The sequence below is a fragment of the Choloepus didactylus genome, chromosome 5, assembly GCF_015220235.1.
Source record: "Choloepus didactylus isolate mChoDid1 chromosome 5, mChoDid1.pri, whole genome shotgun sequence".
In the NCBI taxonomy this organism is placed as follows: Eukaryota; Metazoa; Chordata; class Mammalia; order Pilosa; family Megalonychidae; genus Choloepus; species Choloepus didactylus.
In genome coordinates, this window is record NC_051311.1 from 7055287 (window position 1) to 7199465 (window position 144179).

The window sequence follows — 144179 nt, forward strand, 5'->3', positions numbered from 1 at the left end:
TATCTCTAGAGTCTAGAATAGTGAAATATAAACTCTCAAGTACTGCTGTTGAATAATGCCAGCAAATCTGGCCTGCACAGTATGATGGGGGCAAACACTTGATTTATCATCCAAATCAGGTCACATTTGAGAAAGAAAGGGGATGCTATTACTCTTCATGCCAGACAACCAGCCTTCAGCAAACCAGGATGCTTGGCCATCACAACAGGACCCAACAGCCCGACTCCACATATAACCAAGGAGCGTCTGCCAGGCCCTCCAGGGTAGCAGGGAGTTGGAGGAAACTGTCCGTCCACCACTTCGAAGTCAATCAGTAACAGGGAAGATACACCCTTTGGAATATTTTGCAGCAGTCAGCAAAAATGCACTAACTGTACACACAGCAATAAAGACAGGAATAAAATAATTAGTGTGGAAGGATCTTCCATTTTACACAACTGTGAAAATGCCTTCCTAGTTCCCAATACAGAGGGAAGATGTTCAGGCTACCCTCTTGGTCGGAGATTCCACTAAGCTAAGGATTTCATAGCTGGCATCATTGTAATTAGTATTTTGTTGCACGTGTCTTCTCAAAGAGGACACTGGTTTTTTAAATTTATGCTCCCTTCCTAGATAAAGATGCTCATTTGAGAAAGAATCTATTTCTAAACAACTAGAAGCATATGTTTTGGGGAACAGGCTGGCTAAACTGGAGAAATGTACTTTTAGTTAACTTATTTGGGAATGGATTAATGTATACCAAGGAAATACAAGAATGAAGCTAGAAGTGTAAGGTCTGGGTTGGTTTCCTTTGGTGATCTTAAGAATCTTCTCCCCATGGACCTTTGGTGGAATCCTGCTGAGCCCTGCAGAGAGCCTGGCCTCTTGCACAAGCTCCCACATATCTCCTCACTAAACCATTTCTACTGAGTGCAGATCCTGCTCCTCGACAGAAATCTTCAGACTCCTCAGTTTGGTTGTGTGCTTGGCTTTGATTTCAATCTGCTCACCCCCACCCTGAAAACTGTCTCTTTGGTGGCCACCAGGGAACCACTTTGAAATTCATGGTCTGCCCCACATCCCCATCCCTGCCCTGTGATCCGGCAATCTGATCCCGAGCCAGGTGGGTCACCTGCAATGATGACATCGGCAGGTGGGATGAGACTGACCCTCCCTTGCCTCCTTGGTTAAGGAAGTTCAGTCTTCCTGGAAACAGAGCCAGAGAGGGAGCTTGGAGGCGAGGCTCTAACTTGAAGTGGGCTGAACGTAAGTCACAGATTGACTGAGAAATCAATTGCTTGGACTGTTACCTGGAATGGCTAAGGGAAAGCTTTTCCTCTACCAAACAAATATGAGGGCTCCAGGTCTCAGATCAGTTGCAGTAGAGTTGAGCCTGTGACCCCAAATTACGCCTATGATGCCATACCTCAGACACACACCCTCTATGTACTGTTGCATCTATCACACTGAATTCACATCTTATGACACAGTCAACCTAGAGGACATGTCCCAGCAGTATGTCTCAATTCATCAACCAAATGAGAAAACATGCAAGGGGTGTGCAGTATAAAATTCTGGCTGCCCAAAATCGTTAGATATCAACACGAAGTGTGCAGAGACCAAAAGGATGACGGTCAATGTCAACATCTTGGATAAGAGCAAAACAATTCAAAGTAGACCTGATACATTCATGTAAATGGTCACTGAGGAGAGAGAGAAATCCCAGAAGGACAGATGAAAGATAAATCTCAAGGATGAAAGATAGCTCCACAGAAATAAGTAAAGGAAACACATTCTATTTTAGAGATATCCAAAATCCAATCAGAGGGAAACAAAATGACCGTACAGGAAAATAAAGTTTCTGGTGTCACTTTAATCTGTGTTCCACCCATGTAACAACTCTGTGGGGGAGTCAGGGTAGGGGTTAACAGGCACGTTTTAACAGACCATGAAGTAGTTATCAGCACAGACGTGAAACACAAAGTGGAAGGGCCAAGCAGAAAATGTTACTACAAGAAAAGTATCTCTGACTCCCAGTCTGCCCTTGTTTCTGTTGTGTGGGTCCCGTGGAATGCATGCTGTCATGTGTGATATAATACAGAGACGCATGGTGGTGAAAGGAGTACCATAATGTATGGAGTAATATAGACACGTGGTGTGAATGGAGTACCGTAATGTATGGTGTAATATAGACACAAGGTGGTGAATGGAGAGCACTAGCATCCTAGGGTGTCACGGGCAAATGTCATTGGACAAACATTGAATCCACCATCCCCTGAATGACACTTGACTTTGAGAGAATCTTAAAAGGAATTTTCTGACTTCTAACATGTAATAGAGAATCAGGGGGGAAATTATGGCAGAAGACAAGTAAATAGAACACCAGTTTTTAAGGCTAATGTGTTAGGACAAGGAGAAAAATGAGCAGTTTCTCTCCTTAGCATCACTTTTCCTCTTTTAAGAATCTTACATTTTTACTCTCTCCTGTTTTAAAAAGACAAAGAGGATCCAGGGAAGAGAAATCAAAATGATTTATGTGCATGGAAAATAGATTGGAGAGATTCAAGATTTGGGATTGTTTGGACTGGAAAGGGTAGAGGATCTACTACATACAGCAATTTTATAAAGAAGATACTAACCAGTTACATATGATCATATGCAGATGGAGAGCAGGAAGTATTTATTAGCCCCATGGGGAAAGATGACTAGCAAGGTCTAATTAAACCAGATGTTAGGAACTCTGTCTGCCCTGTTGATCTTTTAAAGTTGAAACTTTGACGCAGGGAATAAAAGAGAACCTTAATAGTTAATTTTTAAAAAAGAATCATTGATTATTCTTCTATTTTGGGTCAATTATTTGCATTTCTTGTTAAAATTGTATGAGGCATTTTACATTAATTAGTACATAAAAAATTGCAAAGCTCCCAACTTCCTTAAAAGATAATTGTCACATTTTTATAAATAGAATTTGTATATACCACACTGTACCTATTCCTGAGAATAATGAATTTCCTTTCCCAGTTTTTGTTTATCTGGTCTGCATCCTTCTTAAACCTGTAATAAATTCACAGATGGTTAGATATTGCATGAGATACAAATGAACAATTATGACCCATTAGTACTCATACCTTTCTGCTTTCTTTTTCTCATTATGTAAGTTAATCCTTAATATTTCTACTTGCTCTTCCAAAAGCATTTTGTCATCAACCTTTCAAAAGAAAATACATCACAAAATTAATTACACAAACAAGATTCCCCATTTCTCCATAAATCTGAAAATCAGGCTGCTTCTATTAAATAGCATGAATATTCTAACTACTGTGAAAAACACTTTGAGGGAATGATGAGTTACGTCTACTTGCAAATTCCCCCAAATCCAAAGAGTTTAAAAATCTCATGCCTCTATTTCCTGGAAATGGTTCCAGTTAAAGGCCATCAGCTATAGATAATGTTACAAAGCAACCCAAATTTACCTTCATCCTCTTTCCCCACCAGGCTTCCCTTTCTCTAAAAATTGTTGCCCTCCCTTACTGAGGCCCCTCCCTCTCCAACTGCCCCTAGTCACTGTATCCCTCTTCCTATCAGAACTTCTCAAGAAAGGATCTGACCAACTCACTCACACTACAGCTTTATGCCATTTCTTGGTATTATTTATGTTACAAGTGGACAAAGTTTTTAGTCAAAGGAGTGAATTTCTACGATTATAGGCATGTCATGGATGACAGAAATCTCTTTGGGTGAAGCAGGGATGTACCACAGAAGGGGCAGTCAGGTTCTTGTAAAGCTGATTCTCAGTGTAACCGCCCAAGTCATTGCTACTTTCTGAGAAGAGCTAGCATCAATATAACCAATAACTAAGATGATAATAATGGCCATATTACTCATTGTTATACCTTAGATAGTGATTTTTTGAGCTTCTCATCTTCATACACCACATAAGGCAATGACTCTCTACACTGGCAAGAAAATAAACAGAGGTAAATATAATATTTCAAATCAATCACAAAGATGCAGGTTAGAGAAAGAAACTGGAGACCTGAAATTGTCAACCCTAGTCCCACAGGGGTTTTCACTGCCATATCTAATTATAATTACACAATCAGTGTTCATATACTGCCCATTAAAAACCATTACAGCCCATTAAAACCACTACAGCATTGTTAGTGCAGAATTCCATAGTTATTGTCAAATTTCACCATTATATGCATTTTTTAAGTAAGTAGGAAGGTGTTAACCAAGGAAGTTAGAAGCTTAAAAATACTTCAAGATGATAATTAAAATACATTTTCAATACTATACCTTGCTGGTGGCAGGGAGAGCAGATAATTTAGACATGAGAAGATACACTGAGTATAAAACTCTGCTTAGTTAGCCATCCCTATACAACAAACATACACATACACATATACATACATATACACATACATACACATATACATACATGTGCATATACACAACATATACATACACATACACGTATACATACATATACACATACATATTCATATATACATACACACATACATACATATACACATACATATTCTTATACATATACACAATATATACATACACATACACATACACATACAGGTATACAACACATACATATACATATACATACACATACACAACATGTACATACACATATACATACACAACACATACATATACATATAATACACATACATATACACATACACAACACATACATATACATACACATATACATGCATGTACACATACACATATACATACATATACACATACCTATTCATATACATATACACAATATATACATACACATACAGGCATACAACATATATACATACACACATACTCATATACATATACACAACATATACATATACATACATATACACATACACATATACATATACACATACACAACATGTACATATACATACTTATACACAGACACATACACAGCACATACATATACATATGCATACATATGGACAGATAGAGCTGCTAGTTATTACCACCGGCTCCATCGCCCAAAAGGCCCACCTCGGAGTATGGATTGGAGAGTGCCGGATTGCTCCCCAGAACAAAGTGAAAGGAACCCAGAGCTCCCGCAAGCACCCAGGAGGGAGGCTGGGATGAGCGAGAGAGAGAGCAGGCCAGAGTGACCACTGCAAAGCCTTGAGGTTGCAGCTCACGAGGCTCAGGGCTGCTGCCCAGTGCTCCCATCACTTAATCTTCTTCAAAACTCCTCAAACTTACACACATACAGATGGGGTGTTGGGGTGGTTTTAGTGGAAACCACAGCATTAAATGGAATCCAGTGTCTGATAAAATAAAATGCAAACTGGGGTAGCAGGTAGAGCCCTATGAGGCTCAGGTACGTGGCAGGGGAACATGCAGGAACCCTGGGACACACTTTGGGCTGCTGCAAAGCACAAAACGCAGGTTTAGCCAACTTTACTTATATCTTAAAGGGCACAGAAGACCTAGCTGACGTCAGCTGTCACTTACCAAACTAACAGAAATTTTAATAACAGCCATAAAAGCTAAATTTATTCCATGCCTCTTATGAGCCAGACACTTCACATGTATTATCATTTATCTCTACATATTGCCCCTTTCAATTCTTCATTCTTATTACATTAGAATTTTAATGATAGATAATGCAAGCACATATTTAAAAAAGAAACTTCAAATGCCATATGAGGACATTAAAGTCTCCTTAGAAGCTAAGAGTTTTGTTATCATTATTATCATTATTTAGTTTTTCTTATTTTCTTATAGTTATCATTATAACTGACAGCCCTTGTTGATTTGGCCTCCCACGAAGAAAGATTAAGAATTTAGAGTTTTCACGTTACCCCCTTCCACCTCTTCTCTCTCCTGCACAACCTCAAAGTCTTGGATATACGTTTAGGTCCTATTGTGTGGCCTTTATGAGCCGAATATATGTAAATGTTTGCATCTTGAGTTATTAACTCCTGAATGTGAAAGTTGGGACATTTAGTTCTTCTTTTTTTTTTTTTTTTTTCAACATTATTCACCTCCTCTACCTCCCAATTTTTGGAAAGAACATTATTCTTTTACATTGCCTATATTTGTAACATTGTTCTGTAATGATAAAGTCCTCCATGTATTATCTTTAGGTTAATTCTAAAAACTGAAATCCAAAAAAATAGTATTTATATTATGTTTATATAAATATTATTTACTATAAAAACAAGCACTGTCACTGGACTCACAGTGAAGGAAATGTAATCTTGCTGTTGAAACTTTGCTGCTAAAATGAAACTTTTCCTAGCATTAAAGTTCAATGTATCAACTTTCCACTTTTCTAGCTTTCATCACTCCTAAGCCATGCTTAGCCTCCTGTTTTAATTTCCTAGTTTGCTCAAAGCAGATACCATGAAATGGTTCAGCCTAAGGATGGAAATTTCTTAGCTCACAAGCTTACCGTTTGAGGCTGTGAAAATGTCCAAATCAAGGCATCATCAAGGTGATGCTTTCTTCCCAAAGACCGGCTGCCGGTGATCCTGGGCTCCTCTGCCACACAGTCAGGCACATGGTGGCACCTGCTGGTCTCCCCCTTCTCTTCCGGGTTTCATTGCTTTCAGCTTTTTGCTCCCATGGTATTCTCTCTGTATTCATTCTGTTTATAAAAGACTCCAGTAAAAGGATTAAGGCCCATCCTGAATGAGATCGGTCACACCTCAACTGAAGTAACCGTGTCAAAAGGTCCTGCTTACCAAGGGCTCACATGCCCAGGAATGGATTTACTCTAAGAATATGTTTTTCTGGGGTGCACAGAACTCCAAACTTCCACACTTCTTCTCTTGCTTGTGCCTACAGCATCCTTCATGTTAGATTCCTTTAATGTTTGTTAGAGTATTTCTTGCAAAATTTTTTATATAGGGTACATGAAAGTTAAAATTTTGAGATTTTACATGTTCAAAAATATCTTTATTTTTACTTACATACTCATCTGGTACTTTGGCTGAATATAGGACATGGAGTTTAAACTATTCTTTCTTCCTTTTGAAGACAACGCTTTATTTTCTAGCAGCAAACTGTGTTGCTGATGAGAAGGTTCATGCAAATCTTCCTTTTTGTTCCATAGTAGATGAGTTGTTTGTCTCTCTTTTTAATTCTTGGTGATCTGAAATTCCACCAGGATGTGCAATTTTACTCGTTAACTATTTACCAAATGCCTGTGGTGAGCCAGGAGTTGTTCTAAACACTGGAGACACCATAGAAGGAAACATTAAGGCAGAAGTGGAGGAGACAGGTGGGAGAGGAATTATGGAAGAGGTGGAGTCGAGGGTGCTTTATGAGTGAAAAGAGCGGTGCCTAGAGCTTCTCATTTCGTCAGCTAGAAGGAGAGTGCTACCGTGCACCAAGCCAGGAAGATAAATAGGAATAGGGCAATCTTGTATGTGGGCTCTTTTTTGTGAGGAAGTGTTTCATAAACTCAGGTTCAGAACTTTGGGTTTGAGGTTCCCAGGGGATGTCCGAATAGAGATGTGCGATCGGCAGCCGGGGCAAAGGGTCTGCGTCTCTGGAGGGCTCCATCCCAGACAGAACATCTGGGAGTCATCAGTATATTAGTTGAGACCAAAGACTTGAACAAGGATTATTAGGGGCTGAATTGCGTCTCTCAGCAAGATTTCTGCAAGTCCTAACTCCCAGTGTCTGAGAATGCAAACTTCTTTGGAAATGGGGCCTTTGCCGACGTAACCAAGCCAAGATGAGGCCAAACTCGAGTAGGGTGGGTCCTGCATCCCAACTGCTGTCCTAAAAGGAAAGGGCAGACAGAGAGGAGAGCGCCATGGGAAGACAGAGACACAGGACAAGACGCCATGTGGAGATGGCAGCAGACATTGAAGAGAGTCTGCCACAAGCCCAGGCACCCCCAGGCCACCGGGAGCTGCAAGGGGCAAGCAAGGGTTCTCCTCAGACCTTCCTGAGCGAGTGTGGCCCTGCTGATGTTTGAGTTCGATTTTGAGCCTCCAGAACGGAGAAGCAATAAATGCCTATTGTTTAAGCCTCCCGGTTTGTGGTGCTTTGTTACAGAAGGAAAGGGACGCTGTTCAAGGCCTCTCATGAAATACAGAGAAAGAGAAAAGCAAAGGTGAGGGACGGACCCTGCACCCAGGCGTGCCTGACCTGCCTTTCTGATGTATCCTGGGTGGGTGGCGAAATCCTGAGCCTGGCTCCCAGTCGCTGCTCTCTGAGCTCTAACCCCTACTCCAGCCCTTCAGGGGTTCTAGAACCATGCAAGTAACTGTTGGCTTAGTTGTCTACACAGGGTCTCAAACTTCCTAGAAGGAGCCATCGCCTAACACTACCAGTGCAGTGATTCGGTCTTCCCGAGGCCCATGAGGCAGGGAACGAGGCGAAGTGAAAGCCCAAGGCATACATCACCAACTTAACAAGACTTTGTTGTCATCAGCCTTCCTTGGCTTCAGAGAAGTGGGGGTAAGCAAAGTGACATAAGGCACGCACTTTTGGGGATCCTTCCACCCATCTGCTCTCTGTACCCATTTGTGTATATTACTTCCCCTAGAAAAAGCCATGTTCTTTGATGCAATCTTGTTGGGGCAGACGTATTAGTGGGGATTAGGTTGGAACATTTGGATTAGGTTGTTTCCATGGAAATGCGCCCCACCTAACTGGGGGTGATAACGCTGACTGGATGATTTCCATGGAGGTGTGGCCCCACCCATTCAGCATGGGCCTTGATTAGTTTACTAGAGCACTATGTAAGCTCAGACAGAAGGAGTAAACTTGCTACAGCCAAGAGGGACACTGCAAAGAATGCACAGGGGCTGAGAGAGTAGCTGCAGATGAGAGACAGTTTGAAGATGGCTATTGAAAGCAGACTCTTGCTCTGGAGAAGCTAAGAGAGGACAAATACCCCAAGAGCAACTAAGAGTGACATTTTTGAGGATGGGAGAAAGCCATTTTGAAACCAAAACTTTGGAGCAGACGCCAGCCACGTGCCTTCCCAGCTAATAGAGGTTTTGCAGACACCATTGACCATCCTCCAGTGAAGGTACCCTTTGTTGATGGACACTTTATGGCCTTAAGACTGTAACTTTTAACCAAATAAATCCCCTTTTATAAAAGCCAATCCATTTCTGGTGTTTTGCATTCTGGCAGCATTAGCAAACTAGAACAGGTACCTACCACTTGAGCCAACCTCCAGCACAATGAGGACAGAGGGGCTTCCCTTTCAGTTGGTTAATAAAGGACATAGGATGTCACTGGGAGAGACCCCCAAGGCTCAGAGGACACTTATTCAGAAAAATAGACTCGAAGTGTAAAAAGCAATCCATAGAAGGTTAGAAAAACAAATTGGTAAAAAAAAATGTTTCAACGTAGAATGGCATTTATATTTATTTCACTATATCTAAAGTCACACCATCACTTAAAATTTATTTTAAAAGAGTCTGTTTAAACTCACTTACAGTAAAAATTAGTTCCAATTGTCAAAGCTCTCTTTTCCTGAATATGTATAATGACCAAATATGTAATAATGAGAGATAATACTGTGCTAAAGCATATCTCCTGTAACGCAAATAATTATTCAATCTCTCCTAAAGACAATACTCTTACAAAGATGAAGATAACTTCTCTTTTCATTAAAAAAAAAAAAAAAGAAAAGAAAAGCATAACATGCAAACAAGAGTGTTTGCTCTCCGGTTTGAGTTGAACTTTCAACTTTGCTATAGCTCATTGTATTGGATCCTTTCTCTGCCCACGTTAAACTGTCATTTTGTTTTGTCAGCTGCTGACATTCACTTTCTCTGGACTACACATGCTGGTCTTTATGTGGTCAGTTCATTGACAGGTGCAAACAGAGGATCGCTAAATAACAGGCAGAGGTGATAATGAATGATAATTTTAGCATAAAAGTAGTTCACTTCCTAATAGGAAAATGTACATTAAATGATCATAATGATAACCAAGAACAGTGGTTATTAATCATTTCTTATAAACATTTGGCATTTTCCTTTTAATTTGTACACATATAACTAAAATTCATAAAGTTAAGACTGAAAGTTCATTTAAAACAGAAGTTATGATACTAAAATTTGTTTCCAATCTTAAAGTACTTAAGATATGTTAAAAACCAATATATAGTTAAAAATAATCTTCTACATTATCAACAAAGTTTATAATAACAGAAGGAGCACAATTATGTTATTAACTTATTAATCGTAAGTTTAGCCATGTTCTTTATCATATCCTCACATGCCCACTCTCTTTTTATTTTCAATGAAAGATTCACTACATTCTTCTATTTCTCTTATTTCCACAAACATTCTTCTGGTTCAAACTTTGGCCATTGTTTCTGGGCTTAATGAAAAGTATTTTGCCTCCTTACCTTTTCCTCCTATAAATCTGTAAATGTATGACAATCTTTCTAACTTATCACGAAGATGATCATTTTCTCTCTTTAAAACTCACTAATCTTGCTTTTCTGATCAACCAAGATGGCAGAGGTAAGACACCCCAGGGTGCCTTCCCTCCACAGAATCTGTGAACAATTAGCAAAACTGGCATCTTCCTCAGAACTCGAGAAACCAGTGAAAGGGTTGTGGTAACTGACCAAGTGCTGAATAAGGAAAACACAGCCTTAGAAACAGTAGAAGCTCGTGGTGACCTCGCTGGCCCTTCCCAAACCTCTCCCTGGCATGGTCTGGAGCCAGCCCGCACTCCCATGGTGGGCCCTGTTCTGGGGGGAGCAGAATAACTCCATGCACATACTAGGGTGCTTTGTATCTTTGTGCCAATCTATCGGGTTTCAGCCTCAAAGGCTGAACCAGGAAACTTATCTCTAGCTTGCGCCCCACCCTCAGAACTTTCTCTGCAGTCAGAAGCAGCCTGCACATAGCTAAGGCAGTATGAGGAGCAATTAAGTCAAAGCATCCTAAGGCAAAGGATTACCTGCTCTAGAGGACCCTGGAAGGGAGGGAATCTGTTTCATAGGGAGTAGAGGGGGCATTTGAATTCCTGTAAACTGAGGAATTCCAAAGGCCACAGACAAGCCCATGTTCAGGACAAAGATGCAGGCAGAGAAGAGATGGAAAGGACACTGCACTGCACTTTCTCCTTGAGCTGATCTCCTTGATCTTCAGAGGGCTCAGCTCTGAAAAAAGAAAAGCAGCCAATGTGCAAAGAACATGAAAGGTGTTTTTTTGTTTGTTTGTTTGTTAGCTTGTTTTTTTTTGTCTTAGTTTGTTTGTATTTGTTAGCTCCTGGCATTCAAGGAATATCAGTATCTGGATACAAACTTAAGGAACAGATAGCTCAGAGACTAAATCCCAGAGAAAACACCTTAAAGTATTAAAATGTACAGTGTGTGACAAAAGATTGCAAGACAAACAAGGAAATAGGAAATGATGGCCCATCCAAAGGAACAAGATAAAAACCCAGAAACCATCAATGGAGAAAACCAGACTTTGGAAATACTGGACAGAGACTTTTTACAAAGCAATCTTCAATATGCTCAAGGAGCAAAATATGTAAAGGATATCAGGAGAACAATGAATGAACAATAAGGGAATCTCAAAAAAGAGATGGAAATTTCTAAAAGGAACCAAACAAGAGAGGAGATTCTGAGGAGACAGCAAGGCAGAAAGCTCCAGGAATCAGTCTCTCCACCAAAACAACTATTGAACTGGCAAGAACTGTCTGAATCAACTATTTTGGAACGCTGGAGTCTAGTGGAACCCTGGGCAGCATCCAGGGAAGAGCTTAAAAATAAGCAGGTAAACTGTGCTGAATACTGGTGAATTTCACTCTCTGTGCTGCAGCTACCATGTCCCACCCCCGCCGGCATGGCAGGCAGCAATAGGGACTGCAGCCCAGGCTTCTGGTGCAGCTTGCTGGTTCCAGGGTAGGCTTTAAGGACATAGTGCTCCATAATCTGGGGAAGCATGGTCTGATCACTGATCAGTGCATTTGATTAGCTAGTTCAGATCACTGGGGGACTGGCTCTGAGGGCAGCCACTGTTATGACCACTCTCAGAAAAAAGTGGAAGAGGGTTCTCAAAGAGATACCCTTTTTTTTCTCTCTCAAAACTTTCCATTCCCCATTTGGGGGCAAAAATAATTTTGAAAAATCACAAATTGACAGCTCCAGCCCTCAAAAAAAAACACAATGACAACAAACCCTTGCAATCCCAGAGGAGTGGGATAACCGGATTTTCAGAGATACAACATAATACTCAAATGTCCAGTTCCCAATGAAAGACTACAAAACACACAAAGAAACAGGAAAGAATGGGTCATTCACAGGAAAAAAAAAAGCATTTGCCAGAAACATACATTGGAACTATTAGTCAAAGACCTTAAATAAACCATCTTAAATATATTGAATAAGCTAAAGGAATCTATATACAAAGAAATAAAGAAAAGTTGGAAAATGCTGTCCAAACAAAATAAAGGGATGGAAATTATTAAAAGGAGCCAAACAGAAATTTTAGAGCTTCCAAGTATAGTAATTGAAATGAAAACCCATTAGATGGATTCAATAGCAGATTTGAACAGGCAGAAGAAAGGATCCAGCATGAGGAGCAGAAAGAAAAAAAAAATAGTGAGGTAAAATAAACAGAATCTGAGGGAACTATAGGTCACCATCAAGCATACCAACATGTGTGTAATAAAGTCCCGGAAGGAAAAGAGGGAGAGAAAGGGGCAGAAAAAGTAGTTGAAGAAATAATGGCTGAAAATTTCCCAAATCTGATGAAAGACATGATTATACAATTCCAGGAAGCTCAATGGACTCCAAGCAGGATAGACTTTAAGAGATGCACATCAAGACACATTTCAGCAAAATTACCAAAGTCCAAAGACAAAAAAGATTTTGAAAGCAGCAAGAGAGAAGCGACTTGTCACATATAAGCAATGCCCAATAAAACTAATAGCAGATTTCTCATCAGAAGCCATGAAGGCTAGAAGACAGTGGGATGACATATTTAAAGTTATTAGAGACAAAAACTGTCAACCAAAAACTGTCAAAATTATCTTTCATAAATGAGGGAGAAATCACGACATTTATAGATGAAAGCTGAAAGAGCTCATTACCAGATCTGCCCTACAGGAAATGCTAAAGGGAGTACTTCAGCTGAAATAAAAGGACACTAGATAGTAACACAAAGCCATAAGAAGAAATAAAGAACATTGGTTGTCCCAGTTTGCTAATGCTGCCATTTTGCAAAACACCAGAAATGGATTGGCTTTTATAAAGGTGGTATATTTGGTTACAAAGTTGCAGTCTTAAGGCCATACAAGTGTCCAAACAAAGGCATAAACAATAGGGTATCTTTGCAGAAGAATGACCAATGGCATCTGGAATGCCTCTGTTGTCTGGGAAGGCACGTTGCTGGCATCTTCTTCCTTTGCTTCTAGATTGTGTTTCAAAACGGCTTTCTCCCAGGACATTTCTCTCTAGGCATCTGGGGGTGTTCGCTTAGTTTCTCCCAGGCAAACTCTGAAGTAGCAAAAGTCTACTTTCAATGACCATCTTCAAAATGTATTTCTTGGCTGCAGCAGTGAGCTCCTTCTGTCTGAGCTCTTAGATAGGTCTCCAGTTATTAAATCAAGACCCACACTGAATGGGTGGGGCCACTCCTCCATGGAAACAGTCCAATCAAAGGTATTACCCACAGTTGGGTGGGTCACATCTCCATGGAAACAACCCAATCCAAAGATTCCAAACTAATCAACACTAATACATCTGCCCCCACAAGATTGCATTAAAGAACATGACATTTTGGGGGCCATAATACATCCAAACCTGCACATTGGTAAAGATAACTGCATAGGTAAATATAGAATCCTGTATCATTGTACTTTTGATTCGTAACTGTGTTCCCCTCCATATGACTTAACAGGCAAATGTGTAAAATAACATTATAAATCTATGTTAATGGCCAGACAATGGATAAAGGCAATAACAATATAAAGCAGGAGGGATGGAGATACATAGGAGTAGAGAGTTTATATACTACTGAAACCAGGCTGGTACTATTAAAACTAGGTTGTTATCAGTTTAAGATGATGAATTACAAAGGTAGCCACTAAGGAAATAACTTTAAAAAACGGAGAAAAGAAAGAAGAGATTCAAAATGGTATAGTACAAAAAAGGAACTAAATACAAGAAAAGAGGCAGTAACAGAGTAATTGAGGAACAAAAACCACACAAGATATATACAAAAAAAAATAGCTAAATATCAGAAGTAAATTCTTTCTTCTCAGTTATTAGCTAAATGTCAATGGATTATACTCCCCTATTAAAAGACAGACATTGGTAGACAGGATGAAAAAGCATGATCCATCTATATACTGCCTGTAAGACACCTACTTTAGGTGCAAAGACACAAAGAAGTTGAAAGTTAAAGGGTGGAAAAAGATATTCAATGCAAACAATAACCAAAAGAGAGCCAGAGTGGCTATAAATACAGAATTGCCATATGACCCAGAAATTCCACTCCTATTTATATATCTAAAAGAATTGAAAGCAGGGACTCAGATATATTTGTACACCATGTTCATTGTACCCTTATTCACAATAACCAAAAGGTGTAAGTGCCCCAAGCATCCATCAACAGGTGAGTGAATAAACAGAAAATGGTACATCCATAAAATGGAACATTATTCAGCTGCGGAAAGAAGCAAACTGCTGGTACATGCTCCAATGTGGATGAAGGTCAAAGACTTCATCAAAGTCTTCAAAGTCAGCAAGCTTCAGATTACTATATAAATTTAGTTTAAAACTAGAATGAATTTAATGTTATGATGTCAGTATCTTTAAGTTCTTTGATACCCTACAGTCAGTCACTCAAAATTTATGAAATTGCCTTAAAGGGAAATGTTGACAAAAGTTCAAAAAAGGAAATGATTTTAGGCTGTAACTTCTGGAAGCAAGAGCCACATTTTCTATTTCTTGTACTCTTTCCCCATAATTCTGACTTGTCCCAAGGGCACTTAACATAACACAGATGTTCAACAGAGTTGTGGCATGTTGATTTACTTATTAATTGAAATTTACTGCATAAATTTCTACACTAAGCATCATTTAACTTAACAATTAGAATCTTCAAATGAAAACAATAAGCTAAACAGGTTAAAAATAGTTCCTCAAAAAGTTAAATATAGAACTATCATATAGCCTGGCAATCCCACTTCTAGATAAATATCCAGAAGAATTGAAAGCCAGAACTTGAACAAATATTTGCACACTGATATTCATAGTGGCATTATTCACAATTTCCAAAAGATGGAAGCAACCCAAGTGTCCAACAAAAAATGAATAGATAAACAAAATGAGATATATACAGACAATGGAATATTACTCAGCCATAAAAAGGAGTGAAATTTTGATACATGTGGCAACATGGATGCATCTTGAAGACATTATGTTGAGTGAAATAATCCAGACAAACGGACAAATATTGTATGATTTCCCTTATTTGAAATATTTATAATAAGCAAATTAATAGAAATAGAAAGCAGAATAGTGGCTACCAAGGTTGGTGGGAGGGGGAATGGGAGTTATTGCTAAATGAGAATGCACTTTTGTTTAGGATGATGAAAACAGTCTGGAAACAGATAGTGGTGACAGTTACACAGTATTGTCAATATACTTACTGTCAAAGAATTGTCCACTTAAATGGTTAAAATGAGTTTTATGTTATGTATATTTTATCACAATTAAAAATAAATACATTTTTCAAAAAAGAACCAAACAGAAATACTGGAGTTGATGACCACGATAACTGAAATGTTAAATTCTCTAGAGGGTTTCGACAGCAGATTGCAGCTGGCAGAAGAATCAGTGATCTCAAAGACAAGACAATTGAAATTATTCAGGCTGAAGAGCAAAATGAAAAGGAAAACAAAAGGGTGAACAGAGCCTAAGAGACCTGTGGACATCATCAAATGTACCAATATACGCATTATGGGGGTTCCAGGAGGAGAAGAAAGAGAGAAAGGGAAGAAGGAATATTCAAAGCAATGATGGCAGAAAACTCTCCAAATTTAACAAAAGACATGAATATACACACTCAAGAAGCCCCACAAACCACAAACAGGATAAACTTAAAGAGAACCATGCTGTTCCATTTTGCTAATGCTGCCATTATGCAAAATACCAGAAATAGATTGGCTTTTATAAAGGGGATTTAATCAGGTACAAATTTACAGTTCTGAGGCAACAGGTGTCCAAACTAAGGCATCAACAAGAGGATACCTCCACTGAAGAAAGGCCAATGGCATCCGGGACTCCTCTGTCAGCTGGGAAGGCATGTGGCTGGTGTCTACTGGACTCGTGTGTTTCAGCTCCTCTCTCAGCTCCTGTGCATCCTTAGCTTAGCATCTCCAAACGTACTTGTGTCTGCAACTCCAAGCATCTCTGAGCATCTCTGTCAGCTCTCAAGCCTCTCTCCAAAAGTCTCCCTTAGCTGCTCCAAGCTCCTTCTGTCTGTGAGCTCTCTTACAGGACTTCAGTGATCTAATTTAGATCCACCCTAAGTGGGTGGGGTAATACCTCCATGAAAACACTCAATCAAAATGTTCCACCCAACAAGACTGAATTAAAAGATCATGGCTTTGTGGGGGACATAGTATATCCAAATTGGCACACATGCCTAGACACAAAGTACTCAAATTGTCCAATACCAAGGACAAGGAGCTTGAACGCTGCAAGAGAAAAGCAATGAGTTATGTACAAGGGAATTCCAATAAGATTAAGTGCTATTTTCCCATCATAAACCATGGAGGGAAGAAGGCACGTGGATGAAATATTTAAAGTACTGAAAAAAAAATTACCAACCAAGTATATTCAGCTACACCATTTTTCAAAAATAAAGGAAAGATTAAAACATTCCCAGATAAACAAAAGCTGAGGGAGTTCATCACCACTAGACCTGCCCTACAAGCAATGCTAAAGAGAGTTCTCCAGACTGAAAGGAAAGGACACCAGGCAGTGGATCAAAGTGGAATTAAGAATAAAGGACCTGAGGAGCCTGTGGAGAATGCAGGGGTATTCGCCTACCCCACCTCCATGGTTGCTAACATGACCACAGACATAGGGGACTGGTGGTTTGATGGGTTGAGCCCTCTACCACAGGTTTTACCCTTGGGAAGACGGTTGCTGCAAAGGAGAGGCTAGGCCTCCCCATGGTTGTGACTAAGAGCCTCCTCCCGAATGCCTCTTTGTTGCTCAGATGTGGCCCTGTCTCTCTAGCTAAGCCAACTTGAAAGGTGAAATCACTGCCCTCCCCCCAACGTGGGATCAGACACCCAGGGGAGTGAATCTCCCTGGCAACGTGGAATATGACTCCCGGGGAGGAATGTAGACCTGGCATTGTGGGACGGAGAACATCTTCTTGACCAAAAGGGGGATGTGAAAGGAAATGAAATAAGCTTCAGTGGCAGAGAGATTTGAAAAGGAGCCGAGAGGTCACTCTGGTGGGCACTCTTATGCACACTTTAGACAACCCTTTTTAGGTTCTAAAGAATTGGGGTAGCTGGTGGTGGATACCTGAAACTATCAAACTACAACCCAGAACCCATAAATCTTGAAGACAGTTGTATAAAAATGTAGCTTATGAGGGGTGATGCTTGTTGGCTTTGAATTCATCCTCATGCATTGCTTAAGTGGAATTCACGCTAGCTTTGGAGCTTGTTTCTGTATCTATGCTTTCTAAATCAGGACCGCTGTGAGAAAGAAGAAAGAAGAAAGTTAGTAAACTTTTGATTCATGGGGGAAGGGAGGAGGGACCAAATAAAAAATCTACTGACAACAACAACAAAAAAAAAAAAAAAAAAAAAGAATAAAGGACCTTGAGTTAATGTAGCCATATGGGTAATTACAAATGTCAGTACTATCATATTGTATTTTTTGGTATGTAACTCCACTCTTTAATTTTTATAGGTTCTAAAACACAAATGCATAAAAATTTATGATAAATGTATGCTTTTAAAATATAACACATAAAGATATAATTTGTTACAAATACAACAAAAAGTTAAGTACGACAGAAAGGTGGGTGGTGGATGGTGGGTAGAGGGGTTTAGAAACAGTGTACGTGTATGATATTGAACTCAAGTTGTTATCAAATCAAACATGATTGTTACAGATTTGGGATGTTAAATTTAAGATCCATGGTAACCACAAAGAAAATATGTGAAAAACATATACAGAAGGATATGAGAAGGGATTCAAAACGGTACACTATGAAAAGTCAAATAAATATAAAAGTAGGAAAAATTGAGGGACAAAACTTGTAGAAGACAAATAGAAAAATGGCAGAAGAAAGTCCTGCAATATCAGTGGTTACTTTAAATATAAATGGATTAAACTGTCCCATCAAAAGGCCGAGACTGACATAATGGATAAAAAAGTGTGACCCAACTATATGTTGTTTATAAGAGACTCACCTTAAATTCAAAGACAAAAGTAGGTGAAAGTGAAAGGATGGAAAAACATATTTATATATATATACCATGTAAGTAGTAACTAGAGGAGAGCTGGGGTAACTATACTAATATCAGATAAAACAGACTTTAAGTTAAAAACTGTTTTAACTTAAGGTCATTACATACTAACAATTCAACAAGAGGACATAACATTATAAATATATGAGTATCTAACAGCTAAACCTCAAAATACATGAAGCAAATATTGACAGAGTTGAACAGAGTAATAAGGTTCTACCTTAAAATTAAGAGACTTAGATACACCACTTTCAATAATGGATAGAACATCTAATCAGACAACTAATAAGGAAGTACGGAACTTGAATGATACACTAAACCAGCTAGACCTAATAGACATATATAGAACACTGCACCCCACAGCAGCAGAATACACATTCTTCTCTAGTGCACATGGATCATTCTCCAATATAGACTATATATTAGGTCACAAAACAAGTCTCAATAAATTTTAACAATATTGAAATCATACAACGTATCTTCTCCAACCACAATGTAATGAAGATAGAAATCAATAATAGAAAGAGAACTGGAAAATTCGTAAGTATATGGAAATTAAACATCTCACTTTTTATTATAATTTTTTTATTAGAGAAATTGTAGATTTGAGAAAGTCATGCAAAAAATGCAGAGTTGCCATAAACCACTTCCATTATTAACCCCTTGCATTAAGGTGGTGACTTTGTTATAATTGGTGAAAGAATTTTATTTTTATTGTACAATTAACTATAGTCCATAGTTTACATTAGGGTTCACTGTGTTGTACAGTTATAAGGTTTTTTTTTTAAGTTTTTCTTCTGGTAATATATATACAATCTAACATTTCCCCTTTAAACCACATTCAAATATACACTTCAGTGGTGTCAGTCACATTCGCAAGGTTGTGCCACCATCACATCATCCATTACCAAAACATTTCCAACAGAAACTGTACCAATTAAGCATTAGCTCCCCATACCCTACCCCCACCACAACCCCATAACCTGTATTCCAGTTCCTGAGTCTATGAATTTGCTTGTTCTAATTACTTCATATCAGGGAGATCGTACAATATCTGTCCTTCGGTGTCTGGCTTATTTCACTCAATATGATGTCTTCAAGGTTCATCCATGTTGTAGCATTATCAGAACTTCATTCCTTTTTACGGCTGATTAATACTCTGTTGTATGTAATATACCACATTTTGCGTATCCGTTCATCGCTGGGTGGATTATTGGGTTGCTTCCATCTTTTGACTATTGTGAATAATGCTGCTATGGACACCAGTGTGCAAGTGTGAGTTCCAGTCCCTGCTTTCAAGTGAAGCCCTTCAAATGCTCACTCTGGGGTAAGACCCAAGTCCGGGCTTGGAGGGTAGTGTCCCATCTCCTGTGAGGACACCGGCCAAATGCCCTGGTCTTCAGGACTGGCCTCAGCTCCCAGTGGGAACTGAAGCCAGGGGGGTGCAGTGAGGGAGCCTGAGGGTCACTCTCTGGACTTCAGGGGGTCAAGGACAACAGCTCTGCTCTTCTCAAGGTGTTTCTAAACATGGATGGAAGTGGGCCCATCTGCAAAAAAAGCCCCTCAAATGATTTTTAACAAATAATTTTTCCACCTGTGCAGCAAATATTGAATATTATTTTCATTAAAATATTTTCAGTTCCAAATATACTGGAAAGTATTCATTTAGTTTACCATCAAATTATCCCAGAATTTTAAAACATAGAAGGTAAAAGCCACCTTTTGTTTGAATTTTAAATAAGATACTACTCAGATTTTTTATTCTGCTCTCTGAGAGCAGAATTTTAAGATCAATTTATTTAATGCTAAATGAAAACTTTGATTTTGAAATAATACAAGTAACTGTAGCATATGATTTCAATTATCTCTACATTTTAAGGCCATTCATTTTATGAAACAGATACATTATGATAGGGAAAATTATTTGGGGTCAACATAATCTATCAAAATAGAGTAAATATCCTTTTGAAAACTTCTGAAACCCAAGTGCATGTCCAGGAGTGACCTAGCTCTGTCCAAGTCCACCTCCCAGTGCCGCAAGATAAACAACGAACAAAATGCTGGCTCTTCCACATTCCCCTGCAGAGCTACTATCAGCGTCATCAAGCCAAACTAAGGGAACAAAGAATGGAAGAATGACCAAATTATGCCATTTTCTTCTCCGCAAGAGTTTATTTTAAACACCATGTGCAATTTAATGAAATAAAAGGGTTGTATAGGAAAGGAAGGATCAATTCTCATTTCTAAAACATTATTCCTTCACCTATCTACCTTATCATACAGTTTTTAAAAATCACAATTGCAAAACTATTACAAAAAGCGTTCCATCTAACAATTCTTGAAGGTTAGAAGAATAATTTTCTGGAGTTTGTGTTGAAGTCCTTCATGCTGGACAACTTGTTTTGTACTGAGCAAACCCTGCAAATGGGAACACGGTTGGCTTTGTACCCATGCCCCATTTCCCACACGGAAGGGCCCTATTTCCCCCTTGCAGATCTCAGCCTGAACCATATGTTCCCTCAGCATAGACGGGTCACTCAGTGGGAGCTCAGAAACCTTCCAGGGGAGAGTTTACTGGGTGCAACCTTAATTAACTAATTATTCTGAAAAAGGAGGAAAAAACCCAAACTGCAAGCCTGGGAACCCAACTTAACCTTGCTACGTGAAACCTTAGTATTTGAAATGCTTTACAGATATCAAAAAACAAACTTTACATGAAAAGCCCTGCCCAAATACAAACTGCATGTTGTGAAATTGTTCCTAAATAGAAATCAGACCGCGGTGTCGCTATCGTTTCTTTCAGACTGGCTAAACATTCGGTTTATCACTGTGAACATGTGTGCTGTTCCCACCGACTGACACAGATTTCAAAAAATAAGTATGATTAATTAGATAAGTTCAGTGACTGATGCAAAAAGTCCCTCTATCAAGTGCTCCATTTGGTCGTTTCCACTTGGTAAATATTACAAAATAATTTTTTACAAAGCCCAGCTTCCCCAACATAGTAAAATATTTTATGGCACGAAACAGGGGTATTCTAGCTATCAGGTGAGTATATCCAGAATTAATCTACAGTGAAGAATTTACCACTGGGAGATGAAAATGGAGAGCTTTTTATAATAGGATGTTATTCGCAACAAAATGCTAGATTACAGTAATAACAGTGTAATAACTAGAGAGATACATTTCACTTTGAAATGGAGTCTGTTAATATAGAGATGTACACACTAGCTCACTCCATCTGGTCTGATTTTTACTTATTGTTACACATTAACTTCTGAGTCTCTCTGGCTGACAAGAGTTACTGTTAAGCTTTGGAAACATTCAGATAACAATCATTGAAATCAGAAGGAAAGATGATGGCACCTGTACAACAGCTTGTTTGCACAATACCTTCTCAGGGACCTTAACCTGCCTCGGTCTCTCTTTTATCATGCATTTTTGATTGGATAGAAGAAGAGGCATCTCTGCCACTCGGGGCTGTGGCTGTGCAGGAGCGGATTCCACTGTGGTTACTGAGCTGGAGTTGTAGACGGGATTGGTCCCAGGTGGCTGCAGGGACTGGGAGCCACGCTCCTGCTACAGCTCTCCCCCAGCTCAGGTCTTGGGATGGGAGGCTCAGTGGCCCTGCAAGCTCCCTGGGCAGGGGCTCGGGGTGCAGACCACAGACCCCTCCCGCACAACTACTTCTCAAGGCCATGCTGGAACAGGACGGGCCTCGGGGGCTCAGCCCCGGACCTGGCCAGGAGCTCTTCCTGCCCCCTCCTCACACCAGGTGAGCAGAGAGCGCTGTACATTCACGTCAGTCACTGGAGGGCAAGAAAAGTACCACCCAAGATCTGGCTTATAAGTAGCCACTTCCAGAACCCAACCACTGGTCAGTCATTCACAAATTTCCCCCTTAATGTCACTCTCCTCCTTGGGAAATTACACTGGGGTCTGGCTGTCCATACGTCCAAATTTTCTGCAGCGTGGAAATGCCTTTAGAGGTGAGCATTTTCTCTTGCCAAGTGTGACAATCCTGGCTGCCCTCTACCTGCTCCCCCTCTCCTGGGCCACCGGCTTCCTGACATCTCCCTTCCCCACAGACGGGAGCCTGATCTGCTCTGCTCCTCCACGTCCTGAAGGCTAGAGGCAGACTCTGCCCCCTACATGGAGGGTGAAGGACACAGGACATGCAGAAATAAGACAAAAGAGTACAATTTGGGAATCAAAACATGCAAGTGGAGGGCCTCCTTCCATGAAGTGCTGCATTTTGGCTGTAAGTGCCACCAGTTGGGTTCTGAGCTCTCAAGGTCAACACAGAAAAGGAACCTTGCCTTGTTATGTGAGTCACCGTGCTCAGTGGCTCCACTCCTTAGAGAAAGACAACTATGTCCACAGCTCAGAGCAGAGGGAAGTTCTCCCGAGTGGGAGCCGGGTAATGTCGTGTGATGCAGCCTCAGCAGTGTCCACACCATAGGACAACGGGGGTGGGGTGGGGTGGGAGCTGAGCACCGCACATCTGCTTCATAACATGCCCTTCTTATAAATCTATGGTTCCACCCCAGGTCCAGGAAAGTAGTTCTGATTATTTGGGGGGAAGGTGGATGATGCAAGCGATAGCATGTAATTCATGCATGCTTGTCTCTGATAATGTGATTTGGTCCAGTTGCCAATTTGAGAATATCTGCATGAGTAAATGGACCATATATCTGCAGTCCTTCAGGGAATCTTCAGGAAGCTCTTGATGGATATTGGGCAGGAGGGAGTTAGAGGTTATACACCCTAGGAAGTGTTGGAAGGTGGCCTCTCTAGTTTGCTAATGAAATAGAGTTCCACAAGGGCTTAGAACAACTAAGCTAAAAACTCCACAAGTTGGGCCTCTTTTGGTATCCTCTTGGGAAAGCTAAGGCTAAAGAGGACACTTCAGGGCAGAGACGAGCAGCCAGAGCAGGAGCAGGTGTAGGAACAGCCTGAGGGTGCAGATGAGGGTGCACGAGGCGGAAGGAGGTGTAGGGTGATGGGGCGTGGCAGGGTAGCAAGTCTCCTTACCACAAGCCACTGCTCCTGGGGCTCCACCGCCTCTGTCCCCGTCACCTCCGTCCCTGCCACCTTCTTTAACTTTGCCTCCTTTGTCTCCTTTGTCTTCTTTGAACTCTTTGGTCTTTTGGTCCTGGCAGGAGACATGCTCCTGGAGGGTATATGTGGCTGCGAACTCGTCCCCGTAGCTGTGGGGCTCCTGAATGGAGTCCTGGTCTTCGTGGGCCATGGAGACAAAGTGGTGTCCCTCTTGGCTGACTTCAGGACCTGGCACACAGAAGAACCAGCCTTTGACATTCTCAATGCATCCTTCAGATTTGCAAACAAAGTCCTTTTCTTTTCCTCCCTTCTCCTCCCCTGAGCTGGAGTCCCAGAGTTGAAGTTTTTAGACCTTTCTGCTAGTCCCACTGTCTCCCCTGCCTTGACCTGACTTGCAGGTTGGACCCATTTCCCCACTCCTCCACCTGATCCAAGTGCAAGAACAACATACCGACAGGTCTACGTTCTTCAGAAGCACCTGGAGAGGGGGGTCTTTGTGGAGTAGAGCAAGGTGGAAGCCTGAGGTTGTTGTGAAGGAAGACGGGGTAGGAGAATGGAGGAAGGGAGGGCAGGGACTTGACGGGGCAGGGTCTTGAGTCTGAGGATCAAATACCAGCAGACACTTTCCCTGTCCTCAGCCGGGCCACCCTCCATCCGGCCGGAACACTCACTCTCCCACCCAGGGCTCCCTACAGTCCACCTCCTGACCCGCAACTCACACTTCTTGCCTCACCCTCAAGAATTCTCTTTCAACTTGGACTTTGTCTACAAAATGCCAAAACTTGTTGGAAAGTGAAAACCTTGGCATAGCATATACAGATTCTTCTTCATCCCCAACGCCAAAATAAGAGAAGAGGGGAAGGAAGAAAGGAAGGAAAGGATGGAGGGAAGGAGGGAGGGAGGGAGGCACAGAGGAAGGAAAAAAGGAACTTAAATGCAAACCTTGCTGCTTAGATGGTCAACATTTCTTCTCATTTCCATGTTCTCTTTCTGTTTATGAATCTGTAAAAGGAAAGGCCCATATTATTTGTTACCACTTGCAAAGATTAAAAAGTAATGAAAGAGTAACATTTTAAACCATTTGTTTGGCAAAACTATGATGGGAACATGAATTATAGTATTGAATATGAATTAGAAGAGAAAACAGATTTACATACAGAAAAAAATTTGTATCCACTTATAAAGAAGTGAACAGTAATAAAGTGTAAATATTTTATGTCATTAGCATTTATTCATTGCTTCAAGTATAATAAAGATTATGGAGAAACATGAATTATTTGCCTATATAGTGACATTTTGTTTGATGCATTATATAGTAATCATAAATCCAAAATCTTATTATAAGGTAGTTTTTGAGAAATTTCAGATGATTTAATAGTCAAACTTCATAATATAATAAATAAAATTTTGGTTTAAAAAGTCAATTCTAATTTCAAGCAGGAGAGGAATTCTACCAAAAAAATAGAATGTTTCAATACATGCAATAGGATACTTCAATGCATTCAACACATTCAAAGATTTTTTGTATCATGAGTTCATGAGTAATGCAATGACTCTAATTCTGATTAATCATATTGTGAAATTAAAAAATAATGAGAAATGGATCCACCTATTAATCTCACTGGTATCTGAATAACCTTAGTGGATTTTCAATAACATTTTTAATCCATCTATAGACAAAAATTAAATATAAATTCGGCCTGCGTAATGATTTCTCAGGGAGAAGAGTTACCGATAAATATAAAGGTGTCACTGTGTTTGAACACAAGAACAATATTATAGTTGAGCTTCATTATAATGGTTTAAAAGTTCTTTTATCTACAATACTACAAGGAATTGCTAGGAATACTTAATAAATAATCCCACATTCATTCACAGAGCATTTATTGAGTGCATACTATTTACCAGGCACTGAACTAGAAGCTGAGTGTACACTGTAAGCAACAACGTAAGACCTACACAGACAGGACTGGTTTAGATGGAATGGCCAGGGAGGGCCCTCTGGGGGAGGTGACAGGTGCTGGGGCCTAAAGAATGGGAAGGAGTTGACCACGTGGGAAGTGGGAAGAAGGGCATTCCAAAGAGAACAGTCACGGCAAGATACAGGGCAGGACAGGGCTGGGCGGAGGTGCTGAGGTCGAAGAGGAAGTGTAGAGTTTGGATTTTGTCTCAAATGCTGGGGAAGACCATTGAATAATTTTAAGCAGGGATGACATGATAAAATTTATATTATTAACAGATCATTCTGGGTGAATTGTGCTTCTGTCCATGGCTGACTAGCTGCTTTCCAAATGACCCTCCTGCAGATGACGATAAACTCTGGAAAAACTAAGAACAAGTACCTAAAGACAATAGAAGGAGACCAAAAGCAGGCAGACTCCAACCCTTGAAAGAGAGGAACAGTATGGGATGAGTTTCCCCTTTTTAAGCTTTAATGTGATAGGAGGTTCTAGTCTGTGCTATTTGGGGCAACCAAGATGATGCTGAAAATCCGTAGCCTTATGGTTTGCTAAAGACAGAGCTCAGGGCAATGGCAGCGAGTGCAAGAACATAAGGGTGACCCCGGAGAAGCCAGAGCGGGGAGGCCCAAACACTGCACAAACTCTGCCCAGATTTCTGGCTGACCCATGAATCATGTTTGAAGGCAGCTGAGTCTCAAAGATGGAATTAAGATTTGAGCCTCCACCCACTGCAGGTGAGACAGAGCTTACAGCTGGAATCCAACCCATTAATTGCCTGATTTAAAAAGATACATAATTTTCATACTGACCAGGATAAAATCCAATATTACTCAGCATGCAAAAATATAAGAAAATGTGACCCATTCTCAGGTGAAAAGACAATTAACTGGCTGACACTGAGATGGAGGACTTAAGATAGTGGAACATCTCTAAAGTGCTGAAAAGAAAAAAAAAATCCTTGTACACCCAGAATTCTATACCCAGGGAAAATATCCTTCAGTATTGAAGGCAAAAGAAACATATTTTTGGAAAAAGGAAAGCAGAGTTTATCACATCACCAGCTGACCTGATGCTACAGGAGGCTCTTCAGGGTGAAGGGAAATAAGCCCTGATGGAAACTGATCTTCAGAAAAGAATGAAGAGCATTAAAAATGGCAACTATCTGGGTGCACATAAATGGCTGTTTTCTCCTTAATTTCTTTAAAATACATAAGACTTTAAAGCAAGAATTATAACACTCTTGTTGGGGTTATAATGGTGCAAATATAATATATATGACAGTGATAATGTGAAGAATAGGGAAATGACCCCTATATTTTATACAAAATTGTCCAACATTAACTCTAAATGTACTTTGAAAAGTTAAGGATGTAAATTATAATCACCAGAGCAATCATTTAGAAATATATACCAAAACGCTAATAGATAAATTAAAATGGAATTCTAAAATATGTTCAAAGGAAGGCAAAAAAAAAAGGAGAAACAAAGGAATAACAACAACAAAAATAACTCGAGGGGACATTTAGAAAACTAATAATAAAATGGTGGACCTAAGTCCAACCTTATCAATAATAACAGTAAATGTTAATGAACTAAACCATCTAATTAAAATGCAGAGGTGTCCAGAATGTGTAAAAAAAGCAAGACCCAACTAGTTACTGTCTACAAGAGAAACACTTTAAATATAAAGACACAGAGAGGTTGAAAATAAATGCACTAAAAATATATGCACCATGCAAACGTTCAAAGGATGGAGGGGCTACAGTAATACCAAGCATAGTAGATTTTAGGATTAAAGAATTATCAGGGATAAAGAAGGACATTTCATAATGATAAAAGAATAAATTCATCAAGAAGCTACCACCATTATAAATATGTATGTGCCCAATAACAGAGCTTTGAATTCCGTTAAGCAAAAATTGACAAAATTATATGGACAAATAAATAACACCTCTCTCTCTCTCAGCAATTGATAGAATTACACAAAAAATAAATTAAAGAGACATAGATGTTCTGAACAGTATTATCACTACCATGACATAGCTGATAACACCCAATGATTGCAGAATACACATTATTGTCAAGTACACATAGTGCATTCCCAGGACAGGCCACTTGCTTCTGGGCTACGAAACAATTCTCACTAAATTTACAAGGATTAAAATCATGTTGACACTGCCCTCTGATCACAGTGGAATTAGAAATACACACCTAGAAAAATTCCTAATATATGTACATTAACAACACAGTTTTAAATCACAAAGGAGATCACAAGGGAAAAGAAAAATGAGAAAATATTTCAAACTGAATGAAAATGCAAGATATCAAAATTTGTGTGACGCAGGTGAGACAGTGCTTACAGGAAAACTAATAAATCTAAGTGTTTTTATTAAAAATAATAAAAAGTTTGAAATCAATAACAAAGTTCTACAATAAGAAACTATAAAAAGAAGAGCAAAGTAAACAAAAAGTAAGAAGGAAAAAGTTGATGATCAAAGCAGAAATAAAGAAATAAAAATATAAACAATAAAATAAATTAACAGAGCCAAAAGCCAGTTCATTGAAATGTAATCAGCAAAATTAATAAACACCCAGCTAGACTGATACAGAGAAAAACAGAGAAAACTTAATTTACTAATATCAGGAATAAAAAAGGATTTCAGTTCCTATAGATATTAGAAGACTACTAGGAGAATATCATGGAAAACTTCATATCAACAAATTCAATAAATTAAATGAAATCAACAACCATTTGAAAAATACAATCTAATAAAATTGACAGTAGACAAAATAAAAAATATGAATAATACTATATGTATTAAAGAAAATAAATCCATTATCAAAAACTTTCTCATAAAGACAACTCTAGACCAAATGGCTTCACTGGTGAATTCCATCAAACATTTAAAAAAGAAATAAGACAAATCTTTTAAAAGTATTTTCAGAAAATAGAGAAAAAGGACATACTTCCTGTGCTGATTTGGATGTATTATGTCCCCCAAAATGCCATGTTCTTTGATGCAATCTTGTGTGGGCAGACGTTATTGGTGTTGATTAGATTGGAATTCATTGATTGAGTGTTTCCATGGAGATGTGACTCAATCAACTGTGAGTCTGATTGGATAATTTCCATGGAGGTGTTACCCCACACATTCAGGGTGGGTGTTAATTGGATCACTGGAGTCATATAAAGGAATTCACAGACAGAGGGACTCAGAGCAACTGAGAGTGACATTTTGAAGAGGAGCTGCAGCTTACAGAGACATTTTGGAAAACACAACACAGGAGCAAGCAGACATCCTGGGAGAAAGCCACTTTGAAACCAGAGCTCCAGAGCAGACACCAGCCATGTGCCTTCCCAGCTAACAGAGGTTTTCTGGATGCCATTGGCCATCTTCCAGTGAAGGTACCCAACTGATTGTTGATATCTTACCATGGACACTTTATGGCCTTAAGACTGTAACTGTGTAGCAAAATAACCCCCCTTTATAAAAGCCAATCCATTTTTGATATTTTGCAAAATGCAGCGTTAGCAAACTGGAACACTTCCCAACTCATTTTATGAGACCAGCATAACTCTAACGCTAAATCCTGGAAAACATATTTTACAAAAAGAGAAAAGAAAATAAGGAAAGACAATTTGGAGACTTACATCCAAACTAGTACTTGTTCAAAGTACTAAACAAAATATTAGCAAATAGAATCTAGCATTATATTAAATGTATACTAGATCATGACAAAGTGGGGTATATCTCAGCCATGCAAAATTGCTTTAATATTAAAAAATCAAAATAATATACCATATTACAGAATAAAGAAGAAAAATACAATCATTTCAATAGCTGCAGAAAAGACTTGACAAAATTCAGCAACTACTCACAAAAAACTCTCAGAAAACTAGGAATAGAAGGGAAATTCCTCAACTTGACAAAGAGCTGCTGTAAAAAATTCTATAGCTAAATCATACTTAATGATAAAATATTGAATGATTTCCTCCTAAGGTTGAGAACAGGGCAAAGATGCTTACTGGAATTCCTAGCCATTGTAATATGACACTAAAAGGAAATAAAAGGCATAAAGATTAGAAAAGAAGAAGTAAAACTGTCTCTATTTACAGAATATGTAGTTGTTTACATAGAAAAACCTAAGGAATCTATAAAATTATTACTTGAGCTAGTGAATGAATTTAACAAGGTTTCAGGGTAAACATTAATAATAAAAATCAATTGTAATTTTATATACCAGCACCAAACTATTGAAAACAGAATCTAAAAACAATTCCATTTACATAGCATAAAAATATAAAGTGCTTAGAAATAAATTTAACAGAAGATATGCATGAACCTCTGCAATGAAATTTGCAACACTTTAACCAAAATTACAAAAGATCTAAGTGAATAGAGAAATATACCATACTTATGAATTGGATGACTCCATCTATTACTATATTAATATGGCAATCTCCTCAAATTGATCTAGACATTTATCACAATCCTAATCATAGTAACATCAGGTTTTTTTTGTAATATTGGATAAGCTGTTTCTATAATCTGTATAGAAATACAGACGATCTAGAATTTTAAAAAACTGATTTTGAGAAAGAAAAAAGTTGGAGGACTTACATCTGATTTCAATATTTATTATAAAGCTATAGCAATCAAGAATTCCTAGTATAAGGATTGACAAATACTGCAACATGGGAGAGAACCCCAAAATGTACCTGCCTGGTTTTCAGCAAAGGCTCCAAAGCAATCCAATGGAGCAAAAGGTGTTTTCAACAAATGTCGTTGTAACAAGTGAATATCCATTTGGAACAAAATGAAGAGATTTAACCCCTATCTTACATCATACACAAAAATTAACTCAAGATGGATCAGACCCCTAAACACAAAATCTTAAACCATAAAGTTTTCAGAGGAAAACATAAGAGGATATCTTCTTAAAGCCAGGGCAGAGAAAGTTTTCTAAGCATACATAAAGTAATGTTTGCTTTATGATAAAACTTATACATTTGGCTTCAAAATTGAAAACTTCTCATCAAAATACATTATTAAGAAAATGAACAGGAAAGGCATAGAAGAAAATATTTACAAAATATATAGCTGACAAAAGACGAGTACCTAGGATATATAAAGAACTCCTACAACTCACAAAAACACACACGGCTCAAAGTTTTAAATAAACTTTTTGTTACACCCTGAGTATAATTCCGTTGAGATTCTTCCAAGTTGTTTGCTACTAGTTCATTCCTTTTTATTGCTGAGTAGTATTCTGTGTGGGTACACCACAGTTTGTTTAACCGTTCGCTCTCAAAGACAACTGGGTGAAGCTTGGAGGTGACTGGTCCTCCCTCACACCTCCTCTTTAAGTCTCATTGCTGCTCAGCAGGAATGGAAGTTCAGTGCTCTGCTGGAGCCTGCTGATACTGCCCTAATGCGGCAATCAAAGTACTACCAACTTCTTCTCGATGGGGGATGGACGGTCTCATCTCCTTGTAGACACCACCTAGCCAAGGAAGCAGAGTGCTGCCTGCTTCTGCCAAGCCAAAGATGGAAGGTCACTCCCCGTTCAGCCGGGCCAGCACTTCAGCAGCAGGGAACTGGAGCACCACTGCTTGCTTCTGGGGGAAGAGAGAGTGGTGGAACATCAGCTCCCTGCTTGCCCCACTCAAACAGTGAGGCATGGAGTGTGGTTCTCCCACTGGTGTTTGTTTGGAAAGGGACAGATATTGCCAAAAGTCTTTTCTGCTGTTGGGCCCCCCTTTCCCTGGCTGAGGGAATAAACTTTCTTGGAAGTACTTTTGTCTTTGCCAGTTGGTGGTTGTTCTAGTTTGCTAATGCTGCAGAATGCAAAACACCAGAGATGGATAGGCTTTTATAAAAAAGGGGTTTATTTGACTACACAGTTACAGTCTTAAGGCCATAAAGTGTCCACGGTAATACATCAGGAATCGGGTACCTTCACTGGAGGATGGCCAATGGCGTCCGGAAAACTTCTGTTAGCTGGGAAGGCACGTGGCTGGTGTCTGCTCCTAAGTTCTGGTTTCAAAATGGCTTTCTCCCAGGACGTTCCTCTCTAGCAAGCTTGCTCCTCTTCAAAACGTCACTCACAGCTGCACTCCGTTCTGTCTCTTTGAGTCAGCATGTTTTATATGGCTCCACTGATCAAGGCCCACCCTGAATGGGTGGGGTCACACCTCCACGGGAGTATCCCACCAGAGTCACCACCCACAGCTGGGTGGGGCACATTGCAAGCAAATCTAACCAGCACCAAAACGTCTGTCCCACAAGACCACAAAGATAATGGCAGTTGGGGGATACAATACATTCAAACTGGCACATTCCACCCCCTGGACCCCAAAATGACATTATCTTTCCAAATACAAAATACATTCATTTCATCACAATATCACAAAAACTTAAACCATTTCAGTAACAAAAGTTAAGTACAAAATCCCATCAAAATCAAATATAGGCGTGGTCAGTCCTAAGGCATACTTTTCCTTTAGCTTGGATCTGCAGACTTAGAACAAGTTATATGCTTCCAATATACAAAGGAGGGACATTCATAGGATAAACATCTCCATTCCCATAAGGAGAAAGAGTAAGGAAAACAGGGTTAACAGGACCAAAACAGTTCCTAAAACCTGCAGGATAAACTCCATTAGATTTCAAAGTCTGAAAGTCATTAACACAATAACGTTGCATCCTTGGGGCTTGAGAGAGCGGGAGTCTAACCCTTCCTAAGGGCCTTTGTGGCAGCCCTTTCCTCTCCAAACACTTAGGTGAGTGCTCCAACATACCCACACATTGGGGAGACCACCTTCTCGGCCCCACCCTCCTCAAACATCGGGGCTGCTCCCGGATTCCCTTCCATCTCCGGGGCACACGCTTAACCCCTTCAGAACAGTGTGGTGGCAGCCAGGCTCTCCCCAATTCCCTGGGAATGTGCTCCACCCTCTTTGGGACCTCGGGTGGCAAAACTCTTCCAGAGCATTGAGGTGGAAAGCCCGCCCTCGACCTCCAGGGCAAACTCACCCTTTCCATGCATGTGGGCTGCTCCGCTCTCCCAGCCCAAGGCCTCTTGGCTCCAGACCTCAACCTCCATGGCTCTGTCTTTGAAGAAATTTTTCCTGCAATTTGTTCCTTGTCTGTCTCCTCCAGTCCAGACTGGCAGCGGCTGTGTCTGTAAAGTTCTTGCAAAAGTTCTGTTGGCTTTGCATGAAGCACACTGGGGTCAATGCCATCAGACAATAGGAGTTTCCACAAATCCTTTCTGGATAATTCCATCTCCAATCTTGGCTTGTACTGAAATGGCGGCTGGGTTCCATGTTTGGTTACATCCTCACGTTGGGCTGTAGCTTCTGGGATTCCACCCCCTGGAAGCTCATAATTTTCCAAGCCATCAGCTTCTGGTTTCTTTGAACCCAAGAGTTCAGTTCTAAGTTTATCTCTCTCCGCTCGCATTTTACTATAAGCTGCAAGGAGAAGCCAGGGTACATCCTCCACATGTAGTCTGGAGATCTCCTCAGCTAAGTATTCCAGGTTGTTGCTTCCAGATTCTTCCTTCCATCTGACACCAGGACTCAATTTTGCCAAATTCTCTGCCACTTTAAAACAACAATCGCCTTTCTTCCAGTTCACAACAACACATTCATCATCTCTGTTCAAGACCTCGTCAGAAGTATCTTTAGAGTCCATATTTCCATAAACAGTCTCTTTAAAGCAGTTTTGGCCTTTTCTATCAAGCTCCTCACAACTCTTCCAGAAACTCCCCATTATCCATTTAAAAAGCCGTTCCAACATGTTTGGTATTTGCAAACACAGCAGCAAAAGCACCCCACTTCCGGTACCAAAATCTGTCCTAGTTTGCTAATGCTGCAGAATGCAAAACACCAGAGATGGATTGGCTTTTATAAAAAGGGGGTTTATTTGACTACACAGTTACAGTCTTAAGGCCATAAAGTGTCCAAGGTAACACATCAGGAATCGGGTACCTTCACTGGAGGATGGCCAATGGCGTCCAGAAAACCTCTGTTAGCTGGGAAGGCACGTGGCTGGCGTCTGCTCCTAAGTTCTGGTTTCAAAATGGCTTTCTCCCAGGACGTTCCTCTCTAGCAAGCTTGCTCCTCTTCAAAACGTCACTCACAGCTGCACTCCGTTCAGTCTCTTTGAGTCAGCATGTTTTATATGGCTCCACTGATCAAGGCCCACCCTGAATGGGTGGGGTCACACCTCCACGGGAGTATCCCACCAAAGTCACCACCCACAGCTGGGTGGGGCACATTGCAAGCAAGTCTAACCAGCACCAGAACGTCTGTCCCACAAGACCACAAAGATAATGGCATTTGGGGGACACAATACATTCAAACTGGCACAGTGGTTTAGGTTGGGGTCTTCTGGAATGTCCTGTCTGTGACATATGAGAGGCAATGAGAAAACCCCGGGGACTCACTGCCATTAGTTAAGTTCTGAGGATCCCAGATCATGCATCTCTTCCTTACCACCTTTCAGAATCTTCCTAGGCTTATTTGTCATATATGTCCAGGACGGGGAAGGAATGGTGCTTCTCTATCTCTGTCACAATTGCAAGTCTCAACAACACAAGCATTAAAATGGGGAAAATGGGAAAATATTGATGCAAGCACTTCACACACACAAAAAAGTTATGTGAATTGCCAATAAGTACCTGGAAAAGTGTTCAACGTCATTCATTGTCACGGAAATGCAAATTCAAATCACAATGAGATATCACTACCTACCCACTAGAATGGCTAAAATTAAAAAGACTGGCAATGTTAAATGTCAACAAGGATGGGGAGCAACCGATTGGTATGGTAAAGTCCCAAAGGTACCACCAGTTTGGAAAAAGGTCTGACAGTTTCTTATAAAACTAAACACACACTTACACTATGGTCTAGTGATTTTACCCCTAGGTATTTACTCAAGAGACATGAAAACATACGGCAAAAATATTTTTGTAAGATTATTCATCGCAACTTTATCATCAGAATCAAAACCTGGAGACATCCCAGGTATCCATCAATAAGGGGATGGATAAACAAACTCTGGTATTCACAAAATGGAATTCTACTCAACAATTAAAAGAAACAAACTATTATAAATGTGACAATATGGATAAATCTGAAAAACACTATGAAGAGTGCAAGAAGTCTTACACAAGAATATATACTATACAGTTTTGTTTAAATTAAGTTCCAGAACAGACAAAAGTAATCTATGATGAAAAAATAAGAATGGGGCTACCTTTGTGGGGGGAGGGGGGAGTGAATGCCTGGGAAACGGTCGTGAGAGAATGGTAATGGGAGACAGTAATGAATTATATGCTGATCATACATATACATGCATTTGTCAAAATGGTACATTAAAATTTGTGCATTTCATTGTACATAAATTTATCTCAAAAGAGAAAGGTGAATTGTAGACAAATATTGAACTCTAGCTAATGATACGCATTGCTGAAGTGTTTATTGGAAATACTAATGGCTGTAGTTTACTCTGAAATGTATCATAAAATAAATTTGTAAGAGTGACAAACTGTATTTGCAGTTTACATATTTCATGCCCTTTTCTTATCTTTCTATGCTGGTGAATACCTCCAACACAATTTCAAGTGGAGATGGTACATCTTTGAAAGGTCAACTTTGAATTCCTGGAATAATTTCAACTTGTTCATAATTTAATATCTGTTTATATATAGGTGGATTTGATTTGCTAATATATTTTTAAAGATTTTTGTCTCCTTGTTCAAGAGGAAAATAGGCCTACAATATTCTTTTCATATGCTGTCCTTGATACTGTCCTTGAAAACCGTAACAAGTTTACACTAGTCTCTTAAAATGAGCTCATAATGCTCCCCCTTTTCCTATTTTTTGAAAAAATATGTGCATAATTGAAAATTTTTTTTCTCAACAGCAGTATCACTGATGAAGTCATCTGGGCACAGAGTTTTCTTTATGGGAAGATTTTTGACTGATTTGACTTCACAAGTCAGTATGAGTAATGTGTCCTATCAAAATACTCAAATCTGGTGATAAAATGTTATTCATGATATTCTTTAATTGTTCTTTTAATATCTACATCATCTACAGGGATACCATTTGTGATTTCTGATAATTGTGTTTGGTGCATTCTCTTTCTTCCTTGATTATTTGTCAGTTTTATTAGCTGTTTTTTGTTTTTGTTTTTGTTTTTTGTAAACCAAATTCTGATTTTATTAAATATTTCTATTGTATATTTTTTCTAATGCATTCATTTTTCCTCTTATTTTCAGTTCCCTCTTCTTTCTCTTTGTTTATTTTTGTAGGTTTTTTTTTTAATTTTCCTAAAATGTAATCTTAGATCACTAATTTTCAGCTTTTCTTCTTTTCTAACATATACATTTAAGGCTAGAAATTTTCTTTCAAATACAACTTTAGCTTCATCTCAAGTTTGAATATGTCAACTTTTCATTATCCTGAAATTCAAAATATTTTTAAATTTGCATTAGAATTTTTTCCCTGACCTCGTGGATCATATAGGTGAGTATTTCCTTTAAACATTTGAGGATTTTCTAGTTATCTTTTCATTTATATTTAGCTTAACTGCATTGTAGTCAGAGAATCTGCTTTGTATCATTTCAATATTTTGAAATATGTTGAAATTTGCTATATTTTCAATTTTTGTATATGTTTGGTAGATGTTTAAAAATAGTGTGTGTCCTGCAGTGGTTGGTTGTATAATTCTACATATATCCATGAAATCAGCTCTTTAATTGTGTTGTTGAAATTTTATCAATGTTCTTTACTATTCTATCAATTACTGAGAAAAAAAATTTTAATTTCCTGTTCATTGTGCATTTCTATTTCTCTTTAAAATTCTTTCTATTTTTTTATATATCTTGAAGCCATTATATTAGGTGCATAAAAATTAGAATATTTCTATATTTCTGGTGAATTGAACCTATTATCATCAAGAATTGATGCTCTTTATCTCTCAAAATATGTCTTGTTTAGAGACTATTTTGTCTGATATTAATATAGCTACTCAACTTTCTTTTAGCTGATACTTGCATATAATTAGATTTTGTTTCTCCCATCCTGTCCTATAATCACTGCCTCTTAGCCTGAGCATTGTTCCAGTTACAAGAAATGTAACTACCAGTATATTTGGAGTCAAATTTACCATTTTATTTTTTACATCCTATTTATCCTGCTGCCTTATGTTTCTTTTTCTCCTCTTTATTAACTTCTTTAAGAATGATTGAGAATTTTTATTACTCAATTATTTTTCTCCAGATTGTAGCTTGGAAGTTATATCACTGGTTATTTTTCTTTCAGTAGTTATTCTATAAATTGCAGCCTGCATTTTTAACTTATTAAAATGTAAACTTAATAGCTTTACTCTTTTGCCAGATAATTCAATGAATCTGGAAGTACTTTAACTTTACTGTTTTTCAGTACTTTTTACAACTTCATTGAAGTATAAATAATGGACAATGAACTATATATTCTTACAGTATACAATCTGTTGAGTTTTGACATGTATACACACACTGGTGAAACCATCACTCTGATCGAGGTAATGAACAAACCTATCACTCCCCAAAGTTCTCTCATGACCCTTTGTAAGCCACTTCTCCCATCACCTTTCCCATCATCAGGTGGCCACTGATCTGTTTTCCATCACTACTTAATCATTTGCATTTTCTAGAATTTTAAATAAACTGAACTGTACAAACGTACCTTTGTTTCTATCTTCTTTCATTCAGTATAATTATTTTGAGATTTATCCTTATTTCTGTATGTCAGAATACTCCATTTCTTTTTACTGTTGAGTAGTGTTCCACTGGATAGACATACCACACTTTGCTTATCCATTCTTTTGTAAATGGACATTGGAGTCATTTCTAGTTTGGGGCTATTACAAATAAAGCTGCTGTGAACATTTTGTACAAGTCTTCGTGTGAAAATTTGCTTTTATCTTGGAAAAATGCCTAGTAGTGAAATGGGCAGGTCACACGGTAGTATACATTAAAAAATCTAACTGTCAAAATATTTTCCAAAGTGGCTGTATATTTTACCTTCCCACCAGCAGTGAAGGAGAGTTCTAATTGCTCCACATCCTTGACAACACTTTATTATGGTCAGCCTTTTAAATTTCAGCCATTCTAGTGGGTATACAGTAGAAGTATTAATTTGTGTTTTCCTAATGACCAACCACATTCAATATTTTTTCATGTTAATGTTTCATATTTAGATATCTTCTTTGGTGAACTATTTGTTCAAATATTTCACCCATGTTAAAAATCACGTTGTTTGCCTTCTCCTTATTGAATTGTAAGAGTCCTTTGTAAGTTCTGGATACAAATCTTTTTTAGATATATTTTTTTCAAATTTTTTTGCATTCTGTGGCTTGCCTTTTCTTTCCCTTTTTTTTTTCTTTAGCATTTTGAAAAGTAAAAGTTTTAAAATTCTATGAGGTGCAATACATCCTATTGAAGAAATCTTTGCAGACCTGAGGTCACTAAGATCTATTATACTTTATTCTAGAAGTTTTATAATTTTAGCTATGACAGATAAAATTTAAGTTTACAATCCATTTTGAGTTAATTTTTGTATAAGGTGTGAGGTAAAGGTTGAGGTTAAACTTTTGCTTATTATCCAATTTTTCCAGCACCATTTGTTGAAAAGATTATCTTTTTCTGATGGAATTGCCTTGGCACATTTGTCAGAATCATTTCACCATGTATGTCTGGTTCTATATCTGCGCTTTCTATTCAATTTGATCAACATATCTGTATATTCCTTATGCAAATATCACTTTATCTTGATTACTGTGACTTTATAGTAAGTCTTGCAATCAGGTTGCATGAGCCCTCCAACTTTGTTCTGTTTCAAAATTGTTTTGGCTATTCGAGATCCTGTCCATTTCCATACAAACTGTAAAATGTGCTTATTGATGTCAACAAAAAAGCCCGCTGGTATTTTTTATTGGGATTGTGTTGAATCTATAAATCAATTTGGGGAGAACTGACAACTTAACAATAGGTATCTTGTACCTTGTGAATCATGAACAAATATTTCTTTCCATCTACTTAGTCTCTAATTTCTCTCAGCAATGTTTTGCATCATTCACTGCACAGATCTCGCACATATTTTGTCAAGTTCATCCCTAAGCATTTCATATTTTTAGATGCTGATTGCAAATGGTGCTTTTTTAAAGTTTCAGTTTTGATTGTTCATTGTTAGTAATAGAAATACATGATTTTTATATCTTGAACTTTATTGTATAATCCTGCTAAATTCAGTTATTAATTCTAGTAGCTTTTTTTATAAATTCTTTTAGGTTTTCTATGTAGACGTTCATGCCACCTGGGAATGAAAACAGTTTTACTTTTTCCTTTCCAATGTGGATGGAACGCATTTTGTTCTTGTGATTATTGCCCTGGTGAGGACCTGGAGTACAATGTTAGATAGAAGAGGTAAAAGTAGACCCCCTAGTTTCACTTCTGACCTTAGTCTTAAAACATCCAGTCTTTCACCATGAAGTACGACAATAGTTGTAGCTGTTTTGGTAGATGCCTGTTATCAACCGGATAAGTTCCCTTCTATTTCCAGTTTGCTCAGAGTTGTTATCATGAATGGATTATTGTACTTTCTCAAATGGTTTTTCTGCATCTATTTGCCCTCTGGAGCCAATATTTTATATCCCTCCTCTTTCAGTTTGCTAAAGCTGCCAGAATGCAATGTATTAGAAATGGGTTCGCTTTTACAATGGGGATTTATCAACTTACAATTTCCAGTTCTCAGGCCATGAAAATGTCCAACTAAATGCATAAGACTCTGAAGATAGACTGCTGGCATCCGAAACACGTCCGTCACATGGGAAGGTACATGGCCAGTATCTGCTGGTCCTTTGCTTCTGGGTTTTACTGCTTTCAGTTTCTGGCTCCTGTGGCCTCCTCTCTGAGCTTCTGTGGGTCCTCTCTTAGCTTTTCCAGGGCTTTACTCTAGGAGCTTCTCTTAACTTCATCTCTTAGCTTCTGTATATGTTTTATCCTCTTATAAAGGACTCTACCAAGGGGATTAAGACCCACTTTGAATGGGCTGGGTCACATCTCAATTGAAATAACCTAATCAAAAGGTCCTACCTACAACAGGTCTACACCCACAGGAATGGATTAGAACAGCATGGCCTTTTCTGGGCTACAGAACAGCTTCAAACTAGCACACCTCCTATGTAGAAAACATACCTATCCTCTCTAAAGGCCTCCAAAAATCTCATCCTATTATAACATCAGCTTGAAGTCCAGGATCTCTTCCTCTAAATGATGTCCGGATGCAAACAGGACTCCCCAAGAATGGTCTCTCTTGATCTGAAGAGCTAGGAACTCAAGAGACAAGTTACCTGCCCCTACAGCCCACATACCATAGAGGGGCACAGGATACCATTAGAGACCCTCCCCATCAAAACAGGGAAAAACGGGAGGCATATTGCAGTGACACTCCCAAAGCAAATCTGAAATCCAACCGGGTACATGTTGACAGTTCCTTCATTAGGGTTCTCACAGACACCAAACAAAAGTGATGGGTTCTCTGCCCGATGCCCTCAAATGACTAATTCCTGAGACACAGCCGCTTCAGAGAGAGAAAGAGTTTATTGCTAAATACAAAGCAGGAGATTAGATGACCTACTGGTCTAAAAATCTGTCTCCCCACGTCTAAGGAGTTTAGTTTTTCATGGATTCAAACAAGGGGAGGATCAAATTGTTACTACTACAATAACAAGTATAAGCAACTACAATTTACAAATGTAAAGGAGTGGAGCTAGGATTGAGCTAAGATAGAATAACCATTACAATAACAAGTCAGTGGTTGGTTCTGTGCTGACTCAAGTTCTTTTGTTAACATTAGGGGGTTGCCTTTGTGATTTTAAGTCTATAAGTGTACAAGGAAGGGCCAGTGCTGAGGTTTTTAAAATTTGCAAATCAGTGGGTTTCAGTAATTTCAGTTATTTCCTTTTGGCTCTTCTACAATATACTAGACAGTAAGAAAAAATATCTAAATAATGACTTAGTAATCATAGGCATGTTAATTCTCAACTTCTTGGTTACATCATCTTGGAGACAAACTAAGCACAAACATTAAATATCACCTGATAATTCAAATTTCTGAAGTCTGTGTATTATGTCTATTCTGTGCTGTTCTCACACATGGTTTCTTGTTTCCTTGTGTGCTTCCTGATCTTTGGCTGTGTGGTTTTCATTGCTCTTGTAATTGTATGGGGAATCTGGGTAATTCTCTGTGGTTTAGGATTCAGGTACTTTCTTCCAGAGAGTTTTCTATTTGCTTCTACCAGGGGTGCTCCCAATTCAGTACAACTTAATACTAAATTGAGCTTTTCAAGGTTCTTGAATACAAATTTGAGTTGCAAATCCCCTGGAAGGCCTGCCTATGGTTAAAACTCCTCAGGAAGAAATCTCCACCCCACCTCCACCCCCCAGCTCTGTTCGGTATCAAGGAAACTCTCCTCTAGTCTTCTGGGAGTTTGGAGAAGCTGCAGGTTTACTTTGGGTTAATATTCATCTTGCAGAAATGGCCTTGGTTCTCCAGTCAAACATGGGGAATCTCTATTGATTCTCACCAAGCATGCTCTGGATGGTGACTTTTATTTAGTTCTGATTGGTAAATGTCTTTAGGACAAAGTTGGCTTGGAATTCAAGCTTAACTCTGGGCATGCTCCTTTGATGTTTGAATTTTGACCTGGTAATCCCTCCTTCTCATCAATTCTTTGGCACTTTTATAAAAAAGTTTATAATATTTTAGCTAACATTTTCAGTTATTTTTCTTCATTGCTTTTATAAGGATATTTTAATATTTTATCAAGAATTTTTGGGTAGGCATTGGTCTGAACATCTAGCCCACTAAATAATTTCCCTCAGTAATCAATTTTGTGTGCTTAATATTAAAAAGTTGGGGCCTTCTTCCCACAGAACTTGAATTCTGCCTCAGAATCCTTTCGCTACTTTGGAGTTGATACATGGAATTACATCTCTGCACTAACCGGCTTCCAAGACTCCAGCTATGAGAGTGACCAGCCTCCCAGTTTCCCGGGAAGCAGGACTTGCAGTGTGAACACAGGGACAGCCCTGGGCAAAGCAGCCTGAGCTGGCCACCCTATCAGCTATGCCATTGTGTTCACCGCCAAGCACAGGTGTGGAGAATCTACCTCTTTCTCTGGGGAGGGAAGAGAGCCTCGTGCATTTCCAGTGGGAGCAGCTAATCCTGTGGCCTGGCAGCTCTGCATCCTCCTTCCTTCTGTCGGTCAGCGAGATGGCGCAGCAGGACTGAACTGGGATTCTGGAAGACCTGCAGACCTCTGCTGAGATGGGAGACCCTGGTGTGCCCCTGCCCTTGCTAAACTGTGGGTGCTCCCCTTTTCAGAAGGGTGCTCCCCTGGACAGGAAGCTCCCATTTTAACAGTTCACAGGGCTCCAGTCCCCTCTCCCAGTTCCCTGTAAGTGGTATGGAGGGGGACCCTCTCCTGCAGACCTTTCCCTGGTTCTTCCCACTGGCCCAGCCCTGCTCGCCCTGCAGTGGGGACACAAGAGATGAAGGGGGTGTCCTCTTGGTTACTTCTCTGCTAGTGAATTTTTACTACAAAACTTTCCTCGCACATCACAGGTCCTGGTGCCCCTTGCATAACCCAAGACTCTGGAGATTGATTGCCCACAGGAAGCATTGGCTTAATGCCACATGGTGAGAGGCAAATGACAGTTTCCTCCGGTGGGAATGTGGGAGCTTCTGCCTGAACCCAGCATTACTGGTCATAAACATCGGCTTATATTCATGGAGACAAACTAGTGTAACGTTCTGATGGTGATGTGTCAAGAAAAAGAGAAGAGCCGATCAATGACAAAGGAAGATGATCAGAACATAAGACAAAGACGTCCCCTTCGCCACACCCTGCTCCTGGCTGGGGGTTCCTTATGAAATACAACCGCAGATCTCAAAGTCAGGGGCCCCAAACCCTTTTAGGTGTTATGCCAGGTCAAAACTATTTTCATTATAATACTAAGATATTAGTTGTCTTTTTCACTTTCATTGATTCGTGATACCCAGTGAGGTTTTTCAGAAGTTATGCGATATTTATCATGCCAGATGAAAGCAAAAGCAGATGTGAGAGTCCAGCTATAGGAAAGACAGTAGAACCAGCAGAGAGTAAAGAAATTTTCAAAACTGTAAAACAATACCACACTTTTCACCAAGTTATTTTGTAAAATATTTTTTATAAATAATGTATTATTCATGTTAGCATGTAATGGGTTTATTATTGGTATTTTTATATGAATTAATACATATTTTTGTAATTTCCCAGTTTTAAATTCAAATAGAGTAAATATCAATGGATCAAACCCTTCTAAACCAAATCTCCTTGAAGTTTTCAATTACTTTTAAGAGGGTAAAGGGATCCTGAGTCCAAAGTTTGAGAACCACTGGAATGGGACCTAGCAATTCATACTGAAAGCCAGGCTGCAGTCCTTTCCGTAGGCTCTGTAGCTCTGTCACATTTGTGGATTAGCAATGTCACCTCGTACGTGCCACAGTGTGGGCTAAGCCATGCTGAACTAGTCACTCTTGTGGTTCATTCATTCACTTAATCATAACAAATCGTGATAGTATAAAAGGTCCTGGGGGTGCAGCTGGAGCCCACAGGGGTGAAAGTAGATGTGGCATCCAGCAAGCTCTCACCAGGAGATGAGCCCCCCAAGTGGAGTACATACATTTCGTGAGCACGAGGGTGGGCCCCTCTGCAGGGCAGGGAAGCGGGGGCCGTGCCTGAGCTCTCAGCTGAAGCCTAGATGATATGCAAGGATGCTTCAGGAAGAGGCAGCAACAGGGAAGAAGCAGAACTCTGGGACATCTTGTCCTAACCCTTCCGATTATGCCTTTGAATCTATCTGCTGCTTTCAGGGAGGGTGGGCTGCCACCAGAGACCACAGGCTTTGCTCCCATGAGGGTGGCCTGTGCCAGTTCAAGGAGCTCATCCCCTCACCAGGTGTAGACTGTGGAGGCCGTGTGGGCCACAGGACACCCCAGCCCCTGGCTTGTGGGCAGGAACTCACTCACAGCGAGACAGGGGGCAGATTTTCAGTAGACGGGGCTTCCTCACCTCCACCGATGACAAGTGCATCTTGAATAAGAGGCACAGCTCCCAGAATGTCAACAGAAAGGTGGTTTTGCACAGATCACCAAAAACATCCCCAGTTTACCAACCCAGCTCTTGAAGAACTCGGGTTGGCACAGCCCCAAGACCAAAGAACACGCCAGGCACAGAGTGAGACGTGGGAGTTTTAGGACTTAGGAACAAGAGAGGATTCTTCCTGATAGCAGCCATTTTGGAAATGGAATTAGTGCTCCACAAAGGAGGGGGTGCAAGGGGCAGCTTACAAGGGTTTAGGACAAAGACATTCCAAGGGTATGAGAACAGAGTTTCAGCAGGGTCTCAGGACACAGGGGTCTGGAGAGGAGCGTTTCAATGCTTTGTTTATGATGCCATCTGCACATTTGTGTCTCCTTGAGGAGGTCTCTTGACCTTTAACTTCTGTCCTGGTCATGCAGGCTGCATTGTGCTGTGGGGCCTCCTTCCCCATTAGGAGGGGGAGCCGGGCCCTGGGACCCCACACCCAGATTTCTGGATGGTTCTCGGCCGATGGCAGCCACCCCTGGCGAGTGGTAGAATCCGCCTGTAGAGCTTCAGCCTCAGAAGAGCAACTGCTGATACCGAGGGGTGAGACCACCACGATTCAATCCAATGTGCCAGCCCCAGTCACGTAACTTCAATGACATATCTTACTGCACTAAATATCTGGGTCACCAAAATGATCAGTGGCCAGACAACGCCAATGTCCAGGCACTCGGGCTGGGTGGGCTGGAAGCAGGGACTTGGGCCTCAGGAATGAGCTCCAGGAGTGAAACATCTGCAGCACTGGACCAGGGGCTGGAGCCCAGCTGCCTCCTTCCCATCTCAACTCCGGACTGTTCCGAGAATCCAGGTGCCCTGGGACCAGCAGGCGGAGAATAGCTAAGGCCGAGGGTTCAAAGGTGGTGCTTTTCTGAAAAGGACCCTCTGTTGTGTTAGCTTCACGATAAAGGAAAGCCACTCAGTCTAGGAATCCAAGAAGATATACAATTATTTACTGTGTTTCCAAGGCCAATCCAAGGGACCGCTCCATGTTTTGCTGCCTACAGATATTTGTGGATCGTGGCTTTTTGCTACCAGCTCTTTGACTTTTTGAACTACACTTTTCATAGTTCAAATAGAAAGTGTATTGGGACACAGTCTTGGACAAACATGGAACAAAAACCCTTCGGCCAGAAAGCTTTTTAATATTACAGAATGACTGGTCAACTCCACCCTCTCCCCCAACCCCACATCTCAGGGCAATCACAGATGCTCACCCCCCGAAAAAGCACTATGGCAAGAAAGGAAGGCAAGGAGCTCAGCTTCCCTCAGCAGGATAACAGAGTGCTTGCGGGAGCTGGGGAGTGGTTCCAGAAGCAGTGACCTTTCTGGACGAAGGCACGCATGCCAGGGAAAGCTCGGGCCCCTCCCTGCACTGAAAACGCGAGCCCCCAAACAGCTCCAAGCACGCTGAAGGCTCTTGTGTTGTCACGGGGTTTGTGAGGCAGGATGTGGCTGCTTGGCAACAAGCTTGGGGCTCAAGAAACTTCTAAACAACAAAATAAAACGTGATTGGTTCCCCCGTGGGCAATACAATAGCACCCGTTAAACACTTAGAGTTAAAATAAAGGAGCCAAGAGATTCAAAGAGTATGGGGTCTGCTTACAGTAGAGGCACAAATTCACTGATTAAGTAGTTTAATTTCTCCTCTACCACTGCTGAGAGACTAACACAATGGCATTTGCTTCCTGCTCTATAAAGATGCTTTCCATTTTAATGACAATGTGCACATTGAGTTGTTTGTTTTCCGGGGCAAACTGTGGACTTTGAGGGGATGGCAGAAGGCGTGGGGGACAGGATTAGAAGGAACGGGCCGAGTGTGCTCAGATGATGGAGACGATTTTTATACGCCAGGTACTTAAAAGTAAAGGGTTCAGAATAACATATTTGTAGACACGCAGCTTCTGCGGGTTGCCAACCATAACTCACTTCGTCTCCTGCATCCCCAAGTTGGTTTCATAGAAGGCTGTATTGTAATCCAGGAGCATTGTTTTGCATTAACTTCTATGACAGGGAACCCAAAACGCACGGTGCTGAGAGCAACAAAACCGAGTTAAGGAACCAGTGATGCCTTGGCACCAAGTGTGACAGGCTGTAAGAAAGCGAACGTTTCAATATCTGAAGTGGTGTTGGTTTCCTGCAAACAACCTTTTCTTTTCTAAACAGTATCATATTCTTTTCCAGCACATTTAGAACGCAAGTCAAGCTGTGTTTTATTTTTTATTATAATAAACACAGTCAGTTTACTGTAACAAAGACATACTAGTGTTGATCAGTTGAAAGCCAAAATCCACCATCAGCAGGGCAGGATGGGGGTGGGTAGTCAACTGATAAAATAAAAGGCCAGCCGTCTGGAAAGTTCTCTTAAAAAGAGCATAAAAAGGCAGTGTTTTCTTATGAGACTAACACAGAATGCCAAAATATCTAGCCGGGCTGTTTTTTGTTATTGTTGTCATTTATGGCAATTTGTAACTAAAAATAGAAAAGCCTTCAAAATATTGGGTGTTCATATTTGTTTTTGTAAAAACCTCTATGATAAAATGCAAAAACTTTTATACTGTTTTAAATTATATCATTTCCCATGATATATTCATGACTCAAATTGTTTTACCTGCCTGCACTTAGATCACTTATAAAGGTGAAATGAATAGTTCCCACTAAACAGTTGCACACGAAGTTTGTAAAATATTGCATGATTAAATTAATTCCCTGGATTCAGGTTCATTAGGAAAAAATGTAAATCACCTTACCATGTCTTGAACTACTGCTTTTTCATAATCCAGGTCAAGTTTTAATCTGTCTCTACTATCAAGTAACTGAAATAGAGAAGAACATTATTTTGATTAAAGAACAGAATCCCTGAAATTCCTCCTCAATAGGATTTAGTGTAACATATTCTGATTCTAAATATGAGAAAAATGGATCCTAAAATGATAAAAGGAAAAATTAAATTCACATAGATTATCGTGTAATAATGACATATTGTCATGTAACTATTACATTTGTTTCATATAAACAAGCAACTTATACACAGAAAATACTAATTTATTTACAACCTTCTTCACCCCTCCCTATAAAAATGTGACACCAGTACACAATGGTCTGCCCAAAGGAGCAATTTTGCTTTACTCTTTATATGGCCCATTTCTCTTATTCTAGGTTTTGATGCTGTATTTATGTACAAGTCAAGCCATATTCATACCCATTGAAAGTAACACCAATAAAAAAGTATATAGTGCAGGGTCAACTTACCTATGGGACTTGACTCAAGGTTTTAAATGATTGCAATTTGCTGCACATTATGTACACTGATAAAATTCAACCCTTGGTTCTGACATCCATTCAACTCAATTCATTCATGTACTAATTATTTTAGTAAACACATATGGCACACTTGGTACATGCCAGACATTGTGCTAGGCTACAGGGGTATAAAAATGAGGAAGACCAAATCCCTGTCCCTGGAGTGATTACAGTAGGGGAGGAGAGCAATGTGGAAAAAATGCATGTAATATAGGTGAAAACCATGTATTAAATCTTCAAAGAGTCAAAAAACATCAAAAATACATATGACATGGCAAAAATACTTCCAACAAGATATGCTACACCCGAAGTGACTCCACAGAAGTGGAGCTTTGCACAAGGGTCTTGAAGGATGCGTAGAAGCTCAACAAGTTGGAAAAGAGGGAAGGAGGGGGGAACCACAGGCAAACATGGAGGACTGGGACAAGTTTGGTGTTATGGGAACCTGGGCTCACACCCAGAGAAAGGGCAGGGAATGAAGTGAGAGGGGGGCTTGGGGTGACATCACAAAGGGCTTTTGCTAGTCAGGCTAAGAGTTGAAGCAGGGGAGGTGAAGCACAGCACAGCAGTCTGCTTCAAATGAAACCTCTGATCTTAACCAGCTGTGCACACAAGTCCATTCTATACTCCAAGCCTAGTTTTGCACATCTGTAAGATTAGGATAATAATATTTACTTCAAAGACTTGTTGTGAAAAGAATTTGAGATGGCAAATGTGAAAGTGCTTAGCTGTTCCAGGCATATAAAAAGCACTCGATACATTTTTTATTGCCTGATTTTATACTGAAAGCTATGGGAAATCATCGCGGTTTTGTAGCACGCGAGGTCAGGTTTGAGGTCACTTAGGAGCATGGAAGCTAGAGCTGAAGAGAGTGGAGACAGAAGAGGGAATCAACAGGATACAGAATGAGAGGAACTTGGCTAAGTCTGAGGCGATGCAGTGAAGAGGAGGAAGTCGGTCTGAAACCTTGTGGCTGCTAGACAGGAGGCACAAAGGGGAATATAAAGAATGACCCCAGATATGTCGCCTGATCTCTGGGTAGATGGCAGTGCCATTAATTAACCCAAGTAAGGAAACAGGCAGACAGCAGCATCAGGGGCCATGGACTCCGGCTTGGACACACTGAGCTTGATGTACTTGACGAGCACTTACTTGTTCAGCAAATACGTTTGAGTGCGGATAGCTAAGCACAGTAGCCTGTCAGGACATGGCTCCCAGACTCGAGGGACAGCACTGTCCCTGGTGTGTGGAGCACGGAGGGAGCCCTATTACCACTGGGGACGGGCGGGGTCATCAGAGAGCCTTCCCAGGGCCTGTAACATTGAAATCAAAGATGAGGACGGGGTGAAAATGTGGGTGTGGTGCTCAGGATAAACCTTGAGCCACAGAAACATTTGCAAGTCATTGGCGAATGGGTGTGCTGGTTCTGGAAGAGTTAGATCAGCCAGAGGCAGGCGAGGATCCATAGGATTCTCAGGACCAGCATCTGGGTGGAGGATGGAGGGTACGTGAGGAACCAGAAGGAAGAGCTGCTGCCGAGGGGATGGATAGCACGGGACGTGGTTCTGTCGCACTCTGAGGGAAATCCAAGGAAGAAGATCGAAAAGATGGAGAAGACCCGATTGCGCTGCCCTTTGGTTTCTGTCTCGGGGCCAGACTTGTGTCCATTTTTCATTTTTGTCTGTTTTTCATCTCTAGCAGGAGCACAGTGCCTGACACTAAAAGACACTCTGAACATTGCTGAATCAATTGGTTTGGTGAAGGATATTGGAAACAAACCAGCAAATACAAGCTCTCATTTATCCGACAGCATCTAATACGCTGTCAAGGCTAAGAAGCAATTCCACATACGTTATCTCACTTTATCCACACAATAAGCCAATGAAAACCGTGAGGGAAAAAGATAAGGGAACTCAGGTTTCTAGACTTTCTCTGTTGAATACCAAAATGTGCCTATATTCACTGTTGGTGCAGAGTTTCAGGATTTGCATATAGAGAAGAACAGAAAAAATAGAGAGGATGAAAAAAAATCAAATTAGGGTTCTGCTATGTTTGTACTCTGTCTAGAAAAGTGCTGTCCGATAGACATATAATGCGAACCATGAATATAATTTAAAATTTTCTAGTAGCTATGTTAAAAAGGTAAAAAAAAATTTAAAAAACATATTAATTAATTTTAACAATGTATCTTATTTAATCTGGTATATATCCCAAGTACTATCATTTTGATATGCAATCAATATTACAAATTACTGGTGAGCATTTTCACATGTTTTATACTATGTCTTTGGCATCTAGTGCACTATTTTTCTCTTATAGCACATCTCAATTTGGGAGCTAAATTTTCATCGGAAATGTTTTATCTGTGTTTAGATTACATAAAATTATATAGATGAGAAAGATTTACATCCCCAAGTTATTCAAGATTATATATATATATATATATAACTTCCAATAACTGAAATGGGTATCTGTTTCATATTTAAATTGAAAATAATTAAATTAAATATAGTTTAAAATTCAGGTCCTTGGCTGTTCTCACCACGTTGCAAGTGTCTGGGTAGCTACCACGGGGCAGTGCAGATCTGGAAAGCTGAAGTGCTATTAATTGAAATATTTAAGCTGGCACCAGGTGCCTTCCTTCTTGATTGGTGACTTAATGGTGCGATGTTTTGCTTTAATCTCTTTTTGTAGTCCTCCTTATACAGAGCTGTGAGCTTACGCAACTCACCCTGCCCGTAGCAGTGTAGAATGAACAACTTTAGAAGAAGCATTTAAATAAAGAACCTGGTGATGGATCCCTGATAAGATGTTAAGAGAGGTTAGAAAGCTGAGATTTTGATTTTAACCTTGGTTGATGCCAAGGAGGTTAAACTCTTCTGCTCCGACTCTGCTGTAATTGCGGTAGGAACAGGGTTTGTGCTGCCCCCGTTGCAAATGGGGTGAAGCCCTAAAAATGGAACCTCTTTCGGAAAACCTGTGAAGGATTCAATTATCATATGAAGCACCTCCTAACCTGATCTGTCACAAAACCCTTTCTTTAAAAAATATTACTTTGAAGTAATTCTATCTCAATTCCAAGAATATCCTAAGCTGCAAAATCAGAACTGGCTGAAATCTGAACTTAAACTTAGGCACACATGGCTATTTAAACTCCTGAAACAGAGCTAGTAAGAGTGAGGAATTGAATTTTTTAATTAACAAAAACCTTTAATTAATTGAAATCTTAAAATTGATACTCAATTCTGTTACTGGAAAACATTTATGCTTATTTGGAAAACTTTGGGTATTTTCATTGATAAATTTTATGTCGTCTAAATATATTCTCATTCTGTGAATCACTCAAGGAGCACTTTTATGTGAGCCAGGCACGCACTGAGCTGTAAGAACATACCAGCATCCGAGACAGCTGGCAACTGCATGAAAGGCGAGCAGGCAGGGATTGCGTCGATCCCGCTGCATTAGATGCCCTAGGAAATCCTGATTTCTGTGATACCAAAAGAATTCCCTGCTGTGAAGACACGTTTACTGGGTGACATAAGCCCAGTTCATTCATATGAGGGAAAAATGAACATGAACCACTTCTGATCCGAATATAAGTCAGTTCATTCTTAATGCTATAGTTTTCCCACCACCACAAGCCCATCTTGGGACCTCCTATGTAATGTAATTTTTAGGTTCCTTCCTAGCAAAAAGTAGATGCTCAATTATCTCAAATTTTAAAAAGCGTCCATACATTAATTAGTTTCCAAGGCATGCTTCTTATTTATTATCTGGCATTTTACCCGCACAATGGGGAGAGATTAAATACATAAATCAACATTTGCCGACATGCCAAGACAAGCCGGACACAGTGTGATTTCGCCAATTGTGCTGACATTTCGATTTAAAGACGAGTCATTCATCAATGTAAAAAAGTTACAGTACCTTCTGAATAGTTCTATGATCCTTTTCGGCCACCTCTTTCAGACTGATAATTTCATCTTCTGAAAACAAAAGGAGAGAAAGGTCGACCATGAAATGACACGCATCCAAACTCGCATCTAGGCGACGTGCTCGGGGCAGACCCCACGCCTCCAGCAAGCAGAACAGGCCTGTGACCTTCAACTGCCCTTGACCTTCACAGCCTCCTTCCCGCTGCTCGGATGGCTGGTCAGAGAGGAAGGAAGACCTAAGTTCAAGATCCAAGGGTGGCTGAGGGCCGAGAGCTTTTCTTAGATACCAGCGACGGGCATTTCTGCTGCAGGGACCGCCAGTACAAAGAACTTTAGCAGGTGGCACTCTAGGACTCTGTAAGAACTACCAAGACCTGAAAATGCACTACGATACCACCTCGGAAGAGAAACGAAACTACACGGGCGTGGTACAGTTTTATGTTCAAGGGATACTGCAACTTACCTGATTTCTTCCAAGCTTCCCTATTATTTTTTTTTTTATTGCTACTCACTGCTTTTCATACTGCAGCTTAAGAGCAACATTATATCATCATCCTCAGTACAAAGATAACAGCAAATGGAAAAAATACATTAAAGCAATCCAACTGTGGCGATGTAAAGGCAACTGTTACCCATCAATGTTTATGGTATTTATAGTGGGGGTTGAGAGTGTACAAATGAAAATCTGTATGTAAATTTGTATCAGAAATGAAAGGTAATTAAGTAGCAAGCAGTACCATATTTTTCTGAAAGGCTGTTTCCCCACAAAGCATATCCCAACATGCATATTCATATTTAAATATGACAAATTTTCATAAGCATATGAAACAGAAATCAGCAAAAGTTTTTATCCATGTATAAGATTTCTAAATGAAGTAGAATACTGAATAGAACATTTTTATAAAGGCCATTGCTTGGCTTGAAAAGAAAGCTCAGAAGTACAACCACAGATACCTCTGTCTCAGGCAAATAAACGGTGATTTATTTAACTCTTCTTAAATAAACTATCTTAAGAATCAAGGATGCCTAGCGGGTTGCTCTTTTAAATATAATTAGGCATGTAGAGAACCAAACACACATGCAACATTTGGGGAAAAACACATTTATGAATTTTATGACACGTCTAATGCATAGATTTTCTCAAAACCGACTTGAAAATGTTACCTAAGACTGAATTTTCTTTCAGACTGAACTGCAGTTCTTCCTCGAGCTCTGAAATGACTTGAAGCAGCCTCTCGTTTTCCACTTTGTATTCCAAATTTTCCTTTTCTGGGGTTGTTTTTGAAGAGCTGGCCTCTCTGCCAAAGGATTCCTGAAAGACAGGGAATTCCATATTCCTAAGCAGGGAGCCAAGGATTTGAATACGCGGCACAAAGACAATACAGATGCAGAAGAGCTATGATATAATTTTCTGAATTCTATTACACACTTATAATATGAATAGCAAAAAGGAAAGGGGCTAAACAGAGCTTTGCTGGAAGAAAGGCTGCAGAACGTTATGTACAAAGACCACAGCCCATGGGGACATTTTATTGACAGGAATAATGCATATCATACTGTTCGCCTGCCCTCATCATCGAGGTCAATTCTTTACGGAGGCTGCGTCCGGGCAGGCAGCTGGGGCCCTCCACCCACACTTCCCTCTGTGTGTGTCTGCAGCGCCGTCGGCCCGTAACCAGGCAGGCTGGGGGACCGTGGACGGGCAGCACCGGGGGGTGTCAGAGTGCACGGCCGAGGAGGGGGGCTCCGTGCCTTTGTGGCTCTCCCAGCATTAGCTGTGAGCGCTGCCAATGTCAAGAGACACACATCACATGTCAAAGTGGTGGCGTTTCCAGGCTGGGAGCCGTATGGCGTCCATCGGGCACACGGATATCCACGCAGTTGGTTTTCTGCTTGGTGCAGGAACCACCCAGTGGCAATTCATATTCGCGACATTAACATGGCTTTGCATGCCTGTCACACTTGCGCTGTGCAGCCGTTTAATGCTATTGAGGACTTCGGTTTAAATCTCTATGCAAACAGCGATTACCTTGTAAGAAGGTTGCAGGATAACGTACAACAAAAGACTTTAAAGTTATAGTTTTAGGAAAGCAAACTCATTTACATTTTTATTATGTGCGTCTTTTGTTTAAATCTTGCCACGTCCATTATGGTGGGGGCTTTTTCTTACGCAATTGAAGCTTATTGGGACAGCCACTCTTTTTTCTTCTTCTTCTGCTTGTCTGTTTCAAAGCCATTGAAAACATCTGAATATACTCCCTTATGGCTGTCTAGATTTTACTGCCACACATTAAAAAAAAAAAAAAAAAGATGTAATGGATTGTGGAAGCTGGTGCAGAATTTTATACTTCAACCGTGGTAAGATATTAAACTGATTATGCAGAATCAAAATATTAAAGAGTTAAAACTCATTCTATAATTGGGCTAAAAGAGTTAGAAGGCTCTATACAGCTTGCTTCAAAATTATCATCAGCACTAGAAATACTTTTGGCTATTAATCTTCAGATAATTATAACCTACTCTTTTGATAGTTTCTGTGACTGCAAATAAGAATAAAATCTCCCCTAAACAACAAGAACAAACAAACAAACAAACATGCTTCCCAATTTTCTGATTTCCAATTGGAATTGTATTTTTACCCACATTTAGGGCTATCAGGAAGTAAGCTACTAAAATGTTCCCCTCTGTGATCACAGTGGTTTGAACGGAAAATAAGTAGCTAAAATGTTGTGTGCTACAATAATAAAACCTTAGAAAATAAGCAACTTACTAATGTAGTTGGTTATATCACAGTTAATATTTAAATCAATTTTACTAAATTTTGCATTAAGCTCGACTACAAATCTTCATGACTTTGATTCGCCACTTCAATTGAATTATTTGAGCCCAATTCATTCATAACCAATCAGAACTGACGAATCTAGTAAGTAGTTAATAATTGAAACTGTTTTTCTTGATAAAGGAAGAATCCCAGTCATTTATTTCTTCTAAAGCATTGTTCAATTTGAGACCATCACAGAGTATAATTATAGACTAAAAAGCCTTAAAAGAAATACTGGCATCACTAGACTTACGTTTACCTTTCTTAACAGTGGTAGAATATGAGTATCCATAGCGGATGACATGGCCACCAATTATCATAAACCAAACAGGAACTATTTGAATTAACCAGGTGAAGTGTAAAATCTGTAAGTGGTAGCAACTAATATCTAAACACATCTTCCAAAAAAATCTCCATGTACGAAAGCATCAAACAAGGAAAGCACGCTGAACTCAAGGGTTTATCTCTCCCCCACAGCAGACTACCTCCCTGCTCTTGGAAAGTTAACCCTTAGCTCTGGCCCCACCGTCTGTCAGCTGCAGGAATTGCAAGTAATTAGCTATTCAGATTCCCACAGCAATGAGGACACTCATTAGCAAAATGAACAAAGGGACAGTTCTGCAGCTCCCATCATCTGTTACACTCTGAGCAGCAGGTTTTGTGGTGGTGTCCCTCCCACCATCTGCCCACGGCCCTCGTTTCGGTTTGCTTAAACCACGAGGTTTCTTGAAAATAAGCTGCATTAGTAAAACAAGGCTAAGAAGGAAGGAGATCATTAAAAGGCGGTTAGCTGGGATGCAGCTATTTAAAGCCACATTATACTCCAAGAGAGATGGCGTGGGATCTGTGATCATTCTGGAATATTAAATGTATAACAGAACTTGCCAACATAAAGTTTTCCTATCATACTGGGAAAATTTGTGCCACGTCAGGCAGCTTCCCTAAATAATAACTGTTCCTTGTCAATTAAAAACAGAATTTAGTAAATTGGTTTATGTACTCTTTCTCTTGTGACTCTCCACAAAATGTGCAGAACAAACTGGGTTCCCAAGCTTCAGAATCCCCAAGTGAATCTTGAAAGAAGCATTCCTGAAAGCAGGTGAGCCTTGCTACTCAAACTGAGGTCCGTGGACCAGGGGCCTGAGCACCCCCTGTGAGCTTGCTGGAAATGCAGAATCTCAGGCCCTGTCCCAGGCCTGCTCTGCCAGGCTCTGCAGCCTAGCAAGACCCCCAGGTGGGGTAAGTCTGAGAAATACTGGTTTAGGTATGTGCCCTCTTAGCAGCTTCCCTTATGCGAGTTCTGGTACCATGACTCTGCAGCCTCCACGTACTTCTCAATTCGATCCTGGCGATGGAATAGGGTTCTGCTGTTTGCTGCGCCCACGACAACTCCAGAGGGAAGAGCAGGTGCTTTCCCAATGAGTGACAAGCGGCAAAGTGGCTCCCTGGGGCCACGGGGCCCTGCAGAGCTGATGTCCTTGAATGACAGCTCTGTTTCAGAGTTGTCAGCAACAAGCAGACATGCTCACCCATGGAGGGCGGGTGCCCGATGGCTGCAAGGCTCCTCCATGTTGGGGTGAGAAAGACGCCACAAAAAGTCTATTCAAAATGAATGCTCCACTTGAAATTAAAATACACACACACACACACACAGAGACATCTGTACCTTGACAGGCTTAGCTCCTTCATATTCTCCAAAGGATTTATTGGCATAAAGCACGAACCTGATAATTACAGTGTTATGCAGTTAGTTCACATTGGTTTCCCACAGAATAAAACCTGAAAGGCTCATCCCCTTTAATGAAGTCACTCTGGGAAAACGCAACACAAAGCACGTTCTGATCTGGACCTGACGCTTCAGTAACTCGAAGAGCTTCTTTTTCTGATTTCCATGTTGTCATAAATGCATTTTAAACCAGCTGCTTATTTAACTACATTAGACTTTCCTGTTCCTGTTGCATTCTTGCCAGATATCTCGCAAAGGCAGCCTCAGAAAAGTACGATTTCTTATGAGCTGTAAGTCATTTTTGCAATTCGACTATTGATGAGAACAGTGTCTTCCTATTGCTTAATTTATTTAAAGTTTTTTTCAATGTATTTTCATTGCTACTTTGTAATTTTCAAATTGTTTCTCTAAACGCTGTGTTCCCAATCTAGTTTCAGCACTGAGTGTGTCAGTCCTGTACAGTACAGTACAGTACCATGTGCTCCCACTAGAGGGGGCAGTTGGGCAAGTTGAACTTTCAAATCAAAAAAGCAGCTACATCATCTAGAACTTCAGGGGTCTTCTTAGAGAACTAGAAAACATATTTTCCATAGGTTTATTTTGTCTAATTCTTGATCTCCTTTTGTGGTGCCCATGCCTGTGCTCTTGAAATGTACACCATCCAGGTTCTGCATTGTCTTTGGTCAAGATGAGAGACCCGTATTTTCTTGGGGTCCCCAGAAGTGGGAAAAACCTATGCACCCAGCTAATCTGAAGGTGCTCGCCTTCCTCAGATCTGAGGAAGAAGGTTGTTTACAGAACCTCTATGTGGGCTCCTTGGGGACAAGGGCCTCTGGGTGCCACCCCAGGGCTTACACATGAGTGGGGCGTGGGGGGTGGGGGCACTTACTGTCCCCCTCACAAAGCGCCTGCCACAGACAGATCAATTGGTGGAGAACACTCAGAGGTGCAAGCACGTCAAGAAGGGTCTCATGCGTTGGTGGCAGGAGCTCAGTTCAGACTGCTTTCTAGAGCCAAGAGATCTGTGTTCGGTCCATTTCCTAGATCGAAATCCAGATGGTCCTTAGAACTTGTGCTTTCCCTCATAATGATAACTAGAATTTATATGCTGATTTTCTTCAAAGAACTCAATTCATCAGGTATCCTTTTCATAGCCCTGCACCTTGGTTAGGCAGCTCTCACTTTGCATCTCACAAGTGGGAACAAATGAATCAAAACAACATTTCTTTGCCTCATCTCTGGAGAATGTCTTTGACCAAAGCAGGGTTACAAGCCAAAGCTATGATTTTTTTTTTTTGCCTTTATTTATTGAACTGGGTTCTCCAAAATAAAAGAGTAGATGTAGATACCCAGAAAAACATTAAAGAAAATAAAAACAAAAATTGGATTTTTGCAATCAGAACATATAAAAAGAATTAATCAATTTTATTAGATATATGTTAGTGATACTGAAAATTATGTGGCTTAGAAAATGCTGGATTTTTTTTTTTGAACATGAAGAATTCTAATAGATTAACAAAGCAAACACTCCTTCACAATTTAGTAAACAAGCTCCTTGTCTCTCTAGTAAACAACTCTTTGTCTCATATAACCTTGCAGTTTTGAATAAGAATTGTGGTTTGGGATTGAGCATTGCATTTAAAAGCAACATTTTGATGTTGTAACTTCCCAGACTTTCTCTGTGCCTATCTATATATGCTCATGTCAGTATTTATATGCATATATAAATAATGCATATACATAAACATATATACAAATATAAACATATATGTATGCACATATGTATACAGAATTATGCATATACATATACATAAACATGAATACACAAACATGTATACATAAACATGTATCAATACATCAGTAAATTATTATAATCTGTACATTATTATAATATACTTATACATCGTATATGCATCTTAATTACCACCTTGAATTCTTACTGTTGGAGTTAAAGCTCCACCTCCTGATGGGACATACCCCATCGTTGCCCTCCTCTCTGGAGCCCCTTGGAAGTGCCTCCAACACCCCACTCCTGCTTCCTGACCTGGAATCCGGGCTGGGACAGTGGGAACGATGCCAAGGGTGAAGCATCCGCTACTTGATGTTCAATAGGTTTTTATTACCCTGGGCCCCAGCATCTCCACTAGTGTCCCCTCATCAATCCATCAACTCTTCTTAGAGCAATCCGTTGGTCTGCTCTGAGATTCGCCCTCAGGGCCCACACCTTCCACACCTTCCAGAACCCTTAGGGTTCCCCCTCCTGGCAGGTCAGGCTCTCGTCCCTCTCTCCTCTGCTCCCACCCACATCCGTCCCTCATCTAACCGGTAAAGCAGCTCCGGGACCCCGGCATCAGGGGGAGCTGGGAGAAAGGAGTTTTCCTTCTTGACATTTCGACCTGAAGTTCATCCTGTTCCAAGCTGGCTTCTGGGGAGCCTCTGACTTGGGGAAATGAGCGCTTCATCCTTCAAACGATCTGGCAGTCTTCAGCATTAAAAACAAACAAATTCCTGTGTTCTTTGCAACTGGGAAAACTTTTGCAGTGGAAGGCAGACTATTTTATTTTCACTGCAAATTTAAAATTGGGAACCGCTAAAATGTTCCTACTTGTAACTATTATGGGTTTTCTAGAATCTGCCAGCAAGTGGAAAAGGGTTGGACTGGCTTTTGCTTTGGGGGGTAGAGATGTCCAAGATGAACCTATTGAATTTCCTTTATTCCTAACCCCAGCTTTTAGCTCATTATCAATTTATTTACAGATGCTAAAATTAACTATTCTTTGTCTTGAAACTTACAAATTTTTGAAAGCCAAAATCTTCATATTGGTCTAGCTCATCTTTTAATTCCTTAATAATTTCTTCTCTCTCCTTCAGCTTTCTTAATAAAACATTAATTCTGACAGATGTTGAGTCCTGCATAGAAGCCGTCTCTTCTTCCACCTCAAAGAATTGCTGGGGAGAGAAAAGCAATAAAAATCAGACACTAAGCTAGTGGCACCAGAAACCATTTAGTGTGTCATCTAAGCTGTTGTCTCCTAAAATTATTTTTATTTTTTTAACATGCACATAATTTTTGGTAAATAACATTTATATTAGAAGATATTCTAAAATATCAGGCAATCTAAAATGGTATTATCCCATAAAACACAAAGCATGATATATTCATCTAACTGTATCAGCCATGCAAATAAGAATAATAGTAAACCCTAATGGCAAATTCACATCATCATTAGTGAATGTCCCATTTCAATCTCCCTCCAGATGGGAAGACAGTAAAATACTGAATATGTAAAAAAGATGTAAATGTCAATGGTCCCTTAATCCTGTCAATGGTTTGGGATAGAGCTGGTGGGAAAAAAAGTCCTTAGGTATGTCCATCTTCTGTCATTCCTTGGAAGAATGGTATCTCAAACCCCAAACAGTTACACAGAATGGCAGTGCACTAATGTCGAAGAATTGTCCACCTAAAGGGGTGAAAATGATTTTTATGTCATATGTATCTTACCACAATTAAAATAAATAATTGTTTTTAAAAATAACCAAACAAGTAACAAATGCCTTAGAAGTGGATGAGGCTACTTATTTCCAGCATATAAAAATCTCATTTTCAATGCTGACGTGCAAACCCACATTGCCCATTTTGGACTTTTCCAGGAATTCTAGAAGAATGGTTTTATTTTTGTTGTTTGTGCACTAGTAACCCATTTAGGCCATGCACACATAGGAAATACGGTAAAACCTACTATCTGCTGATATGCTTAATAGTATATTTCAAAGAGTCAGAGTTACAAAGTAAAATTGTTCTAATATATGAGGAATATGAGTAAACTGAGAAAAATAATATTATACCATATTATATACTCAAATACTATAATAACATATATATTATACTGAGGTAGAATTAAGAATTAGGCTAGGAACATAATACACACTGCACTAAAGAAAATCTCTGTATTTGACTATGCAACAGAATTAAAGAGTGAAACTAGAATGAACTATACCACATGGTCAGCTATTGAAATTTAGTGATTTTGAAGGACAGTATTGATTATGCAGATTTTATCATTTATGCTTGTCTGGGTCCCTGACTCGGACACTCTGCCAGGCTCCACCAGTGCCCGGGATGTCTGTTCCCGGGCATCCCAGGCTCGACAGGTCCCCACAGAGCACAGCGTGGTCACTGCCCCCCTAGACTCCCCCAGCGGGCCGCAGCACAACCCAGAAGCCCAGTGGTCGCTGTAAGCCCCGGCTCTCCCTCCCCGACTCACCAAATCTCCCAGATCTGCTCCAAGCCCAGCACCTCCGTCCCCGTGCCCCGCTGTCCTAGCCCTTCCTTACTCTCCTGGACGGGGCAGCAGCCTCCTAGCTGGCCTCCCTGCCTCTCCCCTGTCCCTCTGTCCAGTCTCCCCACTGCGGCCAGAGCGATAACCCTAAGATGTGGCTCTCCCCGTCTCCTGCTCGGTCAAGTCCAGCCCCTGGCCTGGTGGGCCAGAGGCTCCTCAGGACCTGGCACCCGTCTTCTGTCCTCAAGGTGGGCCTCTCGTCCGCCCCGAGGCTCCGCAGGGACACCCCCGAGGCCCAGGCCCCCGGCCTCGCCCCTGCTGCGCCCGCCCACCCGTCACGGCCCTGGAGGGGTCTGGAGACCCCCTCAGCTGCCGGGTAGCTCCAGGCCCTGGAACACGTTTCCTATGCCCTGTGCCTCCGTTTATCATCTGTAAAATGGGACTAGCAGTAATCGGCTCTGAACTGTGTGAGAATCAAATAGGATAATGCAGGCAGTTTGTTCCACAGCGCAGCCAGCCCCCAGCGAGTGTGAAATCTCAGCATTTACCGCCGTTGTCACCGTGTCATTCAAGCCCGGATCCAGGGGCTCGGGGAGCCGGCACCCCTGCCCCACCTTCTGCTGCTGTGTTCTCCCTACATCATGCAAACACACTTCTGGGGTCACTTTGCTATTTGCACACTAATTTTTATGCTCAGAGTATGCTGGATTTCTTTTACTCTTAAACAAAAAAACAAAAAACAAAAAAAACAAGATAAAGGTTTCACATCAGCCAGAGAAGAGTGCCCTAAACAGGGAGCCATGAGAGGGTGGGGGGCCTTTCGGGTGGCCACGGCCAGCCTCACGTCCTGGGGGACAACCCCCAGAGCCCCCTCCGGGGAACTAACCTAACCCCCGCAGGACGCCCGGGGCTGGACTCTGCGTGGGAAGGGCCGCCAGGCTCGGGAAGGAGAAAAGCTCTGGACATTCTGCAGAGCAACGGCCAGGCCAAAGCACAACGGCGGCTTCTCTCCTCACCTCCGGGGATGTTTCCGAGGCTCTTCTAGTGTTTCTGGAGCCGGCAGGACTCAGGAGGAGAGAAGCAGGAGGCAGGTTTCTTGGTTCTCTCCACCACCCCTGCAGATTTGCCCTCTGGCCTCTGGTCTTGTTTCTCTTCTCTTAGAACCTTCAGGAAACTGTCATGGCTTTTTTTTTTTAATTATTTTTTAACTTAGATGACAACGCAACAATAACAACAAAAGAGAAAGTTAGAAAGAGCCATCGTAAAAACAGTAATACAGTGACACCAGCGCGTTCTGTTCTCCTGGTTCCGGCTGCTGGCTGCCCTCAGACTTGGCGGCTGTGGCGGAGGAGAGGGGTGGGACTGGCTTGTTTTCCTTTCTGCAATTTGACATCACCCAGCAGTCAGGGCTGGAGGAGAGGGACAGACACACAGCCTTGGGCTCTGCGATGAGAACTCCCCTCCCTGCCCACTGAGGGGCCAGCTCGGCGTCCTGCTGCCCCCACGCTGTCCGCTGGCCAGGCTCTCCTCTCCCCAAGCGCTCGGGCGGCCTGCGTTCCTTGGAGGTGGGTGAAGGGCCCGTGCTGGCTTCTCGGGCGGTCATGGCACACCCTGCCCAGGTGGCGAAGCACCGCCCTTTCAAAGGTGGGGGGCTCTGCCCAGGATTTTGTCCTCCACCTTCAGGATCCAGATGAAACTGAGATGCCAAGAGTCTCGTTTTAGCATCCCATTATAGGAAGGTTTACTAAAAACCTTATTAAACTCCGCCTTGCAATCCCAATCGAGCCACATGAGCTCCTCTCCTTCACTGACGCGCTATCGGTCAATTGAAGTGAAGAGGGCAGAACGGCGCCCAGGTCTTACGTCTGCTCAGCTGCACAGCTCACGGATCAGACACACAACACAGAGGCCAGCTTGTCTCCGCAGCAATGCCCAAGAAGTCCTCCTGCTGGTCAAGGAAGATTTTTTTTTTAAATTTCTATAGTCTTGATATCGATCAAAAGTGGGGGGTTCTCTGACCAACATGCTCAAATGACCAATTCCTAAGACAACTTTCAGACAAGTTTCAGGGTTTCAGAGAGAGAAAGGGTTTACTGCTAGGTGCAAAGCAGGAGATCAGATGGCCTCTCAGCCTAAAAATCTGCTTCCGCAAACTGCAGTGACTCTGAGGGTTTTATAGTTTCAAAAGATGGGCAGGTTTTAGGATAATGCACAATGGCTCCAGATGACAAGTTAGAGGTGATCTAATTATTGAGCATGTGCAGGCTGATTACATGCTTAGTCACAGAACTTATGTAAGAATATGGTGGCCTTACTATAGTGATGGGTGTGATTTTTAGTATTATAATGAGGTATAGGTCACATATAGGTTAAAGTCTAAGCTACTGCACATGTCAGGCGGGCCCATTTTGGTTAGATCCAGCTCCGTCTAGCAAGACAGCTTGGGATTTGGGGTGGGTTAGTTCTGAGCTGACCCAAGGCCCTTCATTAATAAACATTAAGGGCTGTCTTTAGTGATCGTCAGACTCTAAAGTTGAAAAACAGGAAAAGGGGGTACAAGGGAGGGTCAGTCACAAGGTTTTTACAATCACAAGACAAAGGCTACATGGTTATACAATCATTATCAGAGATCAAGGCAGCTGGATTACAGCTTAGCAATTTCAAATGTTTCCTTCCATCTAATATACTAGAAAGTAAAAAGAAATATCTGTATAATCATTCAGTAATCATAATCATTTGTTAAATCCTAACTTCTTGGTTACACCTTCAGTTTGGGAAAGGAACTTGAAATTGCCTGTACACCTTGGGTTGCCAAATGGCTCCTGGCAAAGGAGACACACGAGGTGGACACTCCACGCTGATGCTGTCAGATGCAGGGATGCACAGCGTGGAGAGGAGACTTACAGGGAAAAGCACAAGAGAAAGAGGCCTAAGCACTGGCCAATCAATATCTGACAAGTTCCAATAAGCTGCTAGAACAGAGCTCACCGAGCAACTGCCATGTCCCTTCTTGTTTTGCACGATAAATTCCCAGTGCCCCCCCGACCGCTCTGGAACATCTGCCTTTGCCTGGTGTTGCCCAGTTGGTGAATTGTTACACTGTTAATAAAGTGCTCTTCTTTCTACTTGCATCTGACAGGCTGCTCCTCTTCCTGAAGCCTCAGAGCCCACGGAGCCTGTTAGCAAGGCCTGAGCCACACGGCACCGGGCTCTTCCGGTTGAGCAGGGATAACACCCAGTCCCCCTCCATTCCCCTACTCAGGGCTGAGGGGTGGGCTCTGCCCCCTGGGGCTTCTAGAGGGCCCCTGGTGAATCCAGGCAGAGCTGTGCTGGGGCACACAAAACCCCCTCAGACTGAGATCCCCTCTGTTTCATCCCTTCTGACTCACTGTTTCTCAAGTTCATCTCTGATTCTCAAAGCCTCCCCATGAGCTGTGGACCCCTGATATCTTGTTAACCCTTTTCTGCCTCACTTCTTTGATGCAATTTTGGCCCTCTCCATAGACACATGTCCTATATCTGCCTTCCTGCCCCAGACACCAAGACTGAACTTTCATTACATTTCTACTTGCCTGTCCAGTTGGAGCTCCTCCCAACCCACTGCTCCAACAAGGGATGGATTCTATGAACTATTTCAAATAAAAAGCCATGATTATATTTAATGGTGAAGTACCAGGGGGATTCCCACCAAATTCAGGAATGATATAAGAATGATCACCATCTTGATTATTATTTAATATTATTCTACAACTTGAGTCACAAGTAAAAAAAGATACACATTTGAGACATAGGGCTACGAAAAGGACCATTATTGGATTAAAATTTAATCTGATAATTCCAGATTTGGAAGTCAATCAGCAAAGTGGTTGGATACAGAATTTATAAAAATCAATGGCTTCACATCAAAAACATCAGGCTAAGTAAAAGAGGTCCATCACAAAAGATCACATATTGCATGACCTCAGTTATACAAAACATCGGAATAGGCAAATCCATAGAGACAGAAAATAGATTAGTGGCTGCCGGGGACTGGAGTGGGGGAGGAGGCACAGAAAGTGGGGAGAGAGGAGTGATGGCTATGAAAGGCGCAAAGTTGCTATTAGGTAGGATGAAAGTGTTTTAAAATTAAATTATAGTTGTTATGGGTTGCACTGTGTCCCCCGAAAAAACATGGCCAAGTCCTAACCCCGGTCCCACGAGTGTGGCCTCAGTTGGAAATTGGGACTTTGGAGATGTGGTTGGCTGAGAGGAGGTCAGCCTGGGTTAGGGTGGGCCCGCGTCCAGTGGAACTGGTGTCTTGTTTATATGAAGGGGAAATTCTGACACAGACAGACAGACAGACCCAGGGGAGACCGACAGGGAAGAAGGAGCAGCTGCATCTGGAAGCCTGGGATGCCCAGGAGTGGGGCGCTACTGGAAGCCGGGAACAGGCAGGAAGTTCTCCCCTAGAGCCGTCAGAGGGGGTCCCCCTGCCCACAGCCTGATTTGGGGCTTCTGGTCTTTCAGACGTCTAGAACTGGAAGACAATAGATTTCTGTTGTTTCAAGCCACTTAGTCTGTGGTCATTTGACACAGCAGCCCTAGGAAACACAGACAATGGCGACAGTTGCACAGCTCTGTAAACACACTTCAACCATTGAGTCATAAGCTTTAAATGGGTGAGCTCCATGACAAGTAAATCATATCTCAATAAAGTTGTAAAAAAGTCAATGGTTTCATCATATGCCAATGAGAGACTTTTCCAAATGTGGTAAAAGAGATTTCATTTTCTAAAGAAATAAAATACAATACCTGGAAGCAAGTTGATTGTATCAAGAAAGGTATATAATTTACAAAAATAAAATTACAAAACTTTATGAAGATATGAAATAAAGCATAAATGAATCAAGAAACAGATAATGTTCTTGAGTACAAAGACTGAATATTATAAAGACACTGCTTTCCTCATGAAAAGTATTCATGAATACTTTTCCAATAAACCCATTTCAATAAAAATTCCAAAGAAGGCTTTTTGGGGTAGAAGCAAAGAAGTAAGCAAAGCTATTTTAAAGTATATCTGCAAGACTAAAAAAAAACAAGGAAAATTTGAGAAAGAGGACTAATGAAGAAAGGACCCAAACTTACCAGGTATTGAAACATGTTTAATGTTAAAAATGTTTAATACATGGAATAGCTAGAAGTAAATACCTGAAACTACCAAACTCCAACCCAGCAGTCTGGACTCCTGAAGACAATTATATAATAATGTAGATTACAAGGGGTGACAGTGTGATTGTGAAGACCTTGTGGATCACACCCCTTTTATCTAGTGTATGGATGAGTGGAGGAATGGGGATAAAAACTAAAGGACAAATGGGGTGGGATGGGGGGATGATTTGGGTGTTCTTTTTTCACTTTTATTTTTCATTCTTGTTCTGGTTCTTTCTGATGTAAGGAAAATGTTCAGAGATAGATTGTGGTGATGAACGCATAACTATGTTATCATACTGTGGACAGCGGATTGTATACCATGGATGATTGTATGGTGTGTGAATGTATTTCAATAAAACTGAATGTAATAAAAAAAAATGTTTAAACCAAAAAGTGACATAGAGCCACAACAGAACACAGATATCTTGAAATAAACCTTATTGTAGATGTAGGATGAGGGAAGCATTACAAATCAATGGAAAAGGAAACCAATATTCAATGTTGGAATGACTGGTAGTGATTTGAAAGCCAGTGCGGGTTTCCCAGACTTTCACCCCTCCAGCCTTTCTAAGAGTTCTGTAAGTGCCTAAATCTCTATATTAAATCTCTATCTGTTTGAAATACCTAATTTCTCTTTTCTTACCTGAATCCTGACTGATACATTTCCAAAATAAAAAATAGCTAAATCAGGCATACTTTAAAAAATATTTGCTTTGCCTGCAAAAAAGGGTACTACAGTATCACATGAGATACTGCTTTAAAAGTAAAATAGATTTAGAAACTTGCTCCCCAGCTGAAGAAAAAGTGCCGGTTTCTCTAGCGCGTCTCCAGAGGGCAGCCGAGAGCCATTTGCACTTGCTTTTCTGAGACCGAAGTCGTGTCTTGGGCAGTTTTTTCCAGCACCTTCTCTCTGATCTTTCCTGTGGCTGAGCTTTAACGAACTGGGCGGCAGGGCCAGGAAGGCCGCCTGGGGTCATGGGGCAAAGCAATGCCAAGAAGTCAAGATTCAGATAATGACTTTTCTATCATTAAAACAATCATTTAATCAGATAAGCCAACAAACCACAATCATTACCCTGCTGGTTTAGCAATATTTAACCACCACATACTTCCGAAACACAAATGCCTATAAAGATGAATGCTTTCAGGGATTTCTGCTACTGGAAGTATAAACATATAAATAAAGAATGACATTAGATGTGATTAGTGAAGATGAGGTCCTATGAATTAGGCGGGGCCCTGGATCCAGGGTGACTAGTCCCTACAAGAAGAGGGATTTGGAGCCCGTCGAGACGGAGAATGACCTTTGAGGGTGCAGGTGGAGATGGAGCTGTGCTCCACGGCCAAGGAGCACCCGGCCACCAGGAGCCTGACAGGCCAGGAGGGACGTTTCCCTACAGGCTCCAGAGGGAGCAGGGCCCTGCCAACACCTTGGTTTCAGATTTCTGGTCTCTAGAACAGTGAGAGAATAAATTTCTTGCTCCTGTTTGCTAATGCTGCCATTTGCAAAATACGAAGAAATGGATTGGCTTTTATAAAGGGGGTTTATCTGGTTACAAATTTACAGTCTTACGGCCATAAAGTGTCCAAGGTAAGGCATCAAAAATAGGGTACTGTCATTGGAGAAAGGCCATTGGCATCCAGAAAACCTCTGTTAGCTGGGAAGGCACGTGGCTGATGTCTGCTTGCTCCCAGGTTGCATTTCAAAATGGCATTCGCCAAAATGTCTCTGTATCAGTCTGTTGGGGCAAACTCTGGGCTAGTATCTCCAAAGCGTCAGCAACACTCTGCTTTCAACGGCCATCTTCAAAATGTGTCTCTCAGCTGCAGCTCCTCTTCAAAATGTCACTCTCAGTTCCTCCAGTGATCCAATTAACACCCACCCTGAATGGGTTGAGGTAACACCTCCATGGAAATTATCCAATCAAACATTTCACTCAAAGCTGATTGAGTTGCATCTCCAAGGAAACAATCAAAGGATTCCAATCTAATCAACACTAATACATTGGCCTCCACAAGATTGCATCAAAGATAATGGCGTTTTGGGGGCCATAATACATCCAAACTGGCACATTTCTGGTTTTTTTTTAAGCGGCATTAATTTCTTTAGCCATATTTTTTGAGCATTTGATATGCACTAGAAGTATATTGGTGTCCCAGAAATAACTGAAGGCAAAGAAGACCATAAAAGCATGTTCTAAAAAAAATCATGGAACTCTGACTTTCCCTCCCGCTGTAAACAAAAAAATTCTGAATAGAGGAACTGCATCAATAAGCTGACAAGAATGTAAGGAACAATTAGACCAAAACTTAAGAGAATGCAGAGACCCAGGGGGGAGGACGGGGCTGCCTTCACGCGCGAGCTCTCTGCACCTGAGCTTCAGGTTGTGCCTCTCTATGGGGCAGGAGCAAAGGCAATGACAGGGCCTCCCCAGAGTGGGGTTCTAAGTAACAGAGACTGCCCATTAGAGTTGGGGTGCAAAGGGCCACACCTTCGGGGTAAGAAAAGTTGAGACAGCCACCCCAAACCCTGCCGCCCTGGCTCACCCCACTGCAAACGAAACTGCTTCCTGCCTGGAAACTTGGGTCTAAGTCTGGGGAAGGAAAAGGAAAATCCCTTCTGAGAATTCACAGCCACCAGATGGTCCACACCAAGCTGTGGGACTCGAGTCCTTACTGACTGGGTCTGAAATTCTGCACGCTGAGGCTGGGTGGAAGTGGCTGCCCACCCGGGAGCCTGCAGGGCAATCACACACCTTCTCTACAGGGACCCACTTCTATTCCAGGCCCCAAGAATTCCCAGTGATGAGCTGCAAAGAAATGTGAGTTCATAGTCAGAAACCAGAAACCTGACAGCAAACGACATACCGTGTGTGAGAAGATGAACACTCATCAGACCTGTGAAGATGGAAGATTTGGAAATTGTGAAACAGAACAGAAATCAAGTAAACTTAAATATATTTACAGAAATAATGCGCAAAGAACAAAAGCCATAAAAACAACCAGGTGAAAATGTCAACTAGATATAAAAAAAGTAATGTGATATTTGAAAATTGAACAAAAATGGATAAAATAGTAATAATATTCTAGGGTTAAAATACAGGATTAAAATACATGAGAACAGTAAAATGTATATTATTAAGTCCTTATTCCAACAAATTTTTGAGCCTAAGTAAATGGACAAGGTCCTAACATTTCCAAATGTTCAATGTAGAAATCTTTCCATTTTTACACAAATGCTTCCAGACAACTAATTTTGTGAATTTGATTTAATTTTGGAAGCCTGATGTCCAACAAGGACAGTATAAGAAAAATGAGGTCAATCCCACTTACAAACATAGAATAAAATTAACCTAAGCAAAATATCAACACACTAAATGAAGCAATAAGTGAAAAAAAAATACGAACAAATGATCACATTGGGCTTATACAAGGACAGTAAGTTTGGTTTAACATTAAAAATTAATGAAATCACCACACTAATAGATTAAGGAAAAAATCATATGTCTTTTTAGATGCATAAAACTCCACATTTATGAAATTAAAAATCCATTCTTTTTTTTGTCTCTTAGCAAAAGAAAGAGCCTGATAATATCAACTTACAAAAAAACTACAGCAAAATTATATGTAAAATTGATACGCTGTATCCATCCCTTTTAAGATCAGGAACAAGGCAAGGATGCTTGCTATCCCCGCTTTACTTAACATTGTACTGAAGATACGACCATGCAGTGAAGCAAAAATAAATGAACAAATGAAGCAAAAATAAATGAACAAATGAACAAACAAACAAATGTTGTAAGGGTTACAACTACAGTAACAGCAATGAAATTATTCACAACTGCTATAACTGCTTACATAGAAAGACCCAAAGAATCTATGAATAAATTATTAAAATAAATACAAAAATTTAGCAAGATTGCTGATTACAAAATCAATATATACCAATTAACTGCATTTCTATAACCAGTAATGAGTGGCCAGAAAATGTAATTTAAAAAAAGATATTATTTACCCTACCATCAAAAACAATAAAGTGTCTAGGGATAAATTTAATAAAATTGTATAAGACCTTTATGGATATAATTATAAAATTTTATTAAAAGACATTATAGAAGGCCTAGGTAAATGGAGAACTATTTCATGTTGATAAATTGGAAGACACAAAAAATAAGATATATATCAATTTTACCCTCAATGGTCTTTACCACAAATCCCATAAGCTCTCTGGTGAGTTTATTTGTGCAATAGAGCAGATTTATTTTTAAATGTATATGGCAGAGCAAAGAGTGAAGAATATTCAAACTACTCCTGAAGAAAAAAATGAGACAACTTACCTAAAATTATTCATTTAATTTTAAATGTGCTATTGTCCACCAGGATAGATAATCTAACAGAATAGAACAAAATGCCCCAAATCTGGCCTACACACATACACGGAAACCCGATTTAGGACAGACCCTTTTCAATAAATTATCTTCTGACCTTTGGGCATTGTTACAGGGCCAAAAAAAAAAAAAGAAGAAAAAGAATTCCCACCTCACACCCAATACCAAAAATCAATTCCAGTGAATTAAAGACCTAAATGTGACAGGCAATAATATAAAGCTTTTAGAAAACTTCAAGATATAACAGTGCTATTTTTTTTTAACAAAACACAAATGTGGAAACCCTGGGGAAAAGACTGATATTTGTTACAGTAACATTAAAAAAAAAACTTTGGCTCATCAAAAAGCACCATAAAAAGAGTGAAAGGCAAAGAATTAAGAGAAGATATTTGAAACACATACAACAAACAAAAGATTAGTATCCATAATATATTTTTTAAAACACTCCTACTAATAAATAAGAAAACAAATGCTGCATTTAAAAAATGAACTTTAACAGGAACTTCACAGAATAAGAAAATTCAATGGTCAATATACATACAAAAAGATGGTTAATCTTAATAATCAGAGAAACACAAATCAAACCCACAATAATACAATTTCATGCCCATCAGATTAGCAAAAAGTAAAGTCTGACAATATCAAGTCTCAGTGAGAAGCAGAGTAACAGATATTCTTTGTGCTACAACAGGGAATGTCTATTATAACCCTCACTTTGGAAGACTATTTGGCATTAACCAATAAATCTTAAAACACACACGCCTTCCATCAACAATTCCACTCCTTAGAAATACACTTTAGAAGAACTTGCATAGAGCTGAGCTGCTTGTAACAGCAAATAAGTATTACAATGACATGTATCAGAATACTGTGGAGTATTCATGTGGAGTACTATAAATTAATGAAAATGAGTGAACTGTGGGTACACATGTCTGACTCTCAGGAAATTAACATGGACGTCGTTGGTGAACCGAGCTAGAGCCTCTCAGCACAGTGATGGGATGGACGTCCATTGGAGTGGCAGGAATGGGAATGGAGGATCTGGAGAAGGGGACTGTGCATGAAATAGTGGAAGGGAGTGTAGGCTCAAGAAACTTTTTGTTTTTCAAGAGCTGACCCTGGAGAGTGCTTCTGTGCTGTTAGAGAAGACCCAGTACTGAGGAGCGAACTGATGGTGGAGAAGAGAGAAGAGAATGTGCAGGAAGGAGCCTTTGAGAAGGCTGGGGCGCAGTGGGTCCATGACACCCGTGGAGGGGCTGGCCTTTCAGAGGACAGGCTGGAGGGAGAGCAGAGCATGTGGGCGCCTGTTCTCAGCATGTGCCTTTGGTGATGTGCTCTGAGCTGGCTTCTCTCTTCTCAGTGAAAATCAGAGGATTAATCCTCCATCAGATCACCCATTGAATCTGAGGGAGACGTTGGAAGTGAGGGAGAGAAGCAAAGATCAGAAAATATTCTGCATTTTTAAAAATGTTATGTTCTTATGTTGCAACCCTGCTTTTTGACATGTTTATTATATCTTGTTTAATTTGTAGATTATTAACTTCTTACACAGAAACAACTCATATCTATAAACTTGATAGAAATTCCCGGAGAGTAAAATCATTTTGTAATTTTTACATTTTCTTTGTTAAATTTTGAATAGGGACAAAGGAATATTTATAAAATATATATGGCATAAAGAAGTTTTTGAAGTTCTTCCCCCAATCCCATCTCTATCCCCTTCCTGTCCCTCCCTCTTCCCCACCTGCCCAGAAATAACTATGATTATGGCTGGTTTCTGGCCCTCAGGCAGCATTTGAAACAGTTGACCATTTCCTCTTTGTTGAAACATTCTCTTTTCTTGATTTCCATGACACCACACTGTCCTTGTTTTCCTACTACCTCTCTGACAACTGCTTCTCAGTCCTAACCTACTCTATAAATATACTCTCTCCCTCCGTGATCCCACCCACTCCATGGATTTAAACACCATCGTGATGATGACTCTCAAATGTGTATCTCTAGCCTCAGTGTCTACACTGTCCTCCAAACTCACACATTCACGAAACCACCTGATAACATCAGCATGAAGATGTCTAATGGGTATTCACTCATTCATTTATTGAACAAATGATATTGAATGTTTTCTTCATGCCAAGCAATATTTTAGGTGCTGGGGATACATAAGTGAACAGTGCAAACTAAGAACTCTGCCCTTGTGGAGCTTAAATTTAACCAAATACCCTTGATTTCCATATCCTTTTCCAACCTCCAGTCAGTAAAGGGAACTATCCATCCAGATGTTCAAACCAAAAAGCCAGTCGCTCTTTCAGCCAAAGGGCCCGGGGCAGAGACATTTCACAAGCAAGAACATAATTCATACAAGCATGCTAAGTGCTGCAGAAAGAAGTACGTAGACAGCGAGCAATTAACTGCAACTATAACATATTTCTTTATGGACGTATATAGAAAGCAAAGGGGATCTTAGAGTCTAAGTACCAAAGAAGTACAAGGCCCTTACCAACTCTGAAAAAGAAACTGTTGACAAGCATGGATTTTTCCATTATGCAGGAGCATGAAGCAGCGTGCCTGGCAGGTGGAGGGTCCCCATCATTAGAAAAGCCCCTGCATCATGGGTCAGAGACCCTCCCCTGGGCTTTACGACAGGCCTGGGGGACGGGGTCATAAGGCTCACTGACCTTCTCCACAAACACACTGAATTACTCCTCACTTGCCCGGGGGCCCTGGATAGCGGGTTGGAGTTTTCCAGTCTCTGGAAAGTTAAGTCTTTCTCCAGAAAGTGCTATTTGACTAAGTTTAATGTGAAACTGAGGAGACAGACCTCCCACACTAAAAGCACAGACTGGGACCCACGGGGAGCCCACTCTGAGCCCCTGCAGGAAGGGAGGGCAGCCTCACCCGAGACAAGCGTGAAAACCCACCTTATACATTCCCCTGATGACAGCTATGGCGTCGGCTAGCTGCTGGTTGAAGGATTTTCTCATGTTATCCTCTTTCTGCAAACCAAAGATAAATACAGTCAGCACCACAGTGTACTTCCAAATATGACTCACGCCCACCAGGAAGGGATTCATGGCATAAAACCATAATTTAAATAAGAGCAACCTCTGGAAAACTTCAATTTATCATTTCTCCCATATTACATTATCCAACACATTCAAGTTTCACCTATACTTACCCAAAATCAGTAGAGAGATCATATGGCTAAAACAAACATAATCTGAATACTGCGTTTTATTCTACACATCAATCAAGATCTTTTTATTGCCTTCCTACAACTCCTTTTAAAGGTAGTCGAATCTATTTGTAATTCATGTTCTCTTTGTGTCCTTGTATTTTGGAATGAGATATGCTCATGAAAAGAAATCCAGGATGTCTAATCTGTACATGAGAGTCATTTTCTGATTAATCAAATAATTTGATTATATCTGTTTAGGATAATAATGAAAGATAGTACGTTGAAAAAATATTCTTGAATCTGATATCCATTCTGATTCCAACATGGGGAATAGGATTTAGAGTCAGACAGAATTGGATGTAAATATCATTGTGCCGTTGACTATCTGTTGGACTGTATGCAAGTTATTTAACCTTGGCAAGCTCAGTTTCTTTATCTGTAGATTGGGGTAATATGATTTCCAGCTTAGGATTGTTGAGGGACTTAAAGAGGAAATGTGTTCAGAAGACCTACTTGTATGGGGTGGTCAATAAAGGAGTTTTTTGTTTGTTTTATTGCAAAGAAGTTAACAGTGATATCTCTTCTTAACGACCTATGGGAATTTCTTGAAGTCACAGAGTTTTCATATCTTTGGCCCCTACCAGCCATTAAAGCACAAATAAGAGAGTATAAAATTGTGCTTAAGAGCAAGAACTCAATGGTCAGACTGCTGGGCTAGAACCTAAGCCACCATTTACCTGGTGGTTTGGGGGCAAGTCAGTTAATCTTTCTGTGACTCAAATTCTTCATCTGTAAAATAGGGGGAATAATTGCACCTACCCCATAAGGTGGTTGTGAGGGTTAAATGAGTTCTTGAACAAAGTAATTACAGAAGCTCCTGGCACAAGGTAAAGCTACGCATATTAGCTGTTATAGGAGACGTGGCATATGGAAATTAACTTGCTCTCATAAATCACTCAGTTAAAAACTGTGCTACATGCACATTTAAGTGGAAGGTCCATCCACATACAAACAAAGGAGCGAGAGCCCTTCTACCTGTTGATAATGCTTTTCGATTGCGAACATTCTGTCACGCAGAAAGCTGAAGAGCTTCAAAGACTCCTCTTTCAGTCGGTCCTCAAATGTCAACCGAAGCAAGTCTTTGATGAACCCAAAATCCACCTGAATGGATTTAATAATCTAAAAGTTGAAAAACATACATTATTGTAGAGAGCAGGGTTCCTCTATCTATAGATTCTAGCACATTCCCTGTTTCTGGGCACACAACTGAGTGCCTGGTCAGGGGTCTGACCTCCCTTCTATGGATGACCTCGCAAATATTTTGTGCCAATATTTCCATCCCATAGTGGCCAGGCTCTCAAAATGACAGCTCTCCTACTAAACTAATACTTGCTGATGGGGTAAGGAGATGAGGTTTCTAGAAGAATAAAATAACTTCTTTTGTCTTACTTCAAAGGTGTAATTTTCAAGAGTTGGAATTCGGGTCAGAAAAGATGGGCAACATTTGTCGGGAACATTCTAGCCAGGCACTCAAGTATATAAACAGTGTGTTAAGTAAGAACCGCTTGAAACATAATCACATTGTCTTTTTGTAGCCCCACCCCCCTTTTAAAATATATTAGCTAGGTAGATTTCTCCTGCTCTGAATAGAAATTTTGGAAAATTCCATAACTTTTCTGCTCATTGGAACAATCTTGCCATCACTCAAAACCCAGTCTCGAAATAGCATTTAGAATATGTTTACTATGAGTTAAACTCTTCAAACTTCATCCAAATGTGAGACCTCCCCCTATACTCCAAGCAAAGGGCAGAAGTTGGCAGCAACCCATCTTTAGAGAGGCCTGTGATCTGCCCCTGTACCCTCTCCTTCTCTCTCACCTCCTCTCCCGTGCCCTAGCTGCTGTATCAGACTCTACCAGGGTCAAAGCAGAAGACGCAAAGGAAAATAGCTGTGTCTGCCTGGTAGGCCAGCTCTGCCCTGGTCTGGTAAGAGCCAAACTTTCCTCCTTTGAGCTTGGGCATAGTTTCTGGGACCCTCTCTCCTGCAGATGCAGCTTGACCCAGGCAGATGTCTTTCTACTCTGGGTGATCACTTGCTCCTCCTTCTTCTACCTCTTTGAATCTGGAGTTGACTTCTTTCTTTTCACTGCTATTGGGGATCCTCTGACCTTCTAGATTGCTCTACTAGATAGGAGCTGAATGACCCCATGCTGTCACTCTCATGGACCACGTGTTGCATGGGAAACAACCACGTCTCACTCACCCCAGCACCTCTGGAAGTACAGACTGATGCCAACGAGGTACTCTTATCTTCTTGTCACAGCCCACTGGAGCTTCCTTAAGCATGGATCAAACACCAGCATGCTGTGTCTCCCAATAGCAGCAAACACAGTCCAAATTCCATAGAAGCCTGCCTCCTTTGCTTGAGGTGGTGCGACAGAGACCTCTTCTCACATGGGGAGCATGGGAGCAGTTCTTTCCAAAGAAACCTCTTCAGCATTTTTCCCTCCCCATTCTCTGATCCCTTTTTTAAAAATTATCCTTGATTTGCGTCAAGGGCCAAGAGTCATGGCTCTGATGTGCAACCATTTCCCTTGACAATTCTGAAAATAGGGTCTGACTCAAATTCACTTCAGGATTTGCTATCTGGTATACTGGATCCTGGGAAGAACACCATTTTGATATTCTTGATACTATGGAAAAGGTTTTATTTTGCAGGATATCAAGATAGGCAACTAGTCCAACATTACACAGGAAGTAAGTGGATGGGTCAGAATTAAAACCAAGTCATAACTGCCTCAGGAGCCCATACTCCTTTCCTTATACCTAGTGATCAAATCACGAAGGCTACAGTGTCATAAAATCACGAAAAACATTCTGGAGCAAGTGGGGTCTTAAGGAATTCCTTAAATCCCAAGATATATGCAGAGATGACTTCACCTTTACAAGAGGCAGCCCTCTGGGGATTGCTTATTGTGACCAATGGAGGACAGGAATTCTAGTATGGCCAAATAAGCTCCTAATGGACCTAACATCCCATAGATAGTAGCCATAAACTCTAGATTAAAAACAAACAAACAAACAAAAAAACCCCACAGTTGCAGGCCAACTATTCTAGAGAATAGACTGGGGAATATTTCCCAACTCATCTTCTCAGGGTGGTATTACTTGGTATTAAGAATGAACAATGATAGTATAAGAAAAGAATAGTATAGAATAATCTCACTTATGATAATCACTGGAAAATAATACTCAATAAAATAATGGGAAACTAAATGCATAACTGCTAAAAGAAATAATATGATAAATTGGATTCATTACAGGACTTCAAGAATGATTTACTATTTCAAAGTCAATGAATGCATTCTGTCACATCACTAGATAAAGGAGAAAACTATATGATCATATGATCCATGAAAAAGTTCAAATCCATCATTCCATACTTTAAAAAAATGCCTCTTATTAATTGGAAATAGAATGATGCATCCTTAATCTGATCTAGAATCATGTTAGAGCTGGGTTAGAATTTCATCCAGCTGTATAAAACGCCAATAATAGAAGCATAATTGAAAAATAAGTTAATCACACTAGAAATCTGCATAGGTGATGAAATGACTTCAGATCCTTGTTTCTCTGCTGTGAACTACCTCAACCACCGGTTCACATGGTGGCATCCATGTTTAGGCAAAAAGTAAGGAAACTAAGGAAGGGAGGGAGGGAGGGAGAAGTAAGTGGCAACGGAGCATGAGAGCTGTGTGTTAAAGAAGGTTCCCTCAAATGCCGAGTATCATTCCATCTAAGTCCTACTGACCAGAACTTAGTCATTGAGGCACACCTAGCTGCAAGGGAATAAACACTATAAAACTTTTCTGAAGGCATAAAAGAAGACCTAAATAACTTGTCAAGAGATTAGGAAAGGAGGTACTCTCATGTTACTATTGGAAGGAAGTTGTACGTCCACATACAAAAGAACAAAGTTGGACTCTACCTCATACCGTATACAAAAAGTAACTAAAAAATGGGTCAAGGACCTAAACATGAGAGCAAAAACCATAGAACTCTTAGGGGAAAATATAGAGGAAAACCTTCATGACCTTGGATTTGGTAGTGACTTTCTAGATATGACACTAAAAGCATAAAGCAACAAAGAAAAACTAGATAAATGGACTTCATCAAATTTAAAACTTTTGTGCATTTAAGGACATGATCAAAAAGTGAAAAGAAACCTAAAAACATGGGAGAAGATAGTTGCAAACATATATCTAAGGAGGGTTTAATACCATATATGATAAGAACTGCAACAACTCAACAAAAAAAAGACAACCCAATTAAAAATGGGCAAGGACTCAAAGAAGATACGCAACTGGCCAATAAGCATGTGAAAAGATGCTCAACATATTAGCTATTAGGAAATGCAAATGAAAAGCACAGTGAGATGCCACATCACAACCACTAGAATAGATATTATTTAAAACCCAGAAAATAACAAGTGTTGGAGATGATATAGAGAATAGGAACCCTCATACATTGCTGGGAATGTTAAATGGTTGCAGCCACTGTGGAAAACAGTGTGTGACAGTTCCTCATGAAGTTGAACATAGAATTACCATATGGCCCGGCAATCCCACTTCTAGGTATATACCGAAAAGAAGTGAGAGCAGGGACTAAAACAGACATTTGTACACCAATATTTATAGCAGCATTATTCTACAGTCAAAAGGTGTGGAAGCAAGCCATGTGTCCATCAATGGACGAATGGATAAACAAAATGAGGTATATCCATACAAAGGAAGTATTCAGTCATGAAAAGGAATGACTAATTAGACTTGGATATGGTTAAAATGAGAAAATTTCAGTTGTATATATGTTTCCACAATAAAAAGATTTTTAAAGAAAGTTACTGGTGGGAATGTAAATTGGTATTATATCTATGCAGGGCAATTGGCAACATCCTTCGAAAGGACTAATGCATACATCCTCTGACTCAGAAATTCCACTTTTAAGAATTTATGCCTTTGATTTACTAGCACAGGATAGTACATGATTATTCACTGCAGTCAAAGATTAGAAATGACCAAAATGCCCATCAATAGGGGAATTGTTAAATATATAATAGGCATTCTCAAAATGTAAGACAATGTGCTTGTGAAGCAAACAAGGAAACTCTTCATGTACCAGTATGGAATGATTTCCCAGTTATACTGTTAGGTGAGAAAAAAACAGCCAAAAACAAGGGACACAAGAATATTTATACTAGTTTGCTACCCCTTGTGACAGTTTTCTTAATTAGCGATTTTAATAACTCTTGATATCTGATGTATATAAAATGTTCTACTTCTTTCCAATCCAAAGGCAATATGGTAGAATGTCCAAGATTTGGTGAAGTTGTTTGGTGGGTAACCCAGTCACTCATTCTCTACATTCTTCTATATGCCAAAAACAGTTTATCATTTGTTTAAGCATCATAAATAGAAAATGTTTACAAATGTCAAAAGAATTCCAAAGAGCATAACTAAATGCTTTACTAAAGAAGTTAACATATATATATATAAGACACAAATAGGACATAAATATATGTAGTAGCTTATATTAATAATTATAAAAAACACAACTAATGTCATTCAACTCTAGCTTGTAATATATGCTAACAAAATTTTAATCATTTCAATTCTGTCAATTTGAAAGACATAAAGACAAAGAATACCTAAAATTATCTCAGGAGTTTAGACATAAATCAAGATTTACCTGCACTAGCTTTTGTGTATCTGAACTCAAGTTTTTTATTGGCAAAATTTCACTGGATTCTGTTTGAGTAGCATGGTCTGTGATGAAAAAGCCAACCTTTAAATTATCTGAAATGCCAAGTCTGAAAAAAAAAAATGGAGATGAAATACGCTTTATATAATGGATAGTTCCATAAATTACATGTTAGTGCATATATTTTTGTGTAAATCCTGTTATGTTTTACATATCCTAAGGGGCTGATGAAGTGAGGAAAGCGTCTCTGAATTACCTGCTGTGATCTGGGGTTTTTCCCAGAACTGTGCAGGATTATCAGATTCCCGGTTCTGCTGGATATTGCTCGAGTGCTACCCACTTCTAGCATCAGAAATTTTGTTTCTATTTTCTGTGATATGATCAATTTAAGCACCTTCTTCTAATATCCCATCTGACATTACTATCTCTGCTACTGCCAGATGCCATCAGAAATGATGAGTGGGCATATCAAGCAGAAATTCTTCACGACCTCGGTTCTCAAAATGGGGTCTGAGCCCTGGGGTTCTTGGACCCTCTTTCAGGGAATCCGTAGGGTTGAGATGATTTTGATAACAATAGTAAGGATTTATCTGCCTTTTCCACCATCATTCTCTCACAGTGGAGTGCTCCAGAGGCAGGATCTGCAAATGCACAGCATCGAATCCAGAGCCGGTAAGAGGCTCCACTGTTTTCCCTTAAGCCAGGCATTAAAGGAGTTTGCAAAATTGTTGAACAATGACAACCTTCTACATAAAATATTTTGTTTTGAAAACCACAATTATTCTTTCATAAAATATGTTATTTCTATGAGCATGTAATTGGTTTATTGTTATTTTATACGAATCGATAAAGATACATTTTAATTTTTCCTTTGTAGATTTTAATATGGTAACTACTGATAGACATAAGCAGGAGAAAGCCCTCTAAGGTCCTCAGTAATTTTTAAGAGCATAAAGGGGTCCTAAAACTGAAAAGCTCAAGAACAGTTTAAGACAATCACAACAGAATTCTGTGCTTGGTTTTCCAACTGCATTGGTGAACAATGCAAACAGGCCAGGAGCAAGTGTTTGTAAATTCTCCCTTCAGACCTCCGTGTCCAGCGTCTCAAACGGTGATGAGGCCAAGTGCACTGTCTCCATCCTTGCGATCAAATTCATCACCACCATCCCTTCCTAAAAAGCCAGCTGAAAAAACAAGAGCCTCAAGAGGCCGAGGAGAATTGTCAGACTTTCAGGGGAGAGTAGCTGGCTTCGCTGACCTGATGGGCCCCCCACCACGGCAAATCCCCCTTCTCGCTGGCTGGCTATTTGTCCCCCATGAAACTCAGGGGAAGGTGACCTTGTCCCTGTGCCAAGGGTATGTGCCGTCCAGACTCAGGCCATCACGGTGAACTGCTCTTCTTGGCAGTGAAGGTGTAGGGGTGGGCAGGTAACCCCGTTCTGGAGCATGAGACCCCAGGAAAGGTCTGTTGGGGGCCTTGAGGGAAGCAGAGGTGTGGTTTCCCCTGTGGCTCGGACATTGCCACATCTGGACATGACACCCAGAGCTGCTACAGTCCCCTTGTGACTACAAGAGGGGCCAGCCAGAGGGCGAAGCCAGGACATGGACGATGAGCTTTGAAAAAGGTGGAGATGAATTGACTGATGACTTCTTTAGGCCATTGGCTCAACCAGCTCTGAAACTTCGTTCCTCCTCCTTCCTTCACGGTCGGATGATACATTCACTTACTCTTGGGGCTTTCGGCCAACTGGAGACAAAAGCACCTTAACTGATACTCTAGCTATGTGTCATTAGGTAAATTACTTAACTTTTCTGTGCCTTGTGGAAAATACAGTGCCTCTTTCAGAGTTACTGTAAGGATTAAGTGTGTTTACTTACAAGTACTTCGTGTGGTACGTGTCACGTCATAAGCCCTCAAGAAACATTACCCCTTACTATTGCCTGGGTCTGATTCTTACTGTGTTTTGAAACATCGTACTTTTTCATCATTTGGGAGGGGGGACTATTAAAGCATAGCAGTATTCAACAAGGGAAAGCTACTTTTATAGTAAAAACCTTTTAGCATCCCAAAGAACAATTTTTAACTAATCCCACTAAATTTTCAAATATCGTTCCACACACTCATCACTGTTGATGACAGACCTCGCAGTAAGCAGCTCCATTATTGGGATGGGGGTGGGTGCATCACTAAAATTGTACATCTCAATTTCAAAGACATTTTCTGGAGTTTTTTCTACAAAAATTTTTATGTTAGGTGGGCCCTAATTATTTCAGGAGTCCATGTTTTTTTCTCATTAGCACACTACTGCTGGAGGGGCTCCACGGGCCCTCAGTGTCCCTGCACAATCTTTCTGGAGAATACAAAACCCTGGCCATTTTCCCCCAGGCCATTTCTTAGGGCTGTGTCTGCAGCTGGCAGTCTTGAAGGATGACGTAACCTTGAAGGATGATGAACCTCTGGTTCCTATCAGAGTGATAACTCCCCCAGCTCACGGAGTGCACCAGAATCCATTGTGGATTCTCTGAGTCACACCCCTGGACTCGGGAGGGCAAACAGAACTAACACAAATGAACATGATGCTCAAGCAAACTGCTTTGGCCGTGATAGTAAAGTCTTTTGTCTCCTACCCAGGAGTCTTGTATCTTTTCCAACAGTCAAGAAAGAGTAACAGACTAAGTAAACAGCAACAGTTAGCTTGTAAATAGGGGGAAATCTCAAACCTTGCCCAATCCTCAACAAGTATCTGGCCCATAAAATCCTCTCCATAAATTCCTGCTGTTTGAATGTCTTTAAAAATGACAACAGTGAAATGAAAACAATCAACTGAAAACTTCATCAAGATTTATGGTTTCGTCTACCTAAAGTCTACAGCTATCTTTGAAAGTTACTTCTGGAAAACCATCATGTTAAAATGAAGTATGATACTGTACTGCACTACAGAAATAGATGAATCATAGGATCCATTATTGTCAAAGTCAAATAAACACACTTTTTAAGGCAGTTTATAGAAAATTGGGAGAAAAGCAATTTTTAAGTAGTGATGACATAAAATTTCTGGGAAAGTGCCCTTGGGTACTTTCCAAAGTTGACAACTATTCAAATTGTACATGAGACCATTTTTTTTCCTAGAATATGTGTTTTAGAAATTTTAAGGACATTCTCTTTTATGATACATCTGGGAATCTTTCAAAACACAAAACAAAAATGAAATCATTTCATCTCCAAATAAGTGTGCCACAAAAATATAAGTAATAAAGTAAAGGTTTCACATCTCATACCACCTACCACAAAAAATTAATTAATTAATTAATTAATTAATAAGAGTTTCAGTGTTTGGTAGACCTTTTTCAATTTTGGAGGCAACATATACCACATTTGTGTATGTTACTTCAACCCATCTTCCAAGCCACAGGCAGGGCTACCAGTTTCTATTGGAGACCAATAGAATTTTTGCTGCAGGTCCAGGCTGCTGAGCAGCTGCCTTTCTGTCCAGCAGACACAGCAGCCCTCAGAGTGTCTATGACAAATAGGGGTGATCTATGGAGCCTCTGGCAAACACCAATGAGAAAATCACAGCACAGGCCTCCAGGATTTGGGAGCAAAACTTATGCCCTCGTCTAACTGTTCTCCTTCTGAGATACAGCTTCTGGCTTGCTACTGAACCTTGGTAGAGACTGAATGCCAACTCATGGGACATCAGGGGACCGTATGACCTGAGTTTCCCACAATGAACTGCATCTTCTCTGACCCACCAAACCATAAGGTTGGGCGTGCACAGCATCAATCTATCATCAAGTGGAAACAGTATACAAGAGACCAGGTTCAAGCAGAGGGACAGAAAGTGGCATGAGCAGGTGGCTGAGATGCTAACACTGATTCCTGCTGTGTTGCCTCCTCTCCTTAATCCATACCTACAGCCTCATGGGAAGTTCCTTAGAACTGGTTGACTGGTTAACAGGGGTATCTGCCACCAGCAGGTAGACACGTGCAGTCTTACAGCCCCACTCAGAGCTGCCCCTGAAGGACAGCAGGGAAGGAAAATCCTCCCAGTAAATAGAACTTCAAGAAGTCCATTGGGTTGTCCACAGTTTTGGATGAGAGATGGCCAGAGGTACGTATCTACACTTATTTAGGGCAGGTGCTGAAGTTTGGGCTGCATGGTCAAGGAGTTGGAAGGAACAAATTTGAAAGGCTGGTGACAAGAAAGTCTGGGGAAGAATTCTGTGGATGAGTCTTTAAGAAAAGGCACAGACTGTAAAGATAGTCATGCCTCATGTGGATGCTCACCAAAGGTCTTCCACTGCAGATAAAGGACTCAATAATCAGGTCAACAAAATGATATGCTCAGTTTTTTCCAGTCAGCTCAGTGCCCAATGGCTCTTGAACAAAATGGCCAAGGTGGCATGGATGAAGTTAAAGCACATGGGTCTCTACTGGCCCTGATGTGGTGGTACTAACCAGGAGGCACCTGTGCAGGTTGATAGCATTGACCTTCTCCCATTCTGAAGGAGACAGAGATTCATCCTTGCTGGAACAGGCACATATTCTGGATATGGGTTTGCATTCCCTTTCCCCAGTGAATCTGCCAGAACTACCATCCACGGTCTCTCAGAAGGCCTTACCACCATCACGGTATTCTGCAAAGCATCACTTGGGACTAAGGAGCTCATTTTTTAGTAAGGGAAGTACAGCAATGGGCTCGTGTCCATGGAATTAACTGGTCATATCACATACCCATTGCCCAGAAGTGGCTGGCCTAATAGAAAGGTGGGCTGGCTTATTAAAGACACAGTTGAGAGAAAATACCATGACAGGTTTGGGTTCTGTCTTAGGGATGCAGTATATACTTTGAATCATCATCATATGCTGCTCTTTCTCCTGCACAAGACTACATGGGTCCAGGAGTCAAGTGGTGGGAATGGAAGAAGCTCCTCTCACTATGATGCCTACTGCCCTACTCACAACTTTCTGATCCAACAACTTTAAGATCTTTAAGATCTGATGGTTTGAAGGTCTTAGTTCCCAAGGGGAGAATCTTCCACCAGGAAACACAGCAATGGTTCCATTGAACTAGAAGATGAGATTGCCACCCGGCCATTTGGGGGTTCTTATGCCACTGAACCAAAGGCAGAAAAAGAGGTCATTCTACTGGTTAAAGTGGTTGATTATGATTTCCAAGCTGTTGGTAGACAGTGGAGTTGAGAAGGCCTGTGTCTGAAACCCCAGGGATCCCCTGGGGTGCCTCTTAGAAATTCCATGTTCAACCAATAGTAAAGAGGCTAATGGAAAAACACAGCAACCAAAAAAGGGCAGGACTATTGAGAACTCTGGACCCAGCTAGTGATCCACTCACCCTGTCTGCACCATTCAGCAAGTCTCAGCCTCTTGGCCACTCGGCAAGCATCCTGCAGACCAGCTCTGGCCCATACCGTCTGGTAATTTCTTTGCCACCAGCTGGCTGGGAGTTTCTGTGGTAGACATGCCCTTTCCAAGGTGGTCTTAACCTCTGCATTTGGGGATATGGGGATGGAGAACTCTTTTAAGTTCTTGGTTTCCTCCCTATTTAGTCATTCTTGCCCCCAGAGGCATTTCTATTACTACACTCCTTAGTCTGCTGTCACAACCATTAGCAGTTGAACACCTTTTACTACTTAAAAATTCTTCCTATTAAATATTCTCTGTTCAAATGCCCGGTGTGGTTTCTCCTTCCCATCTGGACCCCGAGTCCTACATCAGTATAATAAAACCAAGAGCATAAAAGCTACAGACGGCCACCTGAACTTGCCCTGATGTTCTATGTTCTGTAACTCCACATAGTTGACAGGTGTAGACAGCACCCTCGTGGTCCAGCCAGGTGCCCCTTACTTCCCTAGACTAAGCTGCTCCTTTTTACTCTTCAACTACACTTCTCATTAAGCTAGTATATTTACTTTTTTCCCTTCCCATTTCAAGCAAATGACCTATTGTGGGTTGCAAGCTTATGGAGCGAGGATAGTTTCTATCATATATGTATATCTATCTATCTATATATACATATATACATATCTATAGATATGTATATATATATACATATCTATATATATATATGTGTATATATATATATATATTTTTAGGATATGATTTAGAAACTTAGAATGTTTTCAGTTATTCCTTCCGATGCTATAAATGGAATATGTAATAAAATGTTTTAAAATCAGGTCCAATAATTTTATGGATACTTCCTCCAGTGTGTTGAAAAACAATATTAGTTCCTATTTATCGAGTGCTAAACTTGTGCCCTGTACTTTGGTAAGAAAGATGTAGTAACGCACACATTTTCCACTCAGCTAATCCTCCCTGTTTTGAACTGGATCACCCCAAAACAACATGTTCCAGTCCTAACCCCTGGCTTGTGAATGTGACCCTATTTGTAAGTAGGATCTTTGAAGGTGTGAATAGTTAAGATGAGGCCAGACTGGATTAGGGCAGACCCTAATCTAATGTGACTGATGTCCTGATGAGGAGTGGAAAATGTGGGCACAGACAGACAGAGGGAGAGACAGAGAGAGAAGTCCACGGGACAGATGAGGAGATGCAGTTACCCCACAAGCTTTGCCGGCCGCCTCCAGAACCCCACACACGTCAGAGGGAGCACGGTGCTGCCAACACCCTGGTTTGGGCTTCCAGCCCCCAGAACTGTGAGACAATGAATGCTGTTGTGTTAAGTCATCTAGTTTGTGGTAGTCTGTTACAGCAGCCCCAGCAAACTAAGACATTCCCAACAACTATGGGAGAGATAGTAAACCTTCTCGTTTTAAAATTGTGGTAACAGAGGTTCAAAGAGAGCACATAACTTGCCTAAAAGCACAAGCTGGAAGTGCCCACTACTGCACGTTCCTCATGGGGACACATCCACAACTCCACTGTCCCCTCCTGTCCTAACTTTTCTATGTCTGATGCGGAAAGATCTGGCTCATTCAGAATCTAAGTGAAACAGGACAGCTCATTCTTCAGCTTCCTTTAAAATTCCAAATGTCTCCAATTTTAGATGACAAATCCCCTGCCTAGAATGGAAATCCACATCCCAACAAATTAGCTAAGTGGTTCCTACACAGTCCTTATTTATAGTCTCAGCAATTCTATTTCTGAACAAAATGTTGGTTGTTATGCATAAAACACAGTCTCAAAAAGATAGCAATTATGTCTTTAATAAATTAAATACAAAAAGAACATGTTAATTTATTATAGAAAACATGTCCATGAATATTTATTAATAGAATGCAGTGACAATTCTCCCTGAATCCCAGAATAGTCAATCCTAACAAATGCTCATTAATGAATGAGTCAATGGAGATGGCATTAAGTGGGCTAAACTTTCACTATGGTTAATTGCTCGATTTTAAAGAAAGAAAAAAATCACCTCCCTTTCTTTCTTCTTCTTCAAAGAACACACATCTCTGATGTGCCCTGAGGCTGACAGAACTCTAGTCTATGGAGACCACTTACAGTGACCTGGTCAAATCTCATGATTTTAAATACTATCTTTGTGCTAATTACTCTCAACTGATGTTGTCAGCACTGAGCTCTCTGCTGAACTTCAGACTCACATAACCATTTACCAACTTAACAGCCTAAATAGATATCTAATAGTCATGGCCAACACATCGTGTCCAAAACTAAGCTGATGACATCTCCCCAAACTTGCTCCCCTTTGCAGTTAGTGGCAATTCCACTCTTCCAGTTAATCAGATCAAAATTGTGGAGCCTTTCCCATCTCACACCATCCATCAGAAAATCCCACCACCCCACCTTCTACATCCATCTAGAATCTGATACTTCTCCCCACCTCCAAGGACCACTCCCACCAACAAAGTCTGTCATGAAGAATATTATTGGACCCCTAAGGGGTTTCCCAATTCCCAGTGCGGTCTCCCTGGCATCCAGCTCTCAAATTACACCCGGGACTGCAGGGGAGCCTCGGCCTCCCCAGCCACAGACAGGCGCTCCGACGCAGGAGAAATCAGTTCAGGCTTCTGTGGCCCCTCGTTCCCGCAATGCGCACGAACTGAGCTCCTGGCAGTGTGTCCACTGAGCCGTCGGGGCGTTTGTCGGGGAGCTACACCCCACGCCCCCCTGAACATGAAGGAGTCCAGCACAAGAGACCATTACTCTCAATAAACTGGAACAGGGCACATGCCTGCGAGGCCCCGGCGTTTGCAACCTCCCGGGGCTACAGGAGCCGGGCCTGGGAGGTCCCCAAGCTGAGCCCGCGGCGCACGACTGAGGGGGTCTGGGCCGCCGGGAGCCTCCGGGGCGTGACCTTCATTCTCACCCAGGAGTGCGGGACACTGTTATCAAGTTCTGACTTGGCGGGCCTGGGCCAGGGGAACTGATCAGCCCCTAGGAAAGGTAGTGGGGCACGGGTGGTAGCGCCCTCCACGGCCCCCCGGGCCTGAGAAAGTGGAGCCGAATGCAGGCCCCATTTCCTCACCCCAAAGTACAACCGTTGGGGAGGGCTTGCCAGAGAAACACACACACACACACACACACCCCCCCCCCCCCCGTGCCTTACCCGCACCCTCCACCCTCTTCTTTACCGGAGCAACTCCCGCCCCTCTTCAATCAACCTCCGCGCCCTCTCAGAACCAATCCAAGCCTTTAACCCCTACAGCTACCCCGCCCTCTAAACCGCCCGATATAAGCTTGTACTCTCCCCTAATAAACTCTCTTGGCTTCTTCACCCTCAAAGAAACGTGTCCCGCCTGTTCCTTCTCGCCGCCCTCCACACCTTGCACGCCTCCGCCGGGGACCGGGCCCAGTCCCCCGCCTCGCCCTCGCCTCCGGGAAAGAGCCCCCGCCGCCGGTACCCTCCGAGCAATCCCGAGAGCCGAGGGTTCAGCAACCGGCCGCCACCCCCCCCCCCCCAGACGAGTCAACTGCGACCGCAGAGGAGCTGCCTCAAGTGTCTGGGGCCTCTCCAAAGGAGCCCACCCAGCACCCCGAGGCCCTTGCCATGGATATTGCAAGTTCCCCCAACCAGCTCACCTAGTATTCTTACTTAATAAATTTTTAGGGAAAAATACATTTTTCTAGAAACATCACCTCGGCATTATCTAAATAAACATCCACCTGCCGCAAAGCCGGCGAAACAGGACTAGGAAAGGGAGGAAACACAAAAATGAATAAAAAGTACCAACCAACATTTATCAAGTACTGTGCACAAGCACATCACGAAGATGAAGCCGTGGAGGGACCACGGAACCCTGCCAAGCTGCGCCACCGCCATCCCGACAGCCGCAGCCTCCGCGCCAGGAGGCGACAGTGACGGGCCTGATGGGTCGCCGGGATCCGAACACGCACACGCTGGGGCCCAGGCCTGTGGCTCCCAGGAAACACTGACACATTTAAGACACCCCAACAGAGAAAGAAGAGTACGGGGTACCAAGGGCCGGAGCGGGGCTGGGGGCTGGAGTCGTGATTAACGGGCACGGGTTTCTGCTTCGGGAGTTGGGTGGTGGTGAGGCCGGCACAACAGCAGTGTGATCAACATCACCAATTGTGGTTTAAATGGGAAATGTTAGGATTTATAGGAGGAGGGAGGGAGGGAGGAGGACATCAGTGAGGCCGGGTCACCTGGGGTTGAACTGGAACTGCTCGATGGAGGCCGTGAGCCCCTCCAGGACCCTGCGGCTCTCCTCCGTCCCGGGCGCGTCGCCCAAGCTCGCCATCGGAGCCGGGGCTGCCCGCTGCGCCGTGCGCTCCCGCCGAGCCGCCCGCTCGGGGAGTTGGCGCCCAGATCGCCGCGTCCGTTGCCATGGCGACTCCCGGGGAACCCGCGCGCGCGGGCCGCGGCGGCCTGGGGGGCGGGCCTGTCCCGGGGCTGCCCAAGTGCGCGGCGCGGCCCTCCCCGGACCACCCCGCCCGGCCGAGGCTGGCGCGGCCCCGGGGAGCGCGGAGCCTGCGGGTGCCCCTGCTGCAGCCCCGCAGCCCCCCAGCCCCCGACCCTCCCTGCCTCCGCGTCCCCTGAGGTGCACCCGCGCCCTTGGCGGCGGTTCGGGACCTGCGCGCCTTGCTCCACGGACCCCGTCTCCCCGCACGCGCCAAGCCTCCTGCCCTCTGCCAGGCAGAGGTCACCCCGCAGGATGGAAAACGGTGGATTTTCTAATGATAATGTATTTCTTACAGTGTTGCTCTCGGAGCAGCGGCATAAAAAGGGGAAAGCTGGCGGGCTGTCTCCACCTGCCCCTTTACCCCAAGCGTAGGCGTTCCTGGAAAAAATAATTCTGTGCAGAGATTGAGCAGACCTGCATTCCTAGGTAAAGTGAAGGTCAGAACGCTAGGCGATGACGTGTGGAATTCGTTTTTCCTCAGTTTCTGTAGCAATAACAGAAGTTTGTTCCTAATAGTCAAAGTGTTGCCCATCCTTTGCTTTAAATCATAGATCATTTACTGACAACTGGTGAGACACCTATTTCTAATATTAGTACGTCATTGATCTTAGAACTATCCACGTAGTGTCTGCAGGAATAAACTTTTTTTTTTCTTGTCTCTCCCGTAAAAATGAGTTGAAAACGGTGATTAGTTTGTATATTGGAAGCTCAAAATAGAAAAAAAAATCACTATAGCGTCTCACTACTCTTATATTTAAAGATAAAGGTGAAGAGTCATCAGTGCCAAAATGATCTGTGAAAGTCTGCTTTCTTGGGGAAGGAGAAGAGAGGTGAGGAAAAAGAATTGCTTTTTCTCTGTGGAGGCTTTTAGATTTGAAATCTAACTCCAAAGTTTACTATTATAGCCTTGGGAAATTTTTATCTTACAGTCAAAAAGAATTTTAAAAGAAAAAAAGAAATTTATCTATACTACATTTATTTCTTAAGTGATTTTTTAGCATATCATATAGATTTTAAAAATAAAGGGTAAAATGCCATATTAAAACTAAAACCCTAATCTGTTTACAGCTGGGCCAGGATAGTGAGACAAATGGGGCTGGCCATTGGCCCTTTTGCTCATGCAATTATAAATAAATACTTGCCTGCCAGGAGGGAGAAGCCCTGAGTCATGCATCAGCTCTGTGCTGGTTGTTGACTGATAGGGACTAGGGATGGTCTGGTGACGCCATCCCCATAAAAACATGGCCGGAATACAATGTCTTGGTAGAAGACATGCTATAGCATATCAAGGAGTTTCAGATTTCAGTATCTAGACCAAGCTATAGTAATACTTGTTTCTGAAACTATTAACTATATCCACTTCTCTGCTTGTCAGTTGCCTGTGTTTCTTCTCCAAGGGGCTCTGGCTTATAAAATTGTACATTTCTGATCCAGTTCTCACTTACGATAACCAGGGTCCTCACTGTTAATGCATTTGCCATATTATTAAATCCAGGCCTCTTTTATCACATGCTGGTTTTGAGCTCTGGAGCAGGGCTGGGGGGATACCAGCTTTGACATTTACTCGCTTTAGAACATTTGGCAAGTTATTTAACATCTCTGAGCCTCTGTGTTTTTGTAAGTAAAAGCTGGAGAATGAAACTTTCTCCTAGGATGATTGGGAGTCATCTGCAAGGCCGAGGAGAGCTCACAGTCAAAAGCAGCTTTTTGCCAGACTTGTACCAAAGGGGTATCCTTCTTAGCCAAATTTTAAAGTTTTCTATCTTTTAAAAGTTGGATATTTTTTAAGTGAAAACAATTTTTACTTGTCAAATTAATAGGAGCCAGAGCCCAATTTTAAAAATCAAAAATACTTTTTCAGAACATGCCTGTATATAAATGTCATGTGTACTTATATGAAAATATCACATACTGATGATTGAAAATGATACTATCTCAGGTTAAATAGCACGAGGACTTCATTAAGGGTCAAGTGCTGACTCTAAACACATTAATTTATATATTCCACTTGGATATTATCAGTTCTATTGCCTAATAAAAGCCAAGAAGTTCCAGCTTAGGCTTATAATTTAAATTCTTTCCAGATAGTCATTATATGTAGACTGCCTCTTTTTCTTTTATCAGCAGCTGTAATCTATGATTAGGTGGTGTGGGCCCTGTTATGTAAACTTGTTTTATGTCATGCTTTGTCCATCTGTAACCAAAGCTCTTAAATAAGGGTTTGGAAAGGAAATAGCAAGGCCCTTAGCCAGAACAATATTGTGCTACTACAGTAAATATCACTAAGCCCTTTATGAAAACTCCTGAGACTCGACCATTTTAATATTTAAACTTTGCTGCAATTAGAAAGCATATCCACTCTTGTAACAAGTCGTTAAGTGACTACACCTGGCAAAGGCTGAAAACCAAGCCAAGAGTCTGAGCCTTGGTGTGGAATTTGGGGTTCTTCCTGCCAAACGTCCTTGGGTGCTGTTGTAGGGGGTTTCTCTGGAGACAAATCAGTCACCACCCTTTAAAAGGTGAACACAACAGTAGAGTTTGGCTACCTGCAGAAACTATCCCACCAGAAAGAGGATTTGTAAATCCACTGCTGAGGGAACTTTGGGAAACTGCCAAGTCCAGTGAAATGCCCAGGATGCACCTTCATGACTGGAACATAACCTAGGAAAGCTGTCACGCATGCATTGCAATGTATAACGAGGCAGTTTGAGAAAAGCTGATGTGTAAGTGGAAAGTAACCAAAATCAGTCGCCATATTTCATCCGGGCTAAGAGTCCCATCCATTGTAATAGCTGTCGTTGTGTGTGCCACTAAGAAAGAAAGAGACTACTGCCAATTACAATTACACCTTGACATACCATCGATTGTGTGATATATCATCATTTCAAACATGTTAAAATGTGAAAAATGTGAATCTTGGAACTAATGCTATGAAATAGGTAATAAGAATTTATCAGACACTGAACCTTTCTGGGGACTACATTTCAACAGATCCTAGAGGGATCTACTCTTTTGAGAAGTAGAACATTCATCAGGTTTTTCCATAATGTGGATTAAGTATCCACTGAGCACCATCAAGTCCTTTTTTCCCTATTTCCAATGTCACAAGGGAGCCTGCCAATAATGAATTCAGTTTCTCAGGTACAGTCTTCCCAGAGAAGGGGTGATCTCAATAGCGAGCTTGAGATTTTGGCCTGATCAAAAGGAACTGATAAAATGCCGTGCTTAGACCCCGTGCACAAAGACCAACTTTGAATCAAGGGGACCCACTCTGTACCCCCAATTCAGGCTTTCCCTGGGTGGTGAGCTGCCCGCCACCCCCACCCCATTTGCTCTTCTGTGACTGCAAACTTCATTGTCCTTCAACTTCAGACTCAAGCTCAGAAATGCGGTACCAAAAATTCTAATTTAGCGATTTTGAGAACTAGAACAGAACGCTAAAACTAGGAGAATATTGTAGTTTGTGAAACCCAGGTTTGGTATTGCTACGATGGGTGTTTTTTTTTACTTGAAAATACTTCAGGATCTGCCAAGAGTTGTTATTGTGTATGTTACGTAGGTTATGCAGTCACCAAGGTGCCGGCCGAGAGCACACAGTCCAGGGACAGCCACCCTCTCTGTCTGCCATCGCTGCTGAGGCAAATCCCACACAGTGGGGTGGCTTAATGGCAGGAAGCTGTTGTCTACCAGTTTTGGAGGCAACATCGTGGTCTCAGCAGACCATGCTTTCCCTCGGAGGTGGAGTGCCACCTCCCTGGGGTTCCTTGGCTGGTATCTCGTCACCTGGTTCTCCTACTTCTGGCTTCTGCTCAGTTGTCTGATTCTCTGTCTAGATTTCCTCTTCTTAAAAGGACTCCAGCCATATGGATGAAGGCCTGCACTGATTCAATTTGGCCTCATCTAAATAGGATCTTCAAAGATCCTATTCACAAATGAGTCCCCACCTTAACTAATAATCACATCTTCAAAGGTCCTGTTTTCAAATGGGTTCACACCCTCAGGAACGCAGATTGATTCTTGAACTTGTCTTTTTGGGGGACTTGATTCAATCTCCAACACCCATACTGCTCAAATCAGAAAGCCCACACTGCAGAAGCGTATCACCTGCTAAGGCTGAAAGCCAAGATGAGAATCAGTGGGGAGTTTGAGTGTAAATGAACCTGCTGTGGAATTTGGGGTGATTGCTCCAAGTCTCTTTGTTGATTGTATCTGGATCAATGAGCCAGGTATGCTGATTCATCCACTGAATGTCAGAAATGGGTTTTTATTGGTGAATATAGTGACCTGTTGATTAGCACAATAAATGCTAGAAGTGTACTCTTGGAGAATTTAAAGATATTCAAGAAATGTGGGTTAGCTAAGCTGTTTTAGACACACCTCCCCCCACCCCTGCAGGATCTGGCTATAAGGATCTAGCAAGATCTATAATGCGTTAAATCTTGAGGGATGGTGCTTGAAGCTTTACCGTAACAGCCCTTGGCCCAGCCATTGGTTCCTGGTTTCCTGGTATCTACTGAAGGGCCCAGAGATCTTGTTTCTGAAATGTGGTCCCTCTGCTTCAAATGAACCATCTACACCTGCTAGTTATTGGGGCTGCTGAAATGACAGAGGGGTGGGACTCCATTGAGCTCCTGGAACGGGTTGCATAAACTCTTTGGGCCTGCTTGCTAATGAATTTTTAAAAATTAAATGCCAGAGACCGGCTTTCGAATAAGGTTGTGGGGTAATGGCTAACTTTTTCCCTCCTCTAACTTCTTCAGAGATTACAATATCCATCCAGAAGAACCTAAGAGTTGTGTGTGAGCAAATTCAGTCAGTTTTCTCAGAAACCATAAGAAATAATGAATTTCCTTGAGGCAGTTGATTTCAGTGTACAGAGCAGAGACCACGTGTATCTTATACTTCCTTGTAACCCCAAGGCCCAACCCAATACCTTACACGTAGTAGGTATTCAACAAATATTCATGGAATGGTCAGATGAATGGGTAACTCTAAATTCCTTAAGCAAGTATTGGGAATTGAACCACGTGCCCCACAAAAGACATGTTCAAGCCATAACCACCAACTAGTGGGCATGAACTCATTAGTAAGGATGTTATTGTTAGTTAAGGTGTCCAAGCTGAATGAGGGTGGGCCTTAACCCAATAAGGCTGAAGCCCTTATGAGCAAAAGAAATTGGACATGGAAGTAGAAGCCAGAAGTCAACAGAAACCAGAGGAGCAGACATAAAGAGAGAGAGATGGCATGTGACGGAAGATTGTCGGAACGCTGCACACTCTGGAGAAAGCCAGCCCTGCCAGTAGAGCTCAATGTGGGACCTCCAGCCTCCAAAACCATGAGACAATAAATTCCTGTTGTTTAAGCCCACACCTTGTGTGGTATCCATCATGGCAGCCCTGGCCAAGTGAGACAGAGAGCTGCTCCTAAAGAGCTGTGCCCCTCGGTGGGTGGCACCGAGACCCGGTGGGATCATCCAACGTGAAGGCTGAGAGATTAAGTGGAGGTATCTGCATCTGATGGCTGCAGGAAACAGCAGCTGTTTCAGGCTGGAGAGACCACTGCGTTCCTGAGGAGGAAAAGGAGACCCCCTTCTCCACTTAGAAGTGAGGGGAGGGAAAGAATTGCCAGTGATAATTTTCCACCAGGAAATTCTGGGTCTAGGTTCAAGCCACCAATTGAAAAGATTGTCTTGAATGAGAAATTGAAAAATGAAAAATTAATACTTGAACCACAGGCCACCATTATACTCTTTGCAGCTAATCCTTAATATCGATAGTAGTAAATATATTAGAAGAATGAAGGAAAAGAACTGTTACAACAGGTCTAATACTTACTGAAGGCTACTGTGTGCCAAGAACTTTCCTAAGCACTTTATCCATTACACATTTAGTTTGTTTGCCCTGATTTAAAAGTGAGAGAACAGAGACCCCCAGAGGTCTGGCTACTTGCCCACATTCATGCCTTGTGGGTGGTTAGGCGGGGGACCTCCCCAGGCAGCCTGGCTGTAGAGCTGTGCACGTTAATCATTTGCTCTCTGCCTACCCAAACTGTCATGAGGAACAAATCACTTGACAATGTTAGAGGTGGCAATGGCCTAAGAAGCATTTCTGAAACTGTCGAGCACATACCGACAACTTGATTCTGAATCTGTGCTGCTGGGGTTTCTGTAGAAATCCACATCCATTAACGTGCAGTCTAACCAAAGCTCACTTCCCAGGGAAATCCACCTCTGAGAATATTCTGGAGAACAAGACAGTAAGCCCAGAGACACGTGCTACCACGGATGTTGAGGCCAGTGTGCTGGGAGACCTTCATAGCCTGTCACCCAGATCCCTGTGTCCTCAGTGTGAGGTACAATTCTAACTGCCAGGTCTGCTTTCTACCTCCACAGCAGCTTGGAATCAGCTGAAAAGAAGTGGGGAGATGGGTGGTTGCAGGCGGTCAGTACACAGACAGCAATGGAAAGGAAGAGCTGACATGAGGGCCTTGAAAAGCTGTAAAAATCCAAAGCAAAGATTCAGATAATGTGGATGGTTTAGGCAGGTGGAGGAGTAGCTCAGAGGGTATCACTATGAGATAACAATGACAGTGAGTCACCCAAAGTTCAATGATATTTAACGCACTCTCTTTTAGAAGGCAGGTTCCTGTATAATTTAAAGCAATTAAAAATATTGTCTAAAATCTGAACTCTTAGCTGTTCCTACTTGATTCATTCTCAAGGAGCAGAGGGTGGGCATGGCTGAGATTTTGTTGAATCCCTCAATGAAGGGTGGTTATTTCATTGTCACTTTCTTTCTGTTGTTGGATCTTAGAGCTTCCAGAGCTGAAAGGGTGTTAGAGATGGCCAACTCTAAGTCTACTTGCTTATGTGGCCACAGCTAGGGCTAGAATTTCTTTACCCTGAGGCCCATCACAGCCTTTGTCATTATCTTGACAGGTGAGGTTATGCTGTGATAAATGATCCCAAACCTCCATGGCTCAACAGGTGAGTTCTTGCGGACACAGGTCCCACAGAGTCAGCAGGGACTCTGCCCCAGGCAGCTACACAGGGACCCCGCTGACAGGAGTCTTGTCTGCTTACACAGCAGCACCTGGAATGAACACAAGGCCTCTTGAATCAAGAGAAGAAAAGAGGAAGAGTCAGACTAAATCAGATTAAATGGTTTCATCTCCTCTGCTCACGCCACTAGCCAGAGAGCACCACCTGCCTCGTGCAACTGTGAAGGTAATCCAGTGGCTCCAAAAAGTTGGGGAGAACTGGTGTTGGCAGACACTAGCAACACCTACCAGGGTTCTTTCCATTATGCTGCCCCGAGTCAGCCACTTTGCAGATTACACTGGTGATGGTGATGACAGTGACGATGTTGGCGGCTGACGCATACATTGTTCTAGAAAATGCTTCTCCCATGTACATCACTCATTCTGCCAGGTGCAGTAATACTATCTCCTCCTCTTTCAAGTTAGGAAACTCAGAGAGAGTTGGACGGTTGAGGGATTTGCTCAGGATCACACACATGAGTCACTGGCAGTCAGAATAGTCCCATCAGAGCAGAGGTGAACATGGGAGAAGGGTCTAACCCAGGCACAGGCCAACACGAGAAACCCAGGCTAAGAACGCTATGTAAAATTGGAGCAAGCAGCACTTTAAAGCACAAGAAGATATACAAGCATGCACATTGTGGAACTAGCTTCCAATTGTGACTCCTTTACTTATAACCACAGGTACCCTTTCATTCCAGGACAAAATGAGTCTGATACACAGTATAGACACTTAATAACTATGTATTGAATCAATGTAAAAACAAGGTAAAAAATCACATTCATAAGGGAATGTATTAGGGGTTATGTAATGTCACTCTTAGATTTGAAATATCGCACCTGGACTAGAAAGTCAAGGTGTCAGCTCATGGAATCTAGATCTGAGGGGGAAAAGGACAACTGTGAAATGCATTGACCATGGAGACCCATGGGAAAACGTCACAATGAGGATGGTAGAAGCCATGGCCGGCAAACTGGACTGGCAGCCCTGACCCCATACCGAGTATTCAGCTTTAATGTCAGCACTGGAGGGAATACAGAAGTGTGCTTGTTTGGAGGTGTTACGTACCCCAGAGAAGACTATGTTCTTTTAATTGATTCTTGTGGGGGCACACCTATTGTTGGGGGGACTTTTGGTTAGGTTCTTTCCATGGAGATGTGACCCAGCCCACTCAGGGTGGGTCTTAATCCCCTTACTGGAGTCCTTTTTGAGAGGATAAAAAGATGAAACTGAGGGAGCTTAGAGACACTAAGAGAGAAATGCCTAGAGACATTTTGGAGACAGCCATTGAAACAAGAACCAGGAGACAGGGGCTAGCGAATGTTGCCATGTGCCTTCCCGTCTGGCAGAGGAACCCCAGATGTAGCAGCCTTTCTTCAGAGAAGGTATCTTCCTCTTGATGCCTTAATTTGGACATTTTATGGCCTTGAAACTGTAAATTTGTAACCTAATAAAACTCCATTGAAAAAGCCAATCCATTTCTGGTATATTGTATTCCAGCAGCTGTAGCAAACCAAAACAAGAGATAAGGTTTGGCCTTCTAGAAACTTACAAAGTAATCGAGAAGACAAAACTAAAATGAAAAACAATGCATGTCCATACAAAACCATATACAACCAAGTGCTAACTCGTATAGTGGAGACTTCAAATGACATAGGAAATATAAAGGAAACCAAATTCTAAGAGAGAAGAGGAGACTACAGACAGGGGCTAGCCACTGTTTCAGGGAAAAGCAGATGTGGAACCAGGACTTGAAGCCTGAGTGGACTCCAGACAAATGAAGACAAAAAGGGAGTCATTTCTAAGGGCAGTGCAAATGATGGCTGGTGGAGTACATTGAGGAGAGTCTCACCCTTGGTTGGCCGGATGGGCTGCATTTTTCTTAGGAGTGTGCATATCTGTCTTTTCCAGTTTGCTGATGCTGCCATTATGCAAAATAACAGAAATGGATTGGCTGTTACAAAGGCAGTTTATTTGGTTGCAAATTCACAGTCTGAAGGCCATGAAAATGTCCAAATTAAGGCATCAACACAAGTATAGTTTCACTGAAGGAAGGCCAATGGCATCCAGAAAACCGCTGTTAGCTGAAAAGGCATGTGGCTGGTGTTTGGTGATCCCAGGTTGTGTTCTAGCTCCTCTCTCAATTTCTGTGTATTCCTCAAAATGTTGCTCTTGGGCATTTTGTCCTCTCTTAACTTCTCTGGAGCAAACTCTGGGCTAGCATAAGTCTGCTTTCAGTGGCCTTCTCCAAAATGTCTCCCTCAGTTGCTCTCCAAAATGTCTCTTTAAGCTGCAGCTTCTCTGAGGTCCTTCTGTTTGTGAGCTTTTATAGGGCTCCAGTGATTTAATTAAGACCCACACTGAATGGGTGGGGCCACAGCTCCATGAAAATAATCTAATCAAAGGTGTTGCCATTGTTGATTGAGTCACATCTCCATGGAAACATTCAATCAAAGAATTCCAGCCCAATCAACAGTAATATGTCTGCCCCCACAAGATTGCATCAAAGAACATGGCATTTTGGCAAACAGGCATGCTGTCCTACCAGATTATGAATGTCTTGAGGAAAAGGTCTCATTTATCTTTGCATAAATCACATTTGGGACATGAAAGATGTGCAAAACTCTTTGTTACATTAATAGGGTTGAAACATTTTGCTTAAATAGTAGAAAGACGAATTCACGGGGGTTCTACAAACTTCTCTTTGACCTGTTTGTTATTACTGAATTTTTAAATGGAAGGTTACATTCCTAATGTCCTTTTTCCTCCCTCAGGATGGAGGATTCAGACTTTAATAAGAAGAGTAATGCCAGCGTAATTTGTACCATAGGCAAAGTACTCAAGTAACAATTGAAAACGCGTCTTTGTTGCTATTTGTTATACTGTCACCTGGGGAGAAGGTTTGCACTAGGTCTGGCCTATTGCCAAACCAAGAGAGGATTCCTCATGCAGCTCACTTCTCCTTGAATAATTCATTGGAAAATTCCCTTCTGCCTGCGACAAGCCTGACTGGAGTTTCTTATTGTCTTAATGAATTTTAATTGTAGTCCACCCTAGCTTGACATCAACATTGTCTCATTTACTACTATATTTTGATCCCTTTTAATACTTCTTTAGACTATGTCTTAATGTGCCAGGGCTGCTATGACAAGTACCACCCAGTGGTTGGATTAAACAACGGGCATTTATTGTCCCACAGTTTTGGAGGCTGGAAATCCAAAATCTAGTTCTCAACAAGCCGTACTTTCTCCTGGAGTCTGTAGCGATCTGGTGCTGGCTCGCTGCCATCCTTGGGGTTCCTTGGCTCGCATCTCTGCCTCCGTCTCACAGCTTCTCCTTCTGGCTGCTCCTTTTCCTGCTCAGTCTTCTGAGTCTCTTTCTGGATTTCCTCTTTATAGGACTTCAGCCATATGGATTAAGCCCACCCTGATTCACTTTGGCTTCATCTAAACAGGATCTTCTAAGATCCCATTCACACATGGAGCCACACCTTAACTAATAATAGCATCTTCAGAAGTTCTACTTACAAATGGGTTCACCCACAGGAACACAGATTAAGATGTGAGCATGTCTTTTGTGGGGGGCATGAGCAATCCCCCAACAGACTCCAATGCTCATTATGGAATGTAGTTTTGTTTCTTGTTTCCTTTGTCATCTGCTTGGACAGAGATCTTGGACTCAGGTGTCCAAGCTCACAGGCTTGGCTTGAGAGCCCTTCTCTTTGCCATGGCCACACATTGCCCCCTTGCCCTCTAAAAGGCAGTCATGTAATCACACAGCTGATGGGCTGGGTTAGCTGAGGGGGCGAGTGGCAATGCCTGAGTCTGACACTCCAAGGACTGGCCTTACTGGTGAAGGACCATGAGCCTTTAGTTGTTATGAGGATGACAAAGAGCAAGTGTCTAAGGCTCAATTTCTCCCCCTTAGAAAAAGATGATTAATATTAATAATCATAAAGACTATGTATCATGCACAAAAGCGAGACCGCAAATTATTTGTGTCCTATGATTACAATGATGTAAAATTACTTGCAGTTATAATAGCCAAAGAACAAAAGGAAAAACGGAAGGAAAAACAAAAACAAAAAAGAAAAAAATGGTTATGTTAGGGACGTGGGATTACAAAAGAACTTTTGCTTTTCTCTGAATTTTCTTTTAACATTGTTACTATCAATGAACCAGATGTTCAAAGATCCTCTAGATGTCTGGGATCTGCCTTTCCTTTTATGTTGAAATAAAATGGCTTAATCATCCATCCAAGTGTTTTCCTAAGAGTAAAAAAAAAAAAATAACTCCCAACATGGCTGTAGGGTGGGAATGGGGTAAGGGTGTGGTGGGGATGGGGTAGGGGTGGGGTGGGGGGAATTTTGCTTTCCTGTCTGTCTTGCCCATTTGTCTGTGGCCGAATGCATTCTCAGCACAACTTCTCCCCAAGAGAATACAGCAGCCACTTCTTCAATCCAGAATCACTATTAACTTAAGGCTATCAGTGCACTATTATCTTGCTGACTGTTGGAGGAAAAAGAGGGGACTTACAGCACAACACACAGCATGTAACAGCTTGATATTAATTGTTGACGGTCGTTGCTCTTTCCATTCACAGTCATGCCCATTATAGGGGATTTCTCCTTGGTGGTGTTTTCCTGTGGGCCCCAGCCTCCCCCATCCTCTGCTGCCCTCCTCTCCATGAAGACTCACTTCTCTTTTTCTGCTTTAGCACAACCTCTTTCCCTGGAGGACACGATACTGGAGCTGAGTGTCAAAGGTTGAGTAAGAGCCACATAGAGGAGAGGAAGACAGGATTCAAGGCAGAAGGAGGAGAATGGACAAGGCCAAGGCCTTATAGAAAAGGGACTGCATCATGTGTGCACCGGATTACAAGCAAGTTAACTGCTGGCAAGAATGTTTGATGCAAAAATTGATGGAGAGGGTGGGAAGGGACAGGTGCTGACCACAGGGTCAGACTTCAATTTTAGATAGTTCTAACTGCAGTGTGGAAAATGGATCTAAGTGTGTGTTTTACTTTCCTAGGCTGCTCAAGACAAATACCATGAAATGGGTTGTATTAAATAATGGGAATTTTTTCACTCGTGGTTTTGAGGTTCAGAAAATGTCCAAATCAAGGAATCATCAAGGCGATGCTTTCTTCCTGAAGACTGGCTGCTGGTGACTGTTGGCTCCTCTGCCAGTGGAAAGGCACATGGTGGTGTCTGCTGGTCTCTTCCTCCTCTCCCGGGGCTCGTGGATCACAGCTTCTTGCTTTTGTGACTTTCTCCTCATCTGAATTTCATTCCTTTCAAAAGGATTCCAGTGGGATGAATGAGATTTTCTAGCGACGTGGGACTTGGGTTCCAGGAATGAGCCTGACCCTGGCATTGAGGGACTGAGAATGCCTTTTTGACCAAAAGGGGAAAAGAAAGGCAACAAAATAAGGTTTCAGTGGCTAAGAGAATTCAAATAGAGTCAAAAGGCTGTCCTGGAGGTTACTCCTATGCAAGCTTCACCTAGAAATGCCAAATGACCACAATATGATAAGCCCAAGTCAATAGTGGTCCTGAAAACCTTAAAGAATACCCAGTTCCCTATTTGAGACTCTATAAAAGTTTCACTCACTAAGTTTATTCTTCAAAAACTTAAATACTTCAGAGAGCTCCTGTGCAAGCTAAGTCCTGAACCCCAGAGGCACTAGCCTCTTCAAGAACATCAATTAGATGCATCCTCTTTGCTCATAAAGTCGACACCCCTTTTCAACATGAACAGGTTAGGGTGGTCACTGCCTAGACATCCCTGAAGATCGGGAAAGTGATTCAATGAGAAAGAGGTAGCAACAGACAAGATGAAATTTAACAGAGGATTATGAATACTGAATATTTATATAATTTTCTTTTTCTCAGTTGCTAGGGTATTAGAATAGCTACAAGGAAAGAACTGAAATGGTGGAACTGTAACCCATAGCATCCTTTGAAATTCGTTCTGTAGCTACTTGTTAAATTGTAATTTGAAAGCTGAACTTTTTTGTAGATATGTTATTGTGGGAGCCCAGGGCCTAGAGCCTTCCCCAGGTGCCTTGAAGACTGCACACAGCGGCCTTCTTGACCTAGGACAGTTAAGGTTTGACCCACTCTCCTTGTAAAATCAGGTACTAAATGTAATTTATAGCTTGCCTCCCCTCTGAAACTATCTCCTCTCTGAAACTCCTGAGATACTATTATCTACAAGATAGTCTGTAATCCTCCCCTCTTCCCTGTTGACTACAATCAATCCCTCCCTACATCACAGGACCCCCACTCCTTTCATACCCATTTGAATGTCTTTGTCCTAACCCTTATAAATCACTCCCTGGCACCCCCTGCTTTTGTGAGCATCTTCACACTGAGCTCTGAACCTGCCACCATTCAGAGCAGCTCCTGAATTCAGGGCAATGTGACCGACTCCCCACCCTGTAGGTCAGCCCCCAAAATAAAAGCTCATGTCTCAGAGCACATCCGGTGCTTTCTTTAGTCCTTTGGCTGCAAAAGCCCTCTTAGGCTGTGACAGTTATATTTCACAAGGAAATAAATGAAACTATGGTACTATAACTCATAACAACTTTGGAAACTTCCTATATATTTACTTGTTAAATCATACTTTGAAATATATTACCTTTTTGTAAATGATGTAAAATTACTTGCAGTTATAATAGCCAAAGAACAAAAGGAAAAACAGAAGGAAAAACAAAAACAAAAAAGAAAAAAATGGTTATGTTAGGGAGGTGGGATTACAAATGAACTTTTGCTTCTCTCTGAATTGTAGGACTCCAATAAGTGGATTAAGACCCATCCTGAATGAGGTGGGTCACATCTTAACTTAAGATCCCACTCACCAAAGATCCTACTTACAATGGGTCCACACACATAGGACTGGATTAATTTTAAGACTTTAACTTTCTGGGGTTCATGAAGCCTCCAAACCATCACACACCTTAACTGGAGCAGTCTTATCAAAAGGTCCTACTTATAATGGGTTTACACCCACAAGAATGGATTTACTTTAAGAACATAATTTTTGGGGATACATGATTCCAAACCACCACAGTGTGGCAAGTTCGGAAATGGGGATACTTGAGTTGCTGTTTTGATAGTCCTAGTGGAGAAGGTGAAAGCAGGAGCAAAATCCTCCTGGAATTGGGTGAGAGCTAAAGGGTCAAGGTGAGCACACAATCACATCTGCTCCATAGGAAATCCACCAAAATGAGAGTGGAGATTTATTTTTTAAAGACACAAATGCACCAGAACTGAGAGAACAAGAGAGGAATCAACAGCGATAAAATACTGAGAGCTGGAAAGCAGAGACTGAGGGGGAACTGACTTAAAAGACTCAAACATTTAAATTCCAAACCAGTAGAGGGACAAGCAGAAGCAAAATGTTGGCACTGCAGAGTCTTCTAAAAAGGCTCAGGAATTACTGAAAAAAAGTACCACTGGAAGTGGGAGTGAAGAGGATTGAAAAGTAGGACAAACTGAAAGTGCGTTTAAGAAGCAGTTAGAACTCTAGTTCCCTCCCCTGGTCCTTCCACACTTTGCCAGAGACTCCAGCATAGCTGAAGATGGTGTCTGTACTGAAAACAGGAAAGTAAAGTGACGTGCTCAGAAAAAATGTTGGTATCACCAATTCTCTCCTATGGCAGGGCTCTGAGAACACTGGCAGCCAGCTTAGACCATGCAGCTGTAGACTGGGGGAATCTTCTCCGAGGAGATTGAAGAGACCCAGAGAAAAGGGCCAAAGATACCGCCTTGGGAGGTTTCCAGGGCAATGGCCCTAGGGAAGTTCACACTTGGCACCTCCAGCCCAGCGCTCATGACAGTCTTTTTAGTTTCCAGTTCTCAAATACATGGAGGCTGCCACGTGCAGCCAAATATTGGGGGAAAGCCTGAAACATGAAAGACAGAGAACTAACCCAGCATAGAAGAAAAGGGGAAAAGTCACTTGGGAGAAACAGACTATTGCACAAAATGAAAATTTGAAGAAAAAAAATACCCATCATTAATTATCATGAATTCTCTCAGGCGGTGGAGAGAAGACCTACCCCTGGCTTGCACTTCAGGTGGGAGATGGTACTTGGTATTCTCTTCTTCAACCCCACCAGCACAGAGAACCAGAAAACAGGGTGCAGGGAGAGAGAACGAGCTCACTGGGGTCACACCCAGGGATACAGCAGTGCAGGGTGGAGGTGGATCATGCTGTACGCTTTGTACACATTCCCCATCTTTTTTACACTCTTCCTGTTTCCCTCCTTCTACTCTGACTGTGCTTTCCCTGTCTTGTTGGTTTGCTCATCTTCTTTCTACCTGTTACATATGGCCCTCCCTATCTCTCTAAGGCAATTTGGCAGGTAAACTCATGGCCCTCCCCCTTACATGGGACCTTACTCCCAACGGTGTAAGTCTCCCTGGCAACATGGGACATGACTCCCGGGGTTGAGTCTGGATCCGGCATCATGGGATTGAGAAAGCCTTCTGGACCAAAAGGGGGAAAAGAAACGAAACAAAATAAAGTTTCAGTGGCTGAGAGATTTCAAATGGAGTCGAGAGGTCATTCTGGAAGTTATAATTATGTGTTATATAGATATCCCTTTTTAGTTTTTAGTGTATTAGAGTAGCTAGAAGAAAATAACTGAAACCGTTGAACTGTAATCCAGTAGCCTTGATTCTTGAAGATGATTCAGCTATAAAGCTTACGCGGTGTGACTACGTGATTCTGAAAACCTTGCAACTGACACTCCCTTTATTCAATGCATAAACAGATGGGTGAGAAAATAAAGACAATAAATAAATAAGTAATAGGGGGGATAAGAGGATGGGATGTTTTGGGTGTTCTTTTTTTATTTTTAGTCTTTTTTTGCAGTAAAGAAAATGTTTAAAAATCGATTGTGGTGATGAATGCACAACTATATGATGACACCGTGAAACATTGATTGTACACTTTGGATGATTATCTGGTATGTGAATATAGCTCAATAAAACTGCATCAAAAAATATTGACCCTCAAGGCTTAAGCTTAAGTCCTCTTTTCTTCATGAATTAGAAAATGTCACTAGATCAGCAATTCTCAAAGTGTGACCCGGGGACCATGGCGGTCCCCCTTTTTTTAGCCACCCATCAGTGGTGGCCAGATTTCCGTCATATCCTTCAACCCAAACAACATCTCACAACAGACTGAATGTGGAAGCAGATGTGGGAACCCAACTTCCTTTTGTTTGGCCCGACTTCAAACAGAGTTGCCAAAAATATAAAACAATGATACTGTTCTCACAACATCTTTTTCTTTTGGAAACCACAAGTATTTTTCATTAAAATATGTTACTTTTGCTGGTGTGTAATCGGCCTATTATTGGTATTTTAAATTAATAACTAAATATTGCTTTAAATTTCTTAGTTTTAATTCCTAACGCAGTAAATATGGATAGATACAGCCCATATAAGCAAAACTCTTTCGGGGTGTTCAGTCATTTTCTTGAGTGCAATAGTGGAACTCAGCTCTTTGAGAACTGCTGCCCTACATGACCTCATCCGCTGTTGGCTGCGATTAGTTATGACTCAGGCCTCGTTCTGAGTCTAGACTTGCAGGGAGAACGGCCCACCCAACGTCTTGTTTCAATGACTCAGAAGCGCCTCAGGCTCAACTTGTGCAGATTCGCGACTTTCTCCTTCCCATCATGAGGTCCTCCTCCAGGACTCCCAGGCCACAGATGGACGGATGGATGGCTCCATCGCTTTCCAGTTACGTGAGTGGAAATCAAGAGCCATCCTGACACCTCTCTCTATTGTAACCACCAATCCCAAACCCTCACTAGCTCCCCTCTCTGTTGTCTCCTAAAAGTGCATGGAAGCTGTTGATTTCTCTCCCTGTCTAACTACCTCAGTCCTACCTCCATACCTGGGTCATCCTGACCTGGATCACTTCAGCTGCCTCCTAAGAGACTGATCCTCTTCCACTCTGATCCTCCTCCAGTCTGGAGCAGGCAGATCTCCCCAGTTTATGGTGAAAATCCTCACCAATGCCTATGCAGCACTGTGAGTTTGGGTCTCTGTCTTCCCCTCCAGCCTCAGCTGTATCCCTCCCTGCACCCCCACCACACTGCCTTCTTCGGTTTCTCCAGCAAACCATGCTGCCTTCCGCCACAGGGCCCTTGCACACGCTATTGTTCCTGTCAGGGACCACTGCCCACCCCATCTTCATCCCTCCAGACACACCTAGTCAACTTCTAGAGTGCATCCTCTTCCATCCTAACCACATGAAATGCCCCCTGTAGTATATTCTTGCCCTTCCTGTAGTATATTCTTGCCCTTCCTGTACTTCCTAACATTTAAGGCTGTTTCACTTCTACATTCATTTGTAGAGTTTACTTGGGTGAATAACTTTCTCTCCTACTATATTATGAGCTCCATGAGGGCATGGTCCATTGTTGGTTTTGTTCATCAGAGTATTCCCAGCATCTGGCATTGCACTTGACCTCTAGTAAATATTCAATGGATAGTTGTTCAATGACCAACAATAGTTATCATTTAACTGAGCACAGATTTTATAGACATTGTGCTTTGTACTATGTATGTTGCAGACATTGTTCTAAGTGCTTTATGGATACCATCTCATTTAATTCTCACAACAGCCTGATGTGATCTTTACTATTATTATCCCCATAACACTAAAGACAAAACTGAAGCATGGAGGGGGGATATGTGCTTGCCAAGAGTGACACAGCTTGCAAGTGAAAGAGCTGGGATTCACCCCGTCTGTCTGGATCCAGAGCCCATGCCATTTGAAATAGATAAACCAGGAAAAAAGAGACTCACTGGATTATTCACTCCATAAAAAAAATGTATCATCCATCAACAATATGCCAGGTACTTTTCTAGGTGCTTGGAATAAGGTGCACACAAAATGATTCTCTTCTCTTGTGTAGCTTATATTCTAGGGTGTGTGTGTTAAGCAATAAACACTTGAATATGCAGTGTGTTGGTGAGGAAGAGGAGGAGAAGGAGATGAAGGTGGAGGAGCTGCTCTTTCAGCAGTGGGCGGGCATGGCCTCAGGGGAAAGGGGATGGCCCAACAGTGAGGACTAAATCCAACAGGAGATATATAGATGACTTGGGAAAGTTATTCCATTAACTAAAGATTCAATTAAAAGGATATGGGCAGATAAAATTCAAGAACAAGCCTCTACCAAAGCTTCCTATAAACTCCAGACTGGCAAAGACAGCAAAGCATCCTGGAGGTCACCTGACACCTCATGGTGGCCATTCTAACCTCCAGGGTCAACAGGTGAACCAGCCCTGAAGGGTCTGCTCTGCAGCGAGCAGCTGCTCCCACCCGGGTCTGCTGGGCCCCCGCGGTGGGCTCTGTGTGGGTGGGGGGCTGTCGGCTCCACGATGCAGCGCACTCAGGAAATGTTGAGGAGGGGCACGAGCCAGGGTCCACATGCCCCATCTAAACGGCCCCTCTGATCCCTGAAATAACTGAATACAAGCTCCATGCAATCCCTGGATCAGCCAGTGTGCGTGCTAAGCCGGGACTTTGCGCAGGGAAACCAGCTCTCCTTGGTGCCCGGTGCTCGGGCACTGAGACATCCTGCCTGAAACTAAAGGTATTTCCCTCAAACATTCCCCGGATGTCCAGGTGGCAGGGTGAGCACCTGACCATGTGGCTCAATGTTGTCAGTGAGGAAAGTCTGGGCACTGTGATACCCACCTGGAGCTTTGTCACCAAATCTTTGTGAGAAAATGGGTGGGAGAGAGCCACCCGCCAAAGGATTAGTTCCTTTCATTCCTAAAGCAAAGGAGTTCTCTTTCAAGAAAATAAATGCAAGTAGGTGTTGAGTGGCCTCCACTGTCACCAGAGATTCTAAATAAGACTGAAATTCACCCACGGGTGGTTTGGATCTATTTACTATAATCACTTCTCTCCACGCTTTTTTTTTTTTTCCCTTTTATAATCCTTTCAGGAACAGTCTGCAAACAAGCAAAGCCACATTCAGGACAGTGGGTTAACTGATATACCTTGAGGCTTTCAAAAACAAAGCAGTGGAAAATTTTCTTTGTGCCAAAAGAGAGGAAGCGGATTGCCAGGGTGCTGGGCTTTCCTAAGGATCCCATGTTGTGAGAATGGTGTCCTGACCGGGGAGAGAAATCTTCTAGTTAGTCTTTCCTCTATTGATCAGCCCAAAGACCATTACCGCATCGACTGTATCTCAGAAAAATGGAGGCAGACGTCAAGGTTTGTTAAACTAATACCTAATCAGCAATGCAACAGGAAAGCCTCTAACCACCACCCCTGAAAGCTGTCTTCACCTGTTTCCTCCTCTTTGAGGTGAGTGCACTCTCAGCTCTTTCAGAGTTTGATAAACTCCCAGGTGCTGCTGTTGATATTGTTGAAGGCTCGTGCTCGGACTCTCTGACTGGAGTTGAGGAGAAGGAAAGGGTCAAGACTTCCCGGCTCCCAGGCTGGCTGTGGTGACTGCATCTTCCAGGACAATTTCAGCAGCAGGTAACTGAACATCACAACTGAACAAGAGGTGAATGTATTGGCTCATGAACTGGGGAGACCAGAGATTGGATACAAAGTTCTCCCAAGAATTGGCCCGATCTGGTGGCTCCAATTCCATGTCTCTGTAGCTGTCTTGGCTCGTCTCAGTCTGGAAGCAAGATGGTGGCCATCATGCCCTACCTGGGGCGCATCCAGCTCCAGAGGCTTGAGCTGGTCACCTCTACGGGCTCTCCCCAAAGAGCAAGAAGAGGCAACCCACATAAAGAGAGAACAGATTTGCAAATCGTATATCCGATAAGAGTCTGAATCCAGAATATACACAGAACTCTTACAACCCAACACTAAAAAGACACTAACCCAATTTAAAAATGGGCAAAGGATTTCAAAAGGTGTTTCTCTAAAGAACATGTACAGATGCCCAATAAGCACATGAAAAGAACTCAACATCTTTAGTCATTAGGGAAATGCAAATCAAGACAACAAGATATCATCTCTTACATCCACTAGGATGGCTAGAATAAAATAATAATAATAATAATAATAATAATAGAAAATAACACCTAGTGGCGAGGATGTGGAGGAACTGGAACCCTATATATTGCTGATGGGGTCAAAAAATGGAGACGTTGCTGTGGAAAACAGTCTGGCAGTTCCTCAAAATGGCAAACATAGATTTACCATATGACCCAGCAATTCTACTCTTAGGTGTATAGCCAAGGGAATTGAGGACATATGTTCACCCACAAACTTGCAACAGTGGAAACAACCTAAATGCCCATCAACTGGCAGATAAACAAAATATGGCCTATCCATAAAATGGAATTCTACTCAACTATCAAAAAGGACCCAAGTATTGATCATGCTACAATATGGACAAACCTTGAAAACATTATGCTAAGTGAAGGAAACCACATAACATGTGACTACATGAAATGGGAGAATATGCAAATCCATAGAGGCAGAGTAGATTAGGGGCTGCCCGGGACTGAGGGAGCAGGGAATAGGACGACTGCTAATGGATATGGAATCTCTTTTTGGAATGATGAAAAAATTCTAAAATTAGATTATGGAGATGATTGTACAACTGTGTCAATGTACTAAAAATTGCTGAAATGTCCACTTTAAAAGGGTGAATATTAGAATGTGTAAATTGTATCTCAATTAGAAGTAAAGTTTAAAAAAGAGAGGCACAGACACGTCTTCCCAGAAATTCCCAGAAAACTTCTTACCTTCCCATGGCCTGAACTGACATGTGTGGGCAGCACTGGTGGCCTGGGAGAAGCTCTGTGTTGGGTGGGCTGGGTTTGCCAATCCCTGGTTGCAGAGGAATCTGTGGGCCACCCCTAGAGCTGGGGACAACCCCCCAACAGAGTGTTCCAATGAGGAAGGGTCTGGGCAGCCTCAATTTCCAATCTAATGCTCGCCACCTCCCTCAGCTCATGATGACTTGGACATATCTTCATGCCTGCTCTTATTCCATTATAGTATGTTACAATTACCCATCATTTCAATCCATCTCCCCTTCTAAATCGCAAGTGCCTCGAAAGCAAGGGCTTTGGTGTATCCCTAGAACCAGCGTGGTGTCTAGCCATGGAAGTGAATCAATAAATGTTCATCAAACGAACAACTGATGAGAAACGTAGAAACATCTCCCAATTTAATTGGAGAGTGACATCAGACTTCCCAGTACCAGCAGTTCATCATCCGTGTGAGGGCATGCCTTCTCAGACATCCTTTTAAATGCAATTCTCCCAGCAGAGAAAACATCTGGAATCACTCACAGCTTTGGCTGGCTTTGTTCTCCAGCTGCTGCCTGACCGACCCACAGACCCCAGACCAGGGATAGCTGGATGCTCCAGAAGTGGAAACCTGACCTGTGCCTTGTACGTCCACTTGGCCTTTCTGCTGGGGGTTTAAAGGGTCTTTTTTTTTTTTTATGTTTAAAATAGAATTTTGTTGGTTTCCAATTATTTAAGAAATACAATGCATTGCTCACCTTGTGTTCAAGTTTGCTAATGCTGCCAAATTGCAAAACACCAGGGATGGATTGGCTTTTATAAAGGGGGTTTATTTGGTTACAAAGTTACAGCCTTAAGGCCATAAAGTGTCCAAGGTAACACATCAACAATGCGGTACCTTCACTGGAGGATGGCCAATGGCGTCCGGAAAACCCCTGTTAGCTGGGAAGGCACATGGCTGGCATCTGCTCCAAAGTTCTGATTTCAAAATGGCTTTCTCCCAGGACATTCCTCTCTAGGCTGCAGTTCCTCAAAAATGTCACTCTCAGTTGCTCTTGGGGCGTTTTTCCTCTCTTAGCTTCTCTGGAGCAAAATCTGCTTTCAAAGGCAGTGTCCAAAGTCTCTGTAAACTGCAGCTCCTCTCTCAGCTCCTGTGCATTCTTCAGTGTCCCTCTTGGCTGCAGCAAGTTCACTCCTTCTGTCTGAGTTTATGTAGTGCTCTAGTAAACTAATCACGGCCCATGCTGAATGGGCGGGGCCACACCTCCACCAATATGTCTGCCTCACAAGATAGCATCAAAGAATATGGCTTTTTCTGGGGGACATAATACAACCAAACTGACACACCTTATCACATCAAATACACACATGCAGCTCTACATCCTCAGAGATAACTGTCTCCAGCTTCCAGAAGGGACAAGATTGGAGGAAATATGATGAGGCAATCAGATCCTACTAATTTAAAACAGTACTTCAGTAAATAGGGGGAAAGAAGAGAGATAATTAATCTATTCTTTGAATCCTCAGGGCCTCTAGTAAGGAGATTTTTTTTTTCTTTTTCTTTAAGCAGTTCTATTCACTCTCAATACAATCCATCCAAAATGTACTATCAGTGGCTCCTGGTATAATCACAGAGCTGTGCATTCATCACCACAATCAATTTGAGAACATTTTCATTACTCCAAAGAGAAAAGTTCCATACCCCTTATACCCACTATTATCTGACACAGCATTTTTCTGGTACCTTTGTTACAGTTGCTGAAAGAATATTACAATATTACTGTTAACTATAGTCCATAGTTCTCATTAGTTGTATTTTTTCCCACACACCACCCTATTATTAACACTTGTAATAGTGACGTACATCTGTTCTAGTTCATGGGAGAACAGTGTTTTGTTTGTACTATTTACCACAGTCATTGTCCACAGCAGGGTTCACTGTGCTATACAATCCCTTGTTTCATCCTCTAGCTTTCCTTCAAGTGATATACACAACCTTAAATGTCCCCTTTCAACCACAATCACACGCTGTTAATTACACTCACAATACCGTGCTACCATCACCTTTAGCCATTTCCAAACATTTACAATCACCTTATTAAAAATTCTGAACAAATTAAGTATCAGCTCCCCATTCTCTGCCCTCATTCTCTCTCCTAGTGACCTAAGCTCTAGATTTTAACTCCATGAGTTTGCTCATTATAATTAGTTCATAATAGTGTGCTCATACAGTATTTGTCCTTTTGGGTGTGACTTATTTCAAACTCCACATAATGTCCTCAAGTTTCACTCCTGTTGTTGCATTTGTTAAGAATTCATTCCTTCTTCATCCTGAGTAATATTCCATCCTACGTATATACCACATTTTGTTTATCCATTTACTGGTTGATGGGCATTTAGGTTGTTTCTGTCTTTTGGCAGTTGTGAACAATGTTGCTTTGAACATCAGTGTGCAAATGTCTGTTCACGCCCCTCCTTTCAGATTTGGAATTATACTGAGTAGTGGAATTGCCGGGTTGTAGAAAACTCAATATTTAGTTTTCTGAGGAACTGCCAAAGGGTCTTCCACAGCAGCTGCACCATTTTACATTCCCACCAGCGGTGAATAAGTGCTCCTGTTTCTCCACATTCCTCTCCAACACTTGTAGTTTCTTGTTTTCTTTTTAAGTGGTCATTTTTTTGATGGCCGCATTCTCATTGTGGTTTTGATTTGCGTTTCCTTAATAGCTAGTGATTTTGACCATCCCTTCATGTGCTTTTTAGCCATTTGTATTTCCTCATTGGAAAAATGTCTATTCAAGTCTTTTGCCCATTTTTTAACTGAGTTGTTTTTGATAAGATCTGTAATGATCCTTTCAGTACTAATGAATTGTAGGATTTCATCATAGAAAAGTTTTTTGGGGGAAAGCATTTAAAGAGAGGGCATAGGAAGTAATCTACAGCTTCAATTCTTTAGCTAAAAAAAAACCTTACTAACATTACAATTGATTTAGAAGAGTGTGTGGAACACAAGTGCTGAAGTTTGTGGATGCACTCAGCTCACTAATTAGAGAATTAACAGATTAATGAAGGGAAGAACTTCGAGGAGGTCTTTGTGAGTGGAAAAGTGACAGAGGACTTCTATCAAGGACAATGTCAAGTAATACAATAGGAAAAAAATCATACCTGAGTCTATAAATTCACAAATGCTGAGCTATCAGATAGAACCTGGGGAAGGATTAAACTGGATTCACACACACACACACGTATCACAAGGAAACATTTCTTCTATAGAAATACACACAAGCTTGGATGTTTTCATCAGCATTGTTTACAATATTAAAACACAGGAAACCCTAATGTTTAAAAAATCGAGATTTGTTTGATAAATGTTTGTACATCTAAGCTATGAAATAAAGTATAGGAATTAAAATGATTTTGCAAGAAATCAAAATATTCATAGTATATTGTTACAGTACATGAGGCTGCAGAGCAGTATGTATCTTTAATCCCAGTTTTGGAAAAAGGGAAAGAACATACACATGCATAGAAAGAAAAAAAAAAGAAAGACTGGAAGAATAGACACCAAAAATTAGCAGTGGGTCATCTCTGAGATCACCAGAGATTTTTCTTGACAATTTTTCAATTAAAAATTTTATACTTTGTATGTGCTTGCTTTTTGCTATCAAAAGAATAAAGCTCTTTGCATTTGGGGGGAAAATAAATAAAAGTAGCAAACACATATAGCACTTAATATTTACCAGACAAGAATCTAAATGTTTTATATATGGTGACTTTTAATGCTTACAATCACCCTCTGAGGTAAGTGCTATTTTTCTACCTCATTTTACAGATGAAGAAACGGAGGCAGCCACTATTGTACATAAATGCTGGAACTGGGGTTCAAATCCAGCCTGGCACCAGACCCCCCCAACTCCTGAAAGAAAGATGAGAAAATGTGCGGCTTCAGCCCAAAAGACAAGTCACTGGAATAGCCCTGAAAACCTGGGTCCTGACCCTGCGTCTAAACCCAGTGCTCCGGCCTGGTGCCGACCGTGCCCCCGGAGGAGGATGGCTCCGAACAGGCGAAGGTCTGCGCGCCCCGGGGTGAGCGTGTCCGTCAACCCCTACCCCGAAAATGATGACAGAGAAGGAGAGGGAACAATCGGCGTCCCAGATTCCTCTTCCTTTGGGTCTTTCCAGAGGCGGAGGCGGGGATGTGCACAGATCAGGAAGTGAGAGGAAATCTGTTGTGTTTACACTGTGCTGATAAGAGCGAAAGACAAGTTGTGCAAGGTCAGTGGTTCCAAATATAAGTTAAATGCTCTCCTATTTGTAGTTACAAGTGACATTGCATTATAGTATGGGAAGTACGTCCCAATAAAAAGAAGGAAAACTAGGCAGGGCAGACAGCGGAGAGAAAGGATGGGGAGGAAAAGAAGGCCTTTTTCTCTTACTCTTTTCTCAAAAGAAAATTATTATTTTTCGAAACCTGATTATAACCCTAATGTCTGCTCACCATAAGAAAAAAATTGTAAACATAGAAAAGTATTAAAAGAAAAAAAAAAAGAAATAAAATTTATAACAGGTTATGAAGCAGGAAAAAAGGAAGAAGATATTTTGAGTTCCCTGTAGCTCAAAAAACAAAAACAAAAACAAACAAACAAACAAAATATCTCAGCCAGTACACTCCTCCAAGAAAAAAAGAAAAGAAAAAAAAAAAACTGGCATTATATAATTTAAGAAAAATGGAAAAACTTGCGCTAATAATTTAAATTTTTAATTTTTCCTTACTTAGTACAACATTAAATAATAACTAAAAACCACCATGACAAGAGAAAGACTGTGGAAGAAAGAAAATGGCTTTATCTTTTAGTGCCCTAACAGTGGCGTTTTCACCCTGCTTTTTGAACAAGGGCCCCGCATTTCATTTTGTGCTGGGCCCGGCAAATCATGTGTCCACTCTGCCCTCCTTGGCTTCTCTCTGACCACCCGCTCCTCCTCCCCCTACCCCCCCTCCCGGGGACCTGGTTTCGCTCCTTCTCAAGTCCACACTTCTTTTATGCCCCCGTCACTTTCCGCATTGCCACCCACAGTTCCACCCAGACGCAGAGACTCTCTCTCTGAGGCCCACTGCCACATTCGCAGGAGAAAGAACTGGACGGGCCCAGTTTTCGTCCAGAGCTGGGTCCTGCCCAGCCCTGTGGAAGGGATGGGCTGGCGTCCCAGGGAACCTGAGCTCCTGCGAGCTGGCTCTTCCAGCTTGCCCAGAAATGGGGCAGGCGGCTAGTCCTTTAGGCCCCCCATGCAGTGAAGGCAGGACGCCTGGGGAGGGAGGGTGACCTTGAGCTCGGCTATGGGTGCAGACAGGGGCTCAGGTGGCAGCCCCCAACCCCCACAAGCCCACGGCCGGTGGGGTGGCAGGAGGGGTCTGCAGGGATCCTCGGCGGTCCCACAAATCCACCCTTGAAAGGGTGACGTTCCTTTAACGGGCTCTCTCTGTTGGTGCCGGGTAGTCCTGGCAACGAGGTAGAAACTCAGTTCTCGTCATCATTTGGAGGTGCCCCAGGACCTGGGTCTGTTTTTATGGATGGAATGTTGGCTTGTGACTCCATGAAGTTAGCCCAAGTGGTGGTCGTTATTTACAAATAACAATAATTAAATTTTAAATTAAATTAAATTAAATTTTAAAAATGTGTCTGGTGACTGTGGCAAGATGGAGCAAGTTGTCTGAGCCTGGCAATGGTGTGCTAGGAGACTCAGTGGACACACAGAAAAGGGTCTCCTAGAAAACGGGTGCTGGTGGGTTGGGGGCTGGCTTGGCGGCAGTGCCTTCAGCAGCATGCAGATTTGAAACTGTTATGTACCCCGGGGAAGGCCATGGTCTTTTAATCTGATCTTGTGGATTCAGATTTATTCCAGGTGGGACATTTTGATTAGGTGGCTTCCATGGAGATGTGACCCACCCAGCTGTGGATGAGACATTTTGATTAGGTTGTTTCCATGGAGATGTGACTCTGCCCATTCAAGGCGGGTCTTGATTAGTTTACTGAAGTCCTTAAGAGAGCTCAGGGGCTGAAACAGACCCAGACGCTTGGAGATGCAGACAGAAAGATGTTTGGAGATGCTAAGCTAAGAGATGAAGCCCAGAGTGTGCCCCAGAGAAACTGAGGGAACCCACAGATGCTTAGAGAGAAACCCTGGGAGAACAAGCAAGAACAACACAGGAGCTGAAGAAGCTAAGAGAGACAGAAGCCCAGAGACATTTTGGAGAAAGCCGCTTTGAAACCACAACCCGGGAGCAAAGGACCAGCAGACGCCAGCCACGTGCCTTCCCAGCTGACAGAGGTGTTCCGGATGCCATCGGCCTTTCCTCAGTGAATGTGTCCTCTTGCTGATGCCTTAGTCTGGACACTTTTCTGGCCTTAGGGCTGTAAATTTGTAACCTAATAAATCCCCTTTATAAAAGCCAATCCATTTCTGGTATTTTGCATAATGGCAGCTTTAGCAAACTGCGGGGACTGAGCTTGTGCCTCGACTTACCAGGCCTGGGCCAGGGGACCTGATCACCCCCTGGGGAGGGTAGTAGGTACGGGCGTGAGTGCCCTCTGCAGCCCCCCCGAGCCTGAGGAGCGAGGTCAAGGCAGCTCCCTTTTCCTCACCCAAAATGCCACTGGCAGGGGAGGCTTGCCGAAGGAAACCGCCTTTCTCCCAACTGCCCTTTCCCCACTACCTTATCTTACCCACATACTCCCTTGTGCCAAGTCCACTCCTGCCACCGCCAGTGCGCATGCACCGTGGCCAAAACAACCCCCGCCCGCTGCAACGGCTCCTGCGTCCTCTCAGAACCAATCCTAGCCCCTCTCCCTTCAATATTGCCATTTTAGGCTACTTCACCTCCTTTCCAGCCCTGCCCCTCTTACCAGCCTATATAACCTGTAATCACCCCTGAATAAATCTCTTTGGCGCATACTCCTACTGGATGAAGAGTGTTTTTTGTCCTTATCGCCGCCCTCCACACCTTGCACGCCTCTCGCCGAGGACCTTGGCCACGTCCTCCGCCTCGCCCTCGCCTCCGGGAAAGAGCCCCCGCCGCCGGTACCCTTTAAGCAGCCCCGAGAGCTGAGGGCTCGGCTACCGGCCGCCACTCCCCCTAGAAGCAGTAACCCCGACTGCAGCAAACCAGAACAAGCGGGGCTAGCAGGGTGATGGTTCCCATAAATACAGTCCAGACTTTCCCAAAGTGCAGTTTCGAAGATACGATTGACTAGAAAACAGCTCTTTTCTAACAACATAGAAAATCATTTTTTCCACAGGGGCTGGGCCTGCTCAGGGTGCAGGTTCAGTCGCTTCTGAACTTTCCTTGCAACCTCAGAAATTCCTGTCTCCGTTGCTTCCGCACAATGGGAAGCTCACAAGTGAGGGGGCAAGGAGAGGGGAGGGCAGGCAGGCGCTGAAGGGACAGCTCGCTTACCCATAAATAATTCCAGTGAAATTAAAGCTGCTCCAAGTGGTAGCAGAGTGCTTTTAGCTTCCTCTGTCTTTGTTTCAAGCTGTCCAGGCAACACATTTTACTTGGAATTTAATTGTTCTTTACTCTCCCATACCTTTCTCCTCCCAATTAATTAATAATCCAAGAAGCAGTAACTGAGGCACTCCCATAGAGAGGGAAGTGTACTCAACCCTGATGAGTATTGAACAAAGCATGTGTCCCTAATTTCAAGGAATGTATGATTCTGAAGGGATGCAATGATGCATATACAATTTTTAATAAAAACCAGACAGCTCTGATAACAGAGGGGCAAAGAACCACAGAACTAGAGAGGAGGGAAAGAGATCCCACCTGGGAAGGTGTGCCTGCTGTGATCCATTCTGATTTCTTGTTAATCCACTAACGTCAGAACAACGCTTGGGGGAAAGTGATGTTCAATTGAAGAGCCTCTGCCCTGTGGCCTTTCAGTAATGAGCAGGTACCAAAGCCTGTCTGCTCAAGAGTAGATCTTTCTGGACATATTTTTGAGCAAAATCTTTATTCCCCAATCCGATCTCTATCACATTATGTAACAAATGCTTTGCCACAAATGTAAACACGGCACAAGCCTTTTTGATTTTACCGTGAAAGAAACCACATCGTAATTACTAGGTTTCTCTTCAGTGACTGTTCCCAGATCCTTTGAACTTCCTTCTGTAAGACACAGAAGGGCACTCCCATGCCCTGTGCGGTGCTAGTTTTGCCTTTTGTTGCAAGAATGTGTTGTGTACTCCATGAAATATTTTGACAGCCTCCAACTCTCTCAAATTGTTCAGTCCCTAGGTGACAAATCACACGGTTTTGAATATTGTTTCCATAATAAATGTTTCAGAAGAAATCTGGAAATGAGAATGTTATAAGACAAAATTTCACCAAACGTTGCTTGAATTTTACTGGAGGTAAGCACAAGGCAGCCAGTCGCTCGGATTCGGGACTCAAGCCTGTCCCAGTGCGGCAGATCTCAAGACCCAACAAGCCGTCCAGTGACTCAGGCCAGTGCTGTGCTTCTGACGCATTCACTGGGAACAGCCCTTTAGGATCCCAGCTGAATTCTTTTGGCAAAGCATGCAACGAAGAATTCAATCAACAGAGCAAAACAAGTCTGTTGCATTCCAGAAGGGTTCCCTAATCTAAGTATGAACTACGTGAGTTACAGCCAATCTGGCAAATCCCAAGTGAACGCAGGGAGGGTTAGGACACACCAAGACAAGAGATAGTTGAATGCTGGGAAAGTAGAGTGGAATTTGGTACTGTTTCATTGATCATTTACACTTAAGTCAGAGAATTAGAAATATTTTAAAGTTGTGACAGTTTCCATAATGGGATCAACTCAAAAGGCAATCTGCAAATCCTCAAAATATTCTAGTATTTTGCTGCATTTGCTTTCTCTGTCTGTCTATTTATCTATCTATCTGCATGGATATGGAATGTTTCTGATTTGTTTTGTTGATTAAATTCCTTGTTGCCTGTTTTGCAAAAAGGAATTCAGCTGGATATACACAATACACACGTATATGGAGGGAGAGGGAGAGAATTGTCCAAGAATAAGGACGCCTCTTATATAACCATTCACAATGCAACTTTGCATTTAAGAAAATTAGCATTAATTCTACAATCATCTACTATGCAGTCCATATTTAAATTCCCTCCATTGTTCCAAAAATATATGATAGCTGTTTTTTTTTCCCCTCTAATTTGGGCTCCTCAAGATTTAAGTGCATTTCATTTGATTATGATGTCTCTTTAGTTCTTCTTAATTTAGAACAATTTTCCTGCCTTTAAAAAATTATTTCTATGATAGTGACTTTTTTCCAAGGATCTTGAACAATGCCCCACATTCTGAATTTCCATGATTGCTTCTTCATTATTTCTTCATTATTATTAATCAAATTTTGCAAATATGCTGATACTGCTGGAACATAGGAAGGTTGGTTTAAAAAATTACAGTAATAAACAGCATGGTCCTTCTAGCAAAAACAACTTATGTTTTTTTAGTATGCTTTGTTTTTTGAGGATGGGGGTGTGTCTTGCAGATTTTTGCTCAGTGTGCATAGTTGCTCTCTCTTGCTCACCAGTGAACGCTTGTGGGCACGTTTATACAGCTTATCATCTGTATGTTGCTGAGTCTATAAAGTTGCTGAGAGTAGACATGGCAAAAATAAATATCAAGTAAAGGATTCTAGACAAAGGAACATGTTAGCTCATAACATTCTGATTTTAAGCATTTTTTTTTAATTATTTAAAGTGCCATACAAATGCATTTGAGTTATTAGTCTTCACACTTTAAGCCTATAGATTAAGCATAATTCCTGAAGATTTGCCCCAAGTTTTTCAGAGGGTGATCAATGAAGCAAGGCTGCAAATGGGGATGGGTGGGGTGGGTGGGTAATATTTTCTAATAATTAACAAATTTGTCTGAACGTCAGCAGACCTGGAATCCTTTCTTCATCAGAATTGTCATTATTTTTATGCAGTAATGTTTGCGGATTTACCACCAGGTTTATCACTCAGATCATCGGAGTCTGACTGCGATCTTAAACATTCCTGTGAGATGGGATCTCACCATTTGGAACATTACATTGGCCAAAAAGAATTAATCCCGGAAAAGTGACACTGGAAGGTCCCTACCTGGCAATTGAAAATCCGCCTACTTGTAATGGCACAGGGGTTCTCTACAGCCTTTTGGGTCAATTGTTCCATCGTCAGGATATTTTGTATTTAACGTAAGCTCTGTCTGTAGCAGCTTAGAGGCGGTAGCTGTCCCTCAGCTGGAAGCCGTTCTCAAGTTTGGGCTCAAGCGTTGTGCGGCAGCCAGAAGCAAAACTTCTCTAACATTTCCTCTGGGCCTTGTTTCCCAAACCTTTAATCATTTTTATGGCTTTTCTTTAAATGCTCTCCCAGTTCTTCCTCCTTTTAGATGCAAAGCCCGGAATTAAATACAGTATTTGAAAGGATGTGATTACTGCCAAATTTAGGAAAAAATGACTGTACAGTTCTACATTCTGTGCTCTAAGATTTGTTAACAGTTTTCAAATTTCTCATATCTTCCAAAAAACAATAAAGATTCCAAGTAGTAGCCTTGAAAATTATATGGTAATGGTTTAAAGCTTTTTTGACTGTGTCCCACTGTAGTGGGACAAAATACCCCAAAGCTCACCTGCCCCACTTGGTCTCACTTTTGGTAGAAAGGGTCTCACTTTTGGTAAAAAGGCTACTCAAAAACTGCGGAAAGCAGTCTTAGAAAGAAGTGTATAGACGATTTACATTCAAACCAGAATCCATTCATGCCTTAAGGTCTAGTTAATGCAAAGTTATGAGCCCAAAGTAGCTGTGCAAATGCACATGACTGTTTGTTTACTCTGGAGACAACCAAAGGACCTGCACAACGGCACTGATGAAGCTGCATCAACAGTCCTTTCCATCTAACAGGAAGATGAGGGGAAATTAAATAGCACGATGAAGTCCAAACTCAACTCTGCCGATCGTAACCTGATGACAAAGTAATCTTCCAGATAACTGTGGGAGTCCCAAGTATCCGTAAATGTCTACTGGCAGGGGGCACTTTTGCAACACTGCCAAGCATTTCACAGCAGCCAAATTCCTGGTGGATAACTAAGGACTCCTTAGTAAATACCACAATATGCTAATTTCCCTTGATAATAATCTTAGTGCCCGCTCTCATTGTTCAAGTGCTTTCCGTGTGCCCGGCAGTGTGTTGTTTACCTTGTAGACACCCCCTTTGATCCCCAATTGACTTGGTGAGGGATGTATTATTATTGTTATCTCCAATTCACAGATGAGATAATTGAGGCTGAAGGTCATTAATGACAGTGAACGGCAGAGTGGGGATCATACCCGGGAATCTCTGACTCAGCATAACACTGAGTTATACTGACTCATGAGTATTACATTTTAGTAGCCTAACAGTTTACTAGAAAGTAGAATTACTCTTCTTTTTAAATGAGACTCTATGAAAATATACGTTATTTACTTGTAAAATTGGAAATAAGGACCGGCATTCTTAGATCTATCCCTGGCTCCAGGAGAGCCCTTTAAAATCACCGTGCTGCAGCATTTAGGAAGAATAAAAGAGAACTATATGAAATGACATGGCACGGTGGAGACAGTCAGCTTCTAGAATCCCTTCTCCCCTTTTGGGTGGACAGGCGTTTGGCAGCCACCCTTGGGTTAGCTGTGGCCTCTGAGAGCTCTCCCCAGTGTCTTGTGAAATGAAGAAATGGAATATGCACATCTGTTAACCTGCTCATGCATTCCGATGCACGCCCCTGCAGGGGCAGATCTGAACGACATCGTGTCAAGAGAAATAAGCTGGAAACAGAAGGACAGCTACTGTATGATCTCACTTACATGAAATAACTAGAATGTGCAAATTCATGGAGACAGTAAGTGGAGCACAGGGGGCCAGGGGCTGTGGGTGGGGAATGGAGACTTATTGCTGAATGGGGACAGTCTCTATTTGGGGTGATGGAAAAGTCTTAGTAATGGCTGGTGGTGATGGGAACACAAGATTGTGAATGACGCTACCACCAGTGAATCATGTACTTAAAAGTGACTAAAATGGGAAATGTTATGTTGTATATATGTTATCATGGTAAAAATGTTTAAGAATTAAAAAAAAAATAAAATTGAAAACTCCCCATGCCCAGACGTCCGAGCTCTTCTTCCTTCTGAGGGGCCTGGGGGGTCAGTTGATGGGACCATCTCTTACCTCGGTCCTGGAGCCAAGTGTCTTTTCTGCCCCCCCGAGTCCTCACCCCCCAGTGACTGAGAATAAAACAAACCCTTAGTCCATTGTTTTGGAAAGTCTGTTTTTTAATTTGGCCTGCCTTAACTCACACACGGTAAGATGTTGACACACATTCTGGAGAATACACAGTGAGTTGTAAATTAGTCTTTAGAATACGATCCATTTGGGTTTGTATAAGTCATCAAATCTGAGAAATGGACATCAAAATATCACAGTGGCTGCTTCTAGGGAGAATTATAGGGAAAAATTTCAATTTCTACATAAAATAAATTTATAGTATTCCATTCTGAAAAATAATAAGTATTTTTCTTTTGTAAGGAGGAAAAAAGTACTGAAAAATCTTGCCTTTGGGTTCATTTTAGTGTAACCAGGCATCTTCTTTCCAGCAATGCTTCATAAGAAATCTGCCATAGATTCTTTGATTTGTCCTCAAAATGCAGATTCAAAACTTTTAAAGAATACAGATTGTAAGAAAGGGTTAAGTTTAGCTTTCACATAAAGGCAGCATGGAATAGGGAAAATGGCAGCAGAACTGGCTTAAACAGGCTCTGTGGTAAAGGGAAGAGAGAGAGCCATGACTTAAGCCTAGAATCAGTGCCAGCTCCTTATATGGGAAAAATAACCAGGGTTACTGGAATATAAAGGGATATGGGGCATAATCAGAGGCGGGAGCTCCCAGCAGGAAATTTAAACTGAATGAACTCTTTCAGATAGGCTGTATAATTTAAAATCTCCAAGATGGGCTCGTTAGCTCTCTTGGATAGGCTGTCACCTCTGGAGTACTCAGCCAATGGGGAAACAGGGGAGGGACCTGCGCATTAGGGGTAGGATATTAAAGATGGCAATGTTCTTTCTCCCCCCCCCCCCCCCCCCCCCCCGCACACCGGCCTACCACGTTTCTGGCTGAGCGCCCTTTCTTGCAGGATCATAAATAAATTCTTTTCTCCTCCAAAACTGAGTGAGCGTTTATTCCCTTGCAGATACTGCTTTATTTCCAACACAGATACAGCTTATTTTATAGAATCAATATGTTCTTAAAATAGTATCTGTAATATAGATTCTTATTTATCAACCTTATTTTCTCAATGTCATTCAAAATGAAATTCAAGAGATGTGTGCCAGGACAAGCTGGACTATCTTTGAAAACATCTACTTTAAAAAAAAAAAAAAAGTTTCTAGTTAAAATATTGTAATTCAAATAAACTAAACACTAACACAATCACCATGGTAGTTACTTTTACATTTAGGAAAATATTCAAGATTAAAGTAAAAATCACCATTGGAAACAATTGAACTTAGAAAAACAAACTAAAAAGTTTCTATGAATACTGTCTCTCCAATGCTGGATAGCTAGTAGCAGTTGCCCAAGTTGTATTTCCTGAAATATTAGCAATCCTGGCTTTTAGATACGATTATTTTTATTGTTGTTATTTTTAAAACTAACAAGGAATAGATACAAAAACACCAGTATGAAAGAAATCAAATTGCAACAGTGAAATAAAGTACATTTCCTGAGAGTCATCATATATATTTAATGATTTTCCTGAATTTTAATTCTATAAATCGGTGTACTCATTCAGGTTTTCGCCAGAGAAAAGACAAAATATATTCAACATATTCTAAGCTGACCCAAGTCTTATTTTCGGATTTCTTTTTAGGTCCCAGCCAAGGAAACTGGTCTTTTTTTTCATATCAACTGTCTGCTCACCCACTCCCACGCTCCTCCTACCCCCATTTCCTCACCGCCCCCCCCATGCGGAAGATACTCTCTTAGCCCACTCACATTCTTTTAATACTCCCTCCCCATTCCCCAACTCGGTTAAAAAAACATTGATGATGCAAAATCTGTGAATGAGTGGGACAGAACTGGAAGAGCTTTCTTAAGAAAACTAGGTGGGCTCACAGAATAAAAGGCTGGGAGGAAAAGCGGAAGTGAGAAAGAAAGAAACAGAAGGAAGGGAGGGAGGCCAGAGGGACAGAACAGGGGGTGGGGGTGGGGTGGGAGCTTGCAGTTGTTTTTATTTGGGGGGGGGCGGTGCATGAGGTTACTGGGGCTACAGAAAATTGAGGAATGGAAATGAGGATGAGCGAATTCTTGCCGGGCAGTAAGCGCTGGTGGCCTCTCGGGTTATAGAACCTGGCAAGTTGACAGCCTGGGACTCCTTGTCAAGAGTGGGCTTGGCTGTTTGGAGGCTGCCCCTGAAAGCTGTAGCCCTCCTGCCTGACCCCAGCAAAGGGGTTGCCCTGCAGCTCTGACCGCCCCCCTCCCAATGGGGCCCTTGGTTGAGCAGATGGGGCCCAGGGGGTGTGCCCACCTAACGCCCATGCCTCCCCAATGTTCCCAGGACCCCCAACATCCTGCCCCAGTGGCTTCCAGTCCATTTACAGGGCTTGCAGCTTCTTCTCTCAGTGGCTCTTTCCCCAGCAGGTTTTGCACCAGCTGTGCTCCAGGAGTGTTCTGCTCCTGTGCCCCAGGAGCGTGGGGGTGCTAGAAGCACACACAAGACCCTTCACCGTGTGGACAAGCAGGAGGACATGGGAGGAGAAGCGAAGCCAGGCCCTGTGCAGTCACTTCAAGGGCATTCTAGATTGAAAGCTGGCATTCCAGATCATTATCAAGGAATATCCATCTAGGTGGAAGGACGGGGATGATTTATTTAATAGCATGTTAGCTTGGTTTAGATGTGATCCCTTAGCCTTATGGTATGTGGCTTCTACTCATCCTTGTGTCCTGGGCCCACAAGTCACGGGGTGGCCACAGGCTTGACAGGCAGAGATTCACAAGGACCACACTTAAAACGAATGAACAAAGAGTGAGTACAGTTTTCTGATGTACTTTATCTGCATAAGAAACCATTTTTGGAAGCAGATCTGGTCAAACCCCACCTCCAAACCCAAACCTGTTTGATTTTGAACAAGTGTCTTAACCTCTCTGAGCCTCACATGGAAAATGACTGGTACAGGATGAGATGAGAAAATCCATGAAGAGTGTTTAGCACTGTGCTCAGGGAGGGCGGTGGGGTGAGTGGCTTAAAAGCTCAAGACTTCTTTCTTTGACATCGTTTCACATTATCATTGACATTCTAGATCAAAGATCATAAAGTAATTGAGCTGAAAGTATGCAGTCATTTTTAGAGAATAACCTTTCAGAAACCACCTTTGGAGTAAGCAGACCTGCGCTCTCATCTCCATTATCTCCACCAGCTGTGAGATTGAGAGCTAGAACCTTAACCTCCCTGAAATGCAGGGCCCTCGATTATAACATGGCAATAATAATAGTCACTAGTTCATTATACTGTTGTAAGGCTCGTGTGAGAAAATATATGCAAAAAATGCTCATCACACAAAAAGCCAATTATCTTCTTGAAGGGCAGTACTTCAAACACAGAATTTCATTTTATCTTAGACAATTCTCTAATTTACTGGGACCTTTTGAACATTGATGAGGTCTGCTAAATGAAAATCAAATTTGTGGGTAATTATATGCTACATTTAGAACTGTTACTTTTTAAAAATCGCTTTTTAAAAAATGTGATTGGTTTTGTTTTCAGTGGGGAGTTGAATTAGTCTCTGCTTTGATGCCACGCATACTTGCTTATCTTTCATTCTCCGGCCATCAAATGTAAGATGTTAAGTATTTACCTAAACAAAATCACAAAATTACTGGGTCGTTTCTGGCACCTTTTGAGTGCCCGAGAAGACACATTTGAAGTCAACATAAAATATGACAGCAGATATGGAAAAGCAGATTCCAGGCTGCTTCCTCCTGGGGCGCTCGGGGACAGGCCTGCGCCCCCAGATGGTTCGCAGGGTCCCCCGGACGCAGCCACGTGCGCCCCGCTGTGCGCGCAGGATTCCAACGAGGCCGCGGCCACAGCGCGCTATGGGCTGGCGCCACTTTGGACTGGGGCCATTACAGTTTGGCGGGATGGACTCCCCGCGGCTGGGAATCACTTTTCCTTTTCTCCATCCCCTTCCCGAGGATTAGTTAATAGTCTGTTTATACTGCTGGGGCTCTAATAATAGCCCGTGGGCCTGATTCATCCCGCGTCCCTGCGCGTCACACAGCCCTCAGCTGTCTCCATGACTTGCCTGGCTGCCTTCCAGGGCTATCTGGGATCCTCTAAGAATGTGCAGGGTAATCGGCGAATTTAATTTTAACCATGCGCGGCGTGTGGAAGCTTCTATTTATCTCTAATGACCTGTGGTTAAAGTACATAGTATAACGATGAAGGAGATTCAGGGGAAAACTTGTGTATGAATCCCCATGCCATAATATATAGAGATATATACAAATGTGTTTTAAATATATTCTTATTTAATGTATATTACTACTACACATATGGTTAATCTGGACAAAATTGAGACAGTTATCTGTCTAAATTGAGACTGTCATTAGGTGGGCTTTTGGGTGCTGACAGTGCCCAGTTTCTTCATTTGAGTGCTGCTGACGTGAGTGGATTCCACGCATCAAAATTTATTGAACCAAATATTTGGGGTATGTGCACTTTTCTGTATCATATTATACTTCAACAAAAAGCTTTAAAATTTTACTATTTAATCTTAGCATTTTGAGGAAAAATTAAGCAATTTCAATAATATATCATATATGCATGATACCTATTTGAGTGATGTCAAGATCAAATAATGCTTGAAACATTTACAAACTAAAGTCCAATAGACCTAAATCTTTCATTTAAAGGGGGCTCTGTTTTATCCACTCACCCCAAACACAAAACTAACACTTATCCTCTGCTCATACTGGTAGAGATGTCATAAATTCAGTTTAAAGTAACTCTTCTCTTTGGTCTTATGTATTGCTGTAAAAATCTGCATTTTTTTGAAAGTGTGGGGAAATAGGTCTCCCATTCACTATATGCGAGAGTACAAATAGGTACAAATTCTTTGAGTGACAATTTGGCAATGTCTATAAAATATAAAATGTTCATGAATTTGACTAAGCACCTTGGCATTAAGGATGTATCCCAGAAACACAAATAGAAGCCTGTGGCATTGTTGATATTTATTCACTCATTCGACATTCAGTTGACATGTTATTGAGTCCATTCATGTAGTAGGGTCAGGGCTAGGTTCTGGGGCTAAGTTAGTGACAAGACGGATGCGGTCCCAGCTCTCATGGAGGACCGTCACAAAGCTTTCATGTCAGGAGGGAACATACATTCAAACGACAAATCACACAATTCATGTTATTACATGTTTAATTTCCAATTGCACACAGAAAGGACAAATCATTTAATTAAATATGATTTAATACCAAGTAAAGGAGAAAGAAGTACAAGGCACTATGAGAACATGCAACCAAAGGACTGGACTGGACTAAAAATGCAAAATAGAGTTTGGAACAACACAAAAGTTCATCATCGGGGGCAAGTTAACACGTTGTGGCAGATCTGCAAATAACAGTCATATATAGCTGTCACAAAGAATTAGGTAGCCTTATGGTATGAAAATGTGTCCCAGATAAATTGTAAATTTTAATGTACAAGTTGCAAAATAGTATGTGACCTGGTATCACCTTATTTTTGTGAGTGAAAATAATTAGGATATGCAATTATACACTATGACTATACATATATTGTTTGTTGTCGTTCTTACTTGTAGCTGGTTGTTAGTCATAATCTGTTCTCATTTTCTTTCCCAGCCTTAGGTGTGGTCAGGGACTAAGTTCTCAAAAGAGAATACGGCTTGACCTTGGTCCTTGGCCAGGGGCCAAACCTTCTCACTCTCTCTTCCCCTTTCCCATCTCCACCCGGGGAGATGGTGGCAGGACCTGGGGGTGGCAGGGCAGTGGCTTGGAAGGAGCGTGGATCCTCGAATGACCACGTGGAGCAGAGCTTCACCAATCTCCTGGGCCTCTCACCTTGGAATCTTTACTTGGGAGAAAAAGAAGGCTCTGTGTCTTTAAAGCCACTCCATCCCCTTTCAAGAGCAGGTTAAACTTTACCCTGATGGATGCTAGTAGCTGCATAGAAAAAAATCAAGAGGGCTGAATACTGCATTGATAGGGATTTTGTCTATGGGTGCCTTATGGACACTTTCACTTTAGGATATTTATTTCTATAATGTTTCAATTTTGAATGATTACTTATAATTTTGTGAGGAGATAAATAATATATACACATACATTTTGAATTTGTTTCTTATTCTAAATTCAGAGGGATCGTGTAATCACGAGGTTACTATGGGTTTAATATATGGTGCTATTATAACTGATTGACAAGCAGTATAGAACTGGGGTCAAAATAATGCAAATACAACTCCACCCATGTGAGCAGCTGACTTAGGGCAAGATAGGGATACATAGAGAAGGCTGCTTTTAGAGAGACTAAATAGCTTAATTTTGTTATTAAACCTTCCCTAACTGAGATAAATTAGCTCAAAAAGGCTTAGTCCGAGGACACAATTACATACAGTGATTTTTTTATATGACTGTGCAGAAAACCATCTCAACTGGGAACCCAGGCTTGAATAGTCCCAATGGGTTAGTGGTATGAACCAATCAGCCTGAGGGAACTAATGTTACATTTTGTTACGATAGCTGAAGAAATATGAACATGCATCACTCTCTTGCAAATACTTTGTATCTCAAGCTTTTCTTAGCCTACCATAAAGAGTTTTTTATATTCTGCATGGCTGGCTGATGGAGTCTTACATTAAAGGCACTCTATAAAGGGAAAGATGTATTTTATGCTTGTTGACATTTGTTAATGTTTATTGATTGCTTTTAATGAGGCATGCATGACACTTAGCAAGTTTTATGTGTAGCATCTTAGAATCCACACAACCTATGAGCTAGCTACTAATATTAAACTCACGTCAATCCTCTCAACAGCCCTATGAGGTGGTTGCTATTATAAGATGCATTTCACAAATAATGTCCCCAAGGACACATAGCACATCAGTGGGCAGAACTTGGGTTTGAACTCAGGTTTGCTTTAATTCCAAGCTTGAACTGTTACCCACGTTGCTATACCTATAAAGAAATGCGAGGAAAAGGCTCTTAAGGGCACGGCCTCTGAAAGGGACACCTCAATCCCAGAAGCCAAAGGCTGGGTGAACTTTAGAGATCTAGAGCAGCTCGGGAAGCTGAGTCACACAGCTCTGTGTTGCACGTTTTAGTCGCAGAGAGTGGAACTGGGGTTTCCTGACTCAGAGCTTTACCATCTGCTTCTCTACTTTTAGCCATTGGAAAGTCTACCTGCCAGCAGATAATGTTTGCAAGACATCCGGTCTTTGTGAAGGAAACTAAGCTTTGTCTCATGAGCATGGTCATACCTCCCCTTCCACCTTCTCTCACTTATGTTTCTTTGTGACTTTCTGAGCAAGATTCCCATGCCTAAAACATACCCTTCATTTAAAACACCACTTAAAAATGTATTAATTTATAATCCAGGCACAAAATTCTTGCTCAAGTGCAAGTTATTACTATCGTACTCAAGACAAACATCTCCCTAATATAGTTCTGCTAATAAGGCTGAGAGAGCAGGGAATTTGGGTAAGGTGAAGGGAATGGAAAAATAAAGCACATTTCCTTACATTTTTTTTTTTACTACTTTGAAAACTATTATTTTAACTCCTCCCTGTATCATAGCAGTCATCACATATCCTCATCTACCACTGGCTTTTGTCCGTTTATTTTGGAGTGTCCTCAGCCCATGTGGCTATTAGCTGTAAATAGTCGAGCCACAAAACTGCTTACTGATCAGTTCCACGGGGCAAACACCCGGTCACAAAATATGCACGTGTCACGTTGTCAGGGACACAGAAGAGATGATCACAGACCAGCTGAGCTGGGAGGACTTGAAAGTCATCCAGTCCCCACCCTTCTACACAAACACACATGCACACAGACACACCGCAACACACACCCCTTTCCACAGAGATGAAGAGACCCAACTGCATCACTGATTCCAGTGTCCTGTGAGAGATTTATCTACAGATTCCTCAAGATAAAAATCCTTGGGAAGATATTGGCAGCCCCTGAACACTCCAAGAATCTAGTTTTCTCCCCTGTTGTTTTAGCGAAGGCAGCTAGGCTGTGGCTTTCTCCTCCTGGACATCAGCCCCCTCACAGAACAAGTTGACCTCAGGCAAGTTGACTCTCGACCACAACCAGTGAGACCCACGCAGGGCACGGCACAAACCACGCAATGCCAAAAGTCCCCCTTTCCTAGTAAACGAGGGGCTGCTTCCTCTTTACCCACTCATAAAGTTGTCCTGCTTTCTGACGGCATCGATTAAGAACAAACCCCACTTCCTCAGCCCCACCTCAGCCCGAATTCCCCCACCAGCTCCTGTAACACCCTCTCACTGAGGTTCCCCATGGGTGGGGATGAGTCATCAGCCAACTTGCCCACCCACAGATATACTCCTGGTGGTCTCTGGCTAGAGGGGATTTCAGTGTCCTTATCTATTTATTTTTCCTCCAATGTCCTCAACCAGAGTGCAAGTTTCCAGAGGGCAGGGACAATGTCTATTGTATTCAAAGCACTTAGTCTTTATTGGAATAAAGGAGATGTTGAATATTTGCTGAATAATTGAATGCATACATGGAGGAATCTGAGCTTGCCTCATCTTCTCTGTGTTCTCACATCTCTGCAGCCTTCAGGTAATTTGCAGGCTGTCAGCAAGAACTGACCTCTGACACCTGCTTACCTACACTGTCAGAAGTTTCTAAAAGCGTGTTGTAAGCTGTAAGGTGCGTATACTTATCATAACATTACTCTTTGTGGCAGTGACAATCTCAGCCTCCAAAGTTTGGATATCAACTGTCCCAGCAACTACTGTGAAGATGTTTGCATATTTCCCCCTCCTACATCCTATTACTTTTTAAAAGTAAGTTTCATTGCCTTGCTCTCTGATTACAAAAGCAATGCTTGTTTATTTTAGGAAATTTGGAAATAAATAGAATATAAGGAAGAAAGTAAACCCATGTTCTATTAGAGATTTAAAGGGAAACGCAAAATATGCTGTGTTAGGTGGTTAGGAGGAGAATTTTGAAGGAATTTGGAGAGAGGACCTCAGATCCATCAGACACCTTCATTGGACCTTGATTGTCCAAGAGGACAAGGTTTCTCTTGATTTCTTGTGCCTGAGCGCCTGAGAACCGGGGTAAAGCTGGATGGACTTTGCATCCCAGACTAGAGAAATGGGAATTGGGGGGTGGGGAGGTGCGGGGAGCGGGACTTGGAGGGAGGGAGGCTCCCGTTCTCTCTGACTCTCACTCCGAGTCTTGGGCTCTTACCACTTTGGGCCAGCCTTACAACCTCACAGTTCAGGATCTGTAAGCCAGGACCAGCTATATTTCTACCCCAGGGATTTTTACCACCTTTGCAGCACCAGAGACCCCTTTCCCACCATTGGGAATTCCTTCTATTATCATCCCCGGTGGGCATTCTGAAAGATTTCTTCTGGTCTAAACTCATACATTGGGAGAGCATTTGTGTCAATTGAGTGTCTCCTTTTTTCTCTTGCAAGATTGCACCATATTTTTGTCAGATAAAAATCATTATCAAAAGTTTACCAACAGAAAAACCGCACACATCAGTGTCATGGTTCTGATATCAACAAACAATGAGGGAAGTGATACACACTAAGCTCTGTTCATTACTACCATTATTGCTGTCTAAAATTTAGCAGCCACTCTGTACTTACCTATGAAGTTAATTGTGTGTTAGATGGATAGAACTGGGGTTGTTAACTTTCTGGCATGTCGTAACCCTCTGGAAACCCTTTGTTCCATCTCAGAAATCCCAGGAATCTCTATGATGTCACCAGCAGCCAATCAGAGCTTCTTCTGGCATGTATTTACTCCACTAGATAACTGTTTACTTTTACCATGCCCGCGAGGCACGCCCTGATTGTTGTCCCCGCAAAAATGAAAGCACCAGTTCTTTTCTGGAGAGCACATGGTTAATTGCCATTGTGATATATCCCAATACGAAGTAAAGAAATTTGCATTTGCCTAGTTTGTGTATAATTTTCTTTATAATTATAAATTTTATTTATAATCTTATTTGTCTTTGCTTAAATATTAAAAATAGCTCCAAATACTCATTACTCTCTTCCTGGACTCCTGGAGGGGGTCACTGATCATGGAACAAATTTCAGCCATGCAGAGACTGTCAGGTTCTGTAGTCTCAATTTTATCAACTTGCCTGTGTTGTTGGGTTTTTTTTTTTTTTTTTTTAATGTCTTAAATAGGTAAAGCTCTTAGTTTATCACAGTTACAAAGTGAGAAGCATAATAAATGAATTTTAAAGTCGTGAAACTCATCTGAATTAAGTGGTGCTTGCTTCTAAAAACTGGGCAAAGCTATCCCCTCTAAATGTCAAACTAGATTCCCAGATGCTTTAAGTCCTGACAGTTTTTCTGGTCTTCTCTTGGGTTCTTGGATATAAAACTCCAGTTATCAGTGGCATAAACTTAAGGTCACTCTTGAAATTAAGACGCTACCAGAGAACTGAGTTTATGTATAAGAGCTCACTTTGTACTCCTGGCAAACGTAGATACCTATCCACTTAGGCATCCAGACAATGCAGAGTCCATCTGGCTCAACTAGATAATAACAAAGCCCTTTGGAATACCACGCTCCCCTTTCAGATGCACAAGGGTTTTGGATAGGTCCTAGAAATTTCACTTGGAAAAAGCCCCTAAAGCTCTTCAGAATCAGCACTAATTGGACTCATCTCCATCATAAAGATCTACTCATGGGACTAAACAGAACTTCCTTCCTTCCCAGGAGAGACTTTGGACATAAAGGGGCATGGCAGTAAAGAGTAAGTGCCCGAGAGTTCACTGCCGTGGGTTCAAGTCCCAGCCCTGACACTTTCTGTAAGTTCTGTGCCTCAGTTTCCTCAGCTGTAGACTGGTGATAAAAATAGTACCTCTAAGTGGCTGTCAGGTTTAACTGAGATAATACATTTAAAATGCTTAAAACAGTGTCTGGAACAAACTAAGGGGTCAATAGATGTCACTATTATGAGGGTGTGTCCATGAGTATTCTGTTAAAAATGATATTGTCTGAGGTAAAGGTAATAATCAGATAATTCCCCAAGTAGTGGCCTGAGAAGAGGGGGACTCTCAAAAAAAGTTTTGTTTTGTTTTGTTTTTAAATAAGGGCCATTTAATCTCAGTTTATTATTGAGTAAACAGAGATGCAACTGAGAGTGGCTTTCAGCAATGCAGAAATTCCTCTTGATTCAGACCTTGCTTCCTAAGTCTAGTATTTTTTTCAGGTATCAAATAGTGATTGATAGGATTATTGATATATTGGGAGCATTCTGCCTACGTCTTTGCTATCACACTCAGGAGGAAGCCATTCAACCAATCCACATTTGCTCACAGTTGCCAACTGGGAGGAAGCCCAATATCGCTAGGGTTCATGTGCCCGGATCAGTTTCTGGCAACACTTTCTGACTCATCTTTTATCTCTGAGTCATTTGTAACAGCCCAAACTCTTCCCAAAGTTATCCCCTTCTGAGAAAACGTCCGAGTAAATGATGCAGTGTGGTATTTTTGAGGGTCTGATCTCACTTGAAGAGGCAGAGAGAGAGGAAATCACTCTGAAAAAAAAAAAAAAAGAAAGAAAGAAAAGAAAGAAAAGGAAAGGAAAAAGCATAGTCAAAATAAACCCCAACAGAAAAAGAGAAGTTGCTATTTTCCAATGACTATTTTGAGATTATTTGCCTCCCTATTCTTGTGTTCTTTTGTTTTCTAAGATCAGCTCTGGAGGAGCAGAGTGTCTGAAACGGGAAGGAGAGATACAATCAGATTTTAAAAAGCAAATAGAATTAGCAATCGAAAAATATTCACCCAGAAGCTATTTTAATTAGCCATAAGTCCTTACATTACAGAGGTTTATAGTGTCAGCCGAAGTTTGGCAGTGCAAGCAAATTCCATAGCATGTTGGTTGGGAAGGCGTCGGAATGATAATAAGAATAACTTGACTATACGTGGAGGATTACTCAAATATCTCTCTGGAGATTGCTTCATTTAGACTCTAAATTAAGAGCAGGAGTCCTTGACACTCAGAAAGAGGAAGAGCAACCTGCTAATTTAGCTATTTGGTTTTTGAGAGAGAAATGGAAAAGTTTCCCCTTAATTCACTGAGGCACGAGGAACATACATTTTATTGAACAAATATGGCCAGTAAAAGAGATAAAATGCAGTCAGAGGAAGGAGGAAAGAGAATGAAAACGTTTTGGAAGAGAGAGGAAAATATGTCATGCCGTGGAGACAGAAGCTGACAGAGACGACTCCCAGAGGAAAGGGAAAGAATAAGGGAGATAGAGGCTGGGAGAGCAGAGACTTGCCCTAGTAATTGTCTCAAATGGGAGCTGATAAGCTTAGTGAGTCTCTCTCCTCTTTTTTTATTTAAATTTTTTTATTGACAGCTTTAATGAGATATAATTGATATACCATGACGTTCACCAGTTGACAACGTGCATTCGGTGTTTTCTAGTGTATTTACAGTTGTGCAACCATCAGCATAATCTAATTTTAGAACATTTTCCCCCCATCCCCAAAAGAAACTTTGTACCCATGAGTTGTCAGTCCCCACTTCCCCATCCTCCTCCCACCCTGCTCTGCCCCGATATCTAGGCAACCACTAATCTACTTTCTCTCTCTGTAGCTTTGACTATTCTGAACATTTCATAAAAATGAAATTGTTAAAATAAATAAGACAAAATAGTTTCTATGGCTAAGAGACCTCAAATGGAATCTGGAGGTCATTCTGGAGGTGACTCTTAGGCAGGTCTCAGCCAGATACCACAAACTGCCACAGGATGCAAAGCCCAACAGTGATCCTGGAAACCCTAAAGACATCCGACACCATAAACCAAACCCAGATAAAGAACTCAGTTAACCATCCAACCTGAAAGACAATGAGAGCACTCCAAATATCCACCAAACACAAACAACTTGTGTAACTTTCTTCTTTTCCTTTAAAAACCCTTACCTGGAAGTGCCAAGACAGGACAGGATTTGGGTTTCTACCTGAATCTGTGCTCCCCAAATTGCAATTCTCAGACCCCAAATAAAAGCCTTTATAGCTTTGCAGCTCAGTTGGTTATTTCTCGGTTGACGGAATCATACAAACGTAGTATTTTTGGTGCCGCTTCTTTTTCTAAGCTTAATGTTTTTGGAGTTCATCCATGTTATAGAATATATCAACACTTCATTCTTTTTTGTTGCCACTTAATATTCCACTGTGCTGATGGAGCACATTTTATTTTTCCATTCATCTGTTGATGGATATTTAGGTTGTTTCCACTTTTTGTTATTTTGCTGCAAAACTTGTGTCCAAGTTTTTGTGTGGTTGTTTTCATTTCTTTTAGGTGTATATCTAGGAGTGGACTTGCTGGATCATATGTTAATTCTATGATTAACCATTTTAGGAACTGCCAAACTGTTTTCTAAACCGCTTTCTAAAATGACTGTACCATTTTGTATTCCCATTTGCAGTGTATGAGGGCTCTAATTTTTCCACATACTTGCTAACACTTGATGTCTTTTTTTTCTTAGCTTTACTAAGCTATAATTCACATACATAATGCACCCATGTAAAGAGTACTATTGCATGTTTTGAGGTTTTCTGGCACAGAAAATTACCTATTTTTAGCAGATATGTATATAGTCAGCAGATTTTTAAAAAATCTTTTTACTGTAGTAACATACATACAACTCAGATTCTCACATTTTAACTACTTTCAAATGTACAACTCAGTGATGTTAGTTATATTCACAGTATCATGCTACTATCACCAACCCAATTCAATGTTTTTAAAAAATATGTTAATAGGGTTGTCAACCATCACCCCAATCAATTTTACAACACTTTCATCCCCCCCAAAAAAAACACTGTATCCATTAGGAGTTAATCCCCCTCTCCCAACTGCCCCTACCTCAGCCCTAGCCAACAACTTTCTGTCTCTACAGATGTGTGAATTTTGATTATAGATATTGTAGTGGGTAAAAAGTGGTATCTTATATTTTTGATTTGTCCTTCCCTAAAGACTAACATCTTTTTCATGTGCTTATTGGCCATTCCTATATTTTCTTTGGAGGAACGTTTATGAAAAATCCTTTGCCCACTTTTAAATTCAGCTGTTTTTTTATTGTCGAGTCGTAAGCATTCTTAATACATTCTGGATACAACTCCCTTATCAGATTATGTGATCGCAAATATTTGCTCCCATTCTGTGGTTTGCTCTTTTCACTTAATGACTCATTCTTTTGACCACTGCTTTTTCCTGGCATGTCCTCTTCCAACCAGCTGGAGATCACACCCAGAGCCCTGCGTCTGTCCTCAGACCTCACCACTTTCATTAGCCCTCCTCTTTTTTTTTTTTTTTCAGGCAGCCTAATAATCCATTTCCACCTCCGTATACCTCTGTCTTCCTCTAAATAAGTAGTTATGGTAAATTCACCTGCTGTTAGGACTTGGCCTCCTTCATAAAATATTAGCTCAGGGTGGGAGTGGAGGCCCATTTCTAAAGACAACAATGCTCTTTATTCTTAACAAGGAATTGATTCAACTTTCTGCTAGGAAAAAATTTCCAAACATTTGTTTCAAAAGCATTTTCAGAAAGCTAAAGGGCCCTCACTCATTTTCAGGCTGTAATTTTGAACTAAATCATTATTGGAGCACTTGTGACAATTTTTGTTTATCTATAATTTTTTCATCAAGAATACAGAATAATTTTACCACTGAAGAGTGTAAATACAATCATAGATATATAGTATATGTAAGTTATTTCAAGGAAAATTCTTAAATATGATGTAGTTATTTATGCTGGTTATCAACACTTGTTTTAAGATTTGATTCATCTTTCCTTCTGAGTTGTAAAAGCACATGTGAATATTTGTCTTTCCCTACGACAAGACAGATACCATTGTAATGTCTTTGCATTGAAAAAAAAATTAGTGATAGTATAACCGTTATATTTAGGAAAGAACTAAATTAAATATGAATCATCTTTTTAAAAAATCAAATTCAGTCATTCGCTGGACATTTTTTTTACCTCAAAAACATATTTTAAACCTCAAAAACATATGGTGAAGACCATGCTTAATGGAGAAAGAACATCAAATTTACATAACTCAATGCCTATTAACCTCTTACTAACAATGAATAATAATGACATATAGTTCTTATGGTCACATCTTTGATCCACAGTCATCAAAGTTCAGTAGAGTTGAGTAAATATCTTTTTCAGCATTTTAGAGGCCAAGAAATGAAAGCGCAGGCTGCCATCCAAGATATGCGCTGCCTTTATCTATTTCCACGTAGGAATTAAAGATAAATCCAGGCTTCTGCCTTGGTTTCCTTCTTTTTAGCCCGAGCTTCCAGGAAATGAAAGGATGTAGGGTTCTCGTCCTTGCTCACGAGCCCATGCATCCGGCCAGCACAGCATCCCGGCGCCAGCAGGTGCACCGGCGCGGCGGGGGCGGAGCGCTGTGGCCTCCCTCGGTGGCCGGCGGCCGGTGGCCGCGCCGTTCCGCGCTCCGTGATTGTCCCTGTTTGGTTTCGGGGACTGTGGCTCGGTGGGCTGCCGCCTCCGTTTGTGGGGTCGGTGTGACCGCTCCCCTTGAGGCCCGCCCCGAGTGCTCCTATTCAGGCATTTGTATTGAAATGCTCTAAGAAATTGTTTTTTGGGGAAAGCTAGAATATTGAATAAGTTAGATACTGCCTTTTTATCACAAGCTTTTCAGTTCTGTTTCCATATCATTTCCAACGTACTCCTTAATCCGTAGCATAGGATTTTCAGATGAAAAATCTTAGAAATCGTTAAATTGTCATTTTATAGTTGAAGCAAGTTAAGAGCCAGGGACATATAATGTTTTTTGTTTTTCTTCCAAAGTAAAATAATTAGTTTTGAAGTTGGGAAGAGAATTCAGAGCTCCTGGTTCTAGCCTACATTAGCAAATATCAGAGATTCTAGGTTTCCATGGGCTTGCCAGAGGAATGGGTGCCTTAGGAGAAAATAGGGAAAAATAGGAAAATAACTCTTTTCTCTTCCATGTCAGTCATCATCCTGTTTTGTCTGGAACACCCCCAGTTCACACCTGACATCTGGGATAATTATTAAGAGAACTTTCTTCACCCACAGAAGTGTGCTGGTTCAGAAACCATAGAGACTTACTTAATGAAAAATCACATTGTTCTCCAAGGATTCCATTTGCTTGGCAAACCATATTGAAAGAGTTGGCCTATACTGGAAATACAGTGATTAATCAGAATAGAACTGAGGCTGTAAAGTAAAGGGTTTCAAATTCCAAGTCACAACCAATAGTGGGCCATGAAATCAATTCAGGAGTTATAACCAACATTTAAAGGAGGAAATAGAACAGAAGGTAAAATAAAGGGTATTACAGGTAGTAAAGCCCAGTGTTACCTAAAGAAACTTGTTTCCATCACATACATACACAGCAGTGTACTCCATCTCAGTGCACAATGCATTTCTCGAGGGTCAGAGTTTAAAAAAAAATAAAAAGTGCAAAAGCCACTGACTAAAGGATTCCAGAACTTAAAGAGCTATAAGCAAGAAGATCCAAGCTTGGGGCAGTGCTACCACTTTGCAGTAAGTTACTAGATGAAATGGCTGTATCAGTAAGGTAAAAAATTGACCATTTTGAGACATGGTAAAGAACAAACATTAAGTGTTCTTTACATTTTTATGGTCGGAGGAAACAAGATTCATTTTAAAGAGTATATCTTCTAGTTTTCTTCATATTCTGAAATATAGTTTAGCAGGGAAGGATGCAGATCCAACAAAAAATAATAATATTTGGCACTTCCACACTGCCTGTATGTGAGGATTTTACAAGATTCCTAAAAGATTCAAGGATAATTGATTTATAAAAATGTTGTTAAAGATGCTGTAGGAGTATATTTTAATATGAAAAAATAGTCACGACGTATCAGGTGAAAAAGTATATAGAGTAGTATGCATTATATGATTTCACTTCGTAAAAAATTGTGTGTGTGTGTGTTTGTGTGTGTATATCAGACATGATACTTTTGACAGATAATTCATTGTCCTGGGCACAACAGAATATTTAGCAGCATCCCCAGCTTGTATCCATAAGCCAGTAGCATCATCCCCTCCCATTGGGGCAACCAAAAATATCCCCAGACATTGCCAAACTGCTGCAGCTGAAAACCAGAGACGTAGATGCAGTTAACCAAAGAGTTGTCTCTTAGTCAATGGTTTATTTTTCCCTTTTCTCTCTTTTTTGCTTGTTTATAGATTCTAATTTTTCTGTAATGAACATGTATTATATTCATAATAAGAAATCTCACAAAAACTGTATTTAAATTTATAACAGTAAATTTGCTTCCCAATAGATCCATTTACAATTTTGATACCTAATTTGTAAGTGAGATTCTTAAGCAGAAAAAATTTTCCTGAGAATGCAAAGAGTAGGCTCAGATCAAAAGCAATATAATTGCAACAGTCAAGTAAGAATGATTCCTTTCATTTTGTTTTCTTTCATTCACTCATTCATTCATTGAAAAAATATTTATTAGCACAGTGCCTGACAGTTTATATATGGTGAAGACAGTACCTTGGCATTTTCTCACAGAAAATTGGAATTATGAAAAAAAATAAAATGGGATTAAATATAATTTTAAAACACAGTAATTTCTAAAACAATTTAGAATCATTGCCATTCAAAATGTCCTCCGGTAGGTAAGCCTTTGCATGAATTATCTTCTAAAATGTTTAGAAAACACTAATTTCTCATAAGTTCTGTTACTTATATAACAAAATTAGATTGAATTATGTACTCCAATTTAGACATGTTCTTAATCTTAATCTGCATTCCAGTGGTGTGAACCCATTGTAAATAGAACCCTTGGAGATGTTATTTTTAGTTAAGGTGTTGCCATCTGAAGCAGGGTGAGCTTTAATCTGGAATGCCGAAAGCCTTATAAGAGAAGAAACCAGAAGCCAGTGTCAGAGAAGGCGACAGGGAGAAGCAGGAAGTCAGCAGGAACCCAGGAGAAGAAGGAAAGAACATCATCGTGTGACAAGAAATCCCAGGGATGGTGGCAAACTAGCACCAGAAAGCTCCCAACCCTGGGAGAAAGAAAGCCTAGCCTCCAAAACTGTGAGACAGTAAATTTCTGTTAAGCCACCTGTGTGTGGTGTTTGTGATAGCAGCTCAGGTGAACCAAGAACATACCCAAACGACCATCACTTTACACTTTTTGAATCAGTCCTTACCCTATTGCCTTGACCATCAATCCAACAGTGACTTTCCTAGAAACCCTCTTCTGAGGTGGCAAGATATAGGTACAAAGATGCTCTCTGTGGCACCGTTTGATTGGTAAAGACATTAAAATAGTCTAGATATAACTAAATGTATATTATTGTATCTATATTTTGGAATTTTTTATAGACATTAATAAGTGGGAACTGGTGCTACATATTTTCCTGTGCAAAATGTTTAAAGCTGTATGTATCCCAGAAAAATAAGTTCTTAGACTTAATCCATTCCTGTGGGCATGGATCCATTGTAAGTAGGACTTTCTGATGAGGTTACTTCAGTTAAGATGTGGCCCACCTCAATCAACAGGGTTCTTAATCCTATTACTAGAGCCCTTTATAAGCAGAATGAGATTCAGACTGGTACAGAAAAAGCCAGAAGGAGCAGTCAGAAGCTGAGCATCAACAGATGTTGGAAGAGAAAAGAGAGACCAGGTGATGCCACCATTTGCCCTGTCATGTGACAAGCTAAGGACCAAGGATCACCAGCAGCCAGCCCAGAATGCCACAATCTCCAGGGAGAAAGCATCACCTCAAAACAATGAGTGAATAAGTTCCCATAGTTTAAGGTGAAACATTGCATGGCATTTGCTTGGGCAGCCAAGGAAACTGAAATGATGGGTTGAGTAAAAAAGATTAATTCTACTACAAAAAGTGTTTACAGGTATATATGTGCATGAACTATACAATTTATATATGCATGTACAAAGGTCTGGAAATACATACAACAAATTGTTAACTGTGGTTACCTCTGTGGAGTGAGATGGGGATAAAGAATGGGAAAAAATTTCAGTTTTGTTTTTACATGTTTGAATTGCTTTAATTTTTTACAACACATATCTTTAAAAATAAGAGCAAAGTTGTAGGTGAAAACAAAAATCGAAAATGAAGGGGGACATCACTACCAACCTCACAGAAATAAAAAGGATTATAAGAGGATACTATGAATGCCAACATATTGGATAAGCAAGGCAAAATGGACAAATTTCTAGAAACACACAAATTTCCCAAACTGGTTCAAGAAGAAATTAAAGCTCTCAACAGACCAATAACAAGTAAAGAGATTAGATTGGTAATCATAAACCTCCCAGGACCAGATGGCTTCATTAGAGAATTATAACAAGCATTCAAATAAGTAATACCAATCCTTTTCAAACTCTTTCAAAACGTTGAAGAAGAAGGGACATGGCCTAACTAATTCTTCGAGGTCATCATCACCCTAATATCAAAGCCAGATAAAGACAGCAGAAGAAAAAGATATTACAGACCAATATCCCTATGAATACATAGCAAAAATCCTCAACAAAATACAATTAAGCTGAATCCAACACCACATTAAAAGGATTATACACCATGACCAAGTGGAACTTATCCCAGGATTGCAAGTCTGGTTCAACATAAGAAAATCAATTAATGTCATAAACTTCATTAGTAGCATGAAGGCAGAAAACCCACATGCTCATCTTTAGTGCTGCAGAAAAGGCATTTGACAAAATCTAGCACCCTTTCTTGATATAAATGCTCAATATACTAGGAATAGGTGGGAATTTCCTCAACATGCTGAAGGACATACATGAAAAACCCACAGCTATCGTCATATTCAAGGGTGAAGGCCTGAAACTTTCCTCCTAAGATCAAGAGCAAGACAAAGATGCCTACTTTCATTACTGCTGTGCAAAATTCTTTTCCTTAAGAAAGCCTTAAGAAAGGCTGCAGGCACCTGGGACACTTGTGTCACATGGGAAGGCACATGGCCAGTGTCTGCTGGTCCTTCACTCCCAGTTTCATTGCTTTCAGTTTCTGATTCCAGTGGCTTCCTCTCTGAGTGTCTGTGGGTCCTCTGTTAGCATCTCTGGAGCCATCCCCCACTGTGACCTCTCTGCAGGTGTTTCTCTCTGTGCGTTTCTCTCTCAGCTTTTTCCTGTCTCTTATCCTCGTCATAGAGGACTCCAGTGAAAGGGTTAAGACCCACATCGAATGGGGTGGGTCACTTCTCAATTGAAATAACCTAACCTAAAACTCTTTTCTGGGGTATATAACAGCTTCAAATCAGCATAATAAGTAAATATTCTTGTTCTTGAGAAATATATGTGGAAGTATTATGTGGTAAAAGAACATGGATGCAATCTACTCTTAAATTTTTAGAAAAAAATATATAGAGATGATAGATAGATAGAATGATATAGCAAATGTGGCAAAGTTAAAAGGTGATAAATCTGGGTATCTGTGTAGGGGCTATATTGGAGTTGTCTGTATTACTTGTTCTATTTTTGCAACATTCCTGTAAATATGAAATTATTTCAAAATAAAAAGTTTAAAAAGGAGAGGAAATTTTGAGTTAACTTATGTTTTGCCATAATAGTTGTGGGGACCCAGGGCCTGCCCCCCGCTTCCCCCTACTCCATAGTGAAGGTGAGTTATTGCACGTAGCTGCCTACTTTACCAGGACAGACTGTAAAGGTCATAAGATCTTCCCGGGGCAGGGGGAGGGGAAGAATGCACAGATGATATTGCAACAAAGCATGGAAACTCCCCTCCCCTGATCACTTTTGATAACAAATCCCCACACCCTGGTGTCACGAGGCCCTGCCAAAACTCTGTTCTCACATCCTATGGAATGGTCTCTGTCCTAACCCTTATAAACCACCCCCTGGCACCCCCTGCTCTTTGCAGAGTGCTGACTTCCACTTTCCGGCTGGCTGCTGCTGGGAAGAATTCTCTCCTGACTGTAAGTCCTATTAAACTCATGTCTAACTCCATGCCTGGAGTGTTCTTTGGTCTTGGGGCTGAGCTGGGTTAGAACAATGGTTATGCAGTGACTGGACATTTTTACAATTGCCCTCTTGCCATTAGGACAGGTTTCTCAGCCTGGCCTTCAACCCATGTGGAGGGTGGATGTGTGTGTGGCTCCCTCAAGGTCACTGCGAGGATTAGGCCATGGTGTTAGCATTTTCACTTACTTACAGATTCTTAATTTAAACTACTGTGTAAATATTAAAAATATTATGGATTTTTAAAATATTCATATGCAAACAGACAGCTGATTTATCTTAGAAACCCCATGAAGCAAGAGATGACTCCATTTAGTGCACTGCTAGTTAACAATGAAGGGAGAGAAAGTGAGCAACATGTCTTGTATTCCCTACTTTATATTAAGCTCTTTCTAAATTTGGGCTATATGTTATATTGTTCACTCTGCAACCAGTAGGCTTTTTAAATATTAGTAGACCAGCTCCTCAGACTTCAGGATATGGGGTAAGGCAGCCAGAGCAGGCCCAGAACCAGAACTCCTTTTAAAAACCAACACGATGAACAGAATTCCGGGAAGCCTGGGGCATTTTGCTCCTGCCTTTCACGCCTGAAGGATTTGAAGCTCTGCATGGGAAATGATGGTTCACATTATGTCAGCTACACCTCCCCATGAATAAAATCCTGACTTTCCTTCCTTTCCCTCCACAGTCCAACAAATTGCTTTTGTATCAGTACCACCCTCCATGGCCTCTGGGGTTATTCATGGAAAGGAGCTGCCCATGTTCTAAGCCCAAACTCAAGAGTCAATCATCACACGCATGTTCTAGTCTTTTCTTTGCCCTTTGCCTGTTTTATTTTCTCCTAGAATAAGCAAAAATCTGCTGATTATTAGACTTGTTGATCTGGTTATCACAGATTGACTTAAATTTCCTGGAATTGTGAGATCTTTAGATAAACAAGATCTTCAGAGACTCTTCTTTGCCATGCTAAGTAAAATTAAACAGCTGCCTGCATTGGGCATTGCCCAGAGGGACCCCTTCCCCAGAAAGGATTTTCCAGAAGACAAAAACAATTGACCTATGGGCGCTTTCCCAGAAAATGGAACAATGGAATGTACCTTACAGAATGGCAGATAAGCAACACCTGGTGATAAACCAGGTTTGGTCTAGTAGAAAAGGCTGATCAGAATAGACAAGCATACCATGTTGATCAATGCATACCCACTCCCCATTTTGTAAGCCCATGCAAAAGAGAAACAATTCAGCCAATCAGAGCATTTCTTCACTTATTTCTAGACATACCCTATACAAGCTCCCTTGGGTACTCCTTGCCATGGGTAGTCCTGGATACTGCCTGATTCATAAATCATAAACTGCTCAAATAAACTCCCATAAATAATAATTCATCTAATATTTTAACAGCCATCATGTTAGAGTTATAGGGATAAGTAAAATTTCAAGGGAGCTGTTTTAGTTTCCTAGGCTGCTCAAAGCAAATACCATGAAATGGGTAGGGTTAAACAATGGGGATTTATTTGCTCATGGTTTTGAGGGCGGGAAAATGTTCAAATCAAGGCATCATGAAAGTAACACTTTGTTCCTGAAGACTGGCTGCTGGTGATCCTTGGCTTCTCTGTCACATGGCAAGGCACATGGTGGCGTCTGCTGATCTCTCCCTTCTCTTCTGGGTTTCGTTGCTCTCAACTGCTTGCTTCCATCGCTTTCTCTCTCTATCTGAATTTCATTCTATTTATATCGGACTCTGGTAATAGGATTAAGACCCAATCTGATTGAGGTGGGTCAGACCTTAACTGAAGTCACCTCATCCAAAGGTACTACTTACAGGGGGTTCACATCCACAGGAA

General features: G+C 41.4%; 1 protein-coding gene across 1 annotated transcript; it reads right to left on the bottom strand.

The window, feature by feature from the left end:
* Positions 1–19139: 19139 nt before the first annotated feature.
* Positions 19140–88115, bottom strand: C5H10orf67 (chromosome 5 C10orf67 homolog). Its single transcript, XM_037837691.1, has 10 exons — positions 87933–88115; positions 73598–73741; positions 72306–72380; positions 58320–58475; positions 52144–52291; positions 50972–51030; positions 46492–46557; positions 24478–24537; positions 23509–23763; positions 19140–20021 (listed from the first exon to the last, which is right to left on the bottom strand). Exons 1-10 carry the CDS (start codon positions 88113–88115, stop codon positions 19953–19955), a joined length of 1215 nt encoding a protein of 404 aa, XP_037693619.1. The 3' UTR covers positions 19140–19952.
* Positions 88116–144179: the final 56064 nt, after the last annotated feature.

Coding starts and splice junctions, on each gene's coding strand:
- C5H10orf67 (XM_037837691.1), bottom strand. CDS start 88,115: ATGGCAACGGACGCGGCGATCTGGGCGCCAACTCCCCGAGCGGGCGGC. Junction 72,381..73,597: donor TCGAAAAGCATTATCAACAG/GTAGAAGGGCTC, acceptor TTTGGTTTGCAG/AAAGAGGATAACATGAGAAA. Junction 24,538..46,491: donor AAGCAGTAGTTCAAGACATG/GTAAGGTGATTT, acceptor TTCCTTTTACAG/ATTCATAAACAGAAAGAGAA.